Source organism: Neofelis nebulosa, chromosome 1 (genome assembly GCF_028018385.1).
Source record: "Neofelis nebulosa isolate mNeoNeb1 chromosome 1, mNeoNeb1.pri, whole genome shotgun sequence".
Lineage (NCBI taxonomy): Eukaryota > Metazoa > Chordata > Mammalia > Carnivora > Felidae > Neofelis > Neofelis nebulosa.
This window is the reverse complement of record NC_080782.1, coordinates 153,330,774-153,474,952: the sequence shown is the minus strand read 5'-3', so window position 1 is coordinate 153,474,952 and position 144,179 is coordinate 153,330,774. Positions and strand designations below refer to the sequence as shown.

The 144,179-nt window shown below is 38.1% G+C and overlaps 4 protein-coding genes and 1 long non-coding RNA gene across 7 annotated transcripts; 1 reads left to right on the top strand and 4 right to left on the bottom strand.

Moving 5' to 3' along the window:
- Nucleotides 1-28,818: 28,818 nt before the first annotated feature.
- Nucleotides 28,819-38,668, bottom strand: LOC131491015 (putative olfactory receptor 2W6). The gene is made up of 2 exons (XM_058693495.1): nucleotides 37,763-38,668; nucleotides 28,819-28,830 (listed from the first exon to the last, which is right to left on the bottom strand). Exons 1-2 carry the CDS (start codon nucleotides 38,666-38,668, stop codon nucleotides 28,819-28,821), a joined length of 918 nt encoding a protein of 305 aa, XP_058549478.1.
- An 18,119-nt stretch (nucleotides 38,669-56,787) lies between these two features.
- On the bottom strand, nucleotides 56,788-57,735 carry LOC131490945 (putative olfactory receptor 2W6). The gene has a single exon (XM_058693377.1). The coding sequence runs from the start codon at nucleotides 57,730-57,732 to the stop codon at nucleotides 56,788-56,790; it is 945 nt and encodes a 314-aa protein (XP_058549360.1). The 5' UTR covers nucleotides 57,733-57,735.
- Nucleotides 57,736-66,206: 8,471 nt separating this feature from the next.
- On the bottom strand, nucleotides 66,207-84,282 carry LOC131518475 (uncharacterized). 3 transcript variants are annotated; one of them, XR_009265164.1, is made up of 4 exons: nucleotides 84,053-84,282; nucleotides 77,780-77,898; nucleotides 77,088-77,251; nucleotides 66,207-66,555 (listed from the first exon to the last, which is right to left on the bottom strand). It is a non-coding gene; the product is annotated as an uncharacterized LOC131518475 (long non-coding RNA). The 3 variants fall into 3 exon arrangements; XR_009265152.1 differs by having other exon boundaries at nucleotides 77,794-77,898; XR_009265158.1 differs by lacking the exons at nucleotides 66,207-66,555; nucleotides 77,088-77,251; nucleotides 77,780-77,898 and adding exons at nucleotides 81,059-82,463; nucleotides 83,271-83,376.
- An 11,873-nt stretch (nucleotides 84,283-96,155) lies between these two features.
- On the top strand, nucleotides 96,156-97,073 carry LOC131484597 (olfactory receptor 2B2-like). Its single transcript, XM_058683021.1, has one exon. It carries the CDS (start codon nucleotides 96,156-96,158, stop codon nucleotides 97,071-97,073), a length of 918 nt encoding a protein of 305 aa, XP_058539004.1.
- Nucleotides 97,074-116,838: 19,765 nt separating this feature from the next.
- On the bottom strand, nucleotides 116,839-117,807 carry LOC131484536 (olfactory receptor 2B11). The gene has a single exon (XM_058682908.1). The coding sequence runs from the start codon at nucleotides 117,805-117,807 to the stop codon at nucleotides 116,839-116,841; it is 969 nt and encodes a 322-aa protein (XP_058538891.1).
- Between the last annotated feature and the right edge of the window lie 26,372 nt (nucleotides 117,808-144,179).

Genomic DNA, 144,179 nt, shown 5'->3' with positions numbered 1-144,179 from the left:
GCAGTTGACAAAATGCAGCATCCTTTCTTGATAAATCATCAAGAAAATAGGGACAGAAAGAAAGTACCTCACCATCATAATGGCCATATATGAAAGACATATATGTTCCCAAGATCAGGAACATGACAAGGATGTGGACTCTCACCACTGTTATTCAACATAGTATTAGAAGTCCTAGCCTCACAATCCATGAGATCATGACCTGAGTTGAAGTCAGATGCTTAACAGACTGAGCCACCCAGGTGCTCCTAAATCATTTGCATTTCTATACACCAATAATGAAGCTGCAGAAAGGGAAATCAAGGAATTGATCCTATTTACAATTGCACCAAAACCCATAAAATACCTAGGAAAAAGCCTAACCAAAGAGGTGCAATATCTATACACTGAAAACTATAGAAAGCTGATGAAAAAAAAATTGAGGAAAACACAAAGAAATGGAAGAACATTCCATGCTCATGGATTGAAAACAAATATTGTTGAAATGTCGATACAACCCAAAGCAATCTACATATTCAATGAATTCTCTATCAAAATAATGCCAGCATTCTTCACAGACCTAGAACAAACAATTTTAAAAATGTATGGAATCACAAAAGACCCCTAATAGTCAAAGTAATGTTGAAAAAGAAAACCAAACCTGGAGGCATCACATTTCCTGACTTCAAGCTGTATTACAAAGCTGTAATCATCAAGACAGTTTGATATTGGAACAAAAACTGACATAGAAATCAATGGAACAGAATAGAGAATGCAGAAATGGAACCACAAATGTGTGGCCAACTGATCTTGGACAAAGTAGGAAAGAATATCCAATGGAAAAAAGGCAGTTTCTTCAGCAAGTGGTGTTAGGACAACTGGAGAGCAACATGCAGAAGAATGAACCAGAACCACTTTCTTACACCATACACAAAAAATGAACTCAAAATGGATGAAATACCTAAACATAAGACAGGAAGCCATCAAAATCCTAGAGGGGAAACCAGGCAACAACCTCTTTGACCTTGGTACAGCAACGTAATACCTGATATGTCTCCAAAGGCAAAGGAAGTACAAGCAAAAATGAACTATTGGGACCTCAAGAGAAAAAGGTTCTGCACAGTGAAGGAAACAATCAGCAACACTAAAAGGCAACCGACAGAATGGGAGAAGATATTTGCAAATGACATATTAGATAAAGGGTTAGTGTCCAAAATCTATACACACCTTATCACAATCAACTCCCAAAAAACAAATACTCCAGTGAAGAAATGGGCAAAAGACACAAATACACACTTTTCCAAAGAAGACATCCAGATGACAGACACATGAAAAGATGCTCAACATCACTTATCACCAGGGAAATACAAATCAAAGCCACAATGAGACACCACCTCACACCAGTCAGAGTGTCTAAAATTAACAACTCAGGCAACAACAGATGTTGGCAAGGATGCAGAGAAAGAGGAATGGTTTTGCACTATTGGTGTGACTGCATACTGGTGGAGACACTCTGGAAAATAGTATGGAGGTTCCTCAAAAAATTGGAAATAGAACTGCCCATCACCCAGCGATTATACTACTAGGTATTTATCCAAAGGATACAGGAGTGATGATTTGAAGGGACACATGTTCCCCAATGTTTATAGCAGCACTATTGAAAATAGCCAAAGTATGGAAAGAGCCCAGATATCCACTGACTGATGAACGGATAAAAAAGATGTTGTATATATACACAATGGAATATTACTCAGTGATCAAAAAGAATGAAATTTTGCCATTTGCAACAACATGGATAGAACTAGAGTGCTTTATGCTAAGTGAAATAAGTCAGTCAGAGAAAGACAAATATATGATTTCAGTCACATGTGGAATTTAAGAAACAAAACAGATGAACATAAGGGAAGTAAAGCAAAAATAATATAAAAACAGAGAGGGAGACAAAACCATAAGAGACTCTTAAATACAGAGACCAAACTAAGGGTTGCTGGTGGGGTGTTGGGTGGGGGAAGGACTAAAGGAGTAAGGGTCATTAAGGTGGACATGTTTGGGTTGAGCACTGGGTGTTATATGTAAGTGATGAATCACTAAATCCTATTCCTGAAATTATTGTTACACTGTATGTTAACTCACTTGGATTTAGATTAAAATAAATAAAGCAGTACCTGGGTAGCTCAGTTGGTTGAGCGTCCAACTTTGGCTCATGTCATGATCTCATGGTTCACAAGTTTGGGCCCTGCATCAGGCTCTTTGCTGACAACTCAGACCCTGGAGCCTGCTTCAGACTCTGTTTCTATCTCTCTCTATCTCTCTCTCTCTCTGCCCCTCCCCTGCTCATGCTCTCTCTCTTTGTCAAAAATAAATTTAAAAAAATAAAATAAAATAAAATAAATAAATTTTTTAAAATGATAAACATTTAAAAAAAACAAAAAAAATACACACAAAAATAAAATCTTGCCATTTGCAACAACATGGATGGAGTTAGAGACTATTATACAAAGCGAAATAAGTCAAAGAAAGACAAATATCATATGATATTAATCATATGTGGAACTTAAGAAACAAAAGAGAGGAACATAGGGGAAGGGAAGAAAAAAATAAGATAAAAAAAGAGAGGGAGACAAACCAAAAGAGACTCTTAAATACAGAGAACAAACTGAGGGCTGTTGGCAGGGTGTTGGGTGGGGCAGATGGGCTAAATGTGTGATGGGCATTACAGAGGGCACTTATTGGGATAAGCACTGGATGTTATATCTAAGTAATGAATCACTGGGTTCTACTCCTGAAATCATTGTGACACTATATGTTAACTAACTTGGATTTAAATTTTAAAAAATAATAAAAAGAAGTCAAATATGCTTGAAAGAAGAAAGAAAGAAAGAAAGAAAGAAAGAAAGAAAGAAAGAAAGAAAGAAGAAAGACAAAGAGAAAGAAAGAAAGAGAAAGAGAAAAAAACTAAGCTTTTATTGACATAATCAGCAATAAAGTAACTTGGGGGAAAAAAGAAAGTACTTTTGTCAGAATCCACTGACTTTGAGCCTATTTCTCTGGTAACTGACAAACTATCCCTTAAAATTTGTGGAACAATAGATTCAATTAATATGATCAACTCACATGTTTTCATGATGATAAATTCAACTGAAAAAAAGTTATTGGAAACTTACTTTATGCTAGACCCTGCACTATGAACTATAAGTATAGATAGGAATGAAACATAGTACCTATTTAAAAAATACTTAAATTACCTATATGTAGTCAGGAAAGTAACAGCGTGGGGACACTTGAAATAAGAGCCCTGAATTTACTTGATTCTGAATGGTTAATGATTTGGTCCAATCTCTTCACCCAGTGATTAAGGTAACATCAGGCAAGAAACGAAAAGTAAATTTGATTGTGCAATGGTGAGGGCATTCACAAAGTAAGCAGAAAATGAGGGATGCTCTTTTGCACTTCCAGCTCAACATAACACTAGGCCCAGAGGCCAATAAAAGGAAATAATAAGAATCATTGTGCAGGGTCATTTTTGCAGCAGGTTTGGGAGATTTGGGGGTAGTGGGTGTTGGATTTCTTTTTAACCTGCATTGCTTCAGTAAGAGTAGACTAAATATTTACATTATTTAATAGATGCCAATCAAATATTTGACTTGAATAAGATTCAGAAATTAACAGAAAAAGGTGTATGTCTTTCATATCAATAATTAAATGCTAGCTATATGGGCAGTTTCCTGCCATCAACTTGTTTGGGGTTAACAAGTTGCTGAAGAAGTTAGAATACGGTGTAAGTGGAGAGTCTGTGAATGCAAGCCCATGGATCCCATAGTTCTGTTGTCTACCTGTGTGTGAGGCGTGTCCACTTGCTGTCCAATCAAAAGGGTTGTAGACCCTACACTCAGGAAGAAGTTATGGTCTGAGGTGAGGCCATACAGAAAGACCAGTTAGAGCCAGAGTTTTCAAAAAAAATCAGCTTGAAAATTGTAGACAAACTAGTTTAAGGGATGGCCTAAGAAATATTATGGGAGTATATTATGAATATAGCATATCTGCAGATCTTCCAAGAACTAAAGTAGTTAGCATGAATTGCACGTTTGGAAATTATAACATGGACACACGGGATTTTTTTTGTAGAAGAATATTTATATGAAAAAAAAGTTTGAAATAAAGAGTTAAATTAAATTTAAAAACCACTTTGTAATGAGATGTAACTTTTGATTTGTAATCCCCACACATAAAGGGACAACACTTTTATTTTTTTCTTTCCTACTTTTGGCTGAAGACAAAGGCTTGTTACCTAGTTAGTTACTCTAAAACAACTCATCTTAAGACCAATACATGTTTGCTACCAAAATTAGAAAGCAGAAAAAAAACTTTCATAATACAATTTAATCAGAAAATAATAATTAATGAACTTATGTACATCCTTGTTTGCTCTTCTTTTCCAGATTTTTAAAATTTACACATATATATTTTATATATTATTATTACTAATAATATATATTTGTTATATATAATTATTAATGTTATATGTTATGTATATTTATATTAATGACTATATCACAGAGTTTTCAGAGCATTCCTTAAAATACTTGAATTTAAAGGCACTCAAGTGTTTTCTTTCAATGAAAATCAGAATATTTGTTAGGAAAAAATAGCAAAATAATCCCAAAAATATAAGACTCATGCTAAACACACAAAAACATCTGTATTCTAGAACATTGTTTTGGGATCCCATGATCTCACATGAAATACATCTGCCAGAAAGTCTTTTTAGGTAATATTTCCTCTCACTGCAGCACTGTTTTCCATGTTTACTAACCTGTATCAAGTTCTCAGAAGAAACGATGAATAGGTCTGGGATAAGAGGTTGTCCCTGGGTTGATGAAGCACCTTCCCAAAGTCACCCTCTCCTGTTAAAGGGGTAGGTGGCAGAAAAAGGGAAGCAAGAGCATTTCTCCAAGAGGAAAAAAATTCTCAAGGATGGGGCATGCTCAGGGCCCATGGCCGACATCTTGCCCTTGTCCTCACCAAGATTTTTAAGAAGAGGTTCAGCTAAGTTCACAAGCTACAAAAAGCCATCAACTGATCTCTTGCTCATCCTGCTATGACAGACCAACAACCTGCTCCGGACTCAGAGGTCTGCATGTCAACAATACCTATATTCCGGTTTTAGAAGGGGAAATCCGGTGGTATAATGAGTGGAAAATGGAGATGGTTGAAGACAGATGATGCTGGTCCAAAGATACAAAGAAAAACAGGTGAAAAGAAACACCCAAACCTTTACATTAAATTATTCTCTACTTGGAGATGGCCAACAGAAATAGAAACCCTCTCTCTGATCAAGAAAATAGTATGATCTATAGTTCTCTTGGGAAAATCAAACTGCAAAACCACTTAAGACAGGATTTTAAAATACTTTGTATGTTGCACAAATTATAGTTCTTTGAATATTGCTGTATAAATAAAAGTAATGGATTCTTTTTATTGCTAGTAGCATAAGCACATATACAGATCATTTCTAGCACCATCTTGTGTAACCTGAGAGGATGTACCCATTAGTTCTTCTCTAAATAAATATGAGTGTTTGGGGAAGCATGGGTGGGTAATTTGGGGAGCAAAAAAGGTAAGAAGGTTTTCTGAAAAATTGATCACATGTTAAATGGGAAACTTCTTTTTAGTTAAAATAGCAAATATCTAGGGAACAAAGATGAACATGGTCAAACTCATTGCAAGATTCAATTATTTGACCAAACCAATGTTAGCATTAGATTTAATGTAACTTTTTACATACAACATGGAAATGAAGAGAGCAAGGAACATTAACTCCATCTGAAATATTGACCCAGAGGAGGAAGTAATAATTCAGGTTAAGACAGGCTCAGTTACAAGGGGGTAAGAGCACTCCATAGTCACTGAAATGGGGTGATGAAATTCTGCCACCCCAGAAAAAAATAATATTCCTCCCCTTGCTGCCTACAAAGAGGAGCCAACACTAATCCCCAAACCCATCCTAATTTTCCTTTCACACATTAAACTGGAGGGAATTTTAAAGCTTTTCAACTTGTTAGAAAATTAAACCCCTGTAGATTTCTTTGAATGAGCTCAAGTCGTTTATGCGATTGAAATGCCTGAGTTCTTATGTCTTCTTCCATCCTCTAGAGAGATAAGACCCTATAGGGAGATAACTCAAGTGATTTTTGTGGAGGATGTAGAGGAAGGCAAATCATGTAAACAATTTTACTTCAGACCAATCACTAAGATGACTCAACTTTAGAGATGAGAGAAAAAAGAAATAAGTCCTCCTAAACATTAATTGGTAAATTGCAAAAGACAAATTGAGTACTTCTTTACCTGGAGTCACAAAAGTGACTAACATTTCTACTGTATTTAAAAATGTTACATTGCATTGAAGGTGAAAATATTAAAAACACAAACTCTTTATATGAACAAGTTTTACTTCTGACCCACTGCTCAACACCTTGCTTAAAGTTTGAGATGTTGGGGTTCCTGGGTGGCTCAGTCGGTTAAGTGTCCAACTTCAGCTCAGGTCATGATCTCACAGTCCGTGAGTTCGAGCCCTGCCTTGGGCTCTGTGCTGACAACTCAGAGCCTGGAGCCTGTTTCAGATTCTGTGTCTCCCTCTGTCTCTGACCCTCCCCCGTTCATGCTTTGTCTCTGTCTCAAAAATAAATAAACATTAAAAAAATAAAAAAAAAATCTTGAGATGCAAAAATTCATGGGGCAGAATTGTTACCTTGTATATTCATGTGCATCACTACATTAGCATAAATTAGAAAGAAGATTGCCATAATTGACAAGTTAAGTTTTACAAACTTGGTTCATATTGCTGTAAAAAGAAAGAGAATGTAATCATTGATGAGGGCACTTAAGGCAAGCTGAGGGCAAAGTACAGGCTAACAGTACCATCATTAGGTGGGATATGTGTGAAATTCCTCTGACATTCTTGGCTGCCCAAGAAAAAAGGAAACGAAAGAAAACAAATGGTTGACTGATATAGATCACAGTCCTGCAGGACAGGAGACTCCTTCAGTTTATGGATAACTTAGTAAAGTATAAGAAAAAGGCAATCTTATCCATAGCTTGATCTCCAGAGACCTATAGACTCCATTTCCTGGAGCCATAATATCACCTTATCAAGATGTAAGGGAATTTAAGTGATTGCCATGACGATGTGTGAAACAAAGGCAAATGAAAAATTAAATTGCCTTACTGCCTACAGCCCATTGGCAATCCTTGAAACAAGCAGAGTGACCTTCCTCTAGGAGCTCAGCTGCCCTATGATGTCACTTTTCTAGAGGTAACAGGGAATCATGGCTTAACGTTATCCCAAATACCCCCAGGATCAACGTAATCTCCCTAAACACATAAAAATTCCTTTTCAAACCTCCTTTATCTTTAACTCCCAAGTATATGTTGGTGATAACATTGCAAGCATATACACCCTGATAAACTTCTGAAGGGTCCAATGACTGAGGTTTTACTAAGAAGTAGTAAATGACAACAGCTTCCTAACAACAGCTGGACCCTCAAGGAAACCATGCTTCCAATATTCCTTAGAGATTTATGCTGTCCCTAACACCCTCCCAACCTGGAGGTATATAATCAGTCACTCTTCACAACCCCAGGTGCAGCTCTTTCTGCCCATGGGTCCTATCCCCATGCTTTAGTAAAACCACCTTTGTTGTACCAAATGCATCCTCAAGAATTCTTTCTTGGCTGTCAGTTCTGAACCCCCATCATCACCCCAAAACTTCATCAATCATCATCTCAATAGAACAATGGAGAGAAGAGGTAATTTTTTAGTTGGATCTTGAAGAAGGTTATTGAAATTGATGAGAGGGTCACTAAATAGGAGAGACAGAGTTGTGTATCTAAATAAAATACTAATTAGCAAGCAGTGTAAACAAACTTAATTTTTTTACTTTCACAAGAAAACAATGCAGTATGTGTGGTAGATTTGGATTCATTTCTAGACTCTACCACTTACAATCTCTTTGACTGTGGACAGTTTAGGTTTTCTAAGAAAAGCTCCCATCCTTCAATATCTGTTCTTACATTCTTTTGGACTTCAAAATTTCATCATGCCTCAGAATCAGATAGGGCCTCTCTTTCCAGCTCTCCTCATTTACAAATTCTTTTACAGTATATTAAATCCTTTATTTAGACCTTAATTTGTTCTTGCTTAAAGAGATTGAATTAATAAAGTTTTTAAGTTACCAAATAAGGGAAAATGTCCAAACAACACAAAAGAAAATTTTCTATCACAGAGTCTAGAATATGGTAAAAAAGGATCTGGATGCTAAATATCAAGGAGCTGAAACAAAAAAAAAAGAGACAAATTCATATGGAAACATGCCAAGTTCCTGGATAAGATGATTCAACATGGTGAAAATGCCAATTCACTTCAATTTGATCTATTTTTTTTTTAATTTTTTTTTAATGTTTTTTATTTATTTTGGGGACAGAGAGAGACAGAGCATGAACGGGGGAGGGGCAGAGAGAGAGGGAGACACAGAATCGGAAACAGGCTCCAGGCTCCGAGCCATCGGCCCAGAGCCTGACGCGGGGCTCGAACTCACGGACCGCGAGATCGTGACCTGGCTGAAGTCGGACGCTTAACCGACTGCGCCACCCAGGCGCCCCTGATCTATTTATTTAATGCAATTTCGATCAAAATCTTACTGCTATTTCTGGTGATACAGGCAGTTATTTCTGATTTATATGGAAAATAAAAGGAAAATTTAGATCACATTGTCAAAGTAAGATTGAAGTTGAAGACATCATGGAACCTGCTCTTAAGACTTACTGTCAAGCTGAAATGATCAAGACAATATGAAATTAGTTAGGGGGTAAACACATAGATCAACAGAAGCCCAGAAATTAATGCACAGAAATGTAGCCAACTGATTTTTAGCAAATAAATGGAAGCAATTCATCAAGCATTTTGAACAAATCATTGGAAGTCGACATCCATACACAAAAAAATATGGTTGTCTAACTAAACTCCACACCTTCTACAAAATTAATTCAAATGGATTATAGATCCAAATGTGAAATGAAAAATCATAAAACTTTCAGCAGAAAACAATAGAGAAAAATATTTTTGGCCTGGAGTTAGATAACAAAAAAACTTTAACTTGACACCAGAAGTCAAATATATTAGAAAAATTGACACATTGGATTTAATCCCAATGAAATTTTCTGCTTTCAGACACTGTTAGGAAGATAAAAGGCCAAGTTAGAGGCTGGGATCAAATATTTGCAAATTTTACATCCATCAAGTGACTTCCTCCCATAATTGTTAAATAACATTCAAAACGTTTCAGAAAGGCAAAAAACAATTAACCCAATTCTTAAAATGAGCAAAACAAGATATTAATTTAATGAAAGGATATATTGGTAAAAAGCACATGGGAGATGTTCAACCTCATTATGAGGGGGTTTTGGAGTAGTGGGGGTCCAGAACTGACAGTGAAGAATGAATTCTTGAGATGTTTTTGGAGCAAAATGGAGATTTTATTAAAGCATGGGTAAAGGACCCATGGGCAGGAAGAGCTGCAAAGGGTTGTGAGGAGTGACTGGTTATATACTGTGGAGTTATGGAAATTAAAGACAAAATGGAGGCCACCAGAAGGACTTACATATGCAAAAAAGGACTCATAAGATGCCAGGAGCCTTGCTATTGTCAGGCTAAGGTTGTTTTTACTCTGGTAAGTCATTAACATTACTACATTAGGGGCATCCCAGAGAAATGTTATATATACTTTGTATTTGTCTCAAGTATTTGTCACTGGGCTGCAGATTATAAAGAAATTTAATTTTACCTGTCATTTCCTTCTTTCCTTTGTCCCCCACATCACTATGGAAGTGAGGTTGATGTTGGGGCTCCAAGAAACTGAGATTATAGGTTTCTGATGATTAGACTATTGATAAGATGACCTTTTTCTTATAATTTACTAAGACATTTATAAACTGATGAAGACTCATGTCTTGCATGACTGTGATCTCTATCAGTTAACCATTTGTTTTTCCCTCTCCTTTGTTCTTGGCAGCCAGAAGTGACTGAGGGATGTTACATATATCCCACCTGGGTAGTGGGGGTGGCGGACAGCTTGTGCTTTGCCCTCAGCCTGCCATGATCCCTCATCAATTAGACATGAGGAAAATTAAAGCTGTGATGAAATGTCATTGCACAACTATAGTATAACTAAAATTAGATAGTGACACTAGCAAGTGCTGTTCAAATTGGCAACTGGAAATCTTATACGTTGATTGTAAAAATGCAAAATGGTGCACTTTTCTGTAAAGTGGTTTTTCACTTTTTAAAATAAATATATACTTACCTTCTGAACTTGTACTCCCACTCTTATTTATTAATTTTTCAAGTTTTTATTTAAATTCTAGTTAGTTAACATACAGTGTAATATCGGCTTCAGGAGTAGAATTCAGTGATTCATCCCTTACATATATCACCCAGTGCTCATCACAGTAATTGCCCTCCTAATTGCCCATTACCCATCTGGCCCATCCTCCCACTCACCTCTTTCCATCAACTTTCAGTTTATTGTCTATTGTTAAGAGTCTCTTAGGGTTTGTTCCCTTTCTTTTTTTTATCCCCTTCCCATAAGGTATTCTATTCTGTTTCTTAAATTCCACACATGAGTGAAATCATATGGTATTTGGCTTTCCTTCAGTGACTTATTGTACTTGGCATAATACATTCTAGTTCCATCCACATTGTTACAAATGGCAAGATTTCATTCATTTTGATTGCTGAGTATTATTCCATATGTATATATATATATATATATATATATATATATATATAATATGTAGCATATATATGTATACACACATATATATATAATATGTAGCATATATATATACATATATATATGCTTATGTACACATATATATAATGTGTGTGTGTGTGTGTGTGTGCGTGTGTGTGTACCACATCTTCTTTACCCATTCATCAGTCAATCGTCATTTGTGTTCTTTCTATAATTTTGTTATTGTTGATAGTGCTACTATAAACATCAGGGTGCATGTGCCCCTTCAAATCAGTATTATTGTACCTTTTGGGTAGATACTTAGTAGTGCAATTGCTGGATCTTACCTTCCTGACTATTTAACCCAGGGAAATAAAATACTATGTTCCTTTGGAAACTTGTATTCAAAACCCATGTTTCTAATTACCCAACACTGGAAACAACCCAAATATCCTTCAACCAGTGAATGGCTAAGCAAACATGCCACCCCAACAATGCGAGTCTACTCAGCAAAAACATAGAATGTACTACTGACACAACAATTTGTATGAATCTCAAAGCCATTCTGCTTATTAAAAAAGCAAATCTTAAAATAAACCAAAGTACTTTATTTTATTTGTACAGTTCTCAGAACTCAAAAAGACAAAAATATGGTGATGGAAACAGGTGAGTGGTTGCCAAAGTTTAGGTTTGGGGGAGACTGTGTTAGTGAAGGCATAAAAACAAGAGAGTTTGGGGATAGTGATAAAACTATTTTATATTCTTATCTTGATGGTAGTTACATAACTCTACATGTATATAAAATTCACAGAGCATGGAGAAGGGTAAGATGGCAGAGCAGTATGAGGCTCTGAGATTGCCTCATCCCTGAAGTGCAGATAGATCACACTAAACCATTTGACCTAGGAAATTGATCTGAGGAGTAACACAATAATCTGCATAACTTGAGAACCTGGTAGGTACATGGTGTGGAGAAGTGAACTGGGGGAGAGTAAAGCCACAGTGGGTAGGAAGCCATTTTCATGGAGAGAGGACAGACAGAAAAAGAAAGGGGGAGAGTGAAGCACGTAGGGTCATGCAAGGAAAACACTTACCCCGAACATAGCTGGAGAGAAAGAGAGAGAGAGAAAGAGTGAAAACACTTGAGGGGACTGAACAAGAAATCTGTTCCCCAAAACCATTGACGGGAAGAAAGGAGAAGGTTTCAATTCCACCAGGATTCTATAAACAGTAGAGAACAGAGTCTCAAAGTTCACAGCTAAGTGCCCGGTGGTGATCTGGTGAAGAAGCAGGGCAAATCCCCACAGGAAGGAGTGGGGGCTGAGGGCTCCAGGTGCCGCATGGAGAGAAGAAGTTCCCCTCCTTGGAGTGCATTTGGTAGAGGCCATATGACGTTCCCACAGGCCAAGGTCCCAGTGGACCTTAGAGAGAAACTACGTTTGCTGGTATTGGGACAAAGTGCCAAAATGCAGTGAAACCTGGCACCAGCTGTGTGTTGGGATTTTCCACAATCTCTGAACTCTGCTGCTGCAGGCTGGCATGAACGTTTTCTGAGGCAAGCCAGTATCTGGCCATTGCTCAGTGAGACCCTCTCCCAGAGAATCAGTGTGGGCCCAAGCCATGGGAGTCTCTGAAGTGTGGGGTTTTGAAACACAACCCCACCTGAGATAAAACTCTGGGAGGGAGGTGACGCCTGGTAGCCAGACAGGCTGGAAATGGACAAGGTAAATGCAGGGAGTGACAGAGGTCTGAGACAAAGGAGGGGTGTTCGATCACAGGTAAGTAAGTGTGCAAAGTTTCTGTGCCAGAGACTAGGGAGCTGGGTAAAGCCATTTACACCATTAGTGCACACACGCATTTGCACACACACACAGATGCCCCCCAGTAAGCTAAGCAGCACCACTTAGTGGAAAATGAATCCAGTACACCAAGCCCCGCCAACTGCACCATTCAAGAACATCCCCCAGCACAAATTTGTCCACCTGCTTGGTGTACAGACTATAGTTTCATTTCTAGGAGAAAATGGATATAACTTAATTTGGGTTGCATTCTGTTTGCTGGTTCATTTATTTGTTTTCTTTGCTTCTGGTTTCACTTAAATTTTTTTCTTTTTTCTTTCTTTCTTTTATTTCCCTTTCTTGGATACAAAAAGAGCAAATTCTTTTTATCTTTATTTTTTTTAATTTTTAATTCTATTTTGTCTTTGTTTTACTTTATTTTATTATTTATTTTATAAATTTTTCTTAATTATTTTTTTTTATTTCATTCCTATTTTTTTTTTTTTTACTATTTAGTCAAGTTCTTTTAAAAGGCAGACCAAAACAAACCTAGGGTCTTTCTTCCTTTATTTTATTTTTTGAGTTTTTTTTTTCATTTTTTCATTTTTAAATTTTATTTTCTTAATTTTTTCTCTTCATCCAAAATGACAAGATGATGGACTCCATCCCAAAAGAAAGGACAGAAAAGAAATGACAGTCAGAGTTTAATCCACACAGATATAAGTAAGATGTCTGAACTAGAAGTTAAAACCATGATTATAAGAATACTAGCTGGGTTTGAAAAACTCTGGCATCTAGAAGATACCAGAGAATCCACTGATCCAGAGATAACTAAAATCTAATCATGCCAAAACTAAAAATGCTTTAACTGAGATACAATTTCGAATGGATGCCATAACAGCAAGGATAAGTGAAGCAGAGCACTGAATCAGTAATATTGAAGATAAAATTGTAAATAATGAGCAGAATAAAAGATGGAAACAAAGGCAAAAGATCACAGTGCAAGAGTTAGAAAACTCAGTGACTCACTAAAAAGGAATAACATCCAAATGATAGGAGAGTCAGAAGATGAAGGGAGACAAAAAGGATCAGGTTTCTGTGAGCAAATTATACTGGAAAACTTTCCTAATCTGGGGAATGATGCAGGCATCAAAATCCAATAAGCACAGAGAACTCCCATTGGATTCAAGAAAAACCTACCATCACCAAGGCATATCATAGTCAAACACACAAAATACACAGACAAGGAAAGTATTATGAAAGCAGCAAGGCGGGGTGGGGGGAGGAGTCCTTAAACTACAAGGGAAGACAGATCAGGTTCATAGCAAATCTATCCACAGAAACTTGGCTGGCCATAAAGAAGTGGCAGGATATATTCAATGTGCTGAATCAGAAAAAAAAAATGCAGCCAATAATTCTTTATCCAGAAAGGTTGTCATACAAAATAGTAGAGAAAAAGAGTTTCACAGACAAAACCTAAAGGAGTTTGTGACCAGTAAACCTGTGCTTCAAGAAATTTTGAAGGGGAGGGGCAACTGGGTGGGTCAGTAGGTTAGGCATCCAACTTTGGCTCAGGTCATGGTCTCACAGTTTGTGGGTTTGAGCCCCACATTGGGCTCTGTGCTGACAGTTCAGAGCTTGAAGCCTGCTTCATCTTTTTTCTGTGTTTCCCTCTGTCTCTGTCCCACCCCAGCTTACACTCTGTCTCTCAAAAATGAATAAATTTAAAAAAAAAATAACAAATTTTAAAGGGGACTCTTTCAGTGGAGAAAAGACAAAACAAAACAAAAAAGTACAAAAGCCACAAAGACCAGAAAAGATAAGAGAACATCACTAGAAACACTAACTACACAGGCAACACAATGGCACTAAATTCATATCTTTCAATAATCACTCTAAATGTAAACGGACTAAATGCTCCAATCAAAAGCCATAGGTATCATAATGGATTAGCAATAAGACCCATATATATGCTGCCTACAAGAGACTCATTTTAGACCAAAAGACACCTGCAAATTGAAAGTAAGGGGATGAAGAATCATCTATCATGCCAATGGTAGTCAAAAGAAAGCCGAAGTAGCCATACTTATATCACACAAACTAGATTTTAAAATAAAAACTGTAACAAGAGATGAAGAAGGGCATGATATAATTATATCATAATTAAGGGGTCTATCCACAAAGAATATCTAACAATTGTAAAAATTTATGCCTCTAATATGGAGCACCTGAATATATAATTTAATAAATCACAAACAGAAAGAAACTCATTGAAAATAATACCATAATAGTATGGGGACTTCAACACCCCACTTACAACAATGGACAGATCACATAAGCAGAATCAACAAGGAAACAATGACTTTCAATAACATACTGGACTGGATGGACTTAATAAATATATTCAGAACATATCACCCTAAAAAGCAGCAGAATACACATTCTCTCAAGTGCACATGGAAGATTCTCCAGAATAGATCCACATTGTGTCATAAATAAGCCCTTAACAAGTAAATAAAGATCGATATCATACTGTGCACATTTTCAGACCACAACACTATGAAACTTGAAATCAGCCAAAAGAAAAAAAAAATATGGAAAGACCATGAATACTTGGAGATGAAAGAACATCCTAATAAAAGATGAATGGGATGGGGCATGTGGGCAACTTAGTCAGTTAAGCATCTGACTTTGGCTAAGATTATGATCCCACAGTCTATGTGTTCGAGCTCCACGTTCAGAGCCTGGAACCTGCTTCAGCTTCTTTGTCTTCATCTCTCTCTGCCCCTCCCCCACTTGTTCTCTCTCCTCTCTCTCTCAAAATTAAATAAACATTAAAAAATCTAATGAACGGGTTAACCAGCAAATTAAAGGGGAATATAAAAAGTACATGGAAGCCATGAAAATGAAATCACAACAGTCCTAACCCTCTGGGATTCAGCAAAGGTGGTCATAAGAGGGAAATATATAACAATACAGGCCATCCTAAAGAAAGAAGAAAGGTCTCAAAAACATAACCTAAACTTAAACCTAAAGCAGTTGGAAAAATAACAGCAAATAAAGCCCAAACCAAGCAGTATGGAAATTATAGAGATTAGAATAGAAATCAATGAAATCAGATATTAAAAAAAAAATAGTAAAACAGATCAATGAAACCAGGAGCTGGTTCTTTAGTTGAAATAACTAACAAAGATTCTTAAAAACTGAGAACAAACTGAGGGTTGACAGGGGGTAGGAGAGAGGGGAGGGTGGGTGATGGGTATTGAGGAGGGCACCTGTTGGAATGAGCACTGGGTGTTGTATGGAAACCAATTTGACAATAAATTTCATATTAAAAAAAAAGAACTAACAAAACTGATGAATCCAAAACTAGATTGATCAAAAAGAAAAAGGAAAGGACTCAAATAAATAAAATCACAAATGAAAGAGGAGAAACTACTGGAACCTCATCAAAATAAAAAGCTTCTGCACAGTGAAGGAAACAATCAGCAAAACTAAAAGGCAACCGACAGAATGGGAGAAGATATTTGCAAATGACATATCAGATAAAGGCTTAGTATCCAAAATCTATAAAGAATTTATCAAACTCAACACCCAAAAACAAATAATCCAGTGAAGAAATGGGCAAAAGACATGAATAGACACTTCTCCAAAGAAGACATCCAGATGGCCAACTGAAACGTGAAAAAATGCTCCACATCACTCATCATCAGGGACATGCAAATCAAAACCACAATGAGATATCACCTTACAGTTGTCAGAATGGCTAACATTAACAACTCAGGCAACAATAGATGTTGGCAAGGATGCAGAGACAGAGGATCTTTTTTGCATCATTGGTGGGAATGAAGCTGGTGCATCCACTCTGGAAAACAGTATGGAGGTTTCTCAAAAAACTAAAAATAGAACTACCTTATGAGGCAGCAATTGCACTACTAGGCATTTATCCACGGGATACAAGTGTGCTGTCTCGAAGGGATACATGTACCCCCATGTTTATAGCAGCACTATCATCAATAGCCAAAGTATGGAAAGAGCCCACAAGTCCATCGATGGATGAATGGATAAAGAAGATGTGGTGTATATATATACACCATATAAAATATGGAGATATATATATATATATATATATATATATATACACACACACAATGGAGTATTACTTGGCAATCAAAAAGAATGAAATCATTCCATTTGCGACTACATGGATAAAACTGGAGGGTATTATGCTAAGTGAAATTAGTCAGAGAAAGACAAAAATCATACGACTTCACTCATACGAGGACTTTAAGAGACAAAACAGATGAACATAAGGGAAGGGAAACAAAAATAATATAAAAACAGGGAGAGGGACAAAACAGAAGAGACTGATAAATATGGAGAACAAACTGAGGGTTACAGGAGGGGTTGTGGGTGGGGGGATGGGCTAAATGGGTAAGGGCATTAAGGAATCTACTCCTGAAATCATGTTTCACTATATGCTAACTAATTTGGATGTAAATTTTAAAAAAGAAAAAAGAAAATTTTAAAAAAAAGTGAGAAAAAAAACAAATGAAAGAGGAGAGATCACAACCGACACCACAGAAATAAACAATAATAAGAGATTTTTAGGAGAAATCATATGCCAACAAGTTAGGCAATCTGGAAGAAATGGACAAATTCCTAGAAACATATAAACTACCAAAACTGAAACAGGAAGAAATAGAAAATTTGAACAGATCCATAACCAGTAAAGAAATTGTATCCATAATCAAAAATCTCCCAACAAGAGTCCAAGGTGGATGTCTTTCCAGGGGAATTCTGTCAAACATTTAAAGTATAGTTAACACTTATTGTTTTAAAGTTTATCATATATATATATATATATATATATATATATATATATATATATATGAAGAAGTGTAAGGAAAACTTCCAACACATTCTACAAGGCCAATATTACCTTGATTCCAAAACCAGAGACCACACTAAAAGGAGAACTACAGACCAATTTCCCTGATGAACATGGATGCAAAATTCTCAACAAGATACTAGTCAGCCAAATCTAACAATACATTAAAAGAATTATTGACCATGACCCAGTGGGATGTATTTCTGGGATGCAGGGCTGGTTCCATATCCACAAATCAATGAATGTGACACATCCAATTAATTTTTAAAAAACATATAAAAAACATGATCCTCTCAATAGATGCATAGAAAACATTTGACAATACAGCGTCATTTCTTGATAAAAAACCCTCAAGAATGTCCGGATAGAAGGAACATATCTCAAGATCATAAAGGCCATGTACAGAAGGCCCACAGCTAATATCATCCTCAATGGGGAAAAACTGAGAGCATTCCCCCTACGTTCATAAACACAACAGGGATGTCCACTCTCACCACTGTTGTTGAATATAATATTGTAAGTCCTAGTCTCATCAATCAGACAACAAAAAGAAATAAAGGCATCCAAATTGGCAAGGAAGAAGTCACACTTTCACTGTTCATAGATGACATGATACTCTACTTGGAAAACCCAAAAGGCTCCACAAAAAAAGTGCTAGAACTGATACATGAATTCAGCAAAGACACAGGATATAAAATCAACTTAAAATAGATTGCATTTCTATACACCAATAATGAAGCAGCAGAAAGAGAAATCAGGGAATTGATTTCATTTATAATTGCACCAAAAACCATATATAAGAATAAGCCTAACCAAAAAGGTAAAAATATATACATTGAAAACTGTAGAAAGCTTGAAAGAAATTGAAGAAAACACAAACAAATGGAAAAACATTCCATGCTCATGGATCAGAAGAACAAATATTGTTAAAATGTCAATACTACCCAAAGCAATCTACATATTAAATGTAATCCCTATCAAAATAATGCCAGCATTATTCACAGAGCTAAAACAACCAATGCTAAAATTTGTATGGACCCTGAATAGACTAAGTAATGTTGAAAAAGACAACCAAACTGGAGGCATCACAATTCTGGACTTCAAGATGTATTACATAGCCATAGTCATCAAGACAGTATGGTACTGGCACAAAAACAGATACATACCTCAATAGAATAGAATAGAGAACTCAGAAATGGACCCACAAACACGGCCAACTAATCTTTGACAAAGCAAGGAAGAGTATCCTATGGAAAAAAAGACAGTCTCTTAGCAAATGGTGTTGGAAAAACTAGACAGCCACAGCAGAAAAATAAATCTGAACTACTTTCTTACACCACACATAAAAATAAACTCAAAATGGATAAAAAAAATATAAATGTAAGACAGGAAACCATCAAAATCCTAGATGAGAATGCAGGCAGCAACTTATTTGCCCTGGCCACAGAAACTTCTTTTTTTTTTTTTTTTTTTTTTAACGTTTATTTATTTTTGAGACAGAGAGAGACAGAGCATGAACGGGGGAGGGTCTGAGAGAGAGGGAGACACAGAATCGGAAACAGGCTCCAGGCTCCGAGCCATCAGCCCAGAGCCTGACGCGGGGCTCGAACTCACGGACCGCGAGATCGTGACCTGGCTGAAGTCGGACGCTTAACCGACTGCGCCACCCAGGCGCCCCATGGCCACAGAAACTTCTTACTAGATATGTCTCTGGAGACATACTGGAGACAAAGGGAAACAAAAACAAAAATGGACTATTGGGACCTCATCAAGAAAAAAAAAAAACTTCTGCCGTGAATAAACAATCAACAAAACTAACAGACACTAAAAGAATGGGAGAAGATATTTGCAAATGACACATCAGATTAGGGTTAGTATCCAAAATCTATAAAGAACTTATCAAACTCAACACCCAAAAAACAAGAAATTCTGTGAAGATAAAGGGTAAAAGATATGAACAGAAACTTTTTGACAGACGACATCCAGATGACTAATAGAAAAGATGCTTAACATTACTTATCATCAGGAAAGACAAATCCAAACCCCAATGAGATACCACCTCACACTATCATAATGGCTAAAATTTACATCTCATGAAACAACACATGTTGGTGAAGATGCTGATAAAGGGGAACACTTTTGCACAGCTTGAGGGAATTCAAACTGATACAGCAACTCTGGAGAACAGTACAGAGGTTCTTCAAAAAATTAAAAATAGAGCTCCCCTATGACCCAACAATTGCACTACTAGGTATTTATCCAAAGGGTAAAAAATGTTAATTTGAAGGGGCACATGAACCCCAATATTTGTACCAGCACTATCAACAGTAGCCAAATTATTAAAAAGGCCAAAATTTCCTTTGACTGACAAATGGATAAAGAAGATGTGGCATATATACACAATGGAATATTACTCAGTTAACAAAAAGAATGAAATATTGTCTTTTGCAACAACATGGTTAGAACTAGAGTATATTAGGCTAAGTGAAATAAATCAGTCAGAGAAAAATAAATATCTTATGATTTCACTCATATGTTGAATTTAGGAAACAAAACAGATGAACATAGGGAAGGGGAAGCAAAAATAAGATAAAAACAGAAAGGAAGGCAACCCTAAAGGACTCTTAAATACAGAAAACAAATCGAGGGTTGCTGGAGGGGAGGTGAGTGTGGTGATGGTCTAAATGGATGATGGACATTAAGGAGGACACTTGTTGGAATAAGCACTTGGTGTTAGATGTAAGTGAAGAATCACTAAATTCTATTCCTGAAGGCATTATTACCATATATGTTAACTAACTTGGATTTAAATAAAATTTAAAAAAAGAAAACAATACTACAGCTTTTACTGTGTACATGACTAAGTTATATATGGATATTTGTGAAATTGATATTACCTGTGATATATTTTCTAGCGTTTTTAGGATATTTTTCTTCATAACATATTGTTATTACTCTTCATGACACATTTTTATTTTTTTGAAAACCTCCGTACTCTTCTCCAGAATTGCTGTATCAGTTTGAATTCCCTCAAGTTGTGCAAAAGTGTTCCCCTTTCTCAGCATCTTTGCCAACATCTGTTGTTTCCTGAGTTGTAATTTTAGCCATTATGATAGTGTGAGGTGGCATTTCATTGGCGTTTGGATTTGTCTTTCCTTGATGATGAGTCATGTTAAACATCTTTTCATGTGTCTATTAGTCATCTGGATATCTTCTCTCAAAAAATTTCTGATCATATCTTTTACACTTTTTCCCCCACAGGATTACAGATGCAGAAAAAAACATTTGACAAGATTCAACATCCATTCATGATAAAAACTCTCAGCAAAATGGGTTTGGAGGAAAAATACATCACATACTAAAGGACATACAGGAAAAACTCACAGCTAGCATCATACTTAATAGTGAAAATATGAAAGCTTTTCCCCTAAGGCCAGGAAAAAGACAAGGCAAAGATGGCCACTCTCATTACTTTTATTCAACATACTACTGAAAGTCCTAGCAACAGCAATCAAATAAGAAAAAGAAATTGAAGTCATCCTAAAAAGCAAGGAAGAAGTAAAACTTTCACTAGTTCCAGATCATACGATACGATAGATAGATAGATAGATAGATAGATAGATAGATAGATAGATGATAGATAGATAGACACTATATATAGAAACCCTAAAGACTCCACCAAAAAAAAGTGCTAAATTTTCAATAAAGTCTCTGGATACAAAATCATTGTACAGAAATCTGTTGCATTTCTATACACCAACAATGAAGCATCAAAAATAGATGTTAATAAAGCAATATTATTTACAATTGCAGAAAAATAATAAAATGTCTAAAAATAAACTTAACCAAAGAATTGAAAGACCTATACTCTGAAAACTATAAACCACTGATGAAAGAAATTGAGGATACACAAACAAATGGAAACATGTTCTATGCTCATGAATTGAAAGAACCAATATTGTTAAAATGCCCATATTACCCAAAGCAATGTTCAGAATCAAGGAAATTCCTCTCAAAATACCAAAGCATTTTCTCCATAATTAGAACAAATAAAGCAAAACTGTGTGGAACCACCAAAGACCTCAAATAGCCAAAACAATCTTCCAAAAAGAATAAAGCTGGAGAGATCACACCCCCAGATTTCAAGATATACTACAAATCTGTAGTGATCAAAACAAATGGGACAGGCACAAAAATAGACATATAGATCAATGGAATAGAATAGACAGTCCAGAAATAAGTCCACGTTTTTATGGTCAATTGTTCTACAACAACAGAAGTAAGAAGATACAATGTAAAAAAGACAGTCTCTTCAACAAATAGTACTGGGAAAACTGGACAGTAACATGCAAAAGAATGAAACTGGATCACTTTCTTATACCATACATAAAATTGAATTCAAAATGGGTTAAAGACCTAAATATGAGACATGAAACCATAAAAAGTTTAGAAGGAAACATAGGCAAAAATTTCTCTGACACCAGCTATAGAAACATTTTTCTAGATATGTCTCCTCTGGCAAGAGAAACAAAGGAAAAATTAAACTATTAGGACTAGACAAAAATAAAAAGCTTTTGCACAGTAAAGGAAACCATCAAAAAAAACAAAAGGGTAACCTACAGAAGAAGATATTTTCTAGTGACATATATGATAAGGGGCTAAAATCCAAAATATATAAAAAATTTACACATTTGGTGGTACCAGGGTGACTCAATCAGTTAAGCATCTCTTGATTTTGGCTCAGGTCATGATCTCACAGTTTTGTGAGTTAGAGACCCACAACAGGCTCTGTAGTGACAGTGCAGAACCTGCTTGAGATTCTCCCTCTCTCTCTGCCCCTACTCTCCACGCACTCTCTCTTTCTCAGAAAATAAATAATAAAAAAGTCTTACGAATTTAAGTTAACACTAAAAATCCAGTCAAAAAATGGACAGAGGACATGAATAGACGTTTTCCACAGAAGACATCCAGATGGCTAATGGATACATGAAAAGATGCTAAACATCACTCATCATCAGGGAGATACAAATCAAAGCTACAGTGAAATACCAAATAACACCTGTTGAATAGCCAAAATAAAAAACATGATAAATAACAAGTTTTGGCTATAATGTGGAGAAAAATGAACTTTCATGCATAGTTGGTGGGAATGCAAACTGGTGCTGCCACTGTAGAAAACAATATGAACATTCCTCAAATAAGATATTGCTGCAGCTAAGGTCAAAGAGGTTGTTGCCTGCTTTCTCCTCTAAGGTTTTGATGGTTTCCCATCTCACATTCAGGTCTTTCATCCATTTTGAGTTTGTTTTTGTGTATGGTGTAAGAAAGTGGTCTAGTTTCATTCTTCTGTATGTTCATTATATGTGGATCTTGAGAAACTTAACAGAAGACCATGGGGGAAGGAAAAGGGGGGAAAAGAGTAACAAACAGAGAGGGAGGGGGTCAAACCATAAGAGACTCTTAAATACAGAGAACAAACTGAAGGTTGGTGGGGGGTGGGGGAGAGGGGAACGTGGGTGATCGACATTGAGGAGGGCCCTTGTTGGGATGAGCAGTGGGTGTTGTATAGAAGCCAGTTTGACAATAAATTATATGAGAAAAAATAAATAAAAAATAAGACAAAAAATACTATGTTGAATAAAAGTGGTGATAATAGGCATCTTTGGCTTGTTCCTAAATTTAGAAAAAATGATTTCAGGTCTTCATTGTGGAGTATGATATTAGAAATGGGCTTGTCATACATGGCTTTTATTATGTCGAGGTAAATTTTCTCTATAACCAATTTACTGAGAGTTTTTTTTTCATAAATGGAAGTTGTATGTTGACAAATGTTTTTTCTCCATCTATTTAGATAATCATATGATTTTTATCTTTTTAGTTTGTTAATGTGATATGTAACATTGATTAACTTGTGAATATTGAACCAATCCTTGTATCCCAGGCATAAATCCCACCTGACTGGGGCGGGGGGTGGAAATATATATATATATATATATATATATATATACAAATATATATATATATATATATATATATATACAAATATATATGTATATATACATATATATGTACATATATATATTCATATATACACTTACTTAAAAAATACATATGTATCGCTATGTTTATGGCACTGTTAATCACAGTAACCAAGACATGGAAGCAACCCAAGCATACATCAATGGAAAATTGGATAAAGAAGTGATATATATACACAATGCAATATTACTCACCCATAAGAAAGAATGAAATCTTGCCATTTTCAATGATGTGGATGGAGTCAGAGAGTTTGAAGCTAAATGAAATAAGTCAGTCAGAGAAAGACAAATACCATGCAATTTCATTCATATGTGGAATAAGAAACAAAAGCAATGAACAAAGATAAAAGAGACAAACAAAAAAAAACCAGGTTCTTAAATACAAAAAAACAAAGTGATGGTTACTAGAGAAAAGATGGGTGGGGAGATGAGTGAAATAGATAAAGGGGACTAAAAACAAACTACGTCCTGCGACTTGCTGAATTCATGTATCAGTTCTAGCAGACTTCTGGTGGAGTCTCTCAGGTTTTCCATGTATAATATCATGTCATCTGCAAAATTTTGATGCCTTTGATTTCCTTTTGTTGTCTGATTGCTGATGCTAGAACTTCCAACACTAAGTTAAAAACAGCGGTGAGAGTGGACATCCCTGTCGTGTTCCTGATTTCAGGGGGGAAATTCTCAGTTTTTTCCCATTAAGGATGATATTAGCTGTGGACTTTCATAAGTGGCTTTTATGATGTTTAAGTGTGTTCCTTCAATCCCTACTTTCTCAAGCGTTTTTATTAAGAAATGATGTTGAATTTTGTCAAATGCCTTTTCTGCATCAAAAGGCAGGATCATATGGTTCTTATCTTTTCTTTTATTAATGTGATGTATCACATTGATTGATTTGCGAATACTGAACCAGCCCTGCAGACCAGGAATGAATCCGACTTGATCATGGTTCATTATTCTTTCTATATGCTGTTGAATTCAATTTGCTAGTATCCTGTTGAGAATTCAATACTACCCAAAACAATCTACGCATTCAATGCAATCCCAATCAAAATTGCACCAGCACTCTTCTCGAAGCTAGAACAAGAAATCCTAAAATTTATATGGAAACACAAAAGACCTCGAATAGCCAAAGTAACATTGAAGAAGACCAAAGCAGGAGGCATCACAATCCCAGACTTTAGTCTCTACTACAAAGCTGTTAATCATCAAGACAGCATGGTGTTGGCACAAAAACAGACACATCAACCAATGGAATACTATAAAGACTCCAGAATTGGACGCACAAAAGTATGGCCAACTAATCTTTGACAAAGCAGGAAAGAATATCCAATGGAAAAAAGACAGTCTCTTTAACAAATGGTTCTGGGAGAACTGGATAGCAACATGCAGAAGAATGAAACTACACCACTTTCTTACACCATTCACAATAATAAACTCAAAATGGATAAAGGTCCTGAATGTGAGACAGGAAACCATCAAAACCCTAGAGGAGAAAGCAGGAAAAAAACCTCTCGGACCTCAGCCACAGCAATTTCTTACTTGACACATCCTCAAAGGCAAGGGAATTAAAAGCAAAAATGAACTATTGGGACCTCATAAAGATAAAAAGCTTCTGCACTGCAAAGGAAGCAATCAACAAAACTAAAAGACAACCGATGGAATGGGAAAAGATATTTGCAAATGACATATCGGACAAAGGGCTAGCATCCAAAATCTATGAAGAACTCAGCAAACTCCACACCCGAAAAACAAATAATACAGTGAAGAAATGGGCAGAAAACATGAATAGACACTTTTCTAAAGAAGACATCCAGATGGCCAACTGGCACATGAAAAGATGCTCAACATCACTCATCATCAGGGAAATAGAAATCAAAACCACACTGAGATTGCACCTCACATAGTCAAAGTGGATAAAATGAACAAATCAGGAGACTATAGATGCTGGAGAGGATGTGGAGAAACAGGAACCCTCTTTCACTGTTGGGAATGCAAACTGGTACAGCCACTCTGGAAAACAGTGTGGAGGTTCCTCAAAAAACTAAAAATAGATCTACCCTATTACCCAGCAATAGCATTGTTACGAATGTACCCAAGGGATACAGGAGTGCTGATCCATAAGGGAACTTGTACCCCAATGTTTATAGCAGCACTTTTAACAGTAGCCAAATTATGGAAAGAGCCTAAATGTCCATCAACTGATGAATGGATAAAGAAATCGTGGTTTATATACACAATGGAATACTACTTGGCAATGAGAAAGTATGAAATATGGCCTCTTGTAGCAATGTAGTTGGAACTGGAAAGTGTTATGCTAAGTGAAATAAGTCATACAGAGAAAGACAGATACCATATGTTTTTACTCTTATGTAGATACTGAGAAACTTAACAAACGGCAAGGGCAAAAGGAAGGGGAAAAAAAGTTAAGAGAGGGAAGGAGCCAAACCATAAGAGACTCTTAAAAACTGATAATAAACTGAGGGTTGATGGAGGGGTGGAAGGGAGGGGAAAGTAGGTGATGGGCATTGAGGAGGGCATCTGTTGGGATGAGCACTGGGTGTTGTATGGAAACCAATATGACAATAAATTTCATATTTAAAAAAACACACTTATGATGAGCACTGGGTGTTGTATGGAAATGTTATATCACTATATTGTATATTTGCAACTAATATAACACTAATGCCAATTATACCTGAATATGTATATTAAATAAATAAATGTTAAAAAGAAAAAGGAACAATATACAGTATTGGAGTTGCATGAACTAACAGTATGATATGCCTTAACTAAAATCCTATTGGAAATCGTGTGTACTCAAACTGAAATCATAGTCAGTGTTAAACCTTGAGACAACCTTGAGGCAAAAGCATTTGTGATGCAAAAAGATTTCCTTTTGTTTCAAAAGGAAAAGGGTACATTTAGAGACTAACTACATAAAACCATCTACCATTCCAATATTCAAATTTCCATTTTGTCATAATGAAGAGAAAATCTGTGTCTACATATATTTACTAGACAGCCTCCAAGACATTTTTGATAAGACACAGAAAGTTTTAATATTTGTCCCCTCTATATGTTAGCAGTGTGAAACAGTGTATGTTAGAGTATTTATTAGAAAAAAACAGCTTGTGTTCACTGGTAGTTATAAATTGTGTTTTTATTTTTTTATTTTTAATTTTTTTAACATTTATTCATTTTTTTTAATTTACATACAAGTTAGTTAGCATATAGTGCAAAACTGATTCCAGCAGTAGATTCTTTAAAGTCCCTTACCCATTTAGCCCATTCCCCCTACCAACACCCTCCAGTAACACTTTGTTCTCCATATTTAAGAGTCTTTTATGTTTTGTCCCCCTCCATGTTTTATATTATTTATGTTTCTCTTCCCTTGTGTTCATTTGTTCTGGGTCTTAAAGTCCTCATATGAGTAAAGTCATATGATATTTGCCTTTGACTAAATAATTTCTCTTAGCATAATACACTCTAGTTCAATCCATGTAGTTGCAAAAGGCAAAAGGAAAGATTTTATTCTTTTTGATTGCTGAGTAATATATATGTATATATTATATATATTATATATATAAGAAGATATATATATATATATATATAATATATATATATATATATATATATATATTCTTAATCTTTTCAACCATTGATGGACATTTGGACTCTTTCCACACTGGCTATTGTTGATAGTGCTTCTATAAACATTGGGGTGTATGTGTGCCTTCGAAACAGCATACCTGTATTCCATGGATAAATGCCTAGTAGTGCAATTTATGAGTCATAGGGTAGTTCTATTTTTCATTTCTTGAAGAACCAAAGTATTCTTTTCCAGAGTGGCTGCACCAGTTTGCATTCCCACCAGTAGTTCAAAAGAGATCCTCTTTCTCCGCATCATCACCAATATCTGTTATTGCCTGAATTGTTAATGTTACCCATTTTGATAGGTGTGAGATGATATCTCATTGTGGTTTTGATTTGTATTTCCCTGATGAGGACCACATCCCTCCCTGATGTGGTTTTGATTTGTATTTCCCAGTTGGTCATCTAGATGTCTTCTTTGGAGAAATGTCTATTCATGTCTTTTGCTCATTTCTTCACTGTATTATTTGTTTTTTGGGGGTGTTCAGTTTGATAGGTTCTTTATATATTTTGGATACTAACCCTTTATCTGACATGTCATTTACAAATATCTTCTCCCATTCTGTCAGTTGTCTTTTAGTTTTGCTGATTGTTTCCTTTGCTGTGCAGAAGCTTTTTATTTTGATGAGGTCCAAATAGTTCATTTTTGTTTTCATTTCTCTTGCCCATGGAGACGTGTTGAGTAAGAAGTCGCTGCAACCAAGGTCAAAGAGGTTTTTGCCTGATTTCCCCTCGAGGATTTCGATGGCTTCTTGTCTTACATTTAGGCCTTTCACCCATTTTGAGTTTATTTTTGTCTATGGTGTAAGAACGTGGTCCAGGTTCATTCATCTGCCTGTCGCTGTCCAGTTTTCCCAGCACCACTTGCTGAACACACTGTCTTTATTCCATTGGATAGTCTTTCCTGCCTTGTCAACAATTAGTTGACCATACGTTTGTGGGTCCTTTTCTGGGTTCACCATTTTGTTCCATTGATCTGAGTGTCTGTTTTTGTGCAAGTACCATACTGTCTGGATTATTACAGCTTTGTAATACAGCTTGAAGTCTGAGATTGTGATGTCTCTTGCTTTGGTTTCCTTTTTCAAGATTGCTTTGGCTATTTGAGGTCTTTTGTGGTTCCATACAAATATTAGGATTGTTTGTGCTGGCTCTGTGAAGAATGCTGGTGTTATTTTGATAGGGATTGCATTGAATATGTAGATTGCTTTGGGCAGTAATGGCATTTTAACAATATTTGTTCTTCCTATCCAGGAGCATGGAATATTTTTCCTTCTTTGTGTGTGTCTTCCTCAATTTCTTTCATGAGCTTTCTATAGTATTCAGTGTAGATTTTTTGCCTCTTTGGTTAGAGTTATTCCTAGTATTTTATGGTTTTTGGTGCAACTGTAAATGGGATCTATTCCTTGATTTCTCTTTCTGTTGCTTCATTGTTGATGTATAGGAATACAAATGATTTCTGTGCATATCCTGCAACTTTGCTGAATTCATGAATCAGTTCTAGCGTTTTTTGGCAGAATATTTAGGGTTTTCCATATAGAGTACTTTGTCATCTGTGAAGAGTGAAAGTTTGTCCTCCTCCTGGCCGATTAGGGTGTCTTTTATTTCTTTGTGTTGTCTGATTGCTGAGGCTAAGACTTCCAATGCTATGTTGAATAACATTGGTGAGAGTGGACATCCCTGTCTTGTTCTTGACCTTAGAGGGAAAGCTCTCAGTTTTTCCCCATTGTGGATGATACTAACGTTGGGTCTTTTGTACATGGCTCTATGATTTCATTGTATGATTCTTCTATCCCTACTTTCTTGAGGGTTTTTATCAAGAAAGGATGCTGTATTTTGTCAAATTCTTTCTCTGCATCTATTGGGAGGATCATGTGGTTCTTGTTCTTTCTTTTATTGATGTGATGAGTCACATTGATTGTTCCGTGTATTGAACCAGCCCTTTATCCCAGATATAAATCCCACTTGGTCATGGTGAATATTTTTTTAATGTATTGTTGGATACATTGGCTAATAGTTTGTTGAGGATTTTTGCATCCACGGTCATCAGGGCACTGGTCTATAGTTCTTTTTAGTGGGTCTTTAGCTGGTTTTGGAATCAAGGTAATGCTGGCTTCATAGAAAGAGTTTGAAGTTTTCCTTCCATTTCTATTTTTTGGAAATGCTTCAAGAGAATAGGGGTTATCTCTTCCTTAAATGTTTGGTAAAATTTCCTTGGAAAGCCACCTGACCCTGGAATCTTGTTTTCTCAGAGATTTTTGATTACCAATTCGATTTCTTTACTGATTTTCTATTTTTTTCTGTTTCAGTTTTGGTACTATATATGTTTCTAAGAATTTGTCCATTTCTTCCAGGTTGCCCATTATATTGGCATATAATTGGTCATAATATTCTCTTTTATTGTTTTTATTTCTGCTGTGTTGGTTGTGATCTCTCTTATTTCATTCTTTGTTTTATTTATTTGGGTCCTTTCCTTTTTCTTTTTGATCAAACTAGCTAGGGGTTTATCAATTTTGTTAATACTTTCAAAGAACCAGCTTCTGGTTTCATTGATCTGTTCTACTGTTTTGGTTTTTTGTTTTTGTTTTTGTTTTGATAGCATTAGTTCTACTGTAAGCTTTATTATTTCCTGTCTTCTGCTGGTTTGTGGTTTTATTTGCTGTTCTTTTTCCAGCTCTTTAAACTGTAAAGTTAGTTTGTGTATCTGAGAACTTTCTTCCCTCTTTAGGAAGGCCTGGATTGCTATATACTTTCCCCTTATGACAGCCTTTGCTGCATCCAAGAGGTTTTGGGTTGTGGTGTTATCATTTTCATTGGCTCCCATGTACTTTTTAATTACCTCTTTAACTTCTTGCTTAGCCAATTCATTCTTTAGTAGGATGTTCTTTAGTCTCCAAGTGTGTGTTACCTTTCCAAATTTTTTCTCATGGTTGATTTTGAGTTTCATAGCAATGTGGCCTGAAGATATGCATAGTATGATCTCGGTCTTTTTGTACTCATTGAGGGCTGATTTGTGTAGACCCAGTATGTGGTATACTCTGGAAAATGTTCCATGTGCACTTGAGAATAATGTATATTCTGCTGCTTTAGGATGAAATATTCTGAATGTATCTGTTAAGTCCATCTGATCCAGTGTCATTCAAAGCCATTGTTTCCTTGTTGATTTTTTGATTAGATGATCTGCCCATTGTTGTAAGAGGGGTGTTGAAGTCCCCTACTAATATAGTATTATTATCAATGAGTTTCTTTATGTTTGTGAATAATGGATTTATATATTTGGGTGCTTTCACATTTGGACCATAAATGTTTACAATTGTTAGGTCTTCTTGGTGGATAGACCCTTAATTATGATATAATACCCTTCTTCATCTCTTGTTAAAGTCTTTATTGTAAAGTCTAGATTGTCCGATATAAGTATGGCTAGTCCAGCACTCTTTTGGTAACCATTAGCATGATAGAGGTTTTCCATCCCCTTACTTTCAATCTGAAGGTGTCTTTAGGTCTAAAGTGGGTCTCTTGTAAACAGCATATAGACAGATCTTGTTTTCTTTTTTTTTTCCAGACCACAGGATAGTCTCCAGCTATTATCAGAGTTTTCTTTTTTTTTTAATTTTCTTTTTAATTTTTTTTAATTTACATCCAAATTAATTAGCATATAGTGAAACAATGATTTCAGGAGTAGATTCCTTAATGTCCCTTACCCATTTAGCCCATCGCCCCTCCCACAACCCCTCTTGTAACCCTCAGTTTGTTCTCCATATTTATGAGTCTCTTATGTTTTGTCCCCTTTCTTGGTTTTATATTATTTTTGTTTCCCTTCCCTTGTGTTCATCTGTTTTGTCTCTTAAAGTCATCATATGAGTGAAGTCATATGATTTTTGTCTTTCTCTGAATAATTTCACTTAGCATAATACCCTCCAGTTTCATCCACGTAGTAGCAAATGGAAAGATTTCATTCTCTTTGATTGCCGAGTAATACTCCATTGTATATATATACCACATTTTCTTTATCCATTCACCCATTGATGGACTTGTGGGCTCTTTCCATACTTTGGCTATTGATGATAGTGCTGCTGTAAACATGGGGGTGCATGTGTCCCTTTGAAACAGTGTACCTGTATCCCTGGGATAAATGCCTACTAGTGCAATTTCTGGGTCATAGGGTAGTTCTATTTTTAGTTTTTTGAGGAACCTCTGTACTGTTTTCCAGAGTGGATGCATCAGCTTGCATTCCCACCAGCAGTGCAAAAGAGATCCTCTTTCTCCGCATCCTTGCTAACATCTATTGTTGCCTGAATTGTTGATGTTAACCATTCTGACAGGTATAAGGTGGTATCTCATTGTGGTTTTGGTTTGTATTTCCCTGATGATGAGTGATGTTGAGCATTTTTTCACGTTTCAGTTGGCCATCTGGATGTCTTCTTTGGAGAAGTGTCTATTCATGTCTTTTGCTCATTTCTTCACTAGATTATTTGTTTTTTGGGTGTTGAGTTTGATAAGTTCTTGATAGATTTTGGATACTAACCCTTTATCTGATATGTCATTTTCAAATATCTTCTCCCATTCTGTCGGTTGTCTTTTAGTTTTGCTGATTGTTTCCTTCACTGTGCAGAAGCTTTTTATTTTAATGAAGTCCCAGTAGTTCATTTTTGCTTTTGTTTCCCTTGCCTCTGGAGACGTGTTGAGTAAGAAGTTACTGCCACCAAGATCACAGAGGTTTTTGCCTGCTTTCTCCTCGAGGATTTTGATTGCTTCCTGTCTTATATTTAAGTCTTTCAGATGGATGTTGTTTTCCTATCCATTCTGTTACTCTATGTCTTTTGATTGGAGCATTTAGTGAACTGATGTTTAGAGTGAGTACTGAAAGATATGAATTTATTGCCATTATGCTGCTTATAGGGTGGAGATTCTGGTGGTTGTCTCTGGTCCTTTCTAGTCTTTGTTGTTTTGATATTTATTTATTTATTTATTTATTTAATATTTTCTCCCCTCAGAGAGTCCTCCTTTAAATTTCTAGCAGGGCTCGTTCAGTGGTCACAAACTCCTTTAATTTTTGTTTGTCTGGGAAATTTTTAATCTCTCCTTCTATTTTGAGTGACAGTTTTGCTGGATAAAGATTTCTTGGCTGCATATTTTTCTGAATCATCACACTGAATATATCCTGCCACTCCTTTCTGGCCTGCCAAGTTTCTGTGGATAGGTCTGCTGCAAACCTGATCTATCTTCCCTTGTAGGTTAAGGACTTTTTTTTCCCTTGTTGCTTTCATGATTCTTTCCTTACCTGAGTATTTTCTAAAATTAACTATGATATGCCTTGTTGATAGTCATTTTTTGTTGAATATAATGGAAGTCCTCTGTGCTTCCTGAATTTTGATGTCTGTGTCTTTCCCCAGGCTAGTAAAGTTTTCTGCTATTTGCTCACAGAAACCTTCTACCCCTTTTTCTCTCTCGTCCTCTTCTGGGACCCCTATGATTCTGATGTTGTTCCTTTTTAATTAGTCATTGATTTCTCTCATTCTTAAATCATACTTTTTTGCCTTAGTCTTCCTCTTATTTTCTGCTTTTTTATTCTCCATAAGTTTGTCCTCCATATTGCTGAGTCTCTGCTCTGCCTCATCCATCCTTGCTGCCATGACATCCATTTAAGATTGCAGCTCAATTTTAACATTTTTAATTTCATCCTGACTAGCTTTTACTTCTTTTATCTCCACAGAAAGGAATTCTAATCTATTTTCTACCCCAGCTAGTATTATTATTATTGTTATGATTCTAAATTCTGGTTCAGATTTTTTTCTTGTATCTGTGTTGGTTAAGTCCCTGGGCATTTCTTCCTGCTCTTTCTTTTGGAGTGAATCCTTTCATTTCATCATTTTGAAGGGACAAAAAGAATTAGTGATGTAAAAAAATAATTTAAATTTTTTTAATTAAAAAATTAAAATTAAAAAATTAAAAAGGACACACACACAAGAAAATCAAATAAATGATGCTAGATCCTAAGTGTGTTTTGGTCTGGGTGTTGAAAGGGGTTGGTAGATTAAAGAAAAAAGGGTAAAGAAAGAAAAAAAAGGAAATCATTTGAAAATATGAATACACTAAAATAGAATGAAATGATGGAAGTACAATAGAATTTGAAAAAAATTTACACAAAAATAAAAAATAAAATAGAAAATAAAATTAAGGAAAAATATATTTAATAAAACTTGAAAATAAGAACAATTTTTTTCTCTTTCTGTATTCAAGAAAAAGAAAAGAAATGAAAAAGAAGAAAAAAAATAAAAATTATATAGATTGACTAAAGAACAGACTGAAATACAATTGAAATTATTTCATTTTCCCCTAGAAGTCAAACTCTGAAGCCCTGTATAGTCAGTAAATTAAGCAGGCGGAGAGACTTGTGTTTCTGAAGAGTGAGATTGGCCCAGTTGGCCTTAGTTTAATGGCTTCATTCTCCACTAGATGGCTCTGCTTAGCTTACTGGGGTGGATTGTTTTGGCACTTGTAGGTGTATATGCACACGCGCGAAAGTGGTGAAAATGGCATCACCCAGCTACCCAGTCTCTAGTATAGAACCTCTGTTCTCCCTGATCAGCACCTAACCCGTCCTTTGTCTTCAGCTTCCATCCACTCCCCACTTTTACACAGTCTGTGACCAAGGCCCAGGCAGTACCTCCCTCCTGAGTTTTATATCAGATGTGGGTGTTTTCCCTGACCTTTTTTTCTGAGGGACTGCAGCTTTGACCCATTCTGTCCATCTGTAGGAGGATCACACTGAACAATGGCCAGGGGCTGGCCCTACCTAGGAACATTCATGGGACTGTGCAGCTGCCAATGCCCATAGACTGGCCAGGTGTCAGCCCACCCCAGAAAAAGTTCACGCGATCATTAGCACAAGTGTTTCAGGGCTTATGGAAAATCACAACACACATCTGGCACCAGGCTTCAACCCCAATGACCTTGTTCCATCACCAGAGAATGTGGTTGTTCTCCCAGGTCCACTGGAGCCTTTTCCTGTGGGTGTCGCCACACAGCCTCTATTAGATGTCCTCCCTATAGAGGAACTACCTCTCCCCATGTGGCCTGAAGACCCCCCAGACTTAATTCTGCTCCTGGGAACTCACCCTTCTCACCAGAGCACTACCAGGTATCAAGCTGTGGAGTTTCAGACTTTGTGCTCCCCCTGTTTATACAGTCTTAATGGAGTTCAAACCTTCCCCTTTCTCCTTTCTCCCTTTTTAATTCAGTCCCTGTAGTTGTTCCTACCTGCTTTTTTTTTTGGGGGGGGGAGCTTGTCCCTTATTCTGCCCCTCCATCTCCATCTTTTCTCCACAAGCAAAAATAGTTCCCTGCCCTCTGCAGCTTCTCTCTCCCCCAGTTCACCTTCCACATCATGTACCTGCTGAGTTCTGTGGCTCAGGTTGTGCAGATTGTTGTGTTAATCCCCAAATCAGTTTTCTAGGTGTGCAGGATGGTTTAATGTTGATCTGGCTGTATTTTATGGACACGAGACACAAAAAAACTTCCATGCTGTTCTGCCATCTTGGCTCCTCCCCTTTTTTTCATAAAAAGTTGAAAATGCTAACAATCTTATCCTAATGGAACTTTATCAATCATGTTATAATTAATACTGTAGGTATATAAAAATTGGGTGGATTCTCTAAACAGAAAGATGCGATAGGACTGTTTCCTGGACAAAAAAAAAATGAAAAAAAGGTAAATTAATAATTCTAAATTACTTATTTAAACATAGACTAAAACCTGTTTTAACACTGTTGTTTATACAGGCCCACATTAAATGCATGTGACATTGTACCAGAAGGTACACAGAGAACATGTGACATATACTCACAACTTGCAATACCTAGTACATACAAGTATAAATGTATCAAGACCACCAAGAGGCAAAACCATGAAAATATAATTCAAAGATTTCATAAAGACAAAAATGAAGAAAGATTGCCACAAACTTTCTTTTATTCAGAGAAACCGGACAATAAAGTAGTATATGCATAAACTAACTTGCCCTCCTCAAGCTCTGCAATACTCACATGTTTTTCTAATTTCTATCAATCCAGTAAGGAAGTGTGGGCTAAAGATAAAAGCAAAGGAGAACCTGGGTGGCTCAGTCAGTTGAGGGTTCAACTTCGGACCAAGTTATGATCTCATGGTTTATGGGTTTGGGCCCCAAATCAGGCTTGCTACAGTCTGTGAAGAACTTGCTTTGGATCGTCTCTCTCTCTGCCCCACCCCTACACAAGCTCTTGCTCCCTACCCCCCTCTGTCTCAAAAATAAACATTTAAAAAATTAATAAATAAATGCAAAGTTTCTCTTGTTTAAGGAAATGGTTGTTTGAACATAAGGAAAGAAATATGAAAACTGGGTATAGACCTAAAGAAGCTAGGGTTAAAAGTAAGTAAAACTTATGCAAAAGTTAATCTAGACATACCTATTTTTTATGAATTTTTGGAAAGTATTAGGTTTCTCCAGAGAAACGGAATCAATAGAATGCACAGATATAGAGAATAGATAAATGATAGATATAGATAAATAGATAGGTGGTCAATAGATAATAGATGGATAGAGAGAGGATAGATTGATATAGATAGATACATAGATACATAAATAGATACATAGATACATAGATAGATGATAGGTAATAGGTAGATAGATGATAGATAGATACATAGATACACAGATGATAGATATACATAATAGGTAGATGATAGATAATAGATAGATGATAGATAGATAGATAGATAGATGAGAGGTGACAGATACACAGATGTAGACAGGTAGAGAGATAGACAGGTAGACAGAAAGAGAGATTTTAAGGAATTGGCTCATGTGATTTTGTGGGCACATAAGTTCAAAATCTTCAGTACAGGCTGGAGACCCAAGGAAGAGTTCATGTTGCAGCCAAAGACCAACCACGGTCTGAAGACAGAATTCCATCTTCCTAAGGGGATCTCAGCTTATTTTATTGTAAGACTGATCGGAGAGCTCTCCACATAATGGAGAGAAGTCCATTACTCAAAGTCTACTGAAGTGTTAATCTTATCTAAAAACTACCTTCACAGCAACAGGAGGACTGGTGTTTGACAAAATACCCAGATACTGTGGCCTAGTCAAGTTGATACATAGGGTTCACCATTACAGAGACTAATTAGTTCCTATGAATAGTTGAAATTTTATTAACTTCATTAATTTTTACAACTTAAATTTTCTCATTTTCACCTTTTACCTTAAGCCTGAGAAAAAATATATATATTGTAAGCTAAACTGTGCCTTGCCTTTAAATTTTAATCGTTCCTACTTCACTCATGGTGAAAATCCACGAGTTAATGAACTATAGTTCCATATTCATAATAATCAATATCATCATCATCATCATCATCATCATTATCATCATTTAACCTGGCAAGTGTTCTCATTGTAAGCAGCTGTGGCCTGGTTACTTTCTACACTGTTCCTGTCCGCATGCTACCATGCCACTATTTCCTTCTATGAACCTCTGTTCATGAATTGTTAAGAATTTAAAGGTAACTCAAGAACAGACTCTTAACTATACAGAACAAAGTGGTGGTCACCAGAGAGGAGGTGGGTGGCGGGATAGGCTGAATGAGTGATGGAGATTAAAGAGAGGACTTGTGAGGAGCACCAGGTGTTGCATGGAAATGTTGAATCACCATATTGTACACCTGAAACTAATATTACACTTTATGTTAACTAACAGAAATGTAAATAAAAACTTTAAAAAAGAAAATAAAAGAACTGTATCCCTAATTTTTTCCCAATGCAAATGTACTGCCTGCTTAGGAGCTTGTTTCAATAAAGACTCTTTATGTCAGTGACTTTCAAACTTTTGTAGCAATGGTTCACTGTAAGGAAAACCTTTGATACACATAAACACATAAACACTCACACAACTGATTTACCATACCTTGTTCAATCCTCTCTGAAATTTTCTATTCCATTTCATGCCATTCTCACTCACTTTTAAATGCTTGTTAAGTCGATTTAATAACCAGTAAGTAAGTGGCATATAACCTGAAATTTTAAAGAAACACTGTTTGTTAGAGAAGCAGTTATAAATTATTTGCACAGGGCAGGAAGAGGCAGACAACAGCCTGAAGAAGAAACATTACACTCTCTATTAGGGTCTAGAAAACTTAGAACAAAAGTGTATATGGAGTGGAACAAGTGTACCTCAAAATTAGTCACTCCCTCACACATACATACACACATTTTTCTGCTTGGGGTCTCATTTTCCTTAGATCTGACTTAATAGTGACTTTACAATTTTCTGGAATCAGAGTCTCAAGTTTGCTGCAAAGAACTCATTATTTCCCTATAAAACCTCATTGATCCAAGTTACATTTTTCTCTTCACCAGCATATTATCTTTTGTGACTGAGTCTGTCACTTGGAAGGACATAGGGGCCCTGTCCATCTACTTGCAAGCAAAGACAGGAGTTATTTATTCTGGGATCCCTGAAAGAGAGAAGACCCTACTCCATTCTCACTCCAGCATCTTATATGACATTATTCATTGTTATCCCCTGGGAACAAAGCATTCTTTAGGGAAAACAAGCACCTACATCAGTGCCGTCTTGCATCCGACAGGCTGTGGTCTTTCCCAAGAACCTTCCACATGGCTCCCTTCACATCTTTGTTTTTCAGTGTATAGATGAAAGGATTCAGAGTGGGGGTCACCAGACAGTAGAAGAGGGTTAGGAACTTGCCCTGGTCCTGACTTGCCACATTCCCAGGCTGCATGTACATGTAGATTATAGTGCTATAGAAGAGAGACACTACAATCATGTGGGAAGAGCAGGTGTTGAAGGCCTTGCACTTCCCAGCTGCAGACTGGATCCTCAGAACCATGGCTACAATATAGCCATAGGAAACCAGTATCATGGTGAGGGGTACCAAGACAATGGGGATGGCCAAGAAGAAAGCCAGGCCTTCAACACGCCTAGTGTCCACGCAGGAAATGCGGATGATGGCTGGCATCTCACACACAAAATGGTTGATGTGATGGTGACCACACCACTCCAGGGACATTGTCAGTGGGGACATGAGGATGGAATTGGCAATCCCAGTGAGCCAGGCACAGGCTGCCAGTCGCAGGCACAGCTGTGGGTGCATGATGGTCATGTAGTGAATAGGCTTGCAAACAGCCACAAAGCGGTCATAGGCCATGACAGAAAGAAGAATGCATTCAATGCCACCCACAGACAGGAACGCAAAGAGTTGTATGACACAACCAACATAAGTGATGGTCTTTTGTGGGCCCCAGAGGTTGACCAGCATCTGAGGAATGCTGCTAGAGGTGTAACAGAGATCCAGGAGGGACAGGTTGCAGAGGAAGAAGTACATAGTTGTGTGCAGTCGAGGGTCCACCAGGGACAGGAAGATGATGGACGAGTTGCCCGTGATAGCCAGAAAGTAAAACACCATGTTAGTGAAAAACAAGACCATCCCCAGCTTTGGCTGGTCAGAGAACCCAAGCAGAATGAAGTTTCCAGAGCTCTCATTATTTCTTTCCATCGCACTTGGCTTGATAAACCTGTTTAGGGAGGTTAACATGTGTGGTATTACTCATACAGAAAATGATGCACCTCATTTTTGTCCCAAGAAAATAGGTTTTTTCCACCTATTTAACTGGTCCACTTGCCTGGCCATTGCCTGGAATTATAGGATAAGGAGCTAAAAATATTTGTTTATAAAGTGATGGAAGTTGTATAGTGATGGAAGCAATATTGCCTCAATATCTTCTAATCTGGTTAAGTGAAATAAGTGGATAGATCCTTTAAAAAAAACTTTTACTGATATAATGAGCAACAAAGTAATTTGGGGGAAAAAACAAATAATTTTCTCAGAATCCATTGACTTTGAGTGTATTTCTGCTAACTGACAAATTACTCCCTAAAATTTGTGGAACAATAGTTTAACTTAATATAATCAATTCTCATGTTTCCATGATTATAAACTCAACTGAAAAACAAAAAACGTATTGATGACTTACTATATGGTAGGCCCTGCAGGTATAAGTATAGACAGTACCTCTGTTCAAAATATTTAAATTACTTCTGTAGTCAGGAAAGTAATAGCCTGGGGACTCTTGAAATAAGAAAGCCCTGAATTTACTTGATTCTGAATAGTTAATGATTTGGTCCTATCTCTTGACCCAGTGATTAAGGTAACATTAGGCAAAAGAACAAAAGTGGATGTGATTGCACAGAGGTGAGAGGATTTTCTTCCCTTCCATGTGCATTCACAAAATGAGCAGAAAATGAGGGATGTCCTTTTGCACATTCCAGCTCAACATAACACTATGCCCAGAGGTCAACTAAAAGGAAATAAGAATCATTGTGCAGGTTTATTTTTGCAGCAGGTTTGGGAGTTTTGGGGAGGCCAGAGTTGGGTTTCCTGTCAACCTGCATTGCTTCAATAAGAGTTTGACTATTTACTTTATTGAACAGACACCAATCAAATACTTGACTTGCAAACTCCTCTAAAATTCAGAAATTAACAGAAAAAGATGTATGTCCTCCATGTCAATAATTAAATGCTACCTGTATGGACTCAGTTTCCTGCCATCAACTTGTTTGGGGTTCACAAACTACTGGAGAAGTTAAAATATGGAGTAAATGGAGAGTCTATGAATGCAAGCCTATGGATCCCACAGCTCTGCTGTCTACCTGTGGGGATGTCCACCTGTGGTCCAATCATAATGGGTCACAGACTCTAAACTCAGGAAGAAGTTATAGTCTGAGGTGAAGCCATATAGAAAGACCAATTCCAGCCAGAGTTTTTAAAAAATCAGCTTGAAAACTGTAGAAAACTTAAGATATGGCTTGGGAACTGAATAAGTTATGAGTACAGCATATCTGCAGATCTTGTACTGAAAATGCACACAAAGAGCTAAAGTACATCAGCATGAATTGCAAATTTGGAAATTATAACATGAATACAAGGGATATTTCTTTCTTTTTTTGGTAGAAAATTCTTTACATTGAATATTTTTAAAATAAAAAGTTAAATTTAAAAAACACTTTGTAATGAGATGTAATTTTTGATTTGTAATCACCACACCTAAAGGGATGACACTTTTATTTTTCTTTCTTATTTTTGGCTGAAGAGCGATGCCCTAAACACAAAGGCCTGTCATCTATTCAGTGAATTACTTTCAAACAATTCATCCCAAAAGCAATACATGTTTGTTACAGAAAAATAAGAAAGCAAAGACCATTAAAGAAAAAAAAAATAATTCCTTAATCCCATGTACCCATAGACAATAATTATTTACAAACTTACATATGTGTGTGTGTATGTGTGTGTGTGTGGATAAGAACACATAAGGCCTACTCTCTAAACATAAGGAATCATTCAATACTTCCCCATGTGTTAACTAATTGTTTTGCTCCAGGCCTGGAGTCTGATATCTTAGAGATACTAAGCCAAATACATGATCTCAACAGATCACAGTAATTAACTATATGGAATTTAGAAAAGAGAAAGTGGAGGCTTAATCACGCACATGAGGATATGCATTTTCAGAAATATGAAAGCCACTTCTTAGTGGTCCTGCGTCATTGGCATGGGAGATCTTATTGTAGATAACAAACACATCTGTCTTGGACATTCAATATTCCTTGGATCATCTAACAATCCTTACACAATCCACCCTGATCTGCCATCCTTAATTTCTGCCTAATGGCCTGAATGTCATACCTTAAATACCAATATTGTTCCCTCTACTGGTAAGCAACATTCAGTCTTGTCAACTATCTGTGGGTTTGGTTAGTAAGAGTACACTTGCTGGACTCAATCACTGTTGGGTCAACTGAACATTAGGCCTATGACCACAAAAAGTTGTTGGACCCAAAGTGACCATTCCTTTTCATAGCGAAACAATATTTTAAAGGTGTATTTATAAACTTGCAACAGAGCAAGAGAGTCTCTACCATTAGCTCTACACAAGAGAATTTTCCATCTGTATAATCACTCTGGCAAAGGTTTAGAGAGGTTTTACCCATTTCACAAGCCCTCATCATTAACTCTTTCCATATAGCTGCCTTATCTGTGGGTAATGGTGTAGAGGATGGGGTGAGACAATTACATGGGGAGGAGAAAGACATTTATGAACTCAGAAGTAAGACATCTGGAAGGGAGATAATCTGCACATCTTCCAGATGACAGGGTGTTTCATAAGGAGCCCCGGAATTGTCAGACCTTTGTTATAATGGATTGGGCATTGGAAATGGGGCTGAGAAGTACATGTGACCTGAGGTGAGTCACCACCCTAGAGATCACACCCTAGAGATCACATAGTTAAGAAAGCTCCCTTGAGTGAATTGCAGATCTGTGTCTCCATTTCCTCTACCATAGAACAGACTTAACAATGCCAGACATGCTCTTTGTTAAGACTTTTAGAACACCATATTAGCTTGTACTGCTTGTTCTGAACGCTCTCAAGCTTCTTGAAATTGATGTTCAAACAGAGACTACTAAATACTGAAAAAAGTGTGTAGAAATATAGGAGGTTTGTTACACATCTGAAAAACATATTTGCCTAACCATACACATTCCTGATTATCTTTTACAGCAATGGTCTATTAGTCAGATCTATGAGACTTCAATAGGATTTAAACACCTTTGTCCCAGGATCTGAAATGTAGATCGAAACTCCTCATGGACCTGAGTATGATCACAAGAACTGGTTTCCTCTTATAAGGAAATATTAATGACTATATCACAGGGTTTTCAGAGAATTCCTTAAAATACTTGTATTTAAAGGCACTCAAATATTTTATTTCAATGAAAATCAGAATATTTGTTAGGAAAAAGTAACAAAATTATTCCAAAAATATAAGACTCGTGCTAAACATACAAAAACATCTGTATTCTAGAACATTGTTCTGGGAGCCCATGATCTCACATGAAATACATCTGCCAACAAATCTTTTTAGGTAACAACTTCCTCTCACTGCAGCACTGTTTTCCATGTTTACTAACTTGTATCAAGTTCTCAGAAGAAACGATGTATAGATCTGGGATGAGAGGTTGTCCCTGGATTGATGAAACACCTTCCCAGAGTCACCCTCTCCTATTAAAGGGGAAAGTTGCAGAAAAAGGGCAGCAAGGACATTTCTCCAAGAGGAAAAAGAATTCTCAAGGATGGAGCATGCTCAGAGCCCATGGCCGACATCTTGCCCTTGTCCTCACCAAGATTTTGAAGAAGAGGTTCAGCTAAGTTCACAAGCTACAAAAAGCCATCAACTGATCTCTTGCTCATCCTGCTATCATGACAGACCAACAACCTACTCCTGACTCAGAGGTCTGCATGTGAAAGATATCTCTATTCCAGTTTTAGAATGGGAAATCTGGTGGTATAATGAGTGGAGATGGTTGAAGACAAAAGATGCTGGTCCAAAGATACAAAGAAAACAGGTGAAAAGAAACGTCCAAACCTTTACATTAAATTATTCTCTACTTGGAGATGGCCAACAGAAACAGAAGCCCTTTCTCTGATTAAGAAAATACTTTGATCTGTAGTTCTCTTGGGAAAATCAAACTGCAAAACCACTTAAGACAGGATTTTAAAATACTTTGTATGTTGTACAAATTATAGTTCTTTGAATATTGCTGTATAAATAAAATTAATGGATTCTCTTTTATTGCTAGTAGCATAAGCACATATACAGATCATTTATAGCACCATCTAGTGTAACTTGAGAGGATGTACCCATTAGCTCTTCCCTAAATTAATATGAGTGTTTGGGAAAGCATGGGTGGGTAATTGGGGAGCAAAAAGTAAGAAGTTTTCCTGAAAAAAAATGATTACATGTTAATTGGGAATCCCCTTTTTAGTTAAAACGGCAAATGTCTAGGGAACAAAGATGAAGATGATGAAACTAGTTGCACAGTTGATTTATTTGACCAAATCAATGTTGGCATTGGATTTAATACAGCTTTTCACATACAACATGGAAATGAAGAAAACAAGGAACATTGACTCTCTCTGAAATGCTGACCCAAGGGAAGAAGTACGTATTCAGGCTAATTTACAGGCTCAGTTACAAGGGTGGCTGGGGGGGGGGGGGGGGTGGTTAGCACTCTGTAGTCACTGAAATGGGGTGATGAAATTCTGCCATCCCAGGAAAAAAAATCAGCCTTCCCGTTGCTGCCTTCAAAGAGGAGCCAACACTAACCCCCACCCCAACCCAATGTTCCTTTCACACATTGAGCTGGAGGGAATTTTAAAGCTCTTCAAACTTTTAGAAAATTAGCTTTAAGTCCCTGTAGGTTTCTTAGAATGAGCTCAGGTTGTTTATGCGACTGAAATGCCTGAGTTCTTAGGTCTTTTTCCATCCTCTAGAGAGATAAGACCCTAAAGGGAGATAACTCAAGTGATTTTTGTGGAGGATGTAGAGGAAGGCAAATCATATAAACAATTTTACTTCAGACCAATCACTAAGATGACTCAACTTAATAGATGAGAGAGAAGAAAACTCATCCTAAACATTAATTGGTAAATTGCAAAAGACTGATAGAGTACTCATTTACCTGGAGTCACAAAATAATTTGACTAACATTTCTGCTGCATTTGAAAATGTTACATTGCATTTAAGGGAACAATATTAAAAGCATAAACTCTTTATATGAACAAGTTTTAATTCTGACCCACTGCTCAACACCTTGCTTAGTACCTGGGATGCAAAAATTCATGAGGCAGAGATGCTGTCTTGTATATTCATGCACATAATTGCATTAGCATAAATTAGAAAGAAGATTGCCATAATTTACAAGTTAGATTTTACACACTTGGTTCATATTGCTGACAAAGGAAATGTAGTTGTAATCTTAATAGCACAGTGAGAGAGGAGACAATTTTTTAGTTCGATCTTGAAGAAGGTTATTGAAATTGATAAAATGGTCACTAAATAGGAGAGACAGGGTTGTGCATCTAAAAAAATACTAATTAGCAAGCGGTATAAACAAACTTAATTTCCTGCCTTTTGTAAGAAAACAATTCAGTATCTGTTTTTGTTTCTGTTCTATGTCCTAGGCACTCTTCTAAGCAATTTATTATTTAACCAAATGAGTTCATTGTTTCTTCCAATGGTAGAAGAGAAGAAGGCCCGGCATTAGATCTCTGTAGATTTGGATTCATTTCCAGACTCTACCACTCACAAGCTGTTTGACTGTGGACAGTTTAAGCTTCCTATGATACTTAGCTCCCATCCTTCAACCTCTGCTCTCATCGTCTTTGGGCTTAAAATTGCATTTTATCTCAGAATCAGATAGGGCCTCTCTTGCCAGCTCTCCTCATTCACAAATTCTTTTGCAGAATGTAAAATCATTTATTTAGACCAAAGCTCTTATTTTGTTCTTGCTTAATCAGAATGAATTAATAACATTTTTAAGTTACCAAATAAAGGGAAAATGTCCAAAAAACACAAAAGAAAATTTTCTATCACAGAGTCTAGACTATGGTAAAAATGATCTGGATGCTAAATATCAAAGAGCAACTTGAAACAAAAAAAGAGACAAATTCATATGGAGACATGCCATGTTCATGAATAAGAAGATTCAACATAGCGAAGATACCAATTCACTTCAATTTGATCTATTGATTTGATGCAATTTTGATCAAAATCTCAGTGACATTGCGGTGATACAGCAAGTTATTTCTGATTTATATAGAAAAGAAACAGAAGATTTAGATCACATTTTCAAAATAAGTTTAAAGAAAAAAATCACAGTACCTGCTCTTAAGGCTATCAAGCTAAAATAATCATGACAATATGGAATTAGTTAGAGGGTAAACACATAGATCAACAGAAGCCCAGAAATGGATCCACAGAAATGTAGTCTATTGATTTCTGACAAACAACCAGAAGCAATTCAACAAGCATTTTCAACAAATCGTTGGAACTGGGCATCCATACACGAAAAAAAGATGATTGTGCAACTAAACTCTATACCTTCTACAAAATTAACTCAAATGTATTACAGATCCAAATGTAAAATGAAAAATTATAAAACTTTTAGCAGAAACAATAGAGAAAAATCTTTTTGGCCTGGAATTAGACCAAAAAAAAAAAAAAACTCTTAAACATGACACCAGAAGTCAAATATATCAGAAAAATTGATACATTGGATTTAATCCAAATGAAAACTTCTGCAATAAGACACTGTTAGGAAAATAAAATAATCCCCCAACTTAGAGGTTGGGATTGAATATTTGCAAGTCACACATCCATCAAGTGAATTTCTTCCATAATTGTTAAAGAACATTCCAAACTCTTCAGAAAGAAAAAAAAAACAATAAGCCAATTCTTAAAATGAGCAAAGCAAGAGATTGATTTAATGAAAAGGATATATTGGTCATTAGGCATTAGGAAAATTAAAGACATGATGAAATGCCATTGCACACCTATTAGTATAACAAAAGTTAGATAGTGACACTCCCAATTACTGATAAAGTTGGCAACTGGAAACCTTATACATTGATCGTAAAAATGCAAAATGGTGTACTGTTTTGGAAAATGATTTTGCACTTTTTAAAATAAACATATACTTACCCTATGACCCTATAGTCCCACTCCTGAATATTTATTTATTTTTTTAAGTTTTTATTTAAATTCTAGTTAGTTGGGGCGCCTGGGTGGCGCAGTCGGTTAAGCGTCCGACTTCAGCCAGGTCACGATCTCACGGTCCGTGAGTTCGAGCCCCGCGTCAGGCTCTGGGCTGATGGCTCGGAGCCTGGAGCCTGTTTCCGATTCTGTGTCTCCCTCTCTCTCTGCCCCTCCCCCGTTCATGCTCTGTCTCTCTCTGTCCCAAAAATAAATAAAAAAAAAAAAAAAAAAAAAACGTTGAAAAAAAAAAAAAAAAAAAAAATTCTAGTTAGTTAACATACACTGCAATATTGACTTCAGGATTAGACCTCAGTAATTCATCACTTATGTATAACACCCAGTGCTCATCCCAACAAGTGCCTTCCTTAATCCTCATCACCCATCCAGCCCATCTCCCTGCCCACTTCTTTCCATCAACCCTCAGTTTGTTCTCTATCCTTAAGAGTGCCCTCTGGTTTTGTTTCTCTCTCTTTTCCTCTTCCCATATGTACATCACTTCTGTTTTTTAAAATGAAATTATAGGGGCACCTGGGTGGCTCAGTCGGTTAAGCGTCCGACTTCGGCTCAGGTCATGATCCCACGGCTTGTGAGTTCAAGCCCTGCGTCAGGCTCTGTGCTGACAGCTCAGAACCTGGAGCCTCTTCAGATTCTGTGTCTTTCTCTCTCTCTCTCTCTCTCTCTGCCCCTCCCCTGCTCACACTCTTTCTCTCTCTGTCTCTCAAAAATAAATAAACATTTAAAAAATAAATAAAATAAAATAAAATAAAATGAAATTATATGGTGTTTGTCTTTGACATTTTTCACTCAGCATATTATACTCTAGCTCCATCTATGTCATTGCAAATGGCAAGGTTTCATTATTTTTGATGGCCAAGTAATATTCCATTTTATATACATACCACTTCTTTACCCATTCATCAGTCAATGGTTATTTGGGCTCTTTCCAAAATTTGGCTATTGTTGATAGTGCTGCTATAAATGTCAGGGTGTGTGTGCCCCTTCAAATCAGTATTTTTGTATCCTTTGGGTAGATACTTAGTAGTGCAATTGCTGGATCTTCTAGTCCTGAGTTTTTAACCCAGGGAAATAAAATACTATGTTCCTTTGGAAACCTGTATTCAAAAGCTTATAGCACCTGTGTTTCTAATTACCCAACACTGGAAACAACCCTAATATCCTTCAGTCAGTGAATGGATAAGCAAATGGATGCCACCCCTACAATGAATTCTACTCAGCAAAAACATAGAATGTACTACTGATGCAACAATGTGCATAAATACCAAAGACATTCTGCTTATTAAAAGAAGCCAATATTAAAACCAACCAAGGTAACTGAATTTATTTGTAGAGTTCTAAGAACTCAAAAAGACAAACATATGGTGATGGAAACAGGTGAGCGGTTGCCAAAGTTTAGGTTTGCAGGAGACTGTGTCAATGAAGACATAAAAACAAGGGAGTTTTGGGGTGGTGATAAAACTATTTTGTATTCTGATCTTGATGGTGGTTACATAAATCTATATATGTGTACAAAACTCACAGAACCATTTGCCAAAAAAAATTACAATTTGACTTTATGAAAAATTAAAAAATAAAATTTAAAACAATCTGAAGAATATATTTTTTTCATATATTAGGGACTCTTTTACTCTTATTTGAAAAACTATCAAGGGGCGCCTGGGTGGCTCAGTCAGTTAAACATCCAATTTCAGCTCAGGTCATGACCTCGCAGTCTATGAATTCAAGCCCCTCATTGGGCTCTGTGCTGACAGCTCAGAGTCTGGAGCCTGCTTCGGATTCTGTGTCTCCCTCTCTCTCTTCCCCTTCCCTGCTCATCCTCTGTCTCTCTCTGTCTCAAAATAAAAACATTTTTTAAAAATTTTAATAAAAAAAGAAAAACTATCAAGTAAAAATGATTATCACATTTTAGTTCACTCTTCTTCTAGCATATAGTATTTCCAAGACCACTAGGGAATGAAAAACATAAATAATGGCTTAGAAAATTCAAGACAACATATTTCAGAGAAACCTTTGTTAACCTAAATGATCTTAATCCTCCTATTTCTTTTGCCTGACTGGGCTGGAAAACTGTGCTTTGATGGTTACATGTAATTATATCTCCAGTGACAAAATAAAGGAGTAAAATGGTAATTCAAACAATGTGAGTAATTTAAAAAAAAAAAAGGTTTAAACAGGGCATTTTACTGACTTCAGTCTCCAGTTGTTGAACCTTTGTCACATTAGATGGTTTGGTCAACTTATGGGTTCCTTCTCAGAGACAAAATTAAGTCAGAAAGATGAGGCAGGACTCAAGGAATCAAGCTGTCTACACTTTGTACAGTGCAATAAGATTTCAAACAGGTTGACTTGTGACACAGATCTCTCCCTGGAGTTATCATCACATCCACCCAGGCCATAGCACTCATTCCAATGGAGATGAGAAGGAAATTCCTCCAGCAACTGTCATCTGAGGTGGGGGGGGGGGGATGGGGGCAACTCAGGCATAATCAAACCAGACTTCTTAATGGCTCCACTCCACAGCTGGAGGTCTGTTAGCAAAACTTAATGAGACCTTTTGTGCCAGGGACTCCTGTCTCAAAGGGCAGAATGAATATGAGGTAGTTATTTTTATGTGACTTTTTCCCCTGGTCTTAAAATAATGATTTCTGAGATCCTTCCTTCTGATTTGGGAGAAAACTATGCTAACCACCAATTGGTGTCATGAAAACTTGCTCTTCAGCTACCAGCTCCAGGATGTTGCTTCTACACCCAGAAAAGTCAACCAAACCCCAGGGATTCAGTCTAGGGTGTTCTCTCTTCTCCTTTCTCATTTCCAGCCAGATCCCCAGTCCTGAGAATTCTATTCCTCTAACATCTCCAAAATCCAATTTCTCTGCTCTATCTTCACTGTCATTTTTTCCATTAAACTTTCATAACTACCCACTTGGATTACTGAAATGCTTTTCCTCCTTTTATTTTCTATGTCATAGTTTAAATTGCAGCAAATCCCGGTGGCTCAGTCAGTTGAGCATCTGAATCTTAATTTTGGCTCAGGTCATGATCCCAGGGTCCTGGGATCCAGTCCCGTGTCACACTCTGCACTGAGCATGGAGTCTGCTTGAGATTCTCTCTCTCTGTCTCCCTCTGCCCCTCCCATATATAATATATATATATATATATATATATATATATATATATATATATATATTTTTTAAAATTACATATATATGTAAATAAATAAAATAAATTGTAACAAATGATATGCCTAAAATGTACCCTTTTGATGTTACTCTCTTTCCTAAATATATTAATTTTCTTTCCATTGTAGAAAAAATAAAATCTAAGTTCCCCACTGAATATTAGGTGAGAGTATTTAAAGACCTGGTTCTTGCCCACACCTCCATATTTACCCACCACCATTCCCTTAGGGATCCTGTATCCAAATACTTCAAACTACTGAGCTCAGGACACTTTCCATCCTCCTCTTGTTTTAGTACATATTTTTTTGTTCTTTACTTGTAGCACCTCCTTTTCATTGTTTTACTTTCCACCTTATTCATCTTTCAAATGCAAAACAGCCATCATCTCCTGCGGAAAACCAAACTTTAACATCACTTGATTAGTGATGTGCCCACCCAATTCATTCTGCAGTACATTACCAATATCAGATTGAACTGTCCTTTTCTTTGTGTTTCATATTTGTATCCTCACTATCCTAAGATCACGTGTGACATGTGCTATATATTCAGTAAATACTTGCTGGTTGAATAAGAAAAACTTGAAAAGGCCAAATGACTAAATGAATAACTATTAGTTATTATTAATATCCCCAATTACTTTCTCAAAGCCAGAGTTTTGGCACATCAGATATAGTATCACATAAATATTTACAATGAATAAAAGTTTCAAATTATAAAATGGCAGTTTATAATAAACCTTGTTTGTGCTTTATTTACCATTCTTTCCTCTTATCCAAAAATTAACATAATCTACAAAAGATTTATTATGCATTTATCACTGTGGCAAGTATCTTTTTGGGAGAAATAGTAGAAAAATACATTGCTCTTACCTGCAAAGACACTATAATTCATTTAAATTCCTAATTATTTTAAATGACTAGCAAGTTGATCTCTGCATATCTACATGTGACTAAAAGGCTGCCCCATATGCAAATTCTACTGTAATCTGATGCTTTTCTTCTTCTAAAGGTAACATTAAGGTCAAATCCATCAGCCTTGTTTTCAATAATCACAAGGTATTTGGAATTCTATTTTCTTCACAACCCCTGCCAAAACAAATTCACATCAAGAGGGCAGGGGGCCATGCTTAGAGATGTAAAAGATTCATATTTTCTTGTGAGAGGATACCACAAGAGGATACCACAAGTGGCTTCAGTGAAAATATGGCTCAAGCTGATAGGCATTGATTAAATATCTTTGATTTGAGAAGAAAGAATGAGATGTTGTCAGTGTTGAAAAGCTAATTGTAAGCCTTCCAGGAATTTTCAAATTTGTCAAAGTATAAGCTGCAGTGAAGGTTTGGTATTGGTAATAGAATCCCAATTTTGATTGCGTGACTGCATTAGAAAGACCAACAAAGCTTTGTTATTAAAAATTAAATATTAGAGATGAGTTTCAAGAGATTCTTATTTATGAGTCTGAAGGACAAGATTAATATGGGTTTTGCATCAACTGGAGGAGTTGTGAAGGCAACAAACCTATATCAGGCCCAGTAAAACAGACTGCCAAATACAAAGGCAAAGGCAAAAGAATAAGGACAGCACCATTGCCCCACTGCCCCTAATCCACAAACACCCTCTCCTTCTCTCTCACACTCTGTCCCTGACCTGCATGCCCAGGAGAGCACAATACAGCCTTAACCAGCCTCAAGAACATCACTGGGGAAACATCTGGTTTCCTCAGGCTTTGATGCAAATGAGTTGGTGATAAATTTCCTTAATGGAGTGACTTCAGAACAGAAAAATAAGATAGAGCTGTTTGGTTATTTTAATCTGAGATGTTAAGAAATGGAGGGTTGTATCAATGGACAAGCTTTGCCTCCCTAACCTACTTCTATCCTTCTCACATCTCATGTTCTTGGTCTTCAGTCACTGAAGTCTGACTCAGAATCACTTGGCAATGTCAATACCAATCCAGGAAACAGGAATTCAACCCCAAATCAAGCCTCTTACAATAAAACCTCTTAGACTCAGCTTTCTTATCAAAAGAATATTAATAGTGTTTACTTCACAGTGTTATTGTAAATATTAGCTCTGATAAAATAGGAAAACTGCTTACCATAGTGTCATAGACAATATTCAATAAATTCTACTTGTTATTATCTTCTAAACATTAAACTACTAAAGAATATAAATAAGAATAAGGGGTAAAAAGTCATCATAGAAGGACAGCTTCCAAAGAAATATTTTCCTAACTTGAGTGACAGGATTTGAAAATCCAAAGAGAAGATTACTGTGTCAAAAGAGACAAAGGAGAATCATAGTGGCAAGAGTTGATTTTACTATTCAAGCTCTAAGTCGAGACGTTTGTTTGAATCTTTTTGTTTTTATTAAAAGCAGGTCAGACAGAGAAAGACAAATATACAATTTTATCTCTATGGGGAATCTAAAAAACAAAACAAATGAACACACAAACAAAACAGAAACAGACTCATAAACACAGAGAACAAAATGGTGGTTGCTAGAGGGGAGAGGGCTGGGAGGATGGGCAAAATATGTGAAGGGGGTTAAGAGGTACAGCCTTCCAGTTATAAAATAAATAAGTCATGAGGATAAAAAGTACACTACAGGGAACATAGTCAATAATATTGTAATAACATTGTATGGTGACAGATGGTAGCTACACTTATGGTGAACACTGCATAATGTATACAATTGTCAAATTACTATGTTGTATGCATGAAACTAATATAACATTGTATGTCAAGTGTACTGCCATACAAAAGAGAAAAATAAACAAAGGAAAGACTTAGTCAAGCTAACTCATATAAAAGCAAGTGGATGGTACTATAAAAATATGAGTGATCTCACAGGAATTTAAGGCAGGGATCAAAGGACAACCAGACTTTTTCATGAGAAAAGGAGATTGAAGAAAGACACAAAATCTTTCTGTCTTCTCCCTTCCCCTGCCCCACTGGTCAACCTCCTTTCCTTACTCCACTGGCTTAATTACCCATGTACTTTACTGTCTTATGCATATCCCATCCAGCCAACCACACTCTGATCTCTAACCAGCCTTTTTCTATGTGACTATGTGCCTGCTTCTGGTCTTACCTGCTGTCTTAATTCCTCACATAATCAGGTCAAAATTTATGAGAAAATAAAATTAATTAATTAATTAATTAATAGGAAAATAATCAGACTGGTTTAAGATCAGCTCATTTTTCAACCCACATCACACCTGTAAGAGGCTGCTAACTAGGAGGTCATCATATGAAACTTGAGCCATATTCTTTTTTGGAGTTTCTAGTAAAGCATGGATGTATCCCAAGGACAAGAATATGGACTCCGGAGCCAAATGCTCTGGGATCAGATCCTGGCTCAGCATTTGTGAGTTGTGTGACCTATGTTGAGTCACAGAACCTCTCTGTTCCTTCATCTGTTCACAGGTAGTTTTAAGGATCCAAATGAGTAATACGGAGCAAATGTTTATGAGTGCCTGACACACATAGGCAAGTGTTAGACATTGTCTTTTTTATCAGATATTGATATCATGAAGCATTCATTTTAAATTGAATTCCCATTATTTGCTTTACATGTTGCCCCAGCCACTTTCTGATGACTTTGCTTTCCCATGTACCCACACAGCAGGGATAAAATCTACTGTTCAGAGGCTAGAAGGAATGGTATAATTAAAAGAAAGTTTTCTGTTATCATTATGTAGCACAGTGCCCTCCTGGTGTAATATACAAGACTCTAATGAAGTTGGTTCAAGTGAGTCTGCATCTCTGAGCCTGCTCAGCTAGGGGACACTGTGTCTGAAGAGTAATTATGCAAGGTAGGATCTCAGCTTTTAAATTGCAGCACATCCCCATGCAAATCCAAATGTGGTGTATATGCTGGCCCCAGGTGAATATTCCTCCAGTGAAATTTTATCTTACTTGTATTGTTTTTTACATAAAATCTTTGTTTTCATGACTTAAGGTCAATTACTCCACCTATAACACCATAAACAAACTCTCTCAGATTGAAATATCAATTTCCATATGACACTACTTTTTTTTGTTTTGTTTTTCCAAATATTTTTACAGATCACCAGAATTCCACAACTTCTAGCTGCTCTAACTCAGCTCTATGGCCAAATCTTTATCACTATTTCACCTCCTCTCTTTTTTACTTTATTCTTTGTTATATCATATTTTATTACATTAACTACAAATGTATAGTACTTTAGTCCAATTTCTTTCCATTTGATGAAATTTGGAGGAGCATCTCTCAGTCAGATTCCTAAGTCCCTAAATCACTGGCCATTTCATGGATGGGTTGATTCCCCACTCCATCTCCTGAAACTCCTTTTCACCATTAACTGTATATAAGGGTAAGGTTTGGTTGAAGCAAAATTTGCCCACTGCTGCAGTGTCAATGCTAGGACAATTGTCATGGATCTTAGTGGCACTGTATCTGAGGAGGTATGACTGGATGAGCATCCTATAACCAGATTAATTCCTTTGATTTCCTTACAGTTTCCAAAATATATGGGTGTTTAGTAAATGCTTGTTTATTTAACCCATTGAAAATTTATCACAGAAATAGCATGGCTACAGAAAGTTTTAGGTGAAGGAATAAAACCACTTGGGAAATGATGACCCAGACTGTGGCCAGTGCCCTGCTCCAGATCAGCAGGAAATAAACTCATTACATGTTTGTGGATGCTTTGCTAGTGGTTTTCATGTCACAGAGTCTCACCAAAGAGAATAAGGATAAAGAAAATGACTGGCATTTGGGCCAATAAATAAAATTCCTTCAATCTTTTATTTCCAGGATAATGCCAGCTGGTTGATTTCTTGAGCTGAAAATGGAAACTTTTAAAATGTTTATTTTTGGGAAGCCTGGGTGACTCGGTTAAATGTCCAACTTCAGCTCAGGTCATGATCTTGTGGTCTGTGAGTGGGAACCCCATGTCAGGCTCTGTGTTGACAACTCAGAGCCTGGAACATGCTTCAGATTCTGTGTCTCCCTCTCTCTGCCCCTCCCAAACTCATGTTCTGTCTCTCTCTGTCCCTCAAAAATGAATAAAATGTTTAAAAAAATGTATTGTTTATTTTAATCAAAAGAAAGGCCACATTTGGCTACCAAACAGTCCAAAATTTAACTGCATAGAGCCTATAATCACAAAAGGCAACTGATGAAATGGACAACTCAATGGGAAATGAGAAATTTGACAGAAACTGAGCTGTATCTTGCATACTCACTTGTCTTGCAACTTTAAGCAACTCTCCCAGCCTTCCTGTGTTTTTTCACATCATTTGCAAATGGAGTTAAAAAAAAATTCTGCTTCTATATGTCCTGCGTTCATTTTTATAATACAGAAGGATGACAGAAACAAATGAATTGAATGTTATTCTTAACATATCCAAAACATCTCACTGAATGACTTTGAAACCATTTTTCCATTTCCATTCCGACATATTATCATAGTCTGTGGACCCACTCTTCTTCCAGCCTGAACTTGTATTATCTACTAACAATGAACCAGCATACTTACCCTGAGTCTCCACCTACACACACACACACCCACACACCACATTTATACTAGGATGCTAACGTATTCATGAAAGCCCTCTGAGAGTTTTTAAGGGAACTTTTTTACTTAATATAAAAGAAGTATTGGGGCGCCTGGGTGGCTCAGTCGGTTAAGCGTCCGACTTCGGCTCAGGTCATGATCTCGCAGTCCTTGAGTTCGAGCCCCGCGTGGGGCTCTGTGCTGACAGCTCAGAGCCTGGAGCCTGTTTAGGATTCTGTGTCTCCCTCTCTCTGACCCTCCCCCGTTCATGCTCTGTCTCTCTCTGTCTCAAAAATAAATAAACATTAAAAAAAATTAAAAAAAGAAGTAATTGAAGGGCATTTCTTATACCTAGGATTTCTTATGCCTAGGAGAAAGCATTTTTCACCTTGCAGGTATTCAGTGGGAAAATACTAAAGTTTATTATTATTAAAACCTAGATCTAAATAATGAAATTAAATCTATTCCAAAAGGAATAGACTGGTAATTTCTGTGGTGCATGGAAAGAAAAGAAACATTATTGAGGAAACACCTCATACTTGACATTTCTTACCTCATTTAATCTCTACTACAACCTTGTAAAATGAGGGTATTCACACCTATAGTACAGATAAAAATGGCTAGACTCCAAGAGATAACTGGTAAGAGGATAAATCAATTCCAAACCCAGATATGGGTGATATCTCCCAGTCTTTGTTTGCAGCATCATTCACATCCAGCAAAGGTGGGCATGTATTCAGCACACTCTAGGAGGATTTGTAGTTGATGTAAGGAGTTGGATTGAAATTATTTCTAAAACCATGATTTCCAAATCTGACTGTCATTGGTGATACATAGAGAATGTCTTAAAAACAGAGATGCCTCGGGGCGCCTGGGTGGCGCAGTCGGTTAAGCGTCCGACTTCAGCCAGGTCACGATCTCGCGGTCCGTGAGTTCGAGCCCCGCGTCAGGCTCTGGGCTGATGGCTCGGAGCCTGGAGCCTGTTTCCGATTCTGTGTCTCCCTCTCTCTCTGCCCCTCCCCCGTTCATGCTCTGTCTCTCTCTGTCCAAAAATAAATTAAAAATGTTGAAAAAAAAAAAAAATTTAAAAACAGAGATGCCTCCAGCCCATGCCTGGTGTTTGTGATGCAATAAATCTAGGAGATTACTTAGAAATTTGTATCTTTAGAGTTCTGATGCAAAACCAAGTTTTCAAACTATTGTTCTTAGCAAATTCCAATACAATAACTTCGGCCATCAACATTGTTTTGTGGGGGGCAGTGGTAACTAATCTGAAATAAGTTCTGTTTAATAAGAAATACGTGTAGCTGATTATAGCAACCTGCCAATGAGACAAAAGTCATTCATCTTATTCCAATGTGTTTCATTTGCTATGTTCTTTCCAAAGACTCAGACTCCCAACTTGAGACAACTATCTTGTAAATGCTGTGGCTTTAAGAGAAGATCTAAGAAAAGGTACAAATAACCCATTATAGAGATTATAATGCTAAGTGCAATAAGTTAGAGAAAGACAAATACCATATGATTTCACTTATATGTGAAATCTAAGCAACAAAACAAATAAGCAGAAGGGACGAGAGAGAGAGAGAGGCAAACCAAGAAACAGATGCTTAATTATAGAGAACAAAGTGATGGTTCCCAGAGGGGAATGTTGGGGGGGGGGGGAATGGGCTAAAAAGGTAATGGGGATCAAGGAAGGCACTTGTTGTGATGAGCACCTGGTGTTGTATATAAGTATTAAATCACTATATTATACACCTGAAACTAATATTACACTATATATTAACTAATGAACTAAAATAAAATCTTAAAAAGTCAAAAAAATGAAAACAGGAAACTCCTCACTTAAGAAGAAACAACCAACATCTCGGGCAGAGTACTCTGATTTAACTGATGTTGTCTTGCTCATCTCTGAGAAACTACCACAGTCATAAATAAAGGAGCTTCAAGAGGAGACCACTAGTGTTGCCTCATTTTTATTTGACATCTCATGACATAATCTGCACACTCTGTGCTTTGAATTAGTGCTACAGGTCCCCTTCAGTTGTGGAAGAAGCCCAAAGATGGATAGAAGGCAAGTATGTTAGAGATTTCCTGAAGTAGACACCTTTAAACAGAAGGAAACCATTTCATATCCAGAGAGCTGGGGATGGGGTCACACTCAAATCATCATGCCCAGCTGGATTCACTTAACTCTTTGACTATTAGTTCTCTACATTGTCTCATACATATCTAAGAGAGCAGCTCCAGAATATCATCTATATTACCCCTGCATTCCTCTTTCTTAGGCTTCCCTGTCCTCCTTCTCCCCCCTCAGGAGCTTTCTCATTGCTCCCTTTACATCTTTGTTCCTCAGAGTATAGATAAGGGGGTTGACACTGGGAGTGACGATGGTGTAGAAGAGGGTGAGGAACTTGCCTTGGTCTTGGGAGTAGCTATTGGCTGGCTGCAGGTACATGTAGATAATGGTTCCATAGAAAAGAGAGACCACCGTTAAGTGAGAAGAGCAGGTGTTGAAAGCTTTCTTGCACCCTGCTACTGATTTGATCCTAAGCACAGTGGTAGAAATCATGCCATAGGAGATAAGGATCAGGGAGAGGGGCACCAGGAGAAGGGCAACACCCAGGACAAAGGCAAATGTTTCCACCAACATGGTGTCTTCACAGGACATGGCAATAAGAGCAGGCATCTCACACAGAAAGTGGTCCACTTTGCGGCGCCCACATCGGGAGAGTTGCATTGTCTGGGGACACATGACAAAGGAATTTAGAAAGCCACAGAACCAGGACACAATCACCAATTGCAGGCAGAGATGTGGGTGCATGACCACAGTGTAGTACAGGGGCCGGCACACGGCCACGTAGCGGTCATAGGACATGACAGCCAGGAGAACACACTCGGTTGAGCCCAACACCATGTAGATATAGAGCTGGGCCACACAGCCATGGTAGGTGATGGTCTTCTCTGGACCCCAAAGGTTCCACAGCAGCTGGGGAACAATGCTCGTTGTAAAGCAGAGGTCCAAGAAAGAAAGATTCCCAAGAAAGAAGTACATGGGAGTGTGGAGCCTGGTGTCCATGATTGACAAGAAAATGATGGCACTATTGCCCACAAGGGCCAGGATGTAGAAGACCAAGACAAAAGCAAAGAGAATTACCTCCAGTTGAGGTCGATCAGAAAAGCCCACCAAGATGAATGCTTGTTGGTAGCTGTCATTGTCTCTTCCCATAATCTTCACCAGCTCTATGGAAACACACAAGAAAGTATTGGATAAGATAGCAAATGGAGACTGTGCCCAGCACTCTCCAACTTCCATGTGTAGATCCATGAAGTTAGGAGACTCATTTGCCCTTTAACATTTTTTATCATATACTTATTGATAGCTATTGTATGCAAAGCAGTATGTCTGATTATCCTGGAGAGTAGATGGATTAACTCAGAAGTTGCCCTCCTTGGTGAATAATGTTTGTAAATAATGAGAAGGGAGAAGGTAAAATTTCTCTAAAAGATTTGTTAAAAAGCTCAGTGTTTTGCAAATTATTCCCCATTGATCAGGGAAGCCCCTATAGCAGAGTTTATATTATAGGACACAGTTGTACCTGAGAGGTTTTGTTTTGTTTTGTTTTGGTTTGGTTTGGTTTGGTTTGGTTGTTTTTCAAATAACAAATAATAATTTTACATGATGCATATTAAGCAAAATATGTTTAGAGTAGAGAAAGTAGTACATGCACAGACACATAGAACCAAACTCACAGATGATGTTCAGGAAATTCACAAATATACATGTCGGGCAATTCCTTAACAACATGTAATTTTATTGAGATTAAACACAGTAACTTTTGACATTCACTATAAGAAAGAGCTGAGATGATAGAATGGATTCTGCCTCTGTTCAAGGCACATCTACTAATGTGTGTCCTAATTTCCAGTTTCTCTCTCCATACCTTGGCTTTTCCTTGTATAAGCTAGAAAGGAGGTTACAATCCTCTCAAATCCCCACCCAGACCTCACATATGTATGGGACTGGTGGCGTCAGCAATGTGCCCTGAACATTTTTAGTTTTTCATGGTTTCCACAGTTCATGCCAAGGGCTTTGACGGGGCTCAGCCTTATAGCACTAGAGTCTACCTAGGCTTGTGTCAGCCATGGTAAAGCAAATGGTAATAACCAGTAAGAAATGGCTTTATGCAACATGAAAGGAAGCAGTGGAACATTTTGAACTATGTGTATCTCTGTGTGGCTGCAGTTAGCATCTGTCTAGCTTAACAGTGAAGAAGTTACGAACTCTCTCTAGCTGGGCCTGCAAGCAGGAGTTCTGTGAGTTCCAGGCATAGGGCCCTCTTATAAAAACCCATGAAGAGACAAAAAGGGGCAGAGAATTATTAGAAGCAGCCAACTGAAAACCCAAGACTGTGTGATCTCAGGTCAACTAAGTACTCAAAGAGAGACATTCCCACACACACTTTGCTGCTGCTGGTTGAGAAGAACAACTTGCACTTTTGTACCCATAAACCTGTCATAAGCTTTCATCCAAGTTCAAGAGATTGCATAAAGGGATCCCAGAGAGGTAAGGAGAAACTTAACACAAATTGCTTAACAACATACATCACTTAGGACCTGACTCCTCAACCAAAAATGGAAAGTTGCCACATTGATTTCTTTATGATATAACTATTCTAAGTGACACTTCTCAATGTGCTATTCCTTCATTCGAAGGTAATCTGATGTTCATTGTTATGTGAAACATCCATAAGATCACCAAACAAATATTTCAGGTATAAATTGCCATAGTTGGTTTTTTCATGTGTTTTAGCTCATATCCTTAGTCTGAACCATAAAATTGCAAGGAATGGGGCTGAAGGAAATAGAAATTGAAAAGGAATACAGTTACTCAAATACCTGTAGTAGTTCAGTTAGCACATAACGTTACAAACATGTACTAATTTTAAAAACTTCAGCCTAAGGATCTGAAATTGGATTGATGCATTGGGCTCGATTCTCTGACTGGATCTGCACCAATCCACAAAAGAGAACCTGGAAAATGATATTCTGTGCCTATTGAATGGGACTAAAGAATGCCAAGCCGTAGAACCATTTTTTGTCTGTTTTAGAAAGACAGTACATCCTAAAAGCCACCACTCTTTCCACATTTATATTAGGTTAGATGTTTCACAGAGCTTTTCCACCTACGGTTATGGGCCATTCTCACAGCAGCCCTGCTAGATGAACAGACCCAACAATAGGATTTCGGTTTAGAGATGAACAACCTCAATGACAGAAGGGTCCAAAAGTAGACAATGTTTGCATGACAGCTTTATATCAGAGCAAGGTCCACAATGTCAGCCCCACCCTTTAGCTCAAACTTCCATTCACTCTTCATTTGTCCTGCTCCTATGTATTTAAACTTGTTTAAAGTTGGCTATTTCCTACTGCTTCTCTCAATAATCTGCACATAATGGTTTAACAATGAAATCTATCATTACAGAGAAAAGCTGTGATCATTCTCAACATTGCCAGGGAAGCCTTGCAACACTTGATTTGTCTCTGTCCCAAATGAAACTAAACACAGAGATTTTCTGTTCAAAGTGGCTCTCATTTGATTGAAGAACTCAGAAGGATGATCTGATGTGTTTGCATTAAGGTCAGGAAATGCTGGGTCGGCCCAGCTAGGAATGCAGAAGAAGTAGAACATAGTCTCTCCTAATCTGTCTGTCATATATTTACTCTTTTTAGAATTGGGTGTATTCAACCTTTTCTGAACAGAATGCAAACTGGAGTTAATGTGAAAAGTGGCATTGAGAAAACTCTTACACAGGTGCCCTAACAGATATAAATCTTAATAGAGTAATCACACATTAGAATTATATATTCACATACAAGGGACCAAAGATACAGAAATAAAACTCATTGCTACAACTAAGCTCCTATCCACTTCCTCACTCTTGTTTCTCCCAGAAAGTGGAAGACCTACTATTATGTCAACCCTCCTTACTTCAATTCCAGAGATCAACCAGGAGTTTTCTCAGGGAGAAAGAAGGCAACTAACTCTGGTCCCTTTTAATTTCTGGATCTTCCAGGAGAAATTCCAACAGAAACTGATGGGGAAGTGAGCACCAAAATACAGTCTGCCCCATCGAAATGTTAATGAACGTTTAAGTAGCACAGTTTTGAAATTAACTACGGGCTAACATTCTCAGGACCAGCCTGAGGTAGCATCTCCTCTGCAATTAGAGGATAGAGTGGCATAGTGCCACATTTCAAATCAGCATATTCTATATCACACACATATATACGGGTACCCTAGGGTTATGGAGATGACAGATGACCCCGAGGGACAGAGGGAAGCGCACCTATTTCCAAGAGCTTTAAAGAATTTACATAAATGTCATTTTATTGGTGCATACCAAGGGCATTTAATATTCTGTCACCTTGGGAATTTGGAAAAGTCTGGGGGCCTGGGGACAGATACCAGTTTGTTTCCAGAGCTAGGACTTTAGGGACTGGTGTTCTCATTCAAAGGCTGGCTCAGTCCCCCAGGTATAAAGGCAGAACTCAGGAGGAAGGCATCACGGAAAGTTCCCAAACAGGGGATTCAGGTCTTCTTGAGGGGAAAACTGATTTCTGGGTTTCATGTAAAAATAGAAGTAGAGCAATTTCTTCATTTGGCCTGGACTCACAAAGTTAAAACCATGAAATTGTAGAGAGGCAAGCATCGAGATAGTTGAATTTGCAACCTCTAGCATGGGAAAGAATGGACTAAGAGAAAATATCTAGGAAACTTCTCAGGTCTGTCATTGTCATATTGAGACACCAAGAGAAACTTCACATTCCCCCTCTACTACCCAGTGTATAGTACACCTTCTACATGGATGGTACCACATTGTGAGGCTGCTGTTCAGCAGGGCAAGTGAGCGAACAATGTCTATGCCCCTCCCCTGCCCATATTCACCATACAGACATCTTTCCAGGGGCCAGGCCTCCCGCAGAACTCCCAAACAGAAATACATGGTAGGAATGTCAGCCTTCCATGCAATTGACAAAAACAATTTGACTGCAACATTTTATTTAGCTCTTTAAATTGGCAGTGGCACTACCTATTTCATTAGGACAGGGATATCTGAGAAGTAACAAAAAATCAAATAGATCTGATTTTATTGGGTCCTATAGCTGCTCACTCCGTATTGATTAGAACATACAATCTTGCATACAGCTTAGAAAAGATGAACTTATAATACTATGTATAAAGGAAGTAACTTCTGGGTATGTTTTGACTTACTCAAGGCCACATTCCTAGTGGATAGTGGCTGCCCAAACTACAATCAGCTCTCTCAGACCTTTCTAACTCACACTGTATTCGATCAAATAGCATGCAACTGGTATTCACTGAGGTGGAAGATAATTAATAATTAGATTCGAATCAAGACTTTTCCAGCTGCAAGTTACAAATTTAAGCCTTATTTTCAAAGAATAAAACCGTGTTTGCTGAATACAATCCTGTCTTTTCATGGACTTCGGAAATACATAGTCTTATCTAAAACTGGAGATAATTTTTGCATTCGAACCTTAGTATGACACCTTTTTCCTTCTACAGTAACGGAGTTTGGAGTTTCTTCTTTGATTTTGCATTTCCCTTTATTAGAAGGGTAAGGTCCATCACAATAAAGTCTGTGACAGAAAAGGGTTGTAAACTGATGCTCATATACCTAATTATCTGACACCTAAACTATCTTTTCATATTTCAGGTATTATCTGAATCTTTTAAATATACAATTAAGCACCCTGAAAATGGTAGTAAGTTTTTATTCTTTACTCAGATAACAAATATTGCTAAAATTCCTCATTGTGCTAAAATTCCAGTTGGATTTGTGAATTTGTGTGTACTAAGTATAGCTATATATTTTTATATTTTTTTCCTAGAACTCTTGGCATGTATTATTTCTTACTATCTGCTTATAAACACATTGAGATTCACATAAAATAGCTTAACTTTGGGTATCAACAATTTTGATAGAGTATTATAATTGTTAACAAGTCTTCTGAATTCCTGTGAAGTCTGCATCTTGGTGTTTGGATACATGTATTTGCAACTGTTTCTATTTGTTTCAGTTTAGGTATGTATGTGATATCTTGGCAATTAAGTACTTAGGATTCCCATTTAGAATGTAAAATTCTTAAAGCCACAATCCTATACATATTTAGAACTTATAGAAATTTTAGAAATTATTTGGTCCTTGAACAGTAATAGCAATAATGAAAAAATCAGTCGGAGACTTGACTAATACCTGGCCCTTACGTTTGGCCCTGACTTTCTTTGTAGGGAGACACAAAACATGGGCAAGAACCCATCATTTCCAGGCCAACAGTTCTCAAAGTATAATCCTAGACCCAGCATCATCAGCATCACCTGGGAATTTGTTAAAATGCCAAATTCTTTGTTTTCTATTACATGTGCCTTCACTTTTTCCAGCTTTATTGAGACATAACTGATATATAAGATTGTATAAGTTGAAGGTGTACAACGTGATGATTTGACATATGTATGGACTGTTAAATGATAACCACAATGGGGTTGACTAGTACTTCCATCATGTCATATAATTAACTTTTGTGCATTTGTTTGGTAAGAACATTTAAGTCCTACTTTCTTAGCATCTTTAAAGTATAATACAGTTTTGTTAACTATACTCACCATGCTCTATATTATAATCCCCAGAACTTACTCATCTTTTAACTGAAAGTTTGTACTTCTTGGCCAATATCTCTCCCTGGCCCCCCATTGCCCCCCCCCCGGCCCCTTGCTTTTTCTATGCCTTTGTTTCTATGAGTATGGATGGGGGGGGGGGGTCATTGCTTTTTAGAATCCACATATAAGTGAGATCATACATTGTATTTCTCTGCCTGATTTATTTCAAGTAGCATAATGTTCTCAAGGTCCATCCATGTTGTCACAATGTCAGGATTTCCTTCTTTTTAAAGGCTGAATTATACACCGTTGTGTATTTATTATTATGTTGTATTTTTGTATATTGTATATTTATATATTGTGTTCCAAATTTATGCCATTCATCCACTGATGGACACTTTGGTTGTTTCCATGTCTTGACTACTGTAAATAATGCTGAAATAACAGGAACATGCAGGTATCTCTTTGAGCTAGTAGTTTCATTTCCTTCAGATATATATATATATATAGGTTTAATGGATCATATGACAGTTCTATTTTTAAAAAATTGTAGGAGCACCTGAGTGGCTCAGTCAGTTAAGCATCCGACTTCATCTCAGGTCATGATCTCACAGTTTGTGGGTTCAAGCCCTGTGTCAAGCTTTGTGCTGACAGCTCAGAGCATGGAGCCTGCTTCGGATTCTATGTCTCCTTCTTTCTGCCTCTCTCCCACTCATACTCTGCCTGTCTCAAAAATAAATAAATGTTAATAAAAAGGAATTTTAAAAAAACATATACTATTTTCCATAGGAACTGATCAATTTCCATTCCGTCCTACAGTGCATAAACATTGCCTTTTCTCCACATCCTCACCAACACTTGTTATCTCTTGTCTCTGTGATTAGAGCCATTCTGACAGGTGTGGGGTGATATCTCATTGTGGTTTTGATTTGCATTTCCTAGATGATTAGTGATGATGAGCACATTTCAACATACCTGTTGGCCATTTGAATGTCTTTTTGTGAAAAATGTCTATGCAGACCGTAGCCCATATTTTAATCAGATTGTATGTGTGTGTGTGTGTGTGTGTGTGTGTGTCATTCTTTTTTTTGGGGGGGGGTTGTTTTTGCTATTCAGTTGTATTAATCCCTTATATATTTTGGATATTAACCCCTCAGATATATGATTTGCAAATATCTTTCTCATTCTGTAGACTGCCCTTTCATTTTGTTGATTTTTTTCTGTTATTGTGAAGAAGCTTTTTGGTTTGGTGGAGTCCCACTTGTTGATTTTGCCTTTGTTACTTATACTTTCAGTGACATATCTGAAAACGTTGTCAAGACCAATATCAAGGAACTTTTTCCGTTTTCTCATAGAAGTTTTATAGTGTCAAGTTGTACACTTTATGTCTTTAATCCATTTCAGGTTAGTTTTCCTAAATGGTGTAAATTAGGGATCCAATTTTATTCTTTTGCAAATAATTATCCAATTTTCCTGACACCATTTATTGAAGAAACAATTTTTTGCCCCCACTAAATATTCTCTGCTTCCTTGTTAACTATTAGTTGATTGTATATGCAAACATTTATTTCTGGGCTCTTGATTCTCTTCCATTGGACTATATGTCTATTTTTTTAATTTTTTAATGTTTATTCATTTTTGAGAGAAAGAAAGTGACAGAGCACAAGCGGGGAAGGGGCAGAGAGAGAAGGAGACACAGAATCCAAAGCAGGCTCCAGACTCCGAGCTGTTAGCATGGAGCCCGATGTGGGGTTCAAACTCACAAACAGTGAGATCATGACCTGAGCTGAAGTCAGACATCCAACTGACTGAGCCACCCAGGAACCCCGTATGTCTATTTTTCTTTAACAGTGCCATACCATTTTGATTACTATAGCTTTGTAATATAGTTTAAAACCAGGAAGTGTGTTGCTTCCAGCTTTCTTCCTCTTCCTTAAGATTCCTTTAGTTATTCATGGTCTTTTGTGCTCCAATATAAATTTTAGGATTGTTTGTTTTGTGTGAAATTCCATTGGAGTTTTAATAGGGATTGCATGGAATCTGTAGATGGTTTGGGGTAGTATGAAAATTTTAACAATACTAATTCTTCCAATCCATGAACCATGAAAGATACCATGGGGTACCTTTCCATTGTATCTTCTTCAATTGTACCCAATGGGGTACCTTTCCATTGTATCTTCTTCAATTTTTTTATAAAAGTCTTTTGGTTTTGATATACAAATCATTCACCTTCTTGGTTACATTTACTCTTCAGAATTTTATTGTTGTTAATGCTATTTTATTTATTTTTAAGACATTTTATTGTTAGTATATAGAAATGCAACTGATTTCTGTATGTTGATTTTGTATCCTACAACTTCATGATAAAATTCCAAATTCTTGAGCTGTATTTCAAAGTTGCTAAATGAGAAATTCTGGGTGGGTCCCAACCATCTGTTTTAATAGAGCCTCCAGGTGATGCCTATGCATGCCAAGTTTGAGAACCACTGCTGTATGCTTACATCTCTTTATATTTAAAGTTCCCTTTAAAGAAACTTATAATGTTTGAGTAATAATCTAAAGATATTAAACAAAGATATATATTGGATCAATTAAACAGTTTGTATTGGAAAATTTTATTGTCCATGTGAAATTTTTATGTGGTTTAAAGTAGAGAGTGTTTTTTAATCAACAATAAGTTCAAAGCTTTCTAAGGATATTTCAGGAGAATTTTAATGATATCAATTAATATAGTGAGCTATAAATGCTTCTACTTACTTTTTTTTGAGATGTCCCTGAAGATAGTAAGACTTTGAAGCAACTAACAAAGAGAATAATCTACATTACCTCATGCCTATACCTGGAAAACCTGGTTAGTTGAGAGGGAAGGCAATCAGGAGAAGGTAATAGGAGCCACCTTGCTCAGGATGGAATATCTTTAAGAGAGAGAAGAATATTGTGAAACACCTAAATTAACCAACATTTTTTGGTGTTTTGCTGTAAAACCTTAGAATAAGACCAACTGGGGCTTAAATTCCAACTTTGCTTCTTAATAGCTTTATAATTTTGATGAATTGTCTAACCTCCTTAAGCTTCCATTTTTCATCAGTAAAATGGAAACATGAATAATGTTTACTTCAAATGATTTTCATGATGATGCAATGAAAAAACAATTAAATGTAAAATGTTTCTCACAATGCTGATACATAGTGAAAACTCCATAGACAGTAGTTATAAATCACTGCTAAATCAGTCTGTGCTTTGGTCTGGGAACATCTTCAGAACCAAAAAGGTGATAAAAGTGGACCAAGCCATGTATTTTCTCGCACAGTTCTTAGTGGGGAAAACGAGTTCAAAGCTGCACTTTGAAGAAGACGTTCAAGATGGTACCTAGAAAAAAGAATGGAATATTATTTTCTTTGATGACTCATGAGTAGACCAACATTGATTTTGTGTAATTATTGGCAATCATAGTCTTTTTCATCTTTTTTGCCTCTGTAATACCATTCTGATTCAATCCACCCCACAAATCTACTTCCCATTCCTCCTTTTCTTTTCATTTGCTCTTCATAGGTTCTCTTGGGAGAGTGGGTAAAGAAATAGAGGTAACATGTATTTGAAAGTCTATATTTACCATTTTCATAGGAATGTATCATACATAAAGAAATATGCTTACATCAAAAAGTGGACATACCCATGAAGCCTCCAAAGGGAAGAAAGAACGAAAAAGAAAGTAAGGAAGAGGAAAGAAAGAAAGAAGAAAGAAAGAGAAAGAAAGAAAGAAAGAAAGAGAGAGAGAAAGAAAGAAAGAACAATCAACACAACTAAAAGGCAACTGACAGAATGGGAAAAAATATTTGCAAATGACATATCAGACAAAAGGCTAGTATCCAAAACCTATAAAGAACCCTCCGAAATCCACACCTGAAAAACAAATAATCCAGCGAAGAAATGGGAAGAAAACATGAATACACACTTCTGTAAAGAAGACATCCATATAGCCAACAGGCACATGAAAAGATTTTCAACATCACTCCTCATCAGGGGCATGCAAATCAAAACCACACTGAGATATCACCTCACGCTGGTCAGAGTAAGTTATAAGTTACCCAGTCTGTGGTATTTTGTTATATCAGACCGAATGGACTAAGACATACAGTATGCCAAAACTTATAAGATATAGCAAAAGCAGTTATAAGGGGCAAATTTATGGAAATAAACACCTATATTTAAAAATAAGAAAGATCTCAAAGCTAAAAGTATTAGGAAAAGAAGAACTAAATCCAAAGTTACCAGAAAGGAGAAAATAATAAATATTATAGCAGGAAAAGTCAAAGAGCGAATAAAAACGATATATTCACTAGGAAAAAAGCAGAAAACTCAAATAAATAAAATCAGAAATGAAAGAGGATACATTATAATGGTAAGCTTAGAAATTAAAAAAAAAATTATAATAGACAATTGTGAACAATTATAAGCTTCAAAATAGATGACCTAGAAGAAAATAATAAATCCTTAAAAGCATATAATCTACAAAGACTGGATCCAGAAGAAATAGAAAACCTCAATAGATCAATAATGAAGGAGATTGAATCAGTAATAGAAAACCTCCCAAGAAAGGAAATCCCAGGACCTAATGGTTTCCCAAGTGAATACTGCCAAACATTCACAAGAGAATTTGTACCAGTTTTTCTTAAACACTTCCCAAAAATAGAATAGAGAACACTTCCAAACTTATTTTGTGAGGCCAGAATCATCCTGATATCAAAATAAGGCACTCAAATGGCAAACAGGCACACACAAAAAAAGTTAAACGTTACTAAACATCAAAATACAGATCAAAACCACAATGAGATATCGCCTCACAACTGTTCAGATAGCTATTATAAAAATTACAAGGGATAACAAATAGAGAATCCTTGTAGAGTTGGTGGGACTATAACTTGATAATCTTTATGGAAAACACTAAAATCTTCTAAAAAATGGACTCAATATAGAGAAGAAACTGAGGGTTATTGGAGGGGAGGTAGGTGGGAGATGAGTATTAAGGAGCACAGTCATGATGAGCACTGGGTGTTGTATGGAAGTGTTGAATCACTAAGTGGTACACCTGAAACTAATATTACACTGTATGTTAACTAACTTGAATTTAAATAAAAGCAGTATGAATCTTCCTCAAAAAAAAAAACTAAAAATATAACTACCACATAATTCATCAATTCAACCTTTGAGTACATATCCAAAGAAAATAAGATCATTACCTTGAAGAAATATTTTCAGTCCTATGCTAATTGCAGGATTGTTCACAGTAACCAAGATATGGAAACAATCTAATGAATAAATGAAGGAAGAAAATGTGATATACATGTACAATAGAATATCATTCAGCCTTAAGATAAAAAGAAATCCTACCACTTGTAACAACATGGATGAACCTAAAGGATGTTATGTTATGCTAAGTGAAATAATCCAGACATAGTAAAACAAATATTGCATGATCTCACTTATATGTGCAATCAAAAATAGTAAAATTTATAGAGGCAGAGAATAGAATGGTGATTAACAGGAGCAGGGGGAGGCAGAAATAGTGAAATGTTGGTCAAAAGGTACAAACCTTCAGTTATAAGATGAGTAAGCTCAGGAAATCAAATATTCAGCATTCAGACTATAATTAACAATATTATCTTGTAGAATCATGGTGGTATAAGATGTCTTTGTTTTGTTCCCCATTAATATCAAAATTTTGGTAATTATGAACAAAAATGACCCTGTGGGACCTGTGAGATATAACACCATAGGCCAGGGGACTCGGTGGGAGTCTCACCCCTGTGCATTAGGTAATAGGCAGACAGATCTCAGCATGGGCTGTGTAACTGGTAGGAGCCTATGAACCAATCTGAGGCACCTTCATCCACATCTCCTGGAAAATGCTGAATTGGACAGATACACATGGTTGGGCGAGCCTTTGTAGAATTCCAGGTTTCTAGAGAAGTTCCAGTACTCCAGTGGAGCAAAAAACATGTGAACTTGAATGCATTCAGGTTGGTAAGACGAACTTTGTGAGTATTACCCCCTACCACCACCACCTTGGCAGTATAAAGAAAGAGGAAGCTAAGGAGCTCTCCCACAAGGGAAAAGGGAGAACAGTAAGTGCCCACTTCACCAGCTGTGTGAACAATGCAAAAGAAAGTCATTTTTCCCCATAGTACCCAGAGTGTTAACATAAGAACTGGGAGGAGACAGATCAGGACAATAGCAGATAAGAATACCAGAGGGCAGGGGGCGCCTGGGTGGCACAGTCGGTTAAGCGTCCGACTTCAGCCAGGTCACGATCTCGCGGTCCGTGAGTTCGAGCCCCGCGTCAGGCTCTGGGCTGATGGCTCAGAGCCTGGAGCCTGCTTCCGATTCTGTGTCTCCCTCTCTCTCTGCCCCTCCCCCGTTCATGCTCTGTCTCTCTCTGTCCCAAAAATAAATAAAAAACGTTGAAAAAAAAAATTAAAAAAAAAAAAGAATACCAGAGGGCATAAAGGCAATCTGGTTTCCCCTGACTGGAGGATCCCAAGGATTCTTCCCAACTAGTCAAAGGTACACCCAATGCCCCAAGTGTCAAACCCACACTTCTTCCCACTCTGCAGCCAGCTGCTTGTGCCAACTTCTGAGAGTGGCAGACAGGAAGTCCAAGCAGAAAACAAGCCAGGCTGTGTGAGCAAGGGAGAAACCACAATCTTGACCTATATCACCACCTGTAGGAAAACCAGAAGGAAGGTTCTGGCAGCCAGCCTACTGAGACTAAGATTGAGAGAAGAAAACATAAGCTTACTAATCATGCCAAAAAAGTAAAGAGGAAATGTGGAGCTGGTACAAAGTCAGAGAAAATCTCAAATATAAATAGGACAAACAAAATATCTCTCTAGCTGAAGGCAGCTAGGGAAAATTAGGGGAGATGACTGCTACCTCAAATGTGAAAAGAGCAATACAAACCTCCAAACAACATGAAGAATCAAGAAAATATAATATCGCCAAAAGTTCATAATAATAATGCAATAACTAAACAGAAAAAGTCCTTCTGGGTGCCTGGTTGGCTCAGTCAGAAGAGCATGTGACTTTTGATCTTGAGATCATGAGTTCAAGTCTCACATTGGACGGAGAGATTACTTAAGATAAATAAATAAATAAATAAATCCTGATATTTAACCAATAAAGAATTCAAAGTAGTTTTTCAGAGGAAACTCAGTGAGCCACAAGAAAACACATATATTTAACAAAATCAGGAAAACAATATGCAAACCAAAAGAGAAATATGACAAAAAGGTAGAAATCAATAAAAAAAAAGAACTAAACAAATTCTGGAGCTAAAGTATTCAGTGAATAAAATGAAGACTACAATGGAAAACATCAACAACAGAAACTATCAAGAATAAGACAGATCAGTGAGTTAGAGGATGGAAACTTTGAAATAACCCAGTCAGAGAATGAGGGGAAAAAATGAAAAAGAGCAAAGCATCTTGGTAATCTATGAGATACCATCAAAAGAACCAATTCCAGAGTCATTAGAATTCCAGAAGGAGTGGGAGAAGGGAACAAAAAGTTTATTGAAAGAAATAATGGCTACAAGCTTCCCAAACCTGGAAAGAAAACTGGACATATGAGCTTATGAAATTATAGACCACCTAATTATTTCATATCCAAACAATCTTCTCATCTTCTCCAAGACACATTATAATCAAACTGTCAAAAAATCAAAGACAAGAAGAGAACCCTAAAGCAAGCATTAACCTACCATCAGCTTTCTCAGCAGAAATCTTACAAGGCAGGAGAGAGTGGGACAATGTATTCAAAGTGATGAAGAAAACAAAATCTAGTATAAAATACTCTGACAAAGTTATCTTTCAGAAATGAAGAAACAATAAAAGCATTCCCAGAAAACAACAGTTGAGAGAGTTCATCACTGTTTGACTTTCTCTATAAGAAATGCTGAAAGGAATTCTTCAAGCTAAAATGAAAAGAAGCTATTTAGTAACATGAAAACATACCAAAAAAAGAAAACAAAAAAACAAACAAACAAAAAACATATAACACACTGGTAAAGGTAAATAAATTAAGAAAACTTTAATTCTGTAATATGATGATATGTTAATAAGTTAACTATATTATAAAGGTTAGAGGAAAAGAGCACAAAAAATAACTATAGATACTATATTTTCTTAACAAATACACAGAATAAAAAAGAGTTAAACTGAGCCACTAAAAACATAACATAGGAGAGACATCTAGAGTTTTAGTTAAAAAAAATCAAAGTAGCTATCAGTGTACTATGGATTGTTATATCATTAGAATATTTTATGTAAGGCACACGGTAACCAAAAAGGAAAAACCTAGAGTCAATTCAAAAATATAAAGACAGGAAATTACAGTCTACCACAATAAAAGGTCATCAATCTACAATAGTCGGCAGTATGGGGGGGGGGGGGGAGTAGGACTTACAAAATGGCCAGAAAGCAATTAAGAAGATGGAATTAGTAGGTTCTTACATATCAATAATACTATAAATGTAAACGGATTGAATTCTCCAATCAAAAGTCACAGAGTGGCTGAATGGATTTTAAAAAGAGTCAAATATATGCTGCCTCTAAGACAGTCACTTAAGATTTAGGTCCACACATTAAACAGATCAACCCAAACTGAGAGTTGGTTCTTTGAGAGAATTAACAAAATTGATAAACCCATAGCCAAACTTATCAAGAAGGAAAAAGAAAGGACACAAAGATATAAAATCATGCATGACAGAGGAGAGATTACAACTAACACCACAGAAATACAAACAATTATAAAAGAATATTATTAAAAATTATATGTCAACAAATTGGGCAATATGGAAGAAATGGAAAAATTCCTAGAAACTCAGACACAACCAACACTGAAACAGGAAGAAGTAGAAAATTTGAACAGACCCATAATCAGAAAAGAAATTGAATCGATTATCAAAAATCTCCTAAAAAACAAGAGCCTTGGACCAGATGGCTTCCCAGGGGAATTCTACTAAATAATTAAAGAACAGTTAATATTTAGTCCTTTCAAATTGTTCCAAAAAATAGAAATAGAAGGAAAACTTCCAAACCCATTCTATGAAGCCAGCATTACCTTGATTCCAAAACCAAAGACCCCAATAAGAAGGAGAATTACAGGCCAATATCCCTGATAAACACAGATGCAAAAATTCTCAACAAGATATTAGCAAATTAAATTTAACAGTACATTAAAAGAATTATTCACCATGATCAAGTGGGATTTATTCCTGGGCTGCAGGGCTGGTTCAATATTTGCAAATCAATGTCATACACCACATTAATAAAAGATAAGAATCATATGATCTTCCCAATGCATCCAAAAAATTTGACAAAATATAGCATCCATTCTTAATAAAAACTCTCAACAAAGTAGGGATAGAAGGAACATACCTCAGCATCATAAAAGCCGTATATGTAAGGCCTGTAGCTAAAATCATCCTCAATGGGGAAAACCTGAGAGCCTTTCCCCTAAGGTCAGTAATGGACAAAAATGTCCACTCTCACCATAACTATTTAACATCGTGCTGGAAGTCTTAGCCTCAATCAGACAACAAGAGGAAATAAAAGGCATCCAAATCAGCAAGGAAGATGTCAAACTTTTACTATCTGCAGACAACATGATAGTCTATGTAGAAAATCCAAAAGACCGCACCAAAAAAAAAAATGCTAGAATTAATACAAGAAATCAACAAAGTCACAGTATATAAAATCAATGTGCAGAAATCTGTTGCATTTCTATACACCAAAACAAAGGAGCAAAAAGAGAAATCACGGAATGAATCCCATTTGCAATTGCACCAAAAACAATAAGATACCTAGGAATAAACCTAATAAAGGAGGTAAAAGATCTATACTCTGAAAACTAGAAAACTTGGCAACGAAATTGAAAACAAAGTAATGGTAAAGCATCCCATTCTCAAGGACTGAAAGAGCAAATATTGTTAAAATGTCTATACTACCCAAAGCAATCTACACATTCAATGCAATCCCTAGCAAAATAACAACTACATTTTTCTCAGAGCTCCAACAAAAAACCCTAAAATTTCTATGGAACCACAAAAGATCCCAAATAGCCAAAGCAGTCCTGAAAAAGAAAAACAAAACTGGAGGCATCACAATTCCGGTTTTCAAGCTATATTTCAAAGCTGTAGTCATCATAACAATATGGCACAATCACAGACACATAGATGAATGGAACAGATAGAAAACCCAGAAATGGACCCACAAACATATGGTCAACTAATTTTTGACAAAGCAGGAAAGAGTATCCAATGGAAAAAGACAGTCTCTTCAACAAATGGTGCTGGGAAAACTGGATAGCAATGTGCAGAAGAATGAAACTGGACCACTTTCTTACACCATACAGAAAAGTAACTTCAAAATGGATGAAAGACCTAAATGTGAGACAGGAAATCATCAAAATCCTAGAGGAGAACACAGGCAGCAACCTCTTTGACCTCAGCTACAGCAACTTCTTAGACGTTGCTGAAGGCAAGGGAAATAAAAGCAAACGTAAACTATTGGGACTTCATCAAAATAAAAAGCTTCTGCTCAGTGAAGGAAACAACAAAACTAAAAGACAACCAATGGAATTGGAGAAGATACTTGCAAATCACATACCTGAAAAAGTGTTAGTATCCAAAATCTATAAAGAACTTATCAAGCTCAGCACCCAAAAAACAAATAACCCAGTTAAGATGCAACCAAAAGTCATGAACAGATACTTTTCAAAGAAGACAGACATATGACTAACAGACACATGAAAAGATGCTCAATATCACTCATCATCACGGAAATACAAATCAAAACCACAATAAGATACCACCTCACACCTGTCAAAATGGCTAAAATTAACAACACAAGAAACAACAGATGTTGGCAAGGACACAGAAAAAGGGGAACACTTTTGAACTGCCCGTGGGAGTACAAGCTGGTGCAGCCACTACAGAAAACAGTATGGAAGATCTTCAACAAAACCAAAAATAAAACTACTTTACAATCCAGGGGCGCCTAGGTCTCAGTCGGTTAAGCCTCCAACTTTGGCTCCAGTCATGATTTCATGGTTTATGTGTTTGAACCCCGCATCGGGCTCTGTGCTGACAGCTCAGAGCCTGGAGCCTGCTTCGGATTCTGTGTCTCCCTCTCTCTGCCCCTCCCCCCTCACACTCTTCTCTCTCTCCTCCAAAAATAAACAAACATCATTTTTTTTAAAGAACTACCTTACAATCCAACAATTGCACTATTGATTGTTAACCCAAAGGATACAAAAACACAGATTTGAAGGGGCACGTGTACCCTAATGTTTATAGCATTATCAACAATAGCCAAACTATGGTGAGAGCCCAAATGACTGAAGAATGGATAAAGATGTGGTATATATACACAATGATATCTTGCCATTTGTCATGACATGGATGGAGCTAGAGAGTATTATGCTAAGTGAAATAAATCAGTCAGAGAAAGACAAATACCATATGATTTCACTCATATGTGTAATTTAAGAAGCAAAACAGATGAACATATAGGAAGAGAGGGAAGAAAAGGAAGAAAAGGAAAGAAACCACAAGGACTCTTAATGATACACAACAAACTGAGGGGTGATTAGGGATGGTGAGTGGGAGATGGGCTAGATGAGTGATGGGTATTAGGGAGAGCACTTGTTTTGATGGATATTGTATGTATGCACTGAGTATTGTATGTACGTGATGAATCACTGAATTCTCTTTAAAAAAATATTGCACTGTATATTAACTAACTAAAATTTAAATTTAAAAAAAGGAAAAAATGGGGCACCTGAGTGGCTCAGTCAGTTGAACATCTGACTTTACCTCAGGTCATGATCTCATGGTTCATGGTTTCGAACCCCACATTGGGCTCTGCACTGACAGTGTGGAGCCTGCCTGGGATTCTTTCTCCCTCTCTCCCTCTGCCCTTCCCCCATTTGTGCTTGTTCTCTCTCTCTCTCTCTCTCTCTCTCTCTCTCTCTCTCTCTCTCCCAAAATAAATAAACTTTATAAAAAGTTTAAAAAAAGGAAGAAAAAAACAAATAAATTACACTAATAGCTGGTTTTGAAAAAGATAAACAAATTGGCAAACCCTTACCTAGACTAAGATAAAAAGAGAAGACTCAGCCCAGAAATAGAACAAACAATCCTAAAATTTGTATGATACCATAAAAGACCCCAAATAGCCAAAATATCTTGAGGAAAAGAACTAAGTAGGATGCATTATGCTCCCTAATTTCAATCTATATTGCAAACTATAGTAATCAAAAAAGTATGGATTTGACTAAAAACTAGACACAGAAATCAGTGGGACAGAACAGAGATTCCAGAATACACCCACACATATGCAGTAAATTAATTTATGACAAAAGTTGTGAATATACAATGGGAAAAAGATTATCTCTTCAACAAATGGTGTTGGGGAAAACTGGACAGAGACATGCAGAAGAATGAAACTAGACCACTTTCTTACACCATATACAAAAATTAACTTGAAATGGATGACAAATTTAAACATAAAACCTGAAATCATAAACTTCTAGAAGAAATCCTAGGGGGTAATCTCCTTGACATCAGTCCTGACAATGATTTTTTGGATTTGACACCAAAAGCAGGAATAAACAAGTAAGACTATATCAGACTAAAAGTTTCTGCACAGCAAAGGAAGTCATCAACACTATGAAAAGAGAACCTAAAAAATGGGAAAACAAACATTTGAAAATCATATATCTGATAAGGTGTTATATCCAAAACATATAAACATCACTAACTATATCAACATCACTAATCAATTCAATAGCAAAAAGATATGATTAAAAAAATTGGCAGACAATCTTAACAGACATTTTTCGCCCAAGAAGACATACAGCAATCCAACAGGTAAATGAAAAAGTGCTCAGCATCACTCATCATCAAGGAAATACAAATCAAAACTACAATGAGATGTCATCTCACACCTGTCAGAATGACTAAAATTAACAACTCAAGAAACAACAAGAGTCAGTGAGGATGTACAGAAAGGGGAATCCTATTGCACTGTTGGGAGGAATGTAAATTGGTGTAGGCACTCCGGAAAACAGTATGGAAGTTCTTCAAAAAACTAAGAAACAGAACTATCTTTTGATCTAACAATTCTTTATTGTTATTTACTTGAAGAAAGTGAAAACATTAACTCAAAAAATATATATGACTCCCATGTTCAATGCAGCATAATTTATAAGAACTGAGATATGAAAACAACTTAAGAGTTCATCAGTAGATGAATGGGATAAAGAAATATGGTATATATACACAATGGAATACCATTTAGCTATACAAGAAGAAGGAAATCTTGCTATTTGCAACAATATGGATAGACCTTGAAGGCATTATGCTAAGTGTAATAAGTTAGACACAGAAAGACAAATACTGTATGGTCTCATTTATTTGTGGACTCTAAAACAAAACAAAACAAAAATGAGTGCATAGAGACAGAGAACAGATTGTTGGTTGCCAGAGGCAAGGTTGGATGAGATGGGTAAACAGGTTAGAAAGTACAAATTTCAACTATAAAAGAAATAAGTCATGGGAAGGTAGTGTATAGCAGGTGACTCTAGTTAATAATACTTTATTGAATGTTGCTAAGACAGTAAATGTTAAAAGTTTTCATTGACAAGAAAAAATATATAACTATGTATGCTGATGGATGTTAACTATACTCACTGTGGTAATCATTTCACAGTATATGCTACTACCAAACTATTATATTGTACACCTGAAACTAATATAATATTATATTTCAATTATGTCTGAATTTTTGATAAAAACAGAAGGTTCATAAATAAAATCAGAAATGAAAGTAGAGGGGCACCTGGGTGGGTCAGTCAGTTAAGCGCTGGACTTCAGCTCAGGTCATGATCTCCCAGTTGGTGACTTTGAGCCCCGCATCAGGCTCTGTGCTGACAGCTCAGAGACTGGAGCCTACTTCAGACTCTGTGTCTCTTTCTCTGCTCCTCCTCCTCTCATGCTCTGTCTCTATCTCAAAAATAAGTAAGCATTACAAATTTAAAAAAAAAAGAGAGAGAAATGAAAGTAGAGACATTACAACTGATATCACAGAAATACATATGATCACAAGAAACTATTATGAACAAGTATATATGCCAACTAATTGGATAACCAGGAAGAAATGGCTAAATTCCTAGAAACATAAAACTTATTAAGACTGAATCAAGAAATAGAAAATGTGAAGAGATCAATGAGTAAGGATACTGAATCAGCAATTTAAAACCCCTGACTACAGAAAATTCCAGAACCAGATGCTTTTCCTGGTGAATTTTACCAAATATTGAAAACAAAATTAATCCAATTATTCTTAAAATCTTTCAGAAAATTTAGAGTATGAAAAATTCTCATGCTGATTTATGAAGCTAGCATTAACCTCATACAAGAACCAGATATAGATAGTACAAGAAAAGAAAATTATAGATCAATATCTCTTGTGAATATAGATGTAAAAAATCTCAAAAAAATTAGCAAACCAAATTCAACATGTTACAGAACCTGGTCTGGATTACCCAGCGGAAGAACCAAGCAGCACTCGGACATCTTGGAAGGCAGGAGGTTTATTTCACACCAGCAGGCTCAGAGGACATCACTCTCCAGAGGTCTGAGTCCTGAGGCTAAGCATGGGGGACAATTTATAGTCTGTTACTTCTGCATTAGTGGCAATTTGTCAGCTTGGCACGAGGGGCAGGAAGAAGAACCCAGAAGGAGAGTCTTTGGGCGGGGACTAGAATTCCCCTATCAGTCTTGTCGGCCATCTTATAACATAAATTTTCCCTATCAAACAGTGATGAGGTTTGAGGGTGGGGGGTGGGGATCCAGAGCTGACAGCCAAGAAAGAATTCTTGAAGACGTCTTTGATGCAAAATTGGGATTTTATTAAATCAAGGAACAGGACCTGTGGGCAGGAAGAGCAGAACTGAGGTTGTGCACTGGTTGTATACTATTGAATTGGGGCAGTAAAGGCAAACCAGAAGTTCCAGAGAGATTTTCATAAGCTAAAGACTCACAGATTACTGGAGGCCTAGCTATTGCCAACGTAAGGTTGTTTTTCCCTCTAGTAAAGCATTAATATTAAGATAGTAGGGAGTTCCTGAAGAAATGTTATACTTTGTATTTGTCTCAAGTATTTGTCAATGGGCTGCAGGTTATAATGACTTTCAATTTTATCTGCCATTTCGTTCTTGACTTTGTTTCCCACATCACTGTGGAGGGGAGGTGATGTTGGGGTTCCAGGAAACTGAGTCTATAGGTTTCTGGAGATTAGGCTATTGATTTCCTTTTTCTTGTATTTTACAAAGATATTTGTAAACTCATGGAGACTTTATCAGCTTAATGATTTGTCTTTTGTCCTTCCCTTTGTCCTTGGGCAGCCAGGAGTGCCTGAGAAATGGAAAGCCACACATATCGCACATGGGGGTGGGGAAGCAGGTAATGCTAGCTTGTGCTTGGCCCTCAGCTTGCTTTATGGTCCCTCATCAAAAGCACACTAAAAAGATGATGCATTATAATCAAGTGGGACCCATTCCTGGGAAGTTGGGATAGTTCAACATATGCAAATCAATAAATATGATATACCACATTAATTGACTAAAAGGTGAAAATCATATGATTCTCTCAATAGATCCAGAAAACGCATTTGATAAAATACAATATCCCTCTATGACAAAAACCCTCAACAAATTAAGAAACATACTGCAACATAGTAAAAGTCTTGTAGAGCAAATCCACAGCTAACATGATACCGAATAGTGAAAGATTGAAAGCTTTTTCTCTAAACTCAGGAATAAGAAAAGTGTGCCCACTCTGGCTATTCATTCAAAATAGTACTGGCATTTCTAGCCAGAGCAATTAGGTAAGATAAAGAAATAAAAGACATCTGAATCATAAAGGAAGACAAAAAATGGTCTTTATTTGCAGATAATATGATATTATATAGAGACAATGTTAAGGACTCAGCCAAAAAAAAACTAATGGAAGGGATTCAATAAAGTTGCAAGATATAAATTCAACATACAAAAAAAAATCTATTGCATTTCTGTGCACTAACAATGAACTAATTGAAAAAATAGCAATACTATTCACAAGGGCATCAAAAACAATAAAATACTTAAGCATAAATTTAACCAGGAAGTGAAGGATCTATACAATGAAAACTACAAGACTTTAATGAAAGAAATCACAGAAAACACAAACAATTGGGAGGATATCTCATGCTTATAAATCAGAAGAATTAATATTATTAAAATGTCCATCCTACCAAAAACCATCTATAGATTCAATGCAATCGCTATCAAAATCTCAATGGTATTGAGATTCTCTCTCTCTCTCTCTCTCACTCACTCAAAGTTAAATAAATAAACTTAAAAAAAGAGAAAAATGGTATTTTCACAGAAATAGAAAAAACAATTCTAAAATTTGTATGGAAACACTGAAGACCATGGATAGTGCCAAGAAAATCTGAGAATGAACAGCATATCTGGAAGCATCACACTTGCTAATTTTAACTATACTACAAAGTTATAGTAATCATACAGTGTGGCTCTGGCACAAAAATAGACTCATAGACCAGTGCAGCAGGATTAAGAACCCAGAATCCTCACATATACATTCAACTAATATTTGACAAGGGAGCCAAGAACACACAGTGGAGGACAGATAGTTTCTTCAATAAATGCTGTTGGAAAAATAAAATTGAACCCCTATCTTACAATATTCCCAAAAATTAACTCAGAATTGATTAAAGATGTAAACATAAGACCTGAAGCCATAAACTTCCTAGAAGAATACACAGGAGAAAACTTCTTTGATATTAGTCCTAACAAATTTTTTTGAATACTAGACCAAAAGTGTAAGTAATGAAGACAAAATCAGCTGGGCCTACATCAAATTGTAAAACTTCTGAGCAGCAAAAGAAACAACCAACAAAATACAAAATAGGCAGCCTATGGAATGGGAAAAGGAGTCTGATAAGGAGTTAATATCCAAAATTTATAAAGAACACATGCAACTCAGAAACAAATAAACAATCTGATTGAAAAAAAATGAGCAAAGGAACTGAATAGACATTTTTCCCCAAAGAAGACATCCAAATGGCCAATAAGTGCATGAAAATGTGCTCAACATCACTAATCATTAAGGAAATGAATATCACACCTACAATGAGGTATTACCTCACACTTATTAGAATGACTATCATAAAAAGACAACAGATAGTGAATGTTGCTGAGTATATGGAGAGATAGGGACACTTGTGCATTATTTGTAGGAATGTAAATTGATTCAGCCACAATGAAAATCAATTTGGAGGTTCTTCAAAAAATTAAGAATAAAACTACCTTATGATCCAGAAATCCCACTTCTGGGTATATAGCCAAAGGAAATGAAAACAAGATACCAAAATGATGTCTGCATGTCCAAATTATGTAAGTATCCAAAGTGCCCATCGATAGATGAATAGGTAAAAAAGATGTGTATATATATATATACCCATTCCCCTGCCCACCTCCCCTCCAGCAACTCTCAATTTGTTCTCTATCATTAAAAGTTTGTTTTATGGTTTGCTTCTCTCTTTTCTCCCACTATGTTCATCTGTTTTGTTTCTTAAATTCCACATATGAGTAATATCATATGGTATTTGTCTTTCTCTGACTGATTTATTTCACTTAGCATAATATACTTTAGCTCTATCTACATCATTGCAAATGGCAAGATTTCATTCTTTTTGATGGTTGAGTAATATTCCATTGTATGATGTATACATCATGTAGATGTATACATACTACATCTTCTTTATTCATTCATCACTGGATGGACATTTGGGCTCTTTCCATAATTTGGTTATTGTTGATAGCACTACTATAAACATAGGGGTGCACATTCCCCTTTGAATCAGCATCTTTGTATCCTTTGGATAAATACCGAATAGTGCAATTTCTGAATTGTACAGTAGTTCTATTTTTAATTTTTAAGGAACCTCCACACTGTTTCCCAGAGTAGCTGCACCAGTTTGCATTCCCACCAACAGTGCAAAAGTGTTCCCCTTTCTCTGCATCCTCGCCAACATCTGTTGCTTCCTGTGTTGTAATTTTAGTCATTCTGACAGATGTGAGGTGGTATCTCATTGTGGTTTTCATTTGTATTTCCCTGATGATGAGTCATATTGAGCATATTTTCATGTGTCTGCTAACCATCTGGATGCATTCTTTGGAAAAATGTCTATTTATATCTTCTGCTAAATGGGCCAATTTCTTTAAAGGCAGAAAAACAAATCCATAGTATTAACCTAAGAAGTATATGCATTGTATAACCAAACATTACATCATCAACATCCTCAAATACAAGATTTCTTACACATCAACGTGTAAAAGTACACATTTTTATGAACTGCAAATTTATATTTTGACATCTTAACTCCCATAATTTAACAATGTGACTGTGTTTGGATGTAAGATCTTTAAAGAAGTAACTACTATAAGATAAACTTAGTAGTGTGGGCCCTAAGCCAATATGACTAGTGCCCTCATAACAAGAGGCAATTAGAACACAGGCACATACAGAGAGAAAAAAAAAAAACAACATGTGAAGACACTGGGATAAAATGGCCACGTACAAGCCAATGAGAATGGCCTCAGAGGAAACAAACCAAGTTAACACCTTGACCTCAGACTTCCCGCCAGAACTGCGAGAAAACAAAATTCTGTTGTTTAAACCACCTTCTTTGGGGTAGTTTGTTATTGTAACCTTAGCAGCTATTATACATATGCATACCAAAACAATGAACAAAGATAATTAATTTACAAATAATAAAAATTACAAGCCCACATCTGTGAGTTACTGTTCTAAGGGTTTTACATAAGCAAATACTGAACCAGCACAATATGTTCTGATACTTATTATTCTGGCAGAATTATACTCAACAGGAAGCATTAGTCTACTTTTTCCCAGTAACCAGGTTTTGCTGGGGTCTACACACACCTAGACCCCATCATAAAGAAGGTGTGGTCATAGCCTGAAGAGACATTTATTGTTCAGAAAGTAAAAAGAAAATCATTTCCCTCATGAAGATATGCTTCTTGGGAGGTCTCATTACACTTTTTTCAAGTTTCCATAAGGTAGAACAGCAGCACAGTTGTCCTTCAAGGAACACTTCCTAAGAGGCTCTCTGCTACTCCCATGCTTACTGTAAGAAACACATAGCAATTAATACAACTATGAAACAAGTTAATTTAAAAGTAAAAATGATAGACTTCATTGCAACTGAAATATTAACTAATTATGATACGACTTTCTGTTCTCAAACTACTCTTTTCATAGTTATTTTTTAATGATTCCTCAAATAAAGTCTCTGAATTCTCCTTCCTGATTGAAATTTAAACAGCCCTGCTTTAGAAATAAGATAAAAACAGCGAGGGAGGCGTGCCATAAGAGACAAAAATACAGAGAACAAACTAGAGGTGCTGAGGGGTTGTTGGATGGGGGGGGATGATCTAGAAGGGTGATGGGCATTAAGGAGGGCACTTGTGATGAGCACTGGTTGTCATATGTAAGTGATGAATCACTAAATTCTACTCCTGAAATCATTTAAAAAATCATTTAAATCATTTAAAAAATAATAAAAATAAATAAAATGCCCTGCTTTTAACCCTTAGAATTTTATTTTAAAATGCTAAGGGGCACCTGGGTGGCTCAGTTGGTTGGGAGTCCAAGTTTAGCTCAGGTCATGATCTCACGGTTTGTGAGTTCAAGCCCCACATTGGGCTCTGTGCTGACAGCTCAGAGCCTGGAGCCTACTTCAGATTCAGTCTCTCTCTCTCTCTCTCTCTCTCTCTCTCTCTCTCTCTCCCTCTCCCACTTGTCTCTCTCTCTCAAAGATAAATAAACATTAAAAAATGCTACAGAAATGTTGGCAAGATGACAAAATAGGAAGCCCCACACCTCATTTTTCCACAAAAAAATCAATTTAACAATGGCATACGGACCAAAATACCTTTATGAGAAGTCCAGAATCCAGAGAAGAAGATGCAGTGATTGAGATGAGTATGAAAGTAAGACAGCAACAGGGAGAAATACCATCATTTTGTTGTCTGGGGCAGCTAAGAGAAAAAGAAGAGGTGGGTGTCTTGCTGTGGCCAACACAGCTCTGTAAGATGGAGATAAAGAGCAGAACCTGAGGCTTCTCCCCTAGGGGTAAGAGAGCAGAGTGGAGCCTGCTCCAAATTCCCCACCTGTCAGTGGGTACCAAGGACCTGCTTTCTGTGTCATCTCACTAGGGATGCTGTAGGGACTGATACAGTTTGATAGGGGCAGATAAGAACAAAAGAAAGAGAGTAGGTAGCTTGAGGCAATGGAACAGCTCTGTGAGATTGAGAGAATGTACAAAACAAACAAACAAACAAACAAACAAACAAACAAACAAACACTGAATCTTCTCTATCAGGTGGGAAGGAAAAGAATAGATCCTGCCTCCAGGGTCTCAGACCATGGTATAACAGTCAGACACCAGAGCCAACAAGACTTAATGGGCTTCTGGAGAAAACAAACAGAGCAGGAAATCATTTTAATTAGAAGTCTACATGCACAAATCCAGAGAAGTCACAAGCATAGAAAACATGTGAGAGGCGCCCAAAATTTCTCACCAGGCAGACTGGTGGAGCCAGTCTATAAAGGCTGGGAAAGGTAGCTGTTTTTCCAAATGCAAAGCTACAACAAACAGGAATTCAGGGAAACAAGACACAATCAAAGGAACAAAATAAACCTCCAGTAACTGACCTAATAGAAATGGAGTTCCATGAATGTCCTGACAATGAGTCAAAGCTTTGTCTTAAAGAACCTCAGTGGGTTAGGGGAAAAAAAAAACTGAAGAAAAAAGAAGCAACGTCACCAATGTGGTGACACAGCTCATTCATGACTTCAGAACCTTCATAAGAAGACCCCCAACTAGCAAGTATCCAGAGACAAGACACCACTGACAAAATCTCAGAACCTAGGAGTGAGGCAAACACACCCCTCTGCACTAGAAACAGAGGAGAACCACTTAAAAGGGTGAGGGGAGTAGCTATGCTCTAACCACATTGCCTTTCCCCCAGGATGACACAGCACAGAACTGAGAAGACCCCTGGACCTGTAGTTTTTCCAATGGAAAAAAGAGACCCAAGATGGACATACAACTTCCTCAGCACTGTGGGACACTTCTTGGGAGGGCAACTCAGATCTTGCCTCAACAGGATCCACAGGGGAATCCAAAAAGCTTGACCATCAGGCATCAGATAGAGCTGGAGAAGAGGCACAGAGCTTCTATCAATAACAGCCCAGATCTTGGTGGGCCAAATCTCAGCTTGCAGAGGTATAAAGCAGAGATCGTAGCCAGGGATCCTGCCCATCTGCAGAGCCAGTCTGGTGACATTATCTGGTTCAGGACTTTGACTGGCAGTTATGTCTCACTTGGATTTCTAGCCAACAAGCCAAGGCAGCTGTGGAGCCCATACACAGCCCCACCCAGGCAAGGAAGCAAATTCATAGCCCTGCACAGTTGCTGAGCCTAGCCTCCAGTCCTGTACCTCCAAAAGCATGACCACAAACACCCAGCACCAAAGAGCACTTCCCACAGCCTCCTTGGGCAGGGCACCATACAGACCAACAGAACAGAAGAGAGAGCCCAGAAATGAACAGGTTTTCCTGTTAAAAGGAAAACCAAACACCCAAAATGATGTGACTTAGGCCAAGTCACCACACTGGGGCTTAATCCCTAACCTAATTGCAGTTCCAACTTTCCCCCCAGAAATGTAGTCTTAACTGGTCAGTAAGGAATTTTCTGGTCAGCACTAATATATTATTCTGTCATATATACCCTTTTCACGTCTCCAAAGGAAGATGGGGTAATACACCTAATGAGACTCTTGTGCCCAAAAGAAGGTTCCCTCATCTAAAATAATCTTTTTTTTATGTTTATAACTTCCTTGCCTTGTCTTTAAAAACCTTTCCTTTGTGGGACACTTGGGTGGATCAGTCAGTTAAGTGTCCAGCTCATGATCTCAGTTCAGGTCTTGATCTCAGGGTTTTGGGTTAAAGCCCCACTTTGGGCTCAATGCTGGGAATATAGCCTACTTAAAAAAAAAAAAAAAAGAACTCTTTCTTTTTCTATAGCCCTTTGGAGGCCCCCTCTAATTGCTAGCTGGGATGCTGTCCAATTCATGAATCATTTAATAAAGCCAAGTAGACCTTCAAGTTTACTCAGTTGAGTTTTTTTTTAAGTTCATTTATTTATTTTGAGAGAGAGAGAGAGTGAGTGTGGAAGGAATAGAGAAAAGGAGAGAGGGAATCCCAAACAGGCTCAATGCTGTTAGTGAGGAGCCTGACGTGGGGGGGGGGGGGGGGGGGGGGGCTTGATCCGACCAACTGTAAGACTATGACTCAAGCCAAAATCAAGAGTCAGAGGCTCAACACACTGAGCCACCCAGGCTCCCCTCAGTTGAATTTTGTCAACAAATTCCACACATGTATGATCAACTGATTCTTGACATGGTTGCCAAGATTCCACAATGGTGAAAAGATTAGTTTCTTCAACAAGTTGTGCTGAGAAAATGAGATATCCACATGCCAATAATGAAATTGGATATTTTTCTTAAACTGCACACAAATACCAATGCAAAAAGGATTATAATTGATTAAAAATTTAAATATAAGGCCTGAAATTTTGAAAGTCCTAGGGAAAAACTTCGCAATTTATGCAATGATTTATTGGCTATGACACTGAAAGAACAAGTAACAAAAATTAAATAAACAGGGGCACTAAATCAAACTAAAAAATCTTCTGTACAACAAAGAAATGATAAACTGAATAGGTAACCTATGGAGTTGGAGAAAATATTTATAAATAATATGCATATGATTAGGGATTAGCATCCAAAATGTATAAAAAATAGTTACAACTCAATAACCTAATTTAAAAATAAATGAACTGAAATGTGGGCAAAGAACTTAAATAGACATTTCTCCAAAGAAAACATTTTTTTTCCCTTTTCAATTTTTTACTTAAATTCTAGTTAGTTAACATACAGTGCAGTATTTGTTTCAGGAGTAGAATTCAGTGATTCATCACCTACATACAACACCTAGTGTTCATCACAACGAGTGCCCTCTTTAATACTCATCACCTATCTGGCCCATCCCCCCACCTCCCTTCATCAACCATATTTTGTTCTCTGTCTTTAATAGTCTCATATGGTTTGTTTCCTTCTCTCTATTTTTTTTTCACCTTCCCATACGTTCACCAGTTTTTTTAGTTAAATTACAGAGATGAGTGAAATCATATGGTATTTGTCTTTCTCTGACTGACTTATTTCACTTAACATAATACATTCTAGCTCCATCCAAATCATTGCAAATGGCAAGCTTACATTGTTTTTGATGGCTAGGTAATATTCCAATGTGTATATACACATCTTCTTTATTCATTCATTAGTCGATGGACATCCAAAAAAATCTTCTAAATGGTCAACAGGTATGTGAGAAAATACTCATCATTACTAATCATCAGAGAAATTAAAATCAAAACTACAATGAGATATCACCTCACTCCTGTTAGGCTGGCAATTGTTAAAAACAAAAACAAAAACAAAAAAGGTAAGTGATGTGGAGAAGTTGAAACATTTTTTTTCCTTACTACCTTTCTAAACATTTTTTTAAGTTTTTATTTAAATTACAGTTGATGAACATACAGCATAATATTAGTTTCAGGTGTACAATATGAAAATGAAACTTTTCTTTAAAGTTTATTAATTTAAGAAACAGTGCAAGTGGGTGAAGGGCAGAGAGAGAAAGAGAGAGAGAGGATCCCAAGCAGGCTCCTCACTGTCAGTGCAAAGCCCGATGCTGGGCTTGAACCCACAAACCATGAAATCATGATCAGAACTGAAGTGGGACGTTTAACTGACTGAGCCACCCAGGCACCCCTGAAATTAAACTTTTATAAAATTATTGTTTCAAATATAAAATAGTGTCAGTATGGAAAACCAAATGACAGTTTCTTTAAACAATTAAAAATTGAATTACCATATGATCTAGATCATTGGATCTATTACCATCCAATTCCCTTATGGGCATAAACACAAAAGTAGTAAAAGCAGGTCTTGAACAGATATTTGTACACCCATGTTCATAACATTATTATTCACAATAACCAAGATATAAAAACAATCTAAATGTCCATCAATATATGAATGGATTTTTAAAATGTGATATATACATAAAATGGAATATTATTTGGATTTTAAAAAGAAGGAAATTTTGCCATATATGATCACATGAATGAACTGAGAAGACATCATACTAAATGAAATAAGCCAGTCATAGAAGGACATTTATATGAGCTATTTAACATGACAAGTCATACTCTTGATTTCAAGGTCGTGAGCTCAAGCCCCACGTAAGGCATAGAGCTTACATTTAAAAAAAAAAAAAAGATCACTCATAGAATCAGAGTAAATGGTGTTGTCAGGGGCTGGGGAAAGGAGAATAGTGAATTCCTGTACAGTTGGTATAATGTTTTAGTTATGCAAGATAAGTAAGTTCTAGAGATCTGCAGTACATTAATATACGGTACTGTACTGGGCACTAAAATTTTTTAGAGAATAGTTCTCATGTTAAGTTTCTTACTACAATAAAATAAACAAACAAACAAACAAACAAAAATAAAATAGGGCAAAATATTCTACCCTCTGATGATTTTAAAAATCTAAATAAAATAATGTATGTGTACAATATGAAACCTACAACACAGCAGAAATGTATTTGTACTTCAATAATTCTGGAAGCAAGCTTACATACTTTTCTAAAATGTGAAAATACTGCCTTCAAGGGATATTAACATTTTAAGGATACAGAGAGTTTCTGATACTACAAAAGCTTAATATTAACACTAAGAAAGTTCTTATTTAAAGGTAATTGCAAATCCAGCAGACTGTTGAAAAAAATAAAGAATTTACTTTTTTGTTAAAAGGTTTCTGACTTTATTATCAAGATGATTTTTTCAATTAACAGCTTCCTTTTGTTCTCTTCACACCAAACAGTCTGTTTGCAAATCCTATTTGTCTCATTCCCTCTTGCCAAAACTGTCATAACTGACATTCTGGTAGGAACCCAGATTTTATAAAAATCTAGGTTGTCTGTACCCTACAACCAACCACCTGAATATGATCCAGAGAATAATATAAAGATGCTGTAGAGAGACACTTGGGTGGCTCAGTCAGCTATGCTTCTGACTCTTGATCTCAGCTCAGGTCATGATCTCATAGTTTGTGAGTTTGAGCCCCACATTGAACTCTGCAATGACACTGTGGAGCCTGCTTGGGATTCTCTCTCTCTCTCTCTCTCTCTCTCTCTCCCTTCCCCTCACCCACTTGCACTCTCTCTCTCTCTCTCTCAAAATAAATAAATAAACTTAAAAATAAATAAAAACTTTTTCAATGAAATAAGGTGAATATAGAAGGATATTGGTGAATAATCCTTAAATGTGGGCTAAGATCCAACTACAAAAATTTGTGACAATCCTCTCTCCAAGCTGGGCTTGCATCAGCTCATGTCCAGCCTCCCAGAGTGTGGAAAGTCTTTGTAATAAGTAAGGTGTTCAAAAGCAAAGCCAGTAACCTCCTCTGAAGCTCTCTGAAGGGTGATGATGACAGCAACATGGAAGAATGGAATGAAAACATAGTTTTATAGTATAGAAGAAAAGAATATTTCAAGAAAAACACTACTAAAATACAGTATGTCATAAGATGCCATAATGTTCCCATATGGCAAGAAAATATAAATATTTATCTAAAGAGCTATTTAATTTTCTACAGAAGTGATGAGTTTATGTTTAATATATATCTATTGGCATGTAATTTTATAACAAAAAGTTCCACTATGATAGACATCAGTCTTCCCCTCTGCACACTTTTGATAAGGAGACCAGGAAAACAATCTTATATGGCCAGAGGCTTTACTTCAATCCTGTTCTAGGACAATTTTATTGTTTCATGGTCTTTCCTTCAGCTTACTGGGACATATTCTGCAGGGTGAAGATATTCTGAAGATAATAAATTAGAAGGAGCAGAAATCCCTCTGGAATATTCCTTTGTACAAACTCAACCATTGAACTAATTACCTATATGACATAGTGAGGTCTCAGAGGATCCAAGAGAATAAATCACTGGAGGCTCCCTCCAGTGCCAGCAAGTTCTCCCTTGTGGCTGAATTGAGATTGATCCTATGCCTCTCTCTGTTGAATGCCAGACTTTCTGAAGAGAATCTGTCTCTTTCCAACCCAGGTGTCATCATCCAAGCCAGCTCCTTCCCTTTCTACACCTTTTCCTTCTTCAACCTCATGGTAAAATGAGTAAAATGGGTGGGAGAGACCAGGTTATGTTTGAGCATTTCCATTAGCACCCATTTCTCTTCAGGTTGTGATTAGAAAGGAGGTTATCTCACTCACCCAATGAGAGTGGGCTATTCTTGGTAATAAGAAGGAACACATAGTACTCCAAATAATAGTATTAGGAAGATAGTACACTCATACCTAATTATGGTCCCCTTATCACCATTACCACAGTAATTTTCAGAGCCAGGAATATGTTAAGGCTCAAAAAAGCATATATTTCAAGAAGTCCATGACAAAGGAAAAGACAAGAGGAAAGACAGAGAAAAATAACTATCCACATATTGAGCCTTTAGTAGGCATCAAACATTGCACAAGACATTATACAGAAAACATTAAGAGCACAGGATATAAAACTTCTGTCACTTCATATCTTACATGATGGCAGAGACAAATGTCTTAGGAAAAAATAAAATTTGAACCAAATCTAGAATATTGAGTAGAATCTGAGAAAGTAAATAGAAAGACATTACTATGATAGGTGAAAGACACATCATTTACCAGAGAACTTAGGCACCTGTGACTACAAGCAACTTTTATTTTTTTTAACGTTTATTTATTTTTGAGACAGAGAGAGAGACAGAGCATGAACGGGGGAGGGGCAGAGAGAGAGGGAGACACAGAATCTGAAACAGGCTCCAGGCTCTGAGCGGTCGGCACAGAGCCCGACGCGGGGCTCGAACTCACGGACCGCGAGATCGTGACCTGAGCTGAAGTTGGACGCTTAACCAACTGAGCCACCCAGGCGCCCCGTAGCAAGTTTTAAATAAGTAAACAAGATCAGTCTAACATAAGCATTTATGTGGAGCTATAGTTGAAAATGAAATGAAACTGTCATTATGGAACCAGGCATTTCATTCTGAGTAATTGCAGAATCTAGCTATCCCTTTACATATTTATTAAATACCTGCTACAGAACAAAACTATCCTAGGCCCTGAGGAAGTAAGTAAGGAAGTATATCAGGCTTCTAAAATGTTCAGAGGGCAGAAGGAGAGGCCAGCGAGTTCCTGCAATGGCAGAAGAATAGGAGCTTGAATATGGACACAAAGAAGAGGAGATCAGGGGATATTTCATTCAGGATATGATGCTTGATCCAGGCTGTAAAGGGTAAATAGAACTTCAGCAGGTTAACGTAGGAGAAAAAGAAACTAGCATGTGCAAAAGAACAGAAGATGAAGCATGTGCTTTTCAAACATGATGAAGAGTGTGAGGTTGGTGAGAGAGAATGGATATGATAACATCTGGCCAGAAAAGAGATAGTACTGGGTGCCACACACTGGTATTTGAAGGGTTTCTGAGGATTGAAGCAATGGAGAGGGGGAAAAATCAGTATTGCATTTTCTGACTATTACTCAAGGATAATATTACTCAAAGAATATTACTTGGAGAATAGCATGAAGGATGGATTAGGCTGAATATAACAATCTCAGTTATAAATAAGAAGTCTCACATTATGGCCACAAGGGGATTCCGTGGATCATTTTAAGTCATTCTTGAATTTCATGACAAATTCTTCTTTTTGTGACATTCTCAAAAATTTCTGAACCAACAAAATTACTTCCAATGGTGTTGTATGGAGAAACAGTTTTTTTTTAAGTTCCTTTTATCTATCCAAATTTAACTTTGGATAGATATATCCAAAGTTATCTATAACTTTCCCCTTAGTTGATATAGTTTTCCTCCTGAAAAAAATTCAGTGTATATTTCCTTCTCTTTCAAGTGAGAACCCACTTAAGGAAGAATCTTATCCTATATAACAGTATCTGTTCTGATAATAGGAAATCCTTCAAATATATTTTTCTATAGCACATTTGTAGACTCCAATTCAGCCTCCTTCTCAAATACCCCAGGGCATCAATGATCCAATTTTAAAATGCTGCCTTAGTAAACAAACACAAAATAGATGTGGTTTGGCAGCACAGAAGGCATGTGCCTTTAGATTTTTATAATCTGGATCATATATCCATTAATGAAACCAACTCATTAGGTGTCCTCATAATTTCTCCATTGTTTACTTCATTGTAAGCATATCATTAAGGGCCCTCAGAATTTTTTCATGTGTGACATTTTCCAATCAAGTTCCCCCTATCCTATAATGGTGACATTGAATTTTTAAGCAGAATCCTATTTAAGTGCTATATTTATTCAGAGTCCTATTCTTGCCTATTGAGATAAGTTGGATCAGGTATCCCTGCCAGTTTTGCATCACTATAGGTTTGCATTCTTTCTGTGTGTGAGGCAGAGGGGTGAATGTGTCAGGCATTTGGGCCCCAAGTGTAAACTCTGGCTTTATCCTGTAGCACCTCCAATTTTTTCCTGCAGGTTTCATAATCTCCCCGTGCCTCAGTTTCTTTTACATTTATTACTTATGTTCACCATTTATTTAGCACCAATTTATTGTGTGAAAATAGTGTGTAAATTAAGTGTGATAATCCTCAGTCTGGAGATGAGGAAATGAAAGCTAAATTGTAGACAGCTCTATGGTTGTTAAAATATGGCAAGCAGGACTTGAACCATGACAAGGAGCTTCTGCTCTTCCCATACAGTTTCTTGTGTACTGTTGTGTATTTGCTTTTTGTTTGGTTATTATCATTTAGTAAAATAATCATTTTGAGAATGGATAAATCATTTATTTAAGTATGCCTTCTATTCCCAGACATACTTTTAGGGCATTTGATCTTATCCAAACCCTGAAATGTGAACATTATTATTATTTTTTTTTTTTTTGCATTTTCATGCAAGAAGGCTGAAGCTCAAAGTGCTAATGTTCCTCTTGCAAAGTTCTCCGTTCATTCAGTTACTCATTCTGCCGGAATAGTGGCTGGCAGAATGTGGATTCAGAAAGATTTACTACAGTTAAAAACACTGTGCTCATCACCCAAACAACATCCAAAACCCCATTTCCTGAATCATGTTATTTTTTCATATTTTATTAAATTAACCTACATTTAGGGTGCATGGGTGGCTCAGTTGACTAAGTGTCCAACTTCGGCTCAGGTCGTGATCTCACCATTTGTGACTTTGAGCCCTGCCTTGGCCTCACTGCTGTCAGCCCAAAGCCTGCTTCAGATCCTCCATCCCCCTTCTCTCTCTCTCTCTCTCTCTCTCTCTCTCTCTCTCTCTCTCTCTCACACACACACACACACACACACACAAATAAATATTTTTTTTAAAAAAATTAACCTACATTTGCTATTACTGATCACACTTTCTTAAAATGCTTACCAAAAAAAAGTGTTTTTTAAATGAACAGAATGATTTTCTTCAGGTATTTCCAGGGTTTATCATCACAATTAATATTCAATCCCAGGATTGTGCTCTCTTCCTCAGAAACATGGCATTACATTTGCCCCTCTGATCTGGTGGTACTTTTTCTAATCTTCAAGAAATGTCGACAATTGAGAACATTTGCAAGTTAATTCGATATATTGTGCTATAATATCTATGAATTTAAAGAATTAAACATACGTCAAAATGTAAGGTATTCATTCTTAGCTGCTTGACAATATGGTGCTGAAGTAGTCCCTACTGGAACTCACTTTTTTTCCAAATTAGACTGATTGTAAGTGACAATGATTCCATTATACCCTTGTCTATTTTCATTTCAAGAATAAATAGAAATAATACTATAACTTTTAGAATTTTCCAAAACCTTAATTCATATTTCATTTTCCAGTCTTCATTAAAGTTTTTGTTCACCTTCATGGTATTTGTTTTGTTAAGCCCAGTTTATGTGTACTCCTCTTTTGTGGAATGAAATGTCCTTCAAATTTTGAAGCTTATGAAAATATTTGCTGTGTAGCCAAACTGAGAATTCTATAGTAAAAGACAAAAAACCAAAACAAACAAACAAAAACAAAACAAAGCTGAGAAGAAAAGGTTAAAAGAAAGAATAAGGAGGGGAGAAGGGAGAAAGACACAATAATAAAGATGAAAATGTAGTATTTAGAAAAAGTTAATTTGCTGGTTGCATTTGCATCAGGCTAATTTTCTCATGGAAAACTAAAGTACCACTATGATAGTAGTATGATTGTCAAATAGATATATTGACCATGATTGTAAAAAGTTATCTGCTCTGTTTATGGAGAATTGCTTTTTGTTCAGGCAATCTTTGATACTTCTAAGCAAGGAAGATAAAAGCTACTTTAAGACATTGTCTTGATCAAGATCCAAAATAAAAAAAACCTTATTCTCCACAGAAGTGTGAGAAGCAAAGAAATTCTCAATATTTATAATTAGTAAGTTCACTTTTTAAAAAGCAAAATAACTAGGGGCTCCTGGGTGGCTCTGTGGGTTAAGCATCCGACTTTGGCTCAGGTCATGATCTCGCCGCTCGTGGGTTCAAGCCCCGCATTGGGTTCTGTGCTGGCAGCTCAGCTTGGAGCCTGATTTGGATTCTGTGTCTCCTTTTCTCTCTGACCCTCCCCTGTTCTCTCTCTCTCTCTCTCTGTCTCTCTGTCTCTCTCTCTCTCTCAAAAATAAATAAACACTAAAAAAAATTTTTAAGCAAAATGACTAAAAGTAGAAGGGGCATTGTTATGTGACAACTCTGCATTGTAACCTATCCTAGTAAAATTTTGCAGTATAAAATAAAAATCAGATAGTATGGAAGTACAAACATATTTGTGAGAGGAATGTATTGGAGTAATGTGGCACTTGGACTTTTTAAACTGCAGTACACTGTAACTTCCTGTGTGGCCTATTTGGGGAATAGCTACAAATTGCTGAAGGGTAAAACAATCATGATAGCATGGGCATGATAAAGGAATTGAGGGGAAAAGCTAACCTCACAACTGAGTATTGGTGAGCTGAGTTTGGAAAATGCTAAGTTTAAGATATTGGTGGAACATTCCAGAAAAAAATCTCCTATAAGAGGTAGGGATTTGAGAGGGAAATGAAATTATGCATTTTAAAAATTCATAGCCTACAGAAAAGAGATGACACCATTTAGAAAGAATGTGGGGGAACACAGAGGAAAAATTTAAAGATGAGATAAAAAAAGAAGGAAAAGATGAAACAAGGGAGAAAAAGATGACAGAATAAGAGGAAAATAAAACTAGTGAAAACTAGGAAGACAAGAGCTAGATGAAAAACAAAGGGAGCCAAGTTACACAAAACAAACTACCTGTTGATGGCCTCTTTCCCAAAGAAAGAGTCTACACTGTTACATAGCTGTAATAGCCCTCCAACTTCTATCCTGTCTATCCAAGCATCCAAATATCAACTTAACTGGACTGAGAGGAAACATTATGTAGTAATTCCTTTAAAAATTTTCTGAGAGAAATGTGCCACTTTCAAAGGATTGAAATCCCCATTCTTGATGACATGATAGCACTGTGTTTTATGAAGGAGATAGGAGAGAGAAACAAGGATGCAGGAAAGGAGAGACAGACAGACATACCTACACCCACAGAATGAGAGAGAGACTAAGAGAGGACAAGGGAAAAGAGAGGAGAGAGAAGAGAAAGGAAGAGAGAACGAAGGAGAGTATGTATAGACATAATTGTAGACTAAATATAGATAACAGTACCTAACACTTATATAGACCTTATCATGTGATAAATAAGTTTGATGATGATGAAGGTGATGATGATAGAGATGATAGATAGATATTGGGTTGATAGATAATGGTAGATATATACATAGATGATGAATGGATATACATTATAGAGAGGTTATAAATAGATGATAAATAGATGATAGATTAGATAGATAGATAGATAGATAGATAGATAGATAGATAGATATAGATAGATGATAGATAGTTAACAGATGATTAGATAGATAGATAGATAATAGATAGATGATAGATAGATAGATAGATAGATGATAGATATAGACAGAATTTAGTTATATAAAAATTCTTTTAAGATATTTAAATAACCATATAAGTTAAGTTAAGGACTACTTTTATTCTCACTTTTTAAATAAGGAAACTAAAATGTGGAGAGGTTAAGTGACTTGACCAAGTCCACAAGTGATTGAGACTCAACTTCAGCACTCACTGCACTTAACCACTACACCATACAACAACAGAGTTGAGGAGAAAGAAAGTTAACCTAAGTGGGCTGAAAAAATAAATCATATAGTGCTTCTGTTAATTTTTTTGAATACTTCAAAAGGATTTAAAGTATTCAAAAGATTGCATTCCACTTCTATGACCTGAGAGAAGTATGTCATAAAGACTTGGGTTGACTGAGCTCAATGAAAAGTTTCTCGCCATATCTAGGATATTCCAAATCTAATCCTACTTTAGTAGCAGCTGTGAAGGCAGTATTTAAATAGAATCAGCCCAATCTTTTGATAAATTCTCATAACAATTATGAAGATTATCCCCCCAACATAGTTGAAGGTTTCAAGATGTTGTTTATTGAAACATAAAAGTCATGCTTAATCTCCAAACTGTGTCTCTCTCCTTCTAGCCATACATAAGGTGGGTTCCATGCAAGGAGAAAATGTGTTTCCCTAGAACTATTGTGTTGTTGGGCTTCTCAGATTATCCATGGCTAGATGTGCCCCTCTTTGGAGTGGTCCTGGTCTCTTACATCCTCACCCTGATAGGGAACAGCTCCATCATCTTTCTTTCCACGGTGGAGCCCAGAGTCCAGACCCCCATGTATTTCTTCCTGGGCAATCTCTCTGTACTGGACCTTTGTGTCACCTGCGCCATTGTGCCCCAGCTTCTGGCAAACCTCTGGGGACCAGAGAAGACAATTCCTTCCTGGGGCTGCATCACCCAGGCCTACATCTTCCACTGGACAGGATGCACTGAATGTGCTCTGCTGGCAGTAATGGCTTTTGATCGCTATGTGGCTATCTGTCAGCCCCTCTGGTACACTCTTATCATGAGGCCCTGGGTGTGTGTGCAACTGGCAACTGCTGCCTGGTCCAGTGGCCTGGCAAATTCAATACTCCAAACTATGCTTACTCTCCAGCTCCACCACTGCAGTCACCACACACTTGACCACTTCTTCTGTGAAGTACCTGTTCTGATCAAGCTGGCCTGTGGTGATACCACTGCTAATGAGCTGTCTCTGGCCATTGGAGCCATCCCTTTTGCACTGATGTCTCCTCTGCTTGTGCTAATCTCCTACACATTAATTGTCAAGGCTGTGTTGAAGTTACCTTCAGCTGACAAAAGGTACAAGGCTCTCAGCACATGCAGCTCCCACTTGGTGGTTGTCATCATGTACTTTGAACCAGCCATCTGCATGTACCTCCAACCCCCTGCAAATAGCACCCGGGCCAAGTTCATGTCCTTCTACTGTGTTATCATCCCACTGCTCAACCCACTCATCTACACTTGGAGAAACAAGGATGTGAAGAGAATGTGGAAAAGGATTCTACAACCTCAGAGTGAGGTAAAATCCTAAGAAGGATAGATGTCATAAAAAGGCCAGATAGTCTCTGCCTGTCTCCTGGGCCAACCCCATGCACAACTCAGTAAATACTGGCAGGTCTGTTTCCAAATGAGTGTCCATGAGCTCCAAGGAAAGAGTTCCCATCTGTCAACATCAACCAGCCTGATGTCTGGAGAAACTCTTCCAATTAGAAAGTGCTCTGTTCTGAAATCTCAAGTACAGCAATGCTACTCCTTTTTAACACTTCCTAAATGTCTTGTTCTCAGTGGAAAGAATGAGTCTGCATATATGTAGGAGGGTAAGTAACACCATCTTTTCAAATAGCTTTCTTTCTCTTAATGCTTATTTGTTTTGAGAGAGAATGTGTGTGAGTGAGTGAGGAAGAGGTAGAGAGAGGGGGGGAGAGAGAGAGAATCCCAAGCAGGCTCCATGCTGTCAGCACAAAGTCTGACTCAGGGCTCTACATCACAAACCATGAGAGTGTGACCTGAGCTGAAATCAAGAGTCAGATGCTTAACTAACTCAGCCACCCAGGCACCTCTCAAATCACTTTCTATAACAGCTCCCCTTTAGCAGATAGCATACAAGAAAATTTGGTGGAAAACTTTCGTACAGATCCCAACAAGAGTTTTAAATAATACTTCATTGGATTCATTACATCTCATTCACAAACCAATGTTTATTTACGAGAGAGAGAGAGAGAGAGAGAGAGAGAGAGAGAGAGAATCCCAAGCACATGCTGAGCTGTCAGCACAGAGCCCAATATAGGGCTCGAACTCACAATTTGTGAGTTCATGACCTGAGCCGAAATCAAGACTTAGAGGCTTAACCCACTGAGCTACCCAGGTACCCCATCATACGCAAATCATTATGATCTCTCCAGTCTCTGAGTGTCTCAGTTGCTCTCTCCTTTCTCAAACACCTCATCACCCTAAAATTTATCATATTCTTACCTCAGCAATGCCCTCACCATCTGTATTCAATTATTCATTAATAAAACAATTTCAGGGGCACTTGGCTGGCTCAGTTGGTGGAGCATCTGGCTGTAAATCTCGGCGTTGTGAGTTCCAGCCTCATGCTTGGTGTAGAGATTATTTAAAAATAAAATCCTTAAAAGAAATAAAATAAAATAATTTCAACCTCCCCATAACACATTTCTTTCATTTCTCTCAATTAATTCATGACAAATATGAATCAATATGCCTTTATATTTCTTATACATGTATGAAACAACTCCATTTGTTTAATTTCACTATTTCACTATATGCTTTGGAAGGTTAGAGACAACCTTCTTTGAAGTTATATAGAAAAGAAAATTTTTCCATCAAATCTGATTCAAATAAACTGATGAAGTTCTGAACAGGGTACCATCTTAGACTGTCTTCTGTGACCTAGGGAAGTTCAGAGAAAGTTAAGTGTTTCAAAGATGCTTCCCCATAAGCAAAACTTTTGTTTCCATTTCCAAAATGTTGGGCTGAGAAGTTAGTTTCTGCTCAAATACATAAAACAAAGAAAGCATATTGGAAAGGAGGGACTTAAATTTAGTTTAGGAAATATCTATTTTCAAATAATATGGAAAGAGAATAAAGTAGCAGTATTAAGCTGTTTCAAGTCTGTTAGTTAACTGGAATCCATGACTCTTTATTACAAAAGATCAAAAGTAGGCATCACTAGACAAAAAAGAAGTTGTCTATGGCTTTGGTAGATGTCTAAAACAAACTCTATAGGGGACATTATGTACTTTGGATAGACAGTGAGGATCATCTTTGTACTTAACTCTTAGTCCAAATTTTTGTTCAATCCTGGCTCTGTTTAGACGTATCTTGGGCATTTAGAGCCTAATATTTATTGATCAATATACAATAGAAGAAGGTCTCTAATCTTCCAAAGCATATGTGAAGCTCACTTTCCACACACACACAGACACACCCAAAAATTCTGAAAATGTGATAAGTTCCATTTGTTATAACTTTTTATACTTATCTTTCTGGGGAAAAGTTATGAAAAAATATCAGTGAATCAGTAAAATCAGTCATCAGTAAATTAATTTCCTGTGACAGTTTAGTTTTTGATATAAACCCTAACTTTTTTTTTCTGAGAAAAGGATAAAATATTCATGTTAATCATCAAGGAACCTCAGAAAACTTTCAGGGGAAAGTGAACAATAGTTTTCAGAGTATACTCAGGAGGCCCCTGACAAAAATGGAGGTTTATTTCTATGAAAGGAATTTTTGGACCACACTTAGTATTGATTTACAATGGGAAATATCAAAGAGTAAAAGCAACTGGCTGTTCAGAGAACTGGAAGAAGATTATTGGAATACACTTACACCTTGAATATAAACCAGAAACTCATATATGAATGGTATGCAACACATTTTTCCTTTAATTTTTATTTTTAATTAATTTATTTAAAATCACATTAGTTAACATACAATGTAGTAGTGGTTTAAAGAGTAAAACCCAGGGATCCTGGGAAGATGGCGGTATAGGAAGATGCTGGGCTCACCGCGCATCCTGCTGATCACTTAGATTCCACCTACACCTGCCTAAATAACCCAGAAAACTGCCAGAAGACTAGCAGAATGGAGTCTCCGGAGCCAAGCGCGGACGAGAGGCCCAGGGAAGAGGGTAGGAAGGGTGGCGGCGGTGTGCGCTACAAGGACTGACAGGAGGGAGCTGGGGCAGAGACGCATCCAGCCGGCGAAGCAGAGCCCCCAAGACTGGCTTGCAAAAGCAGAGGGGCCAGATGGAGTGTGTTCAGACAGCAAGTGGGACTTGACATCTGGAAGGTTATAAGCTAACAGCTCTGCTCGGAGAGCGGGAAGCTTGGAGGACAACAGGAGGGAGAGTTGTTGAGCCCTGGACCACCAGAGCTCAGCTTGGCGGGGAACAAAAGCTCTCGCCAGCACCATCTCCCTCGCCCATCCCCTAGCCAAAATCCCAAAGGGAACCGGTTCCTGACGGGGAACTTGCTTGCACCGCGCAGACACCCAATGCTGTTCTTCTGTGGATCCATCCCTCCAGCGGGTCTGACTCCCTCCTGGTGCTGTAGGGCCCCTCCCAAAGCGGATCTCCAAAGGAAAAGCCAGCTGAGCCTGCCCCTCCTGCCCCTGTGCACCTTGCTGATCCACCGCAGCTAATAAACCAGTTACCCAACACCACAAGCCTGGCAATGTGCAAGTAGCCCAGAAGGGACACGCCATCCCACAGTGAATCCCGCCCCTAGGAGAGGGAAGAGAAGGCACACACCAGTCTGACTGTGGCCCCAGGGTGGGCTGGGGGCAGACCTCGGGTCTGACTGTGGCCCCACCCACCAACTCAAGTTATTCAAGACAGCACAGGGGAAGTGCCCCCGCAGTCCTGCACCACTCCAGGGACTATCCAAAATGACGAAACGGAAGAATTCCCCTCAAAAAAAGTCCAGGCAATAACAACAGCTAACGAATTGATCAAAAACGATTTGAACAATATAACAGAAAGTGAATTTAGAATAATAGTCATAAAATTAATCGCTGGGCTTGAAAACAGTATAGAGGACAGCAGAGAATCTATTGCTACAGAGATCAAGGGACTAAGAAACAGCCAGGGGGAGTTAAAAAATGCCATCAATGAGCTGCAAAATAAAGTGGAGACAACCACGGGACGCATTGAAGAGGCAGAGGAGAGAATAGGTGAACAAGAAGATAAATTATGGAAAAAGAAGAAGATGAGAAAAAGAGAGATAAAAAAATCCGGGAGTATGAGGGAAAAAGTAGAGAACTAAGTGATGCACTGAAAAGAAATAATCTACGCATAATTGGTATTCCAGAGGAGGAAGAGAGAGGGAAAGGTGCTGAAGGTGTACTTGAAGAAATAATAGCTGAGAACTTCCCTGAACTGGGGAAGGAAAAAGGCATTGAAATCCAAGAAGCACAGAGAACTCCTTTCAGACTTAACTTGAATCGATCTTCTGCACAACATATCATTGTGACACTGGCAAAATACAAGGATAAAAAGAAATTTCTGAAAGCAGCTAGAGATAAACATGCTCTAACATATAAAGGGAGACCTATAAGACTCGTGACCGATCTCTCTATTGAAACTTGGCAGGCCAGAAAGGAATGGCAGGAGATCTTCAATGTGATGAACAGAAAAAATATGCAGCCGAGAACCTTTATCCAGCAAGTCTGTCATTTAGAATAGAAGGAGAGATAAAGGTCTTCCCAAACAAACAAAAACTGAAGGAATTTGTCACCACTAAACCAGCCCTACAAGAGATCCGAAGCGGGATCCTGTGAGACAAAGTACCAGAGACATCGCTACAAGCATGAAACCTATGGACATCACAATGACTCTAAACCCATATCTTTCTATAATAACACTGAATGTAAATAGACTAAATGCGCTAACCAAAAGATTTAGGGTATCAGAATGGACGAAAAAATAAGACCCATCTATTTGCTGTTCTACAAGACACTCATTTTAGACCTGAGGAAACTTTCACATTGAGAGTGAGGGCATGGAGAACTATTTATCATGCTACTGGAAGTCAAAAGAAAGCTGGAGTAGCCATACTTATATCAGACAAACTAGACTTTAAATTAAAGGCTGTAACAAGAGATGAAGAAGGGCATTATAGAATAATCACAGGGTCTATCTATCAAAAAGAGCAAACAATTATAAATGTCTATGTGCCGAATACAGGAGCCCCCAAATATATAAAACAATTACTCACAAACACAAGCAACCTTATTAATAAGAATGTGGTAATTGCAGGGGACTTTAACACTCCACTTACAGAAATGGATAGATCATCTAGACACACGGTCAATAAAGAAACAAGGGTCCTTAATGATACATTGGATCAGATGGACTTGACAGATATATTTAAAACTCTGCATCCCAAAGCAACAGAATATACTTTCTTCTCGAGTACACATGGAACATTCTCCAAGATAGATCACATTCTGGGTCGTAAAACAGCCCCTCAGAGGTATACAAGAATTAAGATCATACCATGCATACTTTCAGACCACAATGCTATGAAGCTTGAAATCAACCACAGGAAAAAGTCTTGAAAACCTCCAAAAGCATGGAGGTTAAAGAACACCCTACTAAAGAATGAATGAGTCAACCAAGCAATTAGAGAAGAAATTAAAAAATATATGGAAACAAACGAAAAAGGAAACTACAACAATCCAAATGCTTTGGGATGCAGTGAAGGCAGTCCTGAGAGGAAAATACATTGCAATCCAGGCCTATCTCAAGAAACGAGAACAATCCCAAATACAAAATCTAATAGCACACCTAAAGGAAATAGAAGCAGAACAGCAAAGACAGCCTAAACCCAGCAGAAGAAGAGAAATAAAAAAGATCAGAGCAGAAGTAAACACTATAGAATCTTAAAAAACTGTAGAGCAGATCAACGAAACCAAGAGTTGTTTTTTTTGAAAAAATAAACAAAATGGATAACCCTCTAGCCAGGCTTCTCAAAAAGAAAAGGGAGATGACCCAAATAGATAAAATCATGAATGAAATTGGAGTTATTACAATCAGTCCCTCAGAAATACAAACAATTATCAGGGAATACTATGAAAAATTATATGCCAACAAACTGGACATCCTGGAAGAAATGGATAAATTCCTAAACACCCACACACTTCCAAAACTCAATCAGGAGAAAATAGGAAGCTTGTACAGACCCATAACCAGCAAAGAAATTGAATCAGTCATCAAAAATCTCCCAACAAATAAGAGTCCAGGACCAGATGGCTTCCCAGGGGAGTTCTACCAGACGTTTAAAGCAGAGATAATACCTATCCTTCTCAAGCTATTCCAAAAAATAGAAAGGGAAGGAAAACTTCCAGACTTATTCTATGAAGCCAGTATTACTTTGATTCCTAAACCAAACAGAGACCCATAAAAAAAGAGAGCTACAGGCCAATATCCCTGATGAATATGGATGCAAAAATTCTCAATAAGATACTAGCAAATCGAATTCAACAGCATATAACAAGAATTATTCACCATGATCAAGTTGGATTCATTCCTGGGATGCAGGGCTGGTTCAACATTCGCAAATCAATCAAGGTGATACATCACATTAATAAAAGAAAAGATAAGAACCATATGATCCTGTCAATTGATACAGAAAAGGCATTTGACAAAATTCAGTACCCTTTCCTAATAAAAACCCTCTAGAAAGTCGGGATAGAAGGAACATACTTAAACATCAAAAAAGCCATTTATGAAAAGCCCACAGCTAATATCCTCCATGGGGAAAAACTGAGAGCTTTTTCCCTGAGATCAGGAACATGACAGGGATGTCCACTCTGACTGCTGTTGTTTAACATAGTGTTGGAAGTTCTAGCATCAGCAATCAGACAACAAAAGGAAATCAAAGGCATCAAAATTGGCAAAGATGAGGTCAAGCTTTCACTTTTTGCAGATGATATGATATTATACATGGAGAATCCGACAGACTCCACCAAAAGTCTGCTAGAACTGATACATGAATTTAGCAAAGTTGCAGGATACAAAATCAATGAACAGAAATTAGTTACATTCTTATACACTAATAATGAAGCAACAGAAAGACAAATAAAGAAACTGACCCCATTCACATTTGCACCAAGAAGCATAAAATACCTCGGAATAAGCCTAACCAAAGATGTAAAAGATCTGTATGCTGAAAACTATAGAAAGCTTAGGAAGGAAATTGAAGAAGATATAAAGAAATGGAAAAACATTCCGTGCTCATGGATTGGAAGAATAAATAATGTCAAAATGTCAATACTACCCGAAGCTATCTACACATTCAATGCAATCCCAATCAAAATTGCACCAGCAATCTTCTTGAAACTAGAACAAGCAATCCTAAAATTCATATGGAACCACAAAAGGCCCTGAATAGCCAAAGTAATTTTGAAGAAGAAGACCAAAGCAGGAGGCATTACAATCCCAGACTTGAGCCTCTACTACAAAGCTGTCATCATCAAGACAGCATGGTATTGGCACAAAAACAGACACATGGACCAATGGAATAGAATAGAAACCACAGAACTAGACCCACAAACGTATGGCCAACTAATCTTTGACAAAGCAGGAAAGAACATCCAATGGAAAAAAGACAGTCTCTTTAACAAATGGTGCTGGGAGAACTGGACAGCAACATGCAGAAGGTTGAAACTAGACCACTTTCTCACACCATTCACAAAAATAAACTCAAAATGAATAAAGGACCTGAATGGGAGACAGGAAACCATCAAAACCCTAGAGGAGAAAGCAGGAAAAGACCTCTCTGACCTCAGTCGTAGAAATTTCTTACTTGACATATCCCCAAAGGCAAGGGAATTAAAAGCAAAAATGAATTACTGGGACCTTATGAAGATAAAAAGCTTCTGCACAGCAAAGGAAACAACCAACAAAACTAAAAGGCAGCCAACGGAATGGGAAAAGATATTTGCAAATTAGATATTGGACAAAGGGCTAGTATCCAAAATCTATAAAGAGCTCACTAAACTCCACACCCAAAAAACAAATAACGCAGTGAAGAAATGGGCAGAAAACATGAATAGACACTTCTCTAAAGAAGACATCCGGATGGCCAACAGGCACATGAAAAGATGCTCAACGTCGCTCCTCATCAGGGAAATACAAATCAAAACCACACTCAGATATCACCTCACACCAGTCAGAGTGGCAAAAATGAACAAATCAGGAGACTATAGATGCTGGAGAGGATGTGGAGAAACGGGAACCCTCTTACACTGTTGGTGGGAATGCAAACTGGTGCAGCCACTCTGGAAAACAATGTGGAGGTTCCTCAAAAAATTAAAAATACACCTACCCTATGACCCAGCAATAGCACTGCTAGGAATTTACTCAAGGGATACAGGAGTACTGATGCAGAGGGGCACTTGTACCCAATGTTTATAGCAGCACTCTCAACAATAGCCAAATTATGGAAAGAGCCTAAATGTCCATCAGCTGATGAATGGATAAATAAATCGTGGTTTATATACACAATGGAGTACTACGTGGCAATGAGAAATAATGAAATATGGCTCTTTGTAGCAACATGGATGGAACTGGAGAGTGTTATGCTAAGTGAAATAACCCATACAGAGAAAGACAGATACCATATGTTTTCACTCTTATGTGGATCCTGAGAAACTTAACAGAAACCCATGGGGGAGGGGAAGGAAAAATAAGAGGTTAGAGTGGGAGAGAGCCAAAGCATAAGAGACTCTTAAAAACTGAGAACAAACTGAGGGTTGATGGTGGGTGGGAGGGAGGGGAGGGTAGGTGATCGGTACTGAAGAGGGCACCTTTTGGGATGAGCACTGGGTGTTGTATGGAAACTAATTTGACAATAAACTTCATATATTGGGGAAAAAAAAAAAAAAACAAGAGTAAAACCCAGTGGTGGCGCCTGGGTGGCTCAGTAAGTTAAGCATCCGACTTCGAGTCACAATCTCATGGTGTGGGTTCAAACCCTGCGTCGGGCTCTGTGCTGACAGCTCAGAGCCTGGAGCCTGTTTCTGTCTCTCCCTCTCCCTCTTCCTCTTCCCCTCCCCCACTTACAGTTTGCCTCTCTCTCCTCAAAAAAATAAACATTAAAAAATGAAAATAAAGAGTAAAACCCAGCAATTCATCACTTACATATAACACCCAGTGCTCATCCCAACAAGGGCCCTCCTTAATGTCCATTGTTCATTTAGCCCATCTCCCCAACCACCTCCTTTCCAGAAACATTCAGTTTGTTCTCTGTATTTAAGAGTCTCTTATGCCTCCATCTCTCTTCTTACTTATTTTTGCTTCCCTTTCCCTACATTCATCTGTTGTGTTTCTTAAATTCCACATATGAGTGAAAACATATGATGTCTGTCTTCCTCTGACTGACTTATTTCATTTAACATAGTACACTCTATTCCATCCACATTGATGCAATTGGCCAGATTTCATTATTTTTTATTGCCAAGTAGTATTCCATTGTGTGTATGTGTGTGTGTGTGTGTGTGTGTGTGTGCGTGTATACACACACACACACACACACACACACACACATACATATATACATATATACTACCTCTTCTTTATACATTCTTTAGTTGATGGACATTTGGGCTCTTTCCACAATTTGGCTATTGTTGATAGAGCTGCTATAAACATTGGGTGCATGTGCCCCTCCAAATCAGAATTTTTGTAGCCTTTGAATAAATAATTAATATTTCAATTGCTGGCTTAGGGTAGTTCTATTTTTAATTTTTTGAGGAACCTCCATACTGTTTTCCAGCGTGGCTACACTAGTTTGCATTCCCACCAACAGGACAAAGGGATTCCCTTTCTCTCCATCATCACCAATATTTGTTGTTTCCTGTGTTGTTAATTTTAGCCATTCTGACTGGTGTGAAGTGATATCTCTTTGGGTTTTTATTTGTATTTCCCTGATGATGAGTGATGTTGAGCATCTTTTCATGTATCTTTTTGCCATCCAGATGTCTTCTTTGGAAAAGTGTCTATTCATGTCTTCTGTGTATTTCTTCACGGAATTATTTGTTTTTTTGGGTGTTGAGTTTGATGTCTTATATATTTTGGATAATAACCCTTTATCTGAGATGTCATTTGCAAATACCTTCTCCCATCCCCTCTGTGACTTCTAGTTTTGTTGATTGTTTCCTTCACTGTACAGAAGATTTTATTTTGACGAGGTCCCAATTGTTCATTTTGTTTTTATTTCCCTTGCCTCCAGAGACACATCTAGTAAGAAGTTGCTATAGACTAAGTCAAAGAGGTTGCTGCGTGTTTTCTCCTGTAAGATTTTGATGGTTTTCTATCTCACATTTAAGTCGTTCATCATTTTGAATTTATTTTTGTGTATGGTCTAAGAAAGGGGTCCAGTTTCATTCTTCTGCATGTCACTGTCCAATTTTGTCAACACCATTTGCTAAAGAGACTTTTTTTTTCCCTTTGACACTCCTGCTCTGTCAAATATTAGTTGGCCATACATCTGTGGGTCCATTTCTGGTTCTCTATTCTGTTCCATTGATGTGTATGTCTGTTTTTGTGCCAGTACCATACTGTCTTGATGATTATAGCTTTGTAATACACCTTAAAATCTGGAATTGTGATGCCTCCAGGCTTGATTTTCTTTTTCAACATTACTTTAGCTATTCAGGGTCTTTTCTGGTTCCATACAAATTTTAGGATTGTTTCTTCTAGTTCTGTGAAGAATTCTGGTGTTATTTTAGAGATTTCATTGAATGTGTAGATTGTTTTAGGTAGTATTAACATTTTAACAATATTTGTTCTTCCAATCCATGATCATGGAATGGTTTTTTTTTTCCTTTTTTGTGTGTCTTCTTAAGGTTCTTTCATAATCATTCTATAGTTTTCAGCATACAGGTACTTTACCTCCTTGGTTATGTTTATTCCTAGATGTCTTATAGGTGTGTTATGGGTTTTGGTGCTATTGTAAATGAAATCAATTCCTTGATTTCTCTTTCTGCTGCTTCACTGGTGTTTAGAAATACAACCAATTTCTATATGTTAATTTTATATCCTGCTACTTTGCTGAATTCATGTATTAGTTATAGCAGTTTTTTGATAGAGCATTTTGGGATTTTTATATTGGGCATCACATCATCTGTGAAAAGTGAAAGTTTGACTTGTTCTTTAACAATTTGTATGCCTTTTATTTATTTTTATTGTCTGATTGCTGAAGCTAGGACTTCCAACAAAATGTTCAACAACAGTAGTGAGAGTGGACATCCCTGTAATGTTCCTGATCATAGGGGAAAAGCTCTCAGTTTTTCCTCATTGAGGATAATATTGAGATGTTGAGGTACATTCGTTCTATCCCTGTTCTTTAACGCTTTTTATCATAAAGATAAAAGTGCTTTTTCTGCATCTATTGAAGGGTCACATGGTTCTTATCCTTTCTTTCATTCGTCTGGTGTATCACACTGATTGATTTGTGAATATTAAGTCACTCCTGAAGCCCAGGAATAAATCCCACTTTAAATTTACTGTTCAATTCAATTTTCCAGTATTCTATTGAAAATTTTGCCTTCATAAGAGAAAAAAAAAGATGGAGAAAAAAAGAGAAGAAAATGGGGCCCCTGGGTGGCTCAGTCAGTTGAGCGTCTGACTTCAGCTCATGTCATGATCTCACAGTTCATGAATTCCAGCCCCACACTGAGCTCTCTGCTATCAGTACAGAGCCCACCTCAGATCCTTTGTCCCCCTTTTTCTATGCCCCTCACTCACTCATTCTCTCTCTCTCTCTCTCTCTCTCAAAAATTAATAAAACAAAACTGGCACACCACTGTGGAAAACAATATGGAGTTTCCTCAAAAAAATTAAAAATAGAACTACCTATGACCCAGCAATTGCACTAGTAGATATTTATCAAAAGGATACAGGAGTGTTATTTTTTTAATATGAAATTTATATGAAATTGGTTTCCATACAACACCCAGTATTCATCCCAACAGGAGCCCTCCTCAATGTCCATCACCCACTTTCCCCTCCCTCCCACCCCCCTTCAACCCTCAGTTTGTTCTCAGTTTTTAAGAGTCTCTTATGGTTTGCCACCTTCCCTCTCTGTAACTTTTTTTTCCCTTCCCCTCCCCCATGGGTTTCTGTTAAGTTGCTCAAGATCCACATAAAAGTGAAAACATATGGTATCTTGTCTTTCTCTGTATGACTTATTTCACTTAGCATAACACTCTCCAGTTTCCTTCATGTTGCTACAAAAGGCCATATTTCATTCTTTCTCATTGCCACATAGTATTCCATTGTGTATATAAACCACGATTTCTTTATCTATTCATCAGTTGATGGACATTTAGGCTCTTTCCATAATTTGGCTATTGTTGAAACTTCTGCTATAAACATTGCAGGAGTGCTATTTTGAAGGGGTACGTGCACGTGAATGTTTATAGCAGCACTATCAGCAATAGCCAAAATATAGAAAGAGCCCAAGTGTCCATCAACTGATGAATGGATAAAGAAATTATCCACACACACACACACCCAATGGAATATTGCTCAGTGATCAAAAAGGATGAAATCTCGGGCCATCTGGGTGGAGCAGTCAGTTGAGCATCCGATTTCAGCTCAAGTCATGATCTCACAGTTCATGGGTTCAATACCTGCGTCAGGCTCTCTCCTGACAGCTCAGAGCCTGGAACCTGCTTTCCATTCTGTGTCTCCCTCTCTCCGTACCTCTCCCCTGCTTGTGTTCTGTCTCTCTCTCTCTCTCTCAAAGATAAACAAACACTAATTAAAAAAAATAAAATCTTGCCATTTGCAAGTACTTGTATGGAACTAGAGGGATTATGCTAAGCAAAGTTATTCAGTCAGTGAAAGACAAATATCATATGACTTCACTCATATGTGGAATTTAAGATACAAAACATATTAGCATAAGGGAAGGGAAGCAAAAATAATTTAAAAACAGGAAGGGGGCAAACCATAAGAGACACTTAAATACAGAGAACAAACTGAGGGTTGCTAGAGCAGTTTGGGTGGGGGGATTGGTGAAATGGGCAAGGAGCATTAAGGAGGACCCTTGTTGGGATAATCACCAGGTGTTATATGTAAGTGATGTATCACTAAATTCTATTCCTGAAATCATTATTACACTATATGTTAAGTAACTTTGATTTGAATTTTAAAAAATAAATTAAATAGAATAAAATCTTATAAAATAAAAAAATGAATAATACATTTTAAAACAAAGAGAGGAAAAAAGTTTTATCTGTTGGTACCTAGGGGGTGGTGGCTATGCTGGTCTGAAAGAGAGGCTAGCTGTGTAGACTCTGAGTCAGTCTTGCTCCAGTAAATAAGTAGTTGCCGGGCAAGGTTTGCTGTAAGCGGCTCCTACATTCACTGGGGGCTGCTGTGCCACTCTCTGAAGTCCCACTGTGTTGGTGTTGGGGGATAAAATGTACCACCCCAATCTCTCATCACAGACCATCTCATCATCCCCCACTCTTCAGGCATCCCTCACAGAATACTAAGAGTGTCAGCTTGTCCTGAGCCACAACTCTCCTGTGCTTTCTCCTTGACACACACAGCTAGGATTCAAAACCCAGGTCTTAAAGATTGACACAGTGCGGATCAGCTCCCCTTCTCTGGATAGGCCCTCTCTACCCTGTGGGTGAAAGGCCTTTTCCTAGCACCTGCATGGTCTTTTGCCTTTGGGGAGGCAATAAACCTTCTTCCAAAAGTATTCCTAGAAAAGGATTGTTCTCTCCCAGTTCATCCCGAAGATTTCTACATCACACAATGCACTCCCTCCTTCTCCCCAGGAGTGCACTTTTCAACTTAGCTCTGGAGAAAGTCACACACTTCCAGAACCTCTGAGTTTGGACTCCACCGCTGTTTGCAAAAACTGGGACACCCAGTACTTCTTTCTACCCAGTTTGTGGTCCAGAGAGGTTTTCCTCTTGTGCTAACTCAATGCCTCACTGTCTCAACCCCTGTTTCTTTCTCTCCCCTTTGTCTCTCCACAGAAGGGGTTACCTCCCCTCCACAGGTCTGTCACTTTCTCTCCCACAGCTCACATCTACACACCTCACTCCTGCCAAGCTGTCTTCCTCCAACTGTGGAGAGCCTTCTGCCACTCTGCAGATCAGCTTCCTGGGTGTTCTGAGTAATATGACCTCAATACAGCTGTCTTTGAGCCCAAGATACTCTGACTTCTCTGCTGTCTTAACTACCCTCTATGCAACACTTTTTAAAAACCCACAAGAGATGTGCTCTTATAGAAAAAAAAGAATCAGGAAAGGTAACAGAAGATTAGAGTATAATCCTTATGCCCATGAGCCAGTGCTTTCTCTGCCCTTGCAAAGTCTCCCTGGAATGTCAAACATCCTTAGTCCAGGAGGAATCAGCAGAGCCTCAGTTGATATCACCACCTTCTGTAAGAGTCTTATTCATTCACCTACATCGATTTCCACCGTAAGAGCATTTCTGTTGTATAATGAGAGTCCAGGATTCTGCACTTAGACTCATTAGATGCATTTGTTTGGCTGCTACTCTGCTATAAAAAAGCCTATGATTCTTTTCTTAGCTTTCTTTGCTTACTCTCTAGGTAATAAGGTTTCTACCAGGCACTTTGCTTGGTCTTGATAATGAAAATATGCTTATAAATCATAGTTAAAATAGATTACATCTGCCCATAACTCATCTCAGATGTTAGACAACTTTTCTAGAATGACTTTCAGAGGATGAGGTTGTCTTCACATTATCTGAAAAGTCTTAGAGTGATTTACCATGGCTTCCTGCTATGGCCTAAATGTTTATGTCCTCCCAAAATTTATATGTTGAAACTCTAACCCCAAATATTATGGCACTGAGAGATGGGGCTTTTGGTCGTGAGAATGGAGCCCTCATGGTGGGGTTAGTGCTCTTATAAGAAGAGACATGAGAGAGACTATATATCTCTCTCTGTCAATATCTCTCAATGTTGTTGCCGTGTGACCATACAGTGAGAAGGCGGCCATCAGTTATCCTGGCCAGAAACTTGATCTTGGACTCCCCAGCCTCTAGAGCCATGAGAAATAAATGATTGTGAAGCTACCCAGTCTACAGTATTTGTATTTGTTGCCCAAGCAGACTAAGACAATCCCTATACACACACTATAACAGCCTGTCTCCCATGTGGCTGGGACACAGTCTGGTATATCCTGAGATATGAGGGGCCCAGAGGATCAGTCTAACACCAGAGTAAGCAGATATATATCTCCCATCCAGGATAAAAGGAAGTTTCAGGAGGTAAAACATGAAGTCTTACAATAAACCAGTGGGAACTGAGCAGTGCCTCAGACTATACTGTGACACCACACTGCAAGAAAGAAATGAGAAGATAGGCATGTGTAACAAGTCACTTGGTGTCTCAGTGACCAACAGAAACCAAAGTGATCTGCAATGATCTGCATTTTGATATGTTTATATGTTTATGCATTTTTTTAAGAAAATATCTTATTTGGGTGTGTGAAATCTTTACAGAAGTGCCTGCCCTCTAGGAAATTACTGCCTCATACTGTACATACTTAGAGGCTAGAAAATCCCCAAAATAATATTAATAAAGTCAGCCTACACAGCAATCCCAAAATTATTTTATTTTATTTTATTTTATTTTATTTTATTTTATTTTATTTTTAATATGAAATTTATTGGGGCGCCTGGGTGGCTCAGTCGGTTAAGCGGCCGACTTCAGCTAGGGTCATGATTTTGCGGTCCGTGAGTTCGAGCCCCGTGTCGGGTTCTGTGCTGACAGCTCAGAGCCTGGAGCCTGTTTCAGATTCTGTGTCTCCCTCTCTCTGACCCTCCCCCATTCATGCTCTGTCTCTCTCTGTCTCAAAAATAAATAAACGTTAAAAAAAAATTTTTTTAAACAGAAATTTATTGTCAAATTGGTTTCCATACAGCACCCAGTGCTCATCCCAACAGGTGCCCTCCTCAATGCCCATCACACACTTTCCCCTCCCTCAGTTTATTCTCAGTTTTTAAGAGTCTCTTATGGTTTGGCTCCCTCCGTCTCTAACCATTTGTTTTCCTTCCCCGCCCCCATGGTCTTCTGTTAAGTTTCTCGGGATCTACATAAGAGTGAAAACATATATATTTTTTTTATTTTTTAAGTTTATTTTGAGAGAGAGAAATAGTGAGTGGGGGATGGGCAGAGAAGGGGAGAGAGAGACAATACCAAGCAGGCTCCACACTGTCAATGCAGAGTCCAATGTGGGGCGGCTGAACTCACGAACCGTGAGATCATGACCTGAGCCGAAGTCGTATTCTTAAATGACTGAGGCCCCCCGGCACCCCAGAAACACAATTTTAAACATGTAAGATGGGTATAAAATTTGCCAAAGGTAATTGAGTTTATTCTTAAAGGGGAAAAAAAAGATTTCTGTTACTGCTGTTGCACAAAGTCTAAATCACTATTGATTGAAACCTAGCAGCTGTGGAGTTAGTCCAGCCATAAAGACTAAATCCACTGCAGATGTAAATATTGCGTGTTTCAGTCCTCCACCACCTTGCATTGTGGGCAGCACATGTCTGTGCATTGTCTGAAAGCCTCCCGTAGACACTGCAGCTAAATGATTGTCTGATTGCTTTTGCATTTAACACACTAGCATGAGGATTTTTACATCTAAATGCTAGTTGACAGACAATTTCAGCTAGCCGTATATTGTATGTGTGAGGTGCATAAAGACTTTTCAATCATTCATTTCCACTTATCAACTAAAATTTTGTTTAGTATGTGAATGTTTTTGAAATGTATAGCAATAGGATGTTGCACTGGGGGCAATTCATCATGCAATATAATAAAATTAATTTTTACCTTCCCCCTCCCCCACAAAAGAAAGAGTCTCACTATATGCACAACACACACGAATAGGTTTCCAAAGCTTTTCTGGCAGAGTGATACTTTTGAATGAGTACCTGAAAAGCACACATCCTATCCTGTTTTCTTCTTGAGTGTTTCTCACACTTTCCCATAGTGTACTCATAAAAGCAGAGAGAAGTGAATGATGGGAAACTTATCATAATATACAGCAGTGCACCAAAGCATGCAAATTAATTGAAGTCTTGGGTTTCATTACAAAATTTTGTCTATGTTTTTCTATCTATTATGCCAGTTTATCATAATGGAAACATGCTTTCATTTAATTATCAGTTGAATTATTTAAGTATTTTCTCCTAAAACATCTAATACTATTGACGCTTTTGGGAAATTCACCATGTTCATCTTGTGGTTTTACAGAACTGTGATACTGAAAATTCTACGGGTCCTCAGTAGAGGACCTACCTGCCTGCCATACCATCCCCATATTTAGTGGCTTATATTAACAACCATTTTATTATACCTGACTATTTTGTGGGTTAGGACCTTGAGCAGAGCTCAGTTAGGAGATTATTCTGCTCTATGTTGTGTCTACCGAGGTCACTAGGTGGGAAAGTCTGGTCAGGTGGGTCTAGGATAGATAGCTCCACTTAGGTGTGGAGAACTGGCTGGAAGCCTGACAGAGGTAGAGCTGTAGATGACAGCATCCATCCACAGTCTCCTTAACATGGCTATCTTAGGATAGTTAGCCTTCTCACCTGGTGACTTACAGACACAGAAAGAATGTTAATTAGCTGGAAGCTGCCAGATTTCTTATCATCTTGCCTTAGAGGATCTAAAATATCACTTTTGCTCATTCTAATAGTCTTCATATATCACTGCACAGAAGAGAAAATATTTTTAAAATATTTAATGTTTATTTCTTTTTGAGAGAGAGAAGCAGTGTGCTAGTGGGTGAGGGGCAGAAAGAGAGGGAAACACAGAATCTGAAGCAGGCTCCAGGTTCTGAGCCATCAGCACGGAGCCCAAGGCAGAGCTTGAACTCATGAACAGCAAGATCATGACCTGAGCCAAAGTTGGACACTCAACTGACTGAGCCCCCTGGGCACCCCAGAAATAGAAAATATTTTGAGATATCTTTAATCTAGCACCTCTGTTTTGAGAAACACAGTCCTCAGTCCTCTGAAATGTGTTCTAAAATGAGGTTGGGTTGTGACACAGCTGTGTGTATGAATTGACCCTCTTCAGGGTCATGTCACATTGCTTTCACTGAATTGTGTCTGGACCTGTTCCATTAGGCAAAGTTAGAAGAGAAAGCTCTTATATATTATTATACATGCTCACGAAGTTAGTTCTTTTTATTTTATTTTTTTTTACTTTTATTTTTTATTTTTTTAAAATTCACATCCAAATTAGCATATAGTGAAACAATGATTTCAGGAGTAGATTCCTTAATCTACTCTAATCTAATCTAATCTACATGTGTAATGCCCCATTTAGCCCATCTCCCCTCCCACACCCCCTCCAGTAACCCTCTGTTTGTTCTCCATATTTATGAGTCTCTTATGTATTGTCACCCTCCCTGTTTTTAGATTACTTTTGTTTCCTTTCCCTTATGTTCATCTGTTTTGTCTCTTAAAACAGATGTTTGGACTCTTAAAGTCCTCATATGAGTGAAGTCATATGATTTTTGTCTTTCTCTGACTGACTAATTTCACTTAGCATAATACCCTCCAGTCCCATCCACGTAGTTGCAAATGGCAAGATTTCATTCTTTTTGATTGCCGAGTAATACTCCATTATATATATATATATATATATATATATATATATATATATACCACTTCTTTATCCATTCATCCATCGATGGACATGTGGGCTCTTTCCATACTTTGGCTATTGTTGATAGTGCTGCTATAAACATGGGGGTGCATGTGTCCCTTCAAAACAGCACACCTGTATCCCTGGGATAAATGCCTACTAGTGCAACTGCTGGGTCGTAGGGTAGTTCTATTTTTAGTTTTTTGAGGAACCTCCATACTGTTTTCCAGAGTGGCTGCACCAGCTTGCATTCCCAACGAAGTTAGTTTTAAAGGGCTTTTAGCTGTTACCCAGTGGCTGCTCTATGGCAACCCAGGGAAAAATTTAATTGTGGTTTTGGAAATAGGAATAGTCATGGTTCTTTCACAATTCTGAAATCAAATGCTGTAGCTCTGTGATTTATATTTTCTTATTGCCTTTACTCTCAGAAAGACTTCAATTTCCCTTTTGTCCTAATTGTCATACATTTATTATTATTATTATTATTATTAAAAATAATAATTATTATTATTATTATTTAAAAAATAATAATAATTATTATTATTATTATTTATTGTCTCTGCTAGGTTATATTAGTATCTGGCATGCTCATGGCAAGGAGATAAAAATGAGTACGTTAAATGTAATAAATACAAAAGGTGACAAAAGTGCAAATATAGAGTCCTAGTATCATGACTCCGTTCTGCTAAAGGAGGCAGACAATATGGACTTTAGTGCTGGTCTCAGTTCCTAGAGTGGCCATGACCAAGTTATTGCAACCTCTCCAATAGTCCATTTCTTATACGACAATGGAAAGTTATAAAAGAGCTCACATCATGGGAGTATATTAAATAAGATGGCATACACAAATACACTTAATCTAGTACCTACATCTTGGAAGGCTTCTACAAATGTTACTTGTTACAATGACCTTGAACTTGTTAGTTAAAGTTTCATGTCCCTAACCTTGATTGTATACATATCTTGTATTCTCAAGTCCTGCATTGGCTTTTTAGATAAGATATTATGCTATTTGACTCTAATATAGAGTCTTACACGTTCAAAATAAATATGCTTGCTTTCAGCCAATAGAGTGGAAAACTTTCTATAGAAGAAAACCTGAACTGTAGAAAAAACAACAACAAACACATCACATAAAGTCACAGGAAGAAGAAAGCAATCCCCTTAATTTTGGGAATTTTTTTTTAAAGTTACATAAAATTTATGGAGATTTAAGTATATGGAGACAAACAAAATTATTATAAGTAATATAAGATTACATTTCAGGTTCATATTATGCACACTTAGGAGTAATGAAAAAGGAAGAGGGAAGATCAGAAAGAAACAAGTGGGAGGGAAAAAAGGGGGCAAGAATTAGGAAAGTAGAAATTAAGTAATTTGACAAAAACTTACTGCACACCAATTGTGTTTAAATGATTCCTAAAAGTATATGGTGTCTTAGAACTAAAGACTATTGGGAGAGGTGGGATTTTAGGCACCATGACCACACAGAAGCCAAAATGCTTTGACAGAGGACTTGAGGGGCTCCCAAATGTCTCTAAAAACTTAACTCTGGCTGTGGACTTCTTAATCACACAATACATTTTCCCGGGTTTCTGTAACCAATGGACATTGTCACATCTCAGAGCCTAATCTGCAGAGCCTCCAGATCCTTGACAGGAGCTTTCTCAGGGCTCCCTTTACATCCTTGTTCCTCAGAGTGTAGATAAAAGGATTGAGGGTGGGGGTGATTATGGAATAGAAGAGGGAGATAAACTTGCCCTGTTCTTGGGAGTAGCTGGAAGAGGGTTGCAGGTACATGTAGATGGCTGGCAGGTAGAAGAGGGACACCACCACCAGGTGGGAGGAACAGGTCCCAAAGGCTTTGTGCCTTCCCCTGGAGGATTGGATCCTGAGCACTGCTCGGGCAATGAAACCATAGGAGAAAAGGATGAGAGCTAGGGGAACCAGCACAAAGAAAGCTACCAGCACAGCCAGTGTGGTATCATTCATGGCTGTGTCAGCACATGACAACTTAATCATGGCTGGCACCTCACAGAAGAAGTTGTTCAGCACCTGCCGCCCACAGAAAGGCAGCTGCACCGTCAGCACTACCTGAACAAGAGAGTTGCCAAAGCCACTGAGCCAGGCCACAGCCACGAGCTGTTGACAGAGAGGACGATGCATGATAACGGCATACCGGAGAGGCTCACAGATGGCCACATAGCGGTCCAGTGCCATAGCAGCCAAGACAATGCACTCAGTGCATCCCAACCAGTGGAAAATTGCATACTGCATTGTGCAGCCAGCATAGCTGATGGTCTTACTGGAGCTCCCCATGTTGACCAGCATCTGAGGGACTGTGGTGGTGGTATAGCAGAGGTCGAGGAAGGATAGGTGCCCGAGAAAGATGTACATGGGGCTGTGGAGCTGAGAATCCAGTCGAGACACCAGGAGGATAGCAATGTTCCCCAACATGGCCAGAATGTAGGACACCAGGAGGACCGCAAAGAGAGGGAGCTCCAGCCATGGCCTGTCAGAAACACCTAGAAGGATGAAGTCTTTAAGGGGTTCCTGCAGAATGCTGTGGTTATGACCTCTCATATTGAGGCATGTTTTTGGTGCCTGTGATGAGTCAAGAAAGTCAAAGTGAATAAAACCTGAGAGCATGAGATAACTGTCTTCCTCATGCCTGTGCCTGAGCTTTCCTACAGACGTTGCATCCTGTCATCTCCATAGAGACACTGAGACGTGGGGAAGTCAGGATCAGGAGGCACAGCACGTGCACATGGGTTTTACTCTGCCTTCTATGCTCTGTGACCTTGACTATGCCATTTAATCTTTCTGAACTTTGATTTCTGCATCTGCGATGCAGGGAGAAAATACTTCCCTCAAATGCAAAGTTTTGGAGATGATAGATCAACATGATGTTTGTGAATGTACACCATAAATAACAATTTTCTTCCAATTTGGTCAAAGTCTGTCATATCTCCCATAACTATCAGAATGTTTTACCTCTCTCTGCAAACTCACTGACAGGCAATTGACTTCTTTCTTAGGTTTTCTTCCTTTGCCTTTTGGAAGTGTTGGTAGAAGGGAGGTGAGAAGTGGCATAAAGCAAGATAGGAACACACTTGACTCACCTACTAAGGCTTGCATCTGTCTCTGTTCATCATGAACAGGTGCTCTTTGGCTTTCTGCACATGCTGGTCTCTCTCCCATGGTCACCCACACATAGGCAGCACTATCACTCACTTTGCAGAAAAAAAAAAACCCTCAAAACAAGCAAAACACAACACAACACAACAAAACAAAACATAAAAACAAACAGAAAAAAATCACATACCAAGATCCTTCGAGACCCTGGAGTGAAGGAGTTAAGTCACTGCAGGGGTTGACTTGGTCCAGGCACCTAATAAGACCCCAGAGCATAGGGAGAAAGATATTGCACCCTGTCAGGAACATAGCCCCTGGAGTTGGCTACTGAAGGTTCTGATTGCCTCCAGAGCCAACACTTATTGGGCAGTTTGAGTGACGTTTGGATCTCCCTGTACAACCTCTTTACCAAGCAACTGTTTCCTCTCCTCGTTGGAGCACACAGCTGATTTGATGTCTGGATTCTGTATCTTTTAGAAAGCAACTGGATTGAGAAAAGAGGGAGTTCCGGAAGATGGCGGCGTAGGAGGACGCTGGGCTCACCGCGCGTCCTGCTGATCACTTAGATTCCACCTACACCTGCCTAAAGAACCCAGAAAACCGCCAGAGGATTAGCAGAACGGAGTCTCCGGAGCCAAGCGCAGACGAGAGGCCCACGGAAGAGGGTAGGAAGGGCGGCGAGGCGGTGCGCGCTCCACGGACTGGCGGAAGGGAGCCGGGGCGGAGGGGCGGCTCACGGCCAAGCTGAGCCCCCGAGTCTGGCTGGCAAAAGCGGAGGGGCCGGACGGACTGTGTTCCGACAGCAAGCGCGACTTAGCGTCTGGGAGGTCATAAGTTAACAGCTCTGCTCAGAAAGCGGGAAGGCTGGAGGACAAAGGGAGGGAGAGCTGCTGAGCCCCCGGAAGGCAGAGCTCAGCTTGGCGGGGAACAAAGGCGCTCGCCAGCGCCATCTCCCTCGCCCATCCCCCAGCCAAAATCCCAAAGAGAACCAGTTCCTGCCAGGGAACTTGCTCGCTCCGCGCAAACACCCAACTCTGTGCTTCTGCAGAGCCAAACCTCCGGCAGCGGATCTGACTCCCTCCCGCTGCCACAGGGCCCCTCCTGAAGTGGATCACCTAAGGAGAAGCGAGCTAAGCCTGCCCCTCCCGCCCCCGTGCACCTTGCCTACCCACCCCAGCTAATACGCCAGCTCCCCAGCACCACAAGCCTGGCAGTGTGCAAGTAGACCAGACGGGCCATACCACCCCACAGTGAATCCCGCCCCTAGGAGAGGGGAAGAGAAGGCACACACCAGTCTGACTGTGGCCCCAGCGGTGGGCTGGGGGCAGACATCAGGTCGGACTGCGGCCCCGCCCACCAACTCCAGTTATACACCACAGCACGGGGGAAGTGCCCTGCAGGTCCTCACCGCTCCAGGGACTATCCAAAATGACCAAACGGAAGAATTCCCCTCAGAAGAATCTCCAGGAAATAACAACAGCTAATGAACTGATCAAAAAGGATTTAAATAATATAACAGAAAGTGAATTTAGAATAATAGTCATAAAATTAATCGCTGGGCTTGAAAACAGTATACAGGACAGCAGAGAATCTCTTGCGACAGAGATCAAGGGACTAAGGAACAGTCACGAGGAACTGAAAAACGCTTTAAACGAAATGCAAAACAAAATGGAAACCACGACGGCTCGGATTGAAGACGCAGAGGAGAGAATAGGTGAACTAGAAGATAAAGTTATGGAGAAGGAGGAAGCTGAAAGAAAGAGAGATAAAAAAATCCAGGAGTATGAGGGGAAAATTAGAGAACTAAGTGATACACTAAAAAGAAATAATATACGCATAATTGGTATCCCAGAGGAGGAAGAGAGAGGGAAAGGTGCTGAAGGGGTACTTGAAGAAATTATAGCTGAGAACTTCCCTGAACTGGGGAAGGAAAAAGGCATTGAAATCCAAGAGGCACAGAGAACTCCCTTCAGACGTAACTTGAATCGATCTTCTGCACGACATATCATAGTGAAACTGGCAAAATACAAGGATAAAGAGAAAATTCTGAAAGCAGCAAGGGATAAACGTGCCCTCACATATAAAGGGAGACCTATAAGACTCGTGACTGATCTCTCCTTTGAAACTTGGCAGGCCAGAAAGGCTTGGCACGATATCTTCAGTGTGCTAAACAGAAAAAATATGCAGCCGAGAATCCTTTATCCAGCAAGTCTGTCATTTAGAATAGAAGGAGAGATAAAGGTCTTCCCAAACAAACAAAAACTGAAGGAATTTGTCACCACGAAACCACCCCTACAAGAGATCCTAAGGGGGATCTTGTGACACAAAGTACCAGAGACATCACTACAAGCATAAAACATACAGACATCACAATGACTCTAAACCCGTATCTTTCTATAATAACACTGAATGTAAATGGATTAAATGCACCAACCAAAAGACATAGGGTATCAGAATGGATAAAAAAACAAGACCCATCTATTTGCTGTCTACAAGAGACTCATTTGAGATCTGAGGACACCTTTAGATTGAGAGTGAGGGGATGGAGAACTATTTATCATGCTACTGGAAGCCAAAAGAAAGCTGGAGTAGCCATACTTATATCAGACAAACTAGACTTTAAATTAAAGGCTGTAACAAGAGATGAAGAAGGGCATTGTATAATAATTACAGGGTCTATCCATCAGGAAGAGCTAACAATTATAAATGTCTATGCGCCAAATACCGGAGCCCCCAGATATATAAAACAGTTACTCATAAACATAAGCAACCTTATTGATAAGAATGTGGTCATTGCAGGGGACTTTAACACCCCACTTACAGAAATGGATAGATCATCTAGACACACAGTCAATAAAGAAACAAGGGCCCTGAATGATACATTGGATCAGATGGACTTGACAGATATATTTAGAACTGTGCATCCCAAAGCAACAGAATATACTTTCTTCTCGAGTGCACATGGAACATTCTCCAAGATAGATCATATACTGGGTCACAAAACAGCCCTTCATAAGTTTACAGGAATTGAAATTATACCATGCATACTTTCAGACCACAATGCTATGAAGCTTGAAATCAACCACAGGAAAAAGTCTGGAAAACCTCCAAAAGCGTGGAGGTTAAAGAACACCCTACTAACGAATGAGTGGGTCAACCAGGCAATTAGAGAAGAAATTAAAAAATATATGGAAACAAACGAAAATGAAAATACAACAATCCAAACGCTTTGGGACGCAGCGAAGGCAGTCCTGAGAGGAAAATACATTGCAATCCAGGCCTATCTCAAGAAACAAGAAAAATCCCAAATACAAAATCTAACAGCACACCTAAAGGAAATAGAAGCAGAACAGCAAAGGCAGCCTAAACCCAGCAGAAGAAGAGAAATCATAAAGATCAGAGCAGAAATAAACAATATAGAATCTAAAAAAACTGTAGAGCAGATCAACGAAACCAAGAGTTGGTTTTTTGAAAAAATAAACAAAATTGACAAACCTCTAGCCAGGCTTCTCAAAAAGAAAAGGGAGATGACCCAAATAGATAAAATCATGAATGAAAATGGAAATATTACAACCAATCCCTCAGAGATACAAACAATTATCAGGGAATACTATGAAAAATTATATGCCAACAAATTGGACAACCTTGAAGAAATGGACAAATTCCTAAACACCCACACTCTTCCAAAACTCAATCAGGAGGAAATAGAAAGCTTGAACAGACCCATAACCAGCGAAGAAATTGAATCGGTTATCAAAAATCTCCCAACAAATAAGAGTCCAGGACCAGATGGCTTCCCAGGGGAGTTCTACCAGACGTTTAAAGCAGAGATAATACCTATCCTTCTCAAGCTATTCCAAGAAATAGAAAGGGAAGGAAAACTTCCAGACTCATTCTATGAAGACAGTATTACTTTGATTCCTAAACCAGACAGAGACCCAGTAAAAAAAGAGAACTACAGGCCAATATCCCTGATGAATATGGATGCAAAAATTCTCAATAAGATGCTAGCAAATCGAATTCAACAGCATATAAAAAGAATTATTCACCATGATCAAGTGGGATTCATTCCTGGGATGCAGGGCTGGTTCAACATTCGCAAATCGATCAACGTGATACATCACATTAACAAAAAAAAAGAGAAGAACCATATGATCCTGTCAATCGATGCAGAAAAGGCCTTTGACAAAATCCAGCACCCTTTCTTAATAAAAACCCTTGAGAAAGTCGGGATAGAAGGAACATACTTAAAGATCATAAAAGCCATTTATGAAAAGCCCACAGCTAACATCATCCTCAATGGGGAAAAACTGAGAGCTTTTTCCCTGAGATCAGGAACACGACAGGGATGCCCACTCTCACCGCTGTTGTTTAATATAGTGCTGGAAGTTCTAGCATCAGCAATCAGACAACAAAAGGAAATCAAAGGCATCCAAATTGGCAAAGATGAAGTCAAGCTTTCGCTTTTTGCAGATGACATGATATTATACATGGAAAATCCGATAGACTCCACCAAAAGTCTGCTAGAACTGATACATGAATTCAGCAAAGTTGCCGGATACAAAATCAATGTACAGAAATCAGTTGCATTCTTATACACTAACAATGAAGCAACAGAAAGACAAATAAAGAAACTGATCCCATTCACAATTGCACCAAGAAGCATAAAATACCTAGGAATAAATCTAACCAAAGATGTAAAAGATCTGTATGCTGAAAACTATAGAAAGCTTATGCAGGTAATTGAAGAAGATATAAAGAAATGGAAAGACATTCCCTGCTCATGGATTGGAAGAATAAATATTGTCAAAATGTCAATACTACCCAAAGCTATCTACACATTCAATGCAATCCCAATCAAAATTGCACCAGCAATCTTCTTGAAACTAGAACAAGCAATCCTAAAATTCATATGGAGCCACAAAAGGCCCCGAATAGCCAAAGTAATTTTGAAGAAGAAGACCAAAGCAGGAGGCATCACAATCCCAGACTTTAGCCTCTACTACAAAGCTGTCATCATCAAGACAGCATGGTATTGGCATAAAAACAGACACATAGACCAATGGAATCGAATAGAAACCCCAGAACTAGACCCACAAACGTATGGCCAACTCATTTTTGACAAAGCAGGAAAGAACATCCAATGGAAAAAAGACAGTCTCTTTAACAAATGGTGCTGGGAGAACTGGACAGCAACATGCAGAAGGTTGAAACTAGACCACTTTCTCACACCATTCACAAAAATAAACTCAAAATGGATAAAGGACCTGAATGTGAGACAGGAAACCATCAAAACCTTAGAAGAGAAAGCAGGAAAAGACCTCTCTGACCTCAGCCGTAGCAATCTCTTACTCAGCACATCCCCAAAGGCAAGGGAATTAAAAGCAAAAGTGAATTACTGGGACCTTATGAAGATAAAAAGCTTCTGCACAGCAAAGGAAACAACCAACAAAACTAAAAGGCAACCAACGGAATGGGAAAAGATATTTGCAAATGACACATCGGACAAAGGGCTAGTATCCAAAATCTATAAAGAGCTCATCAAACTCCACACCCGAAAAACAAATAACCCAGTGAAGAAATGGGCAGAAAACATGAATAGACACTTCTCTAAAGAAGACATCCGGATGGCCAACAGGCACATGAAAAGATGTTCAACGTCGCTCCTCATCAGGGAAATACAAATCAAAACCACACTCAGATACCACCTCATGCCAGTCAGAGTGGCCAAAATGAAGAAATCAGGAGACTATAGATGCTGGAGAGGATGTGGAGAGACGGGAACCCTCTTGCACTGTTGGTGGGAATGCAAATTGGTGCAGCCACTCTGGAAAGCAGTGTGGAGGTTCCTCAGAAAATTAAAAATAGACCTACCCTATGACCCAGCAATAGCACTGCTAGGAATTTATCCAAGGGATACAGGAGTACTGATGCATAGGGGCACTTGTACCCCAATGTTTATAGCAGCACTCTCAACAATAGCCAAATTATGGAAAGAGCCTAAATGTCCATCAACTGATGAATGGATAAAGAAATTGTGGTTTATATACACAATGGAATACTACGTGGCAATGAGAAAAAATGAAATATGGCCTTTTGTAGCAACGTGGATGGAACTGGAGAGTGTGATGCTAAGTGAAATAAGCCATACAGAGAAAGACAGATACCATATGGTTTCACTCTTATGTGGATCCTGAGAAACGTAACAGAAACCCATGGGGGAGGGGAAGGGAAAAAAAAAAAAAAAAGAGGTTAGAGTGGGAGAGAGCCAAAGCATAAGAGACTGTTAAAAACTGAGAACAAACTGAGGGTTGATGGGGGGTGGGAGGGAGGGCAGGGTGGGTGATGGGTATTGAGGAGGGCACCTTTTGGGATGAGCACTGGGTGTTGTATGGAAACCAATTTGACAGTAAATTTCATATATTAAAAAATAAATAAATAAATAAATAAATAAATAAATAAATAAATAAATAAATAAAAAAGCAACTGGATTTCCACCTGCTGGGGTGGTGCCTTGATGCATGGGGCCTTTCCACTGAGCTTCATCAGCCCCCAACCTCCTACACTCTTTGTAGGACTGTGCACTTTCCAGGATGCAGGGTGGTATAGTCCAGGATGAGACCGAAAAGAAGTTAAATCCTGTGTGCGAGTAATTTATGAAAGATTCATTTTTAGTCCCTTATTTGATACTTTATGCATAGACTATAATATTCATGGAGATCTATTCAGTGGTGCTGCAATAAACAAGTGCCCCCCTTCCCCTCCAAGTCTTGTATTCTTAAGAACCCTGGTATTACTTTGGGGCACCTGGGTGGCTCAGTCAGTTAAGCACTTGACTTCGGCTCAGGTCATGATCTCATGGTTCATGAGTTTGAGTCCCACACTGGGTGAGCATGAACCCCACTTCTCTCTCTCTCTCTCTCTCTCTCTCTCTCTCTCTCTCTCTCTCTCCTCCTTACTTGTACTCTCTCTCAAAAACAAAACAAAACAAAACAAAACAAAAACAAAACAAAACAAACACCCCTGGTATTACTTGAAAACAATTCAAATTCTAGGATTTAAATGTTCTTGTGGAACACCCAATTATTACACTTCTTCCCATTATTCTGTCGAAAGTACTTCTAAGGTGAATCTTACACAATGCAGTTATTTTATCTCTAATGGGAGCTCAAGGCACCATTTTTGATTTAGTGGGCTGGGCAGGGGAAAATCAGGCTATCCCACCTTTTAGATGAAAAGTGATCACACCATCTCCCTTTCTTTGATTTCTCATTCCAAGGTTTCTTCTCAGAGTCTACACTGGACAAGAATGGGAAAAGTTATAAGGATGGTGAGGACAGATATAAAAGGATGGAAGAACCAAAGAAGATGGATGGGTAGGTATAGGTCATAGTTAGTAATTAATGCAAATTATTGGGCACTCACTATGAGCCAGGTGCTGTGATAACAACTTTATGTGATTATCTTACTTAGTGCTTTAACGGTTCGGTAAGGGAGATGTTTTTACCGCCATTTTGCTGTTGAACAGAGTGGCTTGGGGAAGATGACTGGTCTGCTTTACATTACCTAAATAGCAGCAAGTGATAAAGCCAAGATTGAAAGCTAAGCTCTTGCTCATAATCATTATTCTCTTTGCTTTAAAAAAGCCGCTGGTGACCTGGAAAGCAGCAACAGTATCCATGCACATGACTGAGATGAAGAGAATGACAGAAACAGGAGAGTAATGTCATCCAAGGGAAAGTGGTGAGGGGACTGAAGAGGAGGCACTTCCTCTAACTTCTGGTTCAGTGTACCAGGCACCCATGGGCACACACACAGCTGGTGGCCCGCAAAGCTAGACATCAGCCCAACCTGACCCTTCTCTGAATTTGATGGCTTGTGGTCCAGCCCTTTCCACTTAGAACTCTGCTTTGGATCCTGTCTCTGGACCCCCTTGACCTCCTTCTATCTTCCTATCACCCTTATAGAGGTGTTCTCCAAGGCACTGCCTCGCTTCCCTGGATAAACACAATAATTTCCACATCTGCCACAATTACGCTCAGAGTCCTTCCAGATCTGTGTCTCTAGCTGTCACTTCTTCACTGATATCTAATCTCCCTTTTGACATTGTTTTTTTTAAGGTTGACATATTTATTTTGAGAGAGAGATAGAGAGAGAGCGCACAGGAGAGTGTCAGAGAGAGAAGGAGAGAGGGAGAATCCCAAGCAGTCTCCATGCTGTCAGCACAGAGCTTGACACGGGGCCTAATCTCATGAACTGTGAGATCATGACCTGGGCCAAAATCAAGAGCCAGACGCTCAACCGACTGAGCCACCCAGATGCCCCTCCTTTCTGACATTGTCAACTGGTATATCCCAAACTTAACCTGTCAGTTGTTCCTCTAACTTCAGTCCAGCACCTTCATTCTCATTCCTGATTGCCTCTGCATCAGTTACCCTGACTCAGAATGTTCAGGTTATTTCTGGTAATGTTCCTCTTTGTCTACATTCTATCCACGGCATTCTCATTGACTTTACTAGTCTAAGGTTATAGTACAAGCTATCTTCATCCTTGCCACTGCCATCCTTGGCCAGGATGACCATCTGGACCCCACTTAGAGCCTGATAATTGTCTTCCCATAGGCAATTCTTTCCTTATCCAGCCCATTACTCCACTTACAAGGGAATCATCTTTCTAAGACACAGGTCTTAAAAGCAGATATATCTCTAAGTGTTTCAATTACCTAAAAACTAAACAACCGTCTTCTTAAACAGTTGCGTGGTAAGAGTAGGGATTATATTCTTCTTTCACTCAATCCTCTGCAGTTTCTTCTGATCACTGTCACATCCCTATCTGTTAGCAGCTGCCCTGAGATATTTCAGTCACAGGACTTACCCGATACCTATTGGTAGGCCAGGGAGATTTTTTAACACATTGACAAAACCCTGTGATCTGTATCATTCTGTGTATGACATATAATCCTCATTATGCATCTATACCTATGTCTGTGTATATACATGCATGTATATAATACATAATCCTCATTGTGTATCTATATCTATACCTATATCTGTGTATATACATGTATGTGTATATACATACATACATACATACATACATCTTGTTTTCATGTATATATTATCATAATGCCTGGTGCTGGCTGTGGACTTCCCCTTGGAGATGAACAGAACATATTATCTACAACAAACAGAAAAGAAAATCTGGAAATAAGCTTATGAGGTGGGAGAAGAAGGACTAGACCATGGGGTTTTATTGCCAATTAGTCCAAGAGATCCCTTTCTTCAATCTAACATTCAGCCTAAACTTTCCACCACCCAGATAACCAGGTGAAGGACCTATTTAACTGTCCAGGTCATAATCAGGATTAAACTGCAAGATATTGAGTCTTGGGGTAAGGCTTAATGATGGACAACATTTCTCTTCACTGATACTAGCAGGTGCTCTTTTATCACACACACCAAAAGTACTTTTCTCAGGGTTTGTCTATGTTTCTGGTTCTTTCCCAATGACATGCTTATTTCTTGGATAGAAGGTCAATCAGAATAAAATCAAGAAGTGAACTGGCCCAGTGAGGAAGAGTCTAAACGCATAACTTCAGCCCTGCCCTCTTCAGATTTGCTCTGCTATCATCCACCAGCCCCTTGCATATAATCAGTGGCCAGGTGTACCCACAGGCTTGCTCATCCTGTCTAGACCTTTGCTTATTGTGGGTCCTCCTACCAGGAATGCTGTCCCACATCACATAGTACAACTCAGCTTCTGCCTCTTTCCAAAACCATCTTCACTGATTACTCACTGGATCATCCTCTGTAAGCTCCCATGTACAAAGGGGTTTGAGGGGCATTGATAACCATATCCACACGAGGGGGCTGAGGTATAACTTTTCAAAATGCTTTAGTTCTAGAGATTAGACAAGTATTTCATAACAAGAAGTAAAAGCAAATGGGAGATAACTCAGCAATGAATGAGCACTCATCACCTCTCAATCTGTATACCAAGAACTATGTATGCCATTTCATATCCTCCTTCAATAATGATGGGAAAACTGAGAAATCTACAAAGGTTAGGAACATCCTTTTCACTCAGGTCAGCACAACACTATGACTTCATGTAGAAAGATATTTAAGCCCCCTGTTCCCAGTTTATATGGAAGGAAGTTACCTCCCTCTAGACCCTCAAGATGTCTTAGCCCTGGATGCATGATACCTGCTTTCAAAGTATCAACAGTCCTGTTTCATATCGTGACTTTTTGTTAAACACCCCTCTTGCACACACCTGCTTCCCCACCCACATTCCACTGCCTATTTTTGTCCTTTAACTATTTCAATTTGCTGCTAAAATTCACCTCAAAGCTTTCTTTCTCTGGGGGCTGGTAATATTTAGCTTTCTCACTCTATTCCTCTCTGTATAAGGCCATGCTTGGCTTAATATTGTTTTTGTGACTATAACTCAGCTTTGTCGAAAATATTGAACAGCAGTAGAAATGAGCCTCAGGGCCCTCATCACTGTGAACAACATTCACACTTCTAATGAGTACTGGACAACTGGTATACCTACAGGCAGGAGCAGCCTGTTCTGTTCCTGACTGTCTTTTCTAGCTTGAAATACACCATTTTACATATGCTGCTTAATGTGTGGCCGCTACTCACTGACTCACCTGTCCTCCATCTCATGTCCCCTTGGTCTCCAACATAGACCAGCATTCATGCTGAGGACTAATCACTCATATCCATGGTTCTCTGGCTTCTACAGAGGGCTTGGTTAAGGACATGAGGCTTTATTAGCTTCTGGTGGTCTTGTCTGAAGAGGAACATTTACGGATGAAGTCATTGGAAAAGCTTTTTGTATTTCAGAAAGACAAAACGTGTTTTCTCTTATAAAGCTCCTGGGACTTTGACCTTACTTGAGTTTTACCCTCTGAGCAAGTGTGGAGAGAATATTCTCAGTCCAGAAGAAGAGTCTGCTCACTGGGGAAACTCAGTGCTTTCTGGTCTTTATCCAAGTAACAAATGAGATCAGCAGATATGCTCTAGCCATGGTCCCCTGGCCACAGAAGAGCTAGCTTATACGTTTATGTGGCAGAGGTTACTTCCAAAGAAGTTTCTTAGGTGACAAGCCATCCCCGTGTCCTGCTCCCCGCTCTTTTCAAAATTACCATCAGGATAAACTTAACCTCATTCTTTCCATTTATTTCTATAAGGACTCTGTTCTTTCTCCCAAGACACTTAGAGTAAAACCTTGCCCTCCTCTGCTGAGAAGTTATCCCTGATGTTTTGTTTAATTAGTGTCTGAGGGGTTAGCTGGTAATTGATGTATTGTGCGAGCATGAAATACTCGCAATTAAGGGTAAATCTTCGAATACCAGAAGACCAGAGGAAATAGACCAATAACGGGAAAAGAGGACTCTGGATTTTTAACTCCTTAGGGAAGGTGGGTGTTGCCATAAAGTCAGAGTGGAAGAGTAACTTGTATAGCATGTAATTCAATTAGAGTGTGGGCACTGCACAGACTTCAGTACCAAGGTCAGCCACTCACTGTGTGTCTTTGGACAGATTACATATCTTCTCTGGGCAACATTCATGAGATCAGAAAAGTATAGGAAGCAATAGTACTGGCCTTCACACTCTGTTACAAGTGTAACATGAGTTGTCTTTTGTTTGCTTTTGTTTTGTTAAGCACTCAGGGTAGTGAATGGCATAGGGTAATAACTTTGATTTTTTTCTGTCTACTACATATGGCTCAGCCACCTATTCCATTCATCACATGGAAGGGATGGCCAGAAAGCCTGTTGGTAGATGATCAGCATGAAGTGGTGCACGTGTTAATTCACGTTAATTTATTCATGTGAATAAAAGCTAGTGCTAGAACCCATCATGGATAATGACACCTTTGGGCAGTCATTTCTCCTCTGTAGATTTTGACTTGATCCTCTTTGGGTAGTTCTAGATGTTGGAGTGGGAATACGATGAGATCATGGCAGTGGTTTCATTTTTATGTTCTAGGAGTTTTAGGAAGCATTTTGTCTAACATTATAGGGAGACGAACCCTGACTCAAAGGAAGACAAGGGACATTGTGCTTGGGGGATGGAGTGGGAAAATTCTCTGACAACATTGCTCTGCTGTGTTCTCTACCTGAAAGAGCAGGGTGTGAGATGTGGAATGTCTTGGGAATTGTCTTGATGTCCAGTTGGGATAACTTCCAGAAATGCTGAGGCTTAAATGTCTGTGAATTTGGGGAAGAAAAAGAGATGGACTAGACAGTTTTATGCCATAAAGTGCGACAATCGTGTAGATGGAAACTCTCGTGACTGAGAGGAAAACAGGGTCCCTTTAGCATTATGTTGATCATCACCTTCCTTACCTCCTTTCAGATATCTTGGCTTCTGCTTATTGTCCATAGTCCCTGTCACTCCAGGAGGCAAGATGCCCTGTGAAGGAATTGAATTTTCCAGTTTCCCTGATAGGGGAAGACAATAAGATGAATGAGATGCTGGGAAAGCTGGCAGAAGATACTTGTCCATCTTTCTTCATTTTCATACATGCAATGTAGACTTGATGGCTGGAGGCTTAGCAGTCATGGGTGACCTTGAAGCAAACTTGAAAGTGAGGGCTTTACACTAAGAATGATGGAGAATTGAGAGGAGTCAGGGCACCTGATCATCATGGATGTGCATTACCTGTTGACCCCCAGGTTTCCTGATGTGAGAGTGATAACCTACAATCTTGTTTACAGCACTGATTTGGGTTTTATGTTTTAAGAGGCTGAAAGTAATCCTGACAGATCATTCAAGAAGATTTCCTGAAATTTCGTTATTTTTTTAAATAATAATTTTATTTACATCCAAATTAGTTAACATATAGTATAATAATAATTTCCTGTGTAGAATTTAGTGATTCATCACTTATATATGACACCTAGTGTTAATCACCACAAGTGCCCTCTTCAATGCCCGTCACCCATTTAACCCATCCACCCACCAACTCCCCTCCAGCAGCCATCAGTTTGTTCTCTGTATTTAGAAGTCTCTTATGGTTTGCCTACCTCTCTTTTTCCCCCTTTCTCCTATGTTCATCTGTTTTGTTTGTTGTATTCCACATATGAGTGATATCATATAAAATTTGTCTCTCCCTGACTGACTTATTTTGCTTAACAGAATATACTCTAGTTCCAACCACATTGTTGCAAATGGCAAGATTTCATTCTTTTTCATCATCAAGTAGTATTCCATTATATATATATATATATATATATATATATATATATATATATACCACATCTTTATCCATTCATCAGTCGATGATGGACATTGGGGCTCTCTCCATACTTTGGCTACTGTTGATAGTGCTTCTATAAACACTGGTGTGCATGTGCCCCTTTGAAACAGCATTTTTATACTCTTTGCCTAAATTTCAAGTAGTGCAATTTCTGGTTCATAGGGTAGTTTTATTTTTAATTTTTTAGAAATTCAATTTTTGGGAGCGCCTGGGTGGTTCAGTTGGTTAAGCATCTGACTTTGGCTCAGGTCATGATCTTGTGGTTCTTGAGTTCGAACCATGCATTGGGCTCTGTCCTGACATCTTGGAGCCTGGAGCTTGCTTTGGATTCTGTGTCTCCCTCCCTCTCTTTGCCCCTCCCCTGCTCACGTTTACTCTCTCTTTCTCAAAAAATAAACATGAAAATTTATTTTAAAAAATAAATTTATTTTTTTTAAGTTTATGTATTTATTTTTCAGAGAGAGTGAGTGGGGGAGGCGCAGAGAAAAGAGGGCCAGAAGATCTGAAGTGGGCTTTGCAATGACAGCCATTGCTTTTAATCTTTATGAGGTCCCAATAGTTCATTTTTGCTTTTAATTCCCTTGCCTTTAGAGATGTGTCAAGTAAGAAATTGCTGCGGCTGAGATCAGAGAGGTTTTTTCCTGCTTTCTCCTCTAGGGTTTTGATGGTTTCCTGTCTCACATTCAGGTCCTTCATCCATTTTGAGTTTATTTTTGTGAATGGTGTGAGAAAGTGGTCTAGTTTCAATCTTCTGCATGTTGCTGTCCAGTCCTCCCAGCACCATTTGTCAGAGACTGTCTTTTTTCTATTGGATGTTCTTTCCTGCTTTGTCAAAGATTAGATGTCTATCCTTTTGTGGGTCTAGTTCTGGGGTTTCTACTCTATTCCATTGGTCTATGTGTCTGTTTTTGTGCCAGTACCATGCTGTCTTGATGATTACAGTTTTGTAGTAGAGGCTCAAGTCTGGGATTGTAATGTCTCCTGCTTTGGTCTTCCTCAAAATTACTTTGGCTATTCGGGGCTTTTGTGGTTCCATACAAATTTTAGGATTGCTTGTTCTAGCTTTGAGAAGAATGCTGGTGCAATTTTGATTGGGATTGCATTGAATGTGTAGATACTTTTAGGTAGTATTGACATTTTGACATTATTTATTCTTCCAATGCATGAGCACGAAATGTTTTTCCATTTCTTTATATCTTCTTCAATTTCCTTCCTAAGCTTTCTATAGTTTTCAGCATACAGATCTTTTACATCTTTGGTTAGGCTTATTCCGAGGTATTTTATGCTTCTTGGTTCAATTGTGAATGGGGTCAGTTTCTTTATTTGTCTTTCTGTTGCTTCATTATTAGTGTATAAGAATGCAACTGATTTCTGTACATTGATTTTGTATCCTGCGACTTTGCTGAATTCATGTATCAGTTCTAGCAGACTTTTGGTGGAGTCTATCAGATTTTCCATGTATAATATCATGTCATCTGCAAAAAGTGAAAGCTTGACCTCATCTTTGCCAAGTTTGATGCCTTTGATTTCCTTTTGTTGTCTGATTGCTGATGCTAGAACTTCCAACACTATGTTAAACAACAGCGGTCAGAGTGGGCATCCCTGTAGTGTTCCTGATCTCAGGGGAAAAGTTCTCAGTTTTTTCCCATTGAGGATGGTATTAGCTGTGGGTTTTTCATAAATGGCTTTTATTAAGTTTAAGTATTTTCCTTCTATCCCGAGTTTCTCGAGGGGTTTTATTAAGAAATGATGCTGATATTTGTCAAATGCCTTTTCTGCATCAATTGACAGGATCATATGGTTCTTATCTTTTCTTTTCTTAATGTGATGTATCACGTTGATTGATTTGCGAATGTTGAACCAGCCCTGCATCCCAGGAATGAATCCCACTTGATCATGGTGAATAATTCTTTTTATATGCTGTTGAATTCAATTCCCTGGTATCTTATTGAGAATTTTTGCATCCATATTCATCAGGGATATTGGCCTGTAGTTCTCTTTTGTTACTGGGTCTCTGTCTGGTTTAGGAATCAAAGTAATGCTGGCTTCATAGAATAAGTCTGGAAGTTTTCCTTCCCTTTATATTTTTTGGAATAGCTTGAGAAGGATAGGTATTATCTCTGCTTTAAACGTCTGGTAGAACTCCCCTGGGAAGCCATCTGGTCCTGGACTCTTATTTGTTGGGAGATTTTTGATGACTGATTCAATTTCTTCGCTGGTTATGGGTCTGTACAAGCTTCCTATTTCCTCCTGATTGAGTTTTGGAAGAGTGTGGGTGTTTAGGAATTTATCCATTTCTTCCAGGATGTCCAGTTTGTTGGCATATAATTTTTCATAGTATTCCCTGATAATTGTTTGTATTTCTGACTGATTGTAATAACTCCAATTTCATTCATGATTTTATCTATTTGGGTCATCTCCCTTTTCTTTTTGAGAAGCCTGGCTAGAGGGTTATCCATTTTGTTTATTTTTTCAGAAAAACAACTCTTGGTTTTATTGATCTGCTCTACAGTTTTTTAAGATTCTATAGTGTTTACTTCTGCTCTGATCTTAATTATTTCTCTTCTTCTGCTGGGTTTAGGCTGTCTTTGCTGTTCTGCTGCTATTTCCATTAGGTGTGCTGTTAGATTTTGTATTTGGGATTTTTCTTGTTTCTTGAGATAGGCCTGGATTGCAATGTATTTTCCTCTCAGGACTGCCTTCGCTGCATCCCAAAGCATTTCGATTGTTGTATTTTCATTTTCGTATGTTTCCATATATTTTTTAATTTCTTCTCTAATAATCCTGGTTGACCCACTCATCCTTTAGTAGGGTGTTCTTTAACCTCCATGCTTTTGGAGGTTTTCAAGACTTTTTCCTGTGGTTGATTTCAAGCTTCATAGCATTGTGGTCTGAAAGTATGCATGGTATGATTTCAATTCTTGTATACCTCTGAAGGGCTGTTTTGTGACCCAGAATGTGATCTATCTTGGAGAAGGTTCCATGTGCACTCGAGAAGAAAGTATATTCTGTTGCTTTGGGATGCACAGTTCTAAATATATCTGTCAAGTCCATCTGATCCAATGTATCATTCAGGGCCCTTGTTTCTTTGTTGACCGTGTGTCTAGATGATATATCCATTTCTGTATGTGGGGTGTTAAAGTCCCCTGCAATTACCACACTCTTATCAATAAGGTTGCTTATGTTTGTGAGTAATTGTTTTATATATTTGGGGGCTCCTGTATTCAGCACATAGACATTTATAATTGTTTGCTCTTTTTGATGGATAGACCCTGTGATTATTCTATAATGCCCTTCTTCATCTCTTGTTACAGCCTTTAATTTAAAGTCTAGTTTGTCTGTTATAAGTATGGCTACTCCAGCTCTCTTTTGACTTCCAGTAGCATGATAAATAGTTCTCCATCCCCTCACTTTCAATCTGAAGGTGTCCTCAGGTCTAAAATGAGTCTCTTGTAGACAGCAAATAGATGTGTCTTGTTTTTTTATCCATTCTGATACCCTATGTCTTTCGGGTGGTGCATTTAGTACATTTATGTTCAGAGTTATTATAGAAAGATATGGGTTTAGAGTCATTGTGATGTCCGTAGGTTTCATGCTTGTAGCGATGTCTCTGGTACTTTGTCTCATGGGATCCACCTTAGGATCTCTTGTAGGATGGTTTAGTGGTGACGAATTCCTTCCGGTTTTGCTTGTTTGGGAAGACTTTTATCTCTCCTTCTATTCTAAATGACAGACTTGCTGGATAAAGGATTCTTGGCTGCATATTTTTTTGGTTCATCACATTGAAGATCTCCTGCCATTCCTTCCTGGCCTGCCAAGTTTCAGTAGAGAGATCGGGCAGGAGTCTTATAGGTCTCCTTTATATGTTAGAGCATGTTTATCCCTCACTGCTTTCAGAATTGTCTCTTTATCCTTGTATTTTGCCAGTTTCACTATCATATGTTGTGCAGAAGATCGATTCAAGTTACGTCTAATGGGAGTTCTCTGTACTTCTTGGATTTCAATGCCTTTTTCCTTCCCCAGATCAGGGAAGTTCTCAGCTATGATTTCTTCAAGTACACCTTCAGCACCTTTCCCTCTCTCTTCCTCATCTGGAATACCAATTATGCATATATTATTGCATTTTGTCACATCACTTAGTTCTCTAATTCTCCCCTCATACTCCTGGATTTTTTTATCTCTCTTTTTCTCAGCTTTTCTTTTTCCATAATTTTATCTTCTAGTTCACCTATTCTCTCCTCTGCCTCTTTAATCAGAGCAGCGGTCGTTTCCATTTTATTTTGCAGCTCATTGATAGCATTTTTTTAACTCCTCCTGACTGTTCCTTAGTCCCTGTATCTCTATAGCAATAGATTCTCTGCTGTCCTCTATATTGTTTTCAAGCCCAGTGATTAATTTTATGACTATTATTCTAAATTCACTTTCTGTTATATTGTTTAAATCGTTTTTGATCAGTTCGTTAGCTGTTGTTATTTCCTGGAGATTGTTTTGAGGAGAATTCTTCAGTTTTGTCATTTTGGAAAGAAGTGCAGGGCGCTTCCCCTGTGCTATCTTGAATAACTTGTGTTGGTGGGTGGGGCCGCAGTCAGACCTGATGTCTGCCCCTATCCCACCTGCTGGGGCCACAGTCATACTGGTGTGTACCATCTTTTCCCCTTCTAGGGGCGGGATTCACTCTGGGGTGGTGTGGCCTCTCTGGGCTATTTGCACACTGCCTGGCTTGTGGTGCTGGGGATCTGGCATATTAGCTGGGGTGGATCAGCAAGGTGCACAAGGGTGAGAGGGGCAGGCTCAGCTCGCTTATCCTTCAGTGATCCGCTTCTGGAGGGTCCCTGCGTTACCGGGAAGTAGTCAGACCCATCACCAGAGGAACGGATCCATAGAAGCACAACGTCGGGTGTTTGCGGGGTGCAAGCAAGTTCCCTGGGAGGAACTGGTTCCCTTTGGGATTTTGGCTGGGGGATGGGTTAGGGAGATGGCGCTGGCGAGCGTCTTTGTTCCCCACTGAGCTGAGCTCTGTCGTCCAGGGCTCAACAACTCTCCCTCCCGTTGTCCTCCAGCCTTACCGCTCTCCGAGCAAAGCTGTTAACTTATAACCTTCCAGATGTTAAGTCCTGCTCGCTGTCCAAACACACTCCATCTGGCCCCTCCACTTTTGCAAGCCAGACTCGGGGTCTCTGCTTGGCTGGCGGGCTGTTCCTCCACCCCGGCTCCCTCCCCCCAGTCCATGTAGAACACACCGCCTCTCCACCCTTCCTACCCTCTTCCATGGGCCTCTTGTCTGTGCTTGGCTCCAGAGAATCCATTCTGCTAGTCTTCTGGCGGTTTTCTGTGTTATTTAGGCAGGTGTAGGTGGAATCTAAGTGATCAGCAGGATGTGCGGTGACCCCAGCATCCTCCTATGCTGCCATCTTCCCCTCCATCTGGGCTGTTTAACTGTTAATGAAAGAAAAAAATGAAGGATTCCTTCAGAGGGAAAAGTGTCCCAAAAATTAAATTTGATTTATAAGGTCATTTTCAGGTTACCCAAACAGGAAAAACCAAATGGGGAAAAAATTAGAGTTTTATAACAAGATTTGAGAATGAAGAAATATAAGCTAAAGAAATTTAAAGACTCAAGATTTTTAAAAGGACAAAAAGAGAGTAAGAGGCTAGTATAAAATCAAATAATGCTCTTTAAGAGAGACATATTGTGCCAGACAGATTGTGATGACAGATTTTCATTTATGTTTGTGAAACACTATATTTTTTTATTTTTTAAATTTATTTTATTTTCTTTAAATGTTTATTTTTGAAATAGAGAAAGAGAAAGTATACAAGCAGGGGGAGAGAAAAGAAAGAGGGAGACAGAGGATCTAAAACAGGCTCTGGTGACAGCAGGGCTCAAACCCATGAACTGTGAGATCATGACATGAGCCGAAGTCAAACGCCACACACCACAAGGAAGATTTGCTCATCGAGTAGCTGTTTATCTTCCAGATAATGTTGTTTTCACAGTTCCTACGATTAGGACCACAAAGCTTCCATCCTGTCTCATCCCTCATTCTAAAGTTAAATGATTAAAATTCCCAAAGGCTGCATGAGTAGTCCAAAGAAACTGAACGACCATGTTTGAGAGATACTGAGGGAGGTATGCTTCAACTTTCCAATGTTTTTTCCCCCAAAAGACATCTGAGAGCTCAGAAGACAAGTTAGGACTTTGAGAACAAAAATGATTTTGTCTGTCAGCTACTTCCTATAAACACATCCAGTGGGAAGTATGCCAGTCACTCTATGGGACTGGAGGACAGAGGACTTTCTCCACCTAGTTTCTCTGTTTCATCTGTGTCTCTAAGCTTCCTCAGCAAGGCTGCTTCACCCTGGCTGCAGTAACTGACTTCCATTTCCACACCTGCAGAACCAGCCTTCTCTACCCCTTAAGGACAGCACCAGCCACCCAGAACAGTGCTCCCTTCCCAGAGGCTAGGACTCAGCTCCCCAGGGGCCTCCTCCAAACATCCAAGTTCTAATAAAGCCAACTACCTGTTTGCTGCAGTCACTCTCCCCATGAAAACTTTGTGTTGTTTTTTTTTCTTTTCAGAGAGCCAATCCCTAACATTTTTATGTTAAATTCCTTCCATTAAAACAACAGTATAGTTTCTGTCACATGGCTGTGTTCTTACTGATATACCTGTATGTTGTTTAGATGTTGATATCACTGCTCTGAATTATCAAAAGGTACGACTCTTACCTGAACTCTTTAATTAGAATACGTAACATAGTTTCAGGTGCAGAAAGATGCTTAATGAAAATGAGTTCACAGTAACACAGACATTCTCGGACCTGAGGCATCAATAATAAAACAGTAAAACTATGGATTGCAAGTAACTTGTTCTGTGAGTGTTCCAGAAGATGAGCAAACATTGCTAATAAATTTTAACTTGATAAACAAGGGATGTCTTGCAATACAAACAGTACATGACACCGAATGTCACAGGATCACAACGGAGCCAGTGGTTCTTGAAATTCACTTTGATATACAAGTGCTTTGGATGACAAGCATGTTTCCAGAGTGAATTATGCTTGCAAGCCAAGGTTTTACTGTAATTCCTAAAATGAGGCTTGCGTGTCTATTAAGGTAGTTCCTGATACAGCTAAGCAACACATCATGAAGTTGAAAACAGGTACCTTCTGCCCATTTATGGTCACAGAACTAAGTTTTCTATCCTGGGAGGTAGGGTTCCAGGGACTCCATTCCAAAGTAAGTCCTCTAATCCACAGAGAATGCTATCCAGTAGAATGGAAACTGAAATTGAGCCTTTAACACATGACCCTATTTCTGACACTTACCCCTCAAAGATGATGGAAGAAGAAAGAGAAGAAAATAGACTTCACTTTATCCTAGGCCTGCTCTGAATGTAACAGTAACCCTTTTAAATCTCAAAGTAGCAAAATGAGACAGATATAATTATTATCTGCATGTTTACATATAATGGAAATTTGAGTGACTTACTCATGGTAACACAGTGAGTGAAGCATTTGGGACCCTACATACTTGCTGGCCAATTGTTCGCCCCCAATAATGTGTTCAATAATCCAGCCCAATGTTGACACTAACTCTGGAGTTACCACAGAGCCTGTAGATGTAAGTGTCTCAGTCCCACGGGACGTCCCCCCACTTCAGATGCCAGCTGAGAGTCTCAGAGGCCACCCACAATTTTTGCATGATTTAGCTGTAAATTCTGGCTTTCCCACAACCCATCCTTAGGTTTGATGATTTGCTAAAAGAACTCACACAACCCACAGAAAAGTGTTATGCTTATGAGTACCATTTTCTTATAAAGGATACAACTCAAAAACAGCCAAACGGGAGAGATGCATAGAGCAAGGTTCAGCTTCAGGATGGAGGATGCAGACCCTCCATGTCCCATCCCTAAGGAGCAGGTGCATAACCTTCCCAGCACATCATGTGGGGACCTCTGCCAAGATTCAGTGTCCTGAGTCTGATGGGGAGTTGATCACATAGGCATGATTGATTAATTCACTGACTTGTGACTGGCTCTCCTCCAGCCCCTCAGCCCTCTTCAGAGGTAGGGTATAAGGCAGAAAGTTTGGTCTAATCACATGCTTATCTTTCTGGTAGGGCCAGCCCCTCCTTTAAAACTACACAAGGACCCACAGTAAGTTACATTAGCAAAAACCCAGGTATGGTTGAAAGGGGTTTTTAATGAACAACAAAAGACACTCCTCTCACTCAGGAAATCTGAAACGTTTTTGAAGTTCTGTGCCAAACACTAGAGATAAAGACTAAATATTTTTATTATACCACAGACCCTGACTACAGAAGGTTCCTCTTACACACTACAAGGTCTTGAAATAAAGAGGACCAGAAGGTATGAGAGGAATGAGAGGGGGCAAATCCAACCACACGGAAATAAAGACCATCCCTATGGGACCCAACCTATACCTGCCTAGAGCATGAGAGCTACACCTGGGACAAACTAGCACAGGTGCCAGAAACATAGGGGAGGAAGAGACAGTCATCCATCCATGGACTTCCAGGCCATGAGGCTCCAGTGAGTAGCATGTCACAATGTTCTTACTGAAGAAACTGTCAACACCTGAGCTGAGAGGCTTGGAGTAAATCCTAGGAGCTCAAAGGTCTCCAAGAAATAAATCTCTCACCCCTTTAGGCAAGGATTCACAGCTGTCTGTGGCTCGACTCCAACAATCCAAAAGACTCAAGGGCCTTGGTTGTTTCCATCCTGATGCTCAGCTCTCACTGGGTACGGACTGGCAAGAAATCTGTAATCCATGCTTTCTCCAGAGGTCCTGGCAGACCTGAGGTCTCAAGTGCCCACCTCATGCTCAGGAGGTTTACACTCTGTGGCCACTCTGTTGCTCCAATTAGAAAGGTAAATAGGGGGCGCCTGGGGGGGGGGGACGGGGCTCAGTCAGCTGAGCATCCGACTTTAGCTCAAGTCATGACCTCATGGTTTGTGAGTTCGACCCTCATGTCAGGCTCTAGACTGACAGTTCAGAACATGGAGCCTGCTTCAGATTCTGTGTCTCCATCTCTCTCTGCCTCTCTCTCTGTCTCAAAAATGAATAAACATTTAAAAAAATTAAAGGTGAATGGAATTTGCAGAGAGGGAGGCTGAGGATACATATTGGGGCTGCCAACTTCCTGGATTTCCTCCCCTCCTCCCCCAGCTCCACCTGCCTGGGCTATTCATGCCAGACTTGCAAGGCACCACCCTCTCCTCTCTTGAGATTACATTTTTTAAGTAAGCTCTACGCCCAACATGGGGCTTGAACTCATGTCCCCAAAATCAAGAGTTGCATGCTCTCCTGACCAAACAGACAGGAACCCCTAGATTATAATTTTTAATGGTGAAAATAAGAAAGTAGCTTTTCTTAAAAAAAATAATAATAAAATGATACAATCAACTCCCACACTGACACTTTGTGCTGTTCTCAATTATTAGCAATTTTTTGCACTTGTCAGATTTTTTTTAATTTTTTAAATGTTTTTATTTATTTTGAAGGAGAGAGAGAGAGCATGTGCGGGGGGGGGGGGGGAGGGGACAGAGAGACAGGGAGACACAGAATTCAAAGCAGGCTCCAGGCTCTAACCTATCAGAACAGAGCCCGATGCAGGGCTTGAACTCACGAACCATGAGATCATGACCTGAGCTGAAGTCGGATGCTTAACTGACTGAGCCACTCAGGCACCCCAGAATTCTTTTTTAATTTTCAGAAATACATTAGCTGTATTGCTTTGTTTCAAATTTTTATTTAAATTCCATTTAGTTAACATACAGTGTATTATTATTTGCAGGAATAGAATTTAGTGATTCATCACTTACATATAACACCCAGTGCTCGTCCCAACATGTATCCTCCTTAAGGTCCTTCATTAATTTAGCCCATCCCCTGGCCACTTACCCTTCAGCAATCCTCAGTTTACTCTGCATTTAAGAGTCTCTTACAGTTTGAAAAAGTAGTGTTTTATAGAAGAACTTGAACTGGAAGAAAAATGGAGCAAGCTACCAACATCACTGTTGACATGTAGATTCTAGGAAGGTGAACTTCTATTAGAGTAAGAGGCAGGAGAGCCAGGCCGGGTGTGGCCAGTGAGACCCACTCTCAGTGCAGGCACTGGACGCATGGAGTGCTCAGCTTCACTCTGGGATCAAACCACCGCATGTCTGAGCATAATAACTGTGGGAACAGGTCTAGTTGGACAGCCCTGACTTTATGCAAACTCCTAGTCTCTTTTACACTCACCTGCTCTTCCTACACTTAATGACAATTCTACTTCTGATTGCCCAGGCAATGAGGTTACTTTCTTGACTTTCTATTTGGTTTATTGGTTTATTCACACCCATTCACCAGGGTATTTCTATTTTTGCACCAATATCACCACAGTATTTTTTCTGGCTTTCTTGAGACGTAACTGACATATAACATTCATTGTATAACTTTAAGGTATATAACATAACAATTTGATATAAGTATATATTTCAAAATGATTACAATAAGAATAATTAATAAGCAACACCACACATATTTATAATTTTTCCTTATGATGAGAACTTTTAAGATCTACTCTTAACCACTTTCATATATGCAATACAGTATCGTTAACTGTAGTCCCCATATTGTATATTACATCCCTCAAACTGATTTATCTATACGTGCAAGTTTGCACCTTGTGATAACTAGCTTTTAATGGGTATGGCCTCATAAAAGTTGTAACATCTGGTATGGAAAATCTCCTTGGGTGTTTTTCCCCTTTAAAAGTGTCTCTACTTGGGAGCGACTGGGTGGTTCAGTTGGTTAGGCATCCAACTACAGCTCAGGTCATGATCTTGTGATTCATGAGTTTGAGCCCCACCTCAAGCTCTCTGCTGCCAGCTCAGAGCTGGGAGCCAGCTTTGGATTGAGTGTCTCCCTTACCTCTTCCCCTCCCCTGCTTGCACTCTGTCCCTATCTCAAAAAATAAATAAACATTAAAAAAAAATTTAAAGTGTCTCTACCTGAATCCTTTCACATGTATATGTATTTTAAAACATCAAGTTGTAAAAGGGAACCAGTTCACGTCATGGAACTTGCTTGCACCACGCCAACACCCAATGCTGTGCCTCTGTGGATCCATCCCTCCAATGGGTCTGCCTCCCTCCCAGTGTCGAAGGGCACCTCCCACAATGGACCACTGAAAGCAGAGAGCTGAGCCTGCCCCTCCCACCCTGTGCACCTTGCAGACCCACCCTGGCTAACATGCCAGATCCCATCAAAGCAGCACCACAAGAGTGGCAGTCTGCAAGTAGCCCAGACAGGGTCCACACCACCCCACAGTGAGTCCTGCCCCTGGGAGAGGGGAAGATAAGGTACACACCAGTCTGACGGTGGCCCCAGCGGTGGGCTGGGGAGAGACATCAGGTCTGACTGTGGCCCCGCTCCCCAGCACAAGTTACTCCAGACAGCATGGGAGAAGAGCCCTGCAGTCCCCCGCCACTCCAGGGACTATCCAAAATAATGAAACGGAAGAATTCTCCTCAAAAGAAACTGCAGGAAGTAGCGACAGCTAACGAACTGATTGAAATGAATTAACCAATGTAAGAGAAAATGAATTTAAAATAATAGTCATAAATATAATCACTAGGTTTGAAAAAAGTATAGAGGACAGCAGAGAATCTATTACTACAGAGATCAAAGGACTAAGAAACAGTCAGGAGGAGCTAAAATATGCTACAAATGAGCTGCAAAATAAAATGGAGGCAACCACAACTTGGATTGAAGAGGCAGAAGAGAGTATAGGTGAATTAGAAGATAAAATTATGGAAAAAGAAGAAGCTGAGAAAAAGAGAGATAAAAAAAATCCAGGAGTATGAGGGGAGAATTAGAGAACTAAGTGACAATATTAAACGAAATAATATACGCATAATTGGGATTCCAGAGGAGGAAGAAGGAGGGAAAGGTGCTGAAGGTGTACTTGAAGAAATGATAGCTGAGAACTTCCCTGATCTGGGGAAGGAAAAAGGCATTGAAATCCAAGAAGTACAGAGAGCTCCCTTCAGACGTAACTTGAATCAATCTTCTGCACGACATGTCACAGTGAAACTGGCAAAATAAAAGCATAAAGAGAAAATTCAGAGAGCCGCTAGGGATAAACATGCTCTAACATATAAAGGGAGACCGATAAGACTAGTGACAGATCTATCTACTGAAACTTGGCAGGCCAGAAAGGAATGGCAGGAAATCTTCAATGTGATGAACAGGAAAAAAAAATATGCAACCAAGGTCCTTTATCCAGCAAGTCTGTCATTCAGAATAGAAGGACAGATAAAGGTCTTCCCAAACAAACAAAAACTGAAGGAATTCATCACCACTAAACCAGCCCTACAAGAGATCCTAAGGGGGATCCTGTGAGACAAAGTACAAGAGACATCACTGCAAGCATGAAACCTACAGACATCACAAGGACTCTAAACGCATATTTTTCAATAATAACATTGAATGTAAATGGGTTAAATGTTCCAACCAAAAGACATAGGGTATCC

Bases quoted from the DNA above. Each gene is read 5' to 3' on its own strand.
- LOC131491015 (XM_058693495.1), bottom strand. From the start codon at position 38,668: ATGGAAAGAAATAATGAGAGCTCTGGAAACTTCATTCTGCTTGGGTTC.
- LOC131490945 (XM_058693377.1), bottom strand. From the start codon at position 57,732: ATGGGAAGAGACAATGACAGCTACCAACAAGCATTCATCTTGGTGGGC.
- LOC131484597 (XM_058683021.1), top strand. From the start codon at position 96,156: ATGTGTTTCCCTAGAACTATTGTGTTGTTGGGCTTCTCAGATTATCCA.
- LOC131484536 (XM_058682908.1), bottom strand. From the start codon at position 117,807: ATGAGAGGTCATAACCACAGCATTCTGCAGGAACCCCTTAAAGACTTC.